A 144,179-nucleotide genomic window follows, 5' to 3' on the forward strand; every position below is an offset into this window, starting at 1 on the left:
GAATTTGCACTATCTTAGAATAGTTTATTCTGTCTGAATGTTCATTCTATCAAACCCTATGCAGTAGCATTACATTTAGGCAAAGAAAATTGAAAGACAAATGATTATGAGTTAATGATTCATTTTCTTTCAAAGAGACTGATAGAAGAGGGGTCAGCGAACATTTTCTTAAAAGGCCAGATACTAAGTATTTTAGACTTGCAGTCCATCTAATTCTGCAGTTAGGGCAAACAAACACAGATTAAACATAAATAATGGGTATGGTTTTGTTTCAGTAGACCTTTATTTACACAACAGGAGTCTGCCCACTGACTATACAGAGTTTGTGGACCCCTATGTTAAATTACTCCAATTTTAATGGGATAAACGAAATGGATGAGATAAATTTCAGGTAAATTTGGCACCTTTTAAAAACTTTTTTTTTTTACTATAGAAATATCCATATTCCTGTACTAGCATAATGACTTAAAAAAATGACAAACTCTAGCATGCAAATTAAAACACAATTGGCTCTGTAATAAGCTGAACAACTTAAAAGAATCCTCGTATTTATTTTTAACACAGCACAAATGCAGGTGACACACAGTTAGTTCATATTTCCCACAAAACTTATAAAATTAACAACTGAGAGTCAAAATTCTTATAACCTTCTGCATCGCTCCTAGCTATACACTGTATGGAATCCATTCCACAGCAGCAGAGGAGAACCTTAACTTTAAGCACCAAGCTTCCAGGCATTACTACAAATATCTTCTTTTCATTCCCTAGTACATGCGGTCAAACTGCCTATGAATAAATACCAATTCACTTTTGTTTCAATGGAGAAAGGAAAACAGCTGGGAAGCCAACATTATTCTTAAGTCTAAAAGTGATTCCACCTCTTTACCTTCTATTTTTTTCCATAAAAATTTTAACTTTTAATGTAGTTATATTAAAAATGAACATAAATTTAATTCTGAACATAACCTCTTTCAGATTCCTCTAACAGTTCAGGATGTTCATAAATCCAGAGGAAAACAAAAACATGATCTCTAATCTAGTATAATCTGGTAATTTTTATTTAAACTTAAATTTAGAATTTTATAGCAAAGAAATACAGTCTGTGTGTTCAAATTATGATTTAAAAAATCCTTAATTTATGAATATTAAGATAAAATGCGAACACCAATACATTTCATAGAAGTGTGTGTTTGTTTTCTGAAGCAGGATTCAATGGGCATTTTTAGATTTTGCTCACATCAGCCCTATACACCCGAAGATTACTGGATCCACTAAATGGACAATGAAAACTGGTTGAGGCTGCTGCTGAATGCTTCAACAGGAATCTGATACAGAGACACAGATTTCATTGTTATAGTCAATGCAACTGAAGTCTTCCTTAAAACTGTGCTCCTGATGGGCTGAAGATAGAGTAATGGACTGTTAGTTCTTTAAGCCAAAAATGCATGGATCTACTGTACAAAGGCTTCATTCTCTGCCTGTAGTTAGCAACTTGAGGGCCTTCTGTAGATTCTGCACAGCAGTGCTGACATCTTCATATTGCAAAGCACTGCCAGCATATTTGCAGTATTTCTGGGCTCTAGCAAAGTCCTCTGGAGTTAGACGGATATCCCCTAGAAGAAACAGAGAGTCATTAAGATATTTGTAGGAATCTAAAAAGTATCCTGTTCGGTTAGCTAAATGCTTACATTTAAAATTATAGAAAATATTTAAGGTTATATAAAAACATGAAGGTTTTCTTCAACCCTAGGTGTAAATATTTAACTAAGTACTTTTATGCTTTTCACTTTCTTCCTTATTAACATAAACCATACATATGCCAATACTAGTAGCTTTTTTGAAAAGATTTTTAATCTGGAAGTCAAACTAGAAGCCTTTCTATTTTGATAAATTAATAGCAAAAAAATTATAATCTGTGTAAAAAAATGACAGTGGCATTGGTGTTTATACTAGAATAGTTAGGCCTCTCTTTTCACACACAGACTAAACCATCTGACCCTCATCTGAGCTAGAATATAAATATAATTCGCCGTGAAAAAAAAGAGAAATAACATTTTTAAAAATTATGTAAGTCATTTAGCTTTTTCAGCATGAAAATATTTTTTGTGCCCCCCATATAAAAATCTCTACAGTTTAATTGTCATTAATATAAAATTAAACACATGAACAACCTTTATAAATTATGTCCAAAATTTATTCTCAACAAGTTTTCCAGTTACACATATGATTAATATGGGTAGACCCTGACTAAATAATCTGGGTAAAACCAAAAAAACAACTTCACTTAATCTAAAGTTTGAATATATATTTCTAAAGATGAAATTAAAAACTGACTTTGTGTCCTGACTTTTGAAATACTATTTTCTTCAGAATTCTTTATAAGGATATTAAAAACTGATCAGAAGGCTGGGACACAGAATATAATAAACACACAATATATTTCAAATTCTATTTATATACATACATACATATATGTATGTATGTATCAGATTTTAAGAGGATACACATAGATCTACATTACAGTAATTAGCTCAGTGTGTTACATAAAAAGTCTTCAAAAAGTTGTTGAGTATTATTAAAGATCATAATGGTTGGTTTTTACTGTTGTGAACTAAGAGATTATATATTCCAACTTTGACAGACCTTGTTTCAATTTTTCTGCATACATACATATATGTATGTATGTATATTTTTAAATACTTTATTTATTTGACAGATCACAAGTAGGCATAGAGGCAGGCAGAGAGACAGGAGGAAGGAGGCTCCCTGCTGAGCAGAGCACCCGATGTGGGGCTGGATCTCATGACCCTGAGATCATGACCTGAGCTGAAGACAGAGGCTCAGATAATATATTTTATACATTATTTTATATTTATTTTTAAAATACTATTTTTTAAAAGATTATTTTAAAATATTTAAAAAATATATTTATAATATATTTTAATTCAGTCTCAAGCATGTACTTCTACACAGACTATCTTAATTTTGCTATTACCTAGGAAAGGATTTCAAAGTAGGTAGTATCTCCAGATATCTAGACTCTAAATTCTGATCCAAATCATTATTTTCTAAAATTTTCAAGAGTTCTGAAACAATGCATCCTAAAGATTCTAGGCCAATGCCAGGTACCTATAAGTACTGAGTAACTTTAATGAATGAAAATAAAAATGCTGTTTGTACATTATTCCCTATATTTTATTTATTTATTTATTTATTTGTATTTCCTATATTTTACAACAGAGTTCATACAGAATTAAACATAAATGAAATTTCAGATTTTAAGAGGATACACATAGATCTACATTACAGTAATTAGCCCAGTGTGTTTCATAAAAAGTCTTCAAAAAGTTGTTGAGTATTATTAAAGATCATAATGGTTGGTTTTTACTGTTATGAACTAAGAGATTATATATTCCAACTTTGACAGACCTTGTTTCAATTTTTCTGCATTTCAGTTTGCTTAAAAAGCAAGAAATACAAATCAATAAACTAATAAAATGCAATCATTGCAATCACCACAATGCATCACCACTGCAATGCAATCACCACAAATCTTTTAGTATTTTAGTGTCTTGGCATTTGTTACCCATTAAATCTAAAAAAACAATTATCCTGTTGTTGTTCTGTTGAAAATTTAGTCAGGACACTTTAGGTTTATTTATTTATTTATTTTATTGAAAATACCTACTAGATTCTTCAACAGTTTTTCCAAATACATTAAGAAAGGTTCCAGTCATGTAAAGCTATACACCCTATCTAGGTGAGGGAGACACCGTTGATAATTGAGTTTACCCCACTACTCATTTTGTGCTTTAACAGCCTGTCTTCTTATCTCAGGGCAATCTTTAAAGATATACATACAGAATTTATTGGACCTGCTAGAAGAAAGCCCCATGGTTAGAACTCTTATTTTTATAGCATTAGCCTTAGCAATGTTTTGCTGACATACCACTCATTTATTAATGAGATGTATGTAGTGGAAAGAACTCCATTACTATCTTAGTTTTTATAAACCAAACTTATCCACCAATGATAAAACTATTTTAAAACACAAATACTGTACTTTTCATGAAATAACAACTTCAATATTCAGAAAAAGTGAATGAAAATATTTTAACAGAAAAATATCATTACAGATATGTAATACATATAGCTTATAACATGTATGAAATTACATAACTATCATATAAAATATAACTAGATAATAACCAACTTATAGACTCAGATACAAAATATAAGTTATAGATTTAAATAGAGATGCTAGACTTATTAATTAAAAATATAAAGAACTTAAAAAGCCATGTCAAATAGTTGTGTTTGCTATTCTGTAACACTTCAGGTTTCCCTTCATTTAACAAAAATCATCTAATTGGGTGCCTGGGTGGCTCAGTTGGTTAAGTAACCGCCTTCCGCTCAGGTCATGATCCCAGAGTCCGGGATCCAGTCCCACATTGGGCTTCCAGCTCTATGGGGAGTCTGCTTCTCCCTCTGACCTTCTCCCCTCTCATGCTCTCTCTTACTCTCTCTCAAATAAATAAATAAAATCTAAAAAAAAAAAAAAAAACCCCAAACCAAATATCATCTAAGAGTCATTAATAGTAAGACATGTGACTAAAATTTTAAATTAAATAAAAAGAAAATCTGCTTAATTATGATTCTTTTAACTTAGCATTTGAAAACTAGATAGGGGCGCCTGGGTGGCTCAGTGGGTTAAAGCCTCTGCCTTCGGCTCAGGTCATGATCCCAGGAGCCTGGGATCGAGCCCCGCATTGGGTTCTCTGCTCGGCAAGGAGCCTGCTTCCCTCTCTCTTGTCTGTCTCTCTGCCTACTTGTGATCTCTGTCTGTCAAATAAATAAATAAAATCTTTGAAAACTAGATAAATGGAAAATACATAAAAGGAGAAGAGAACAACTGTTCAATTTCAGTATATACAAAATAGTAAATACTGCACCCAAATAAAAGCTGTTTTTTTTATATTATTAAAACTTACTAAAGGCCATATCAGACAGACCAGAGAGCACACAGTGGACCTAACAGATGTCTGAAGGATTAAAGAAGTTGTCTAAAAGAATCTCTTTTTTGAACTCTAAGCTCAGTACAGTTGCAGATGGCTTCAGAGAAGACTCCTCATCACAGGGCTGCTTTTCTCCTCCACAGGGCAGTACAAGAAGGCAGAAGACAGCTAGAGCTGTTAGTCAAGTTCCCATTCACAGCAGAAAGAGCCTAGGTCAGCACTGGATCAAAGATAACCTTTTTGGTTTTAAGAGAAATCCCTGCACATTCAGTAGGCATAAGCATCCATTTCTAAGACTGATTTACCTAATGTCATGATAGATCACAGAATACATAATTTTAAAAATTCCAAAATGGGTCTTTTGAGATTCCTACTTACCTAGGTAATTTTAAAAATTCATGTCAGGAACCTTGGATATCTGATCCTAGTGTACTCTACTGTCCTCTGACTTGAATGCAAAGCATGGGCAGAATCATTGGGGAATCACCTGATATGCAGTAAATCTTAGAGGTACAGATAAAGCTCAGTACAGAACCCTTATATCCAGGCATTACCAAGATATGTTCCTTAGAAATGGCAACACTAGAATGATTAGAGGTAGAATCTGATTAGGTCAGGCACTGTGCTAAATACTTTTCAGATATTCCATTTAATTTTCAAAAAAATTCATGAGGTTAAGTGGTTATTCATACTGTAATACTATATAGAGAGATGTAAGTTAAAAAAGGAAATGTTCTTCAAGTAATTTCATTTTCTTTTCCACAGTAAGCCACAAATTCACTACAGAAATGTTTAACATATTAATACTAACACACATACACTATGGGTATTAATGGTGATAAGTACTAAGCACTAAAGAGAAAAATGTGACAGGAAAAAGATTCAGGGAGTATTTATTAGAGGTGGTGGTAAAGAGACAGTGATAGTTATAACTATTAGTTTTGATCTGAGTATTATTTAGAATTTTTCAATGTACTTAAACTCATACATCCATGCAGGAAGATAATTTTAGTATTTTTTTCCTAAATAGGGTCATACTATACATAATGTTCTGCAACCTGTTTTGTTTTTGTTTTTAACTTAATATGCTTAGGAGATCTTTTCATGTCAGGTACTATATTATGTGTGTGTGTGTGTGTGTATTTTAATATCTACTCAGTATTCCATATGATGAATGAACCGTAATATTCCAATAAGCACTTAAAAGATTATTTTCCACTATTACGATGATGTTGAAATAAAAGATCCTTGTAAATTTTGTGACCATGTCTGAGTATTTTCTTAAGATGGTGGAATATAGCAGGTTCAAAAAAATTACATTTGCTATTCTGACAGTGACATAATACTGCTGAAAAAAACTTTACTAATGTACATTTCCCACCAACAGCATGCGAGAGTCATTCCTTAGGTCTTCAATGACACTATAGATTATTGATCCTTTAAAATATTTTTTTATCTATTGACATAAACCTAAATCACTCTAATTCTCAACTTCCCTAATTAATAATATGGTTGGGAAAGCTTTCATGTGTTCACTGCATACCTGCATTACCGATCATATTCCCTGCCTATTTTTTCCTACCAAATTGAGTTTCAGTTATTCATTTGTAGGAGCTCTTTATATATGCTCTGGACATTACTTCTTTATTTTTAAATCTCAATTTCTCCTGGTCTATTAGTTGCATTCTAACAACGTAATGGGGAAGAAGGAGTATTCTGTGGTATGAATTTATCATTTTTCATTTGTCAAACCTGTTAACAACTAAATCAGATACAAGTACTGAAAGATAGTATCTAATAGATATTTTTTTCCTCATAACCAATTTTTCTTTATTTTTTTTAAAGATCCTATTTGAAAGAGAAAGAGAGAAAGAATGAATGGGGAGAGAGGCAGAGAAAGACGCAGACTCCACACTGAGCAGGGAGCCCAATTCAGGGCTTGATCTCAGAACCCTAAGATCATGACTCCAGCTGAAGTCAGACACTTAACTGACGGAGCCACCCAGGTGCCCTCTGGATAACCAATTGTTCTATCATCACTTCTGAATATATATTCTTGCCACACTGATCCAAATACCACATTCATCATTAACTTAATTCCTGTAACATATGGTCTACTTTCCAGAGTCCCTACTCTGTTTCACTGACCTATCTATTTCAGATATTTTCACATCAGATTTTAGGTGGATCTTTTAAAATTAGGTGGGACTCCAGAGGGGAGTCTGGAAACCAAGTTTAACAGAGGAACACAGTATCCATTGGGCAGGTTATTTGGCCTGTCTACTGATAAGATAAATATTTTCCACTATATTCTTGGGTAATTTGCCAGTTTATAAAAGGTTTCTTTTTGTTTTTGTTTTCAACTATGGTCAGTTCCTCTTTCTGGCTAATCTAATCATTTAGTATAGATAAGGAAGATCATAATCATAAGACATGGTAATTTTGGACTAAAGTAATATAGTATCAGCTTCCTGATAGCTTTAGCTCTATGTTTGTGCCACTATATCCAGCAGTATACCACAAAAAAGAACTGTAAAAAAAAGGGGGGGGGAGAGGAAATGCTTTCAGATTTAGATATTTTTGATAATATGAAACAATCTTGGTTCACTGGAGAATCTAGTGAAAACAGACATTTAAAGAAATGTGTAAACATTCCACTATACAATACTTTTAAGGCATAATTAGAAAAGAACACCCAAAACAAGAGATACAGTATGTCTCAAAAAATCAGTCAGCTGACTTACCCTGGGAAACTGTACTGAACAGCGCAGGATCAATAGCTGGAACAGTCTGCGGAGTAGGCTGGATAGTATTACTTGCTACACCTGCAACAGAAAACCACAAATGAGCATAAAAATTATACCTCTTAATTATATACTAGGAAAATATTTAAAGGATCATGAAGGAATTTTCATTTCCTAATTACTTTTTTGAAATATTAATGAATTTTAATCTGACACACTTATTTGATGTTAGAGCCTGGTAAAGAAAATATGCAGAAAAATATATTCTGAGTGTTTACATACACATGTCTAATGTAGATGGTGGCATGTCTGCATACTATACTATGTCATGCATTTTTCACTTACTAAGCTTTAGCAGTAATTCTCAATTAATGTTACACATACACATATATATATATACATGTATATATACACAAATTCATTTATAGAAAAAGTTAAAGAAGTGTAACTCCAAAGTCAGGTGACACACAAGTTTTAAAATGACCAATTCAATGACTATCTTTTGCTTGATTTTGGTAAGTGCTAACCAAATATATTAAAGGATCACCATCCAACATTAACTGTCTCCTCAAAACTTACTTTTAAAAAGACATAATTACATAAAAAAAAAATGGAATGCAAGATTTGAGAGGCATCCTCAGAGACTACCTAGTCAAGCCTAGTGCATTGAAGGAGCTGTGTCTAAACCATAAGTAGGTGATGATATATTTCTTGTATAATGTTAAAAAAAAAGGTAAGTCTACAACCTGCTCATAAATCATTCTAGATATCAAGCCATCCCTTGCTAAGTAATTTGTGTTTCTGGCTAAATTAAAATTTTCAAACAAATCTCTTTCTCTATAATAGAAAAGGAGTATTTTTATTGACCAGTGTACTGTATTAACTTTTAAATGCTTATTAGTACATCTTCATGTAATTAATTAAGTAGGCACTATTAATTAACAAGAACAAAACAGAATTTGTAGGGAGAAAATTCAGTTATGTAGTAAAATTTTATTTGAGCAATATTAAAAAAATAAGTGGTCTGTATTTTATCAAGAACTTCTCTGGTCACAGTCATTCACCTAAGGCTTGAACTGACAGCACAGGCTGCTAAACACGCCTCAAGCAGCAGTAAGAAGATGCTGCTTCCATTTGTCTTGATGTGCATGAGCCAAGGACTGTCCCTTCGGCAGCCATCATGACATGTTCCCATGGGGGCCTAGTGTACAGGCCCAACATAAGCTCATAAATACTTGTTAAATTAGTAAAAGTAGCTCTTAGTTTATGTTATTCATTTATTTTTTTAAGATGCCCAAATCTGTTTTTCTTTCTTTCCGGATCTGGAAAGGTCTCATTTGTCAATTCACAAGTGGACAGCAGCTCCAAAAACTGCAATATGTTGGGAGTAATGTGACTATAAAAACATTCATGTGGAAGAGTAGAACTGTGTTGGAAATTTCTTCCTTTTTATTATTTAACAAAAAAGAAGTGTCAAAAAATAACTTCTGGTTAACTTTTAAGAAGATGATTACATAGCCCTTAAATAGGATTAATACACATTTAAGAATTAAACATTACAAGATTTCTAATTAAGTGTCGAATTTAAATTGTTCTATAGTCTACATAGTCTGGGAATTTTGAAAAGGAAGAAATGGGTGTTGGTTAAAAACTAGAGAAGATTATCCAGAATTACAATTAAAAAAGAACCCTTAAGGGAGTAGCATTTGGAGAGGCAGAGAAAAAGGGAGAAAGCCACACTATCTACAAGGAACACTATAAGCAAAGTCAAGAAAATAGGAGGATTGGGCTGAGTAAAACCTCAGTATAATCAATGGAAATGTCCTGACAGAAATGGTCAGGACAAAATATTAACAACTTTGGAAACTGTATAGCAGGAAAACTCAAATGCAGTACTTTTCATACATGAAAGAATAATAGAAGAGCTAAGTTTTTAATCTACATTTGATAAGCTGTATTTATAATCAAAAGGTCAGCATTAATTATAACATAATTCTAATATTTAACCTATTTAGGTTTATTACTGAGATCTTCTTTCTCAATATTTATAGGCAGTAGAAAGCATGTGTTTCAAGAGAAAGGACAAACCGTCCATTCGATCGCCTCCATCCAATCGTCCACAGTGGTGAAAGCTCAGAGGCCAACACTCTGCCTGCTGAAACAATTGCTCTCGCGGCCCTCCTCGCAGCCTGTGCTTTTTTGTGGAAGAACTAAAAACTGTATATTAGTACATACTATTCTTTTCAGCTATCTTGAGGATTTCCCTTTGATAAAAGTGCATCCTGGATCTTTATATGAGGGAAAGTAAATCAATCTTAAAGTGAGTAAGAGGGGAAACATCTGCTATATTTATAAACTAAAAATGTTTTTTCATTTGCTATTAGCCAACTGAGAGCCCATTTTTTTAAACTGTTTTAAATATAATAGAAAAAAGTAGATGGTTACATAGCCCATGTTTTAAATGTAATAGAAATTTAAATCTACCAGCTAAGAGGAGATTCCAATATTTCAAACTAATTTTAAGGGGCAAAATATTGTGACAAAAGGAGATTCTGATTTAACAGAGATTTAGTTCCTTGGAGGAAGAGACACAGAAAGGAGGTGCCAAAAACACGAAATCAGAAAGATGTGGGTTCAAATTCTAGTCTGTCACTATAAGTATGTTTATGTGCTTATTTTCATGGGATAATTGCTTAATTTCTTTCCAGTGTGTAAATTAGGGATAGCAATATCTAATATAGTTAATACAGTTGCTTAAAATTAATTTATAAAATAGCTATGATAATTTTGTAAATGCTATGCCTATAAGAGTGTATATAAAGTAACAAGACAGGACCTCACCTTAAAGAAGTTCCAAGGTTTTGGTTTTATGTGCTCACTCAGAGGAACAAAAAAGAAAACAAAAACAAAAACAAAAAGAAAAAAACAAAACCACAACAAGGCTCAAGCCAGAGTTAGCTGGAGCAAGATGAACTGTTCATGCCAGAAAACTTTCTAATAGAAGACTACCTCCTCAATATCTAAGTCTTTGTATGTCAAGAATATTCTAAGCAGGACATACTGTCTGTTAGTGTGAACATATGAACCTATTAAGATGTTATCACTTATATAAAAGTAGCAATTTCATATTTTTTCACCCAAATACAGCCCTCCCAGAAGTAAGCTTTCTCTCTTCTATATATACACTGTATAACTATATATATAAAATATATGTACGTATGTGCTTGTACCAGAATTTTGCCCTACAATATGTTGTCTAACATGGTAGCGCTTTTAGGCAACTTTTTTTTAAGGTCAATATCCTATCCCCAAAGGTGACACTTCCCTTGATTCACAAAATGATTTTAAGTGTTCATTGGCTTGCTCTTAAATACCCTGTATTTGGCACAGAGATAGGAAGGAAGAGGAAAAAAAGGAAAAGGAAGCTAATTTGCTGAACACTGATTTTGTGATTAGGCACAGTTAGTAGTGAATTTTCAAACTTTTTCTCTAATAATTAAAATCACCATGAGAATATGATTTAATTTCATTTTAGAAAGAGGCAAAACGTAGGTTGAGAAGCGGCATAACATCTGAGTTTGTGGTTTAGAAAGGAGCAGGAACTAATAACGAACACTGTTTCACTTCAAAGTGCATTTTATTCTCACTTTGCCCTTCTATAAATATGGTGTGTCAGAGGCTCACCTCTGTTTAAATTCACTAGAAGAGAGTAGTATTTATCTAAGGCAGATGCATCTAAGTAGCTGGTATTGCTTATATTAATCTACACTGGAAATACTGGAAATAAAATATAATAGTGTTCTGTGAAATTTTACTTACAAAACAAACTCAAATTGGTTTGTCTAATAAACTCAACATACATACCATAAAGCAAAGCAAAGTCAGAGTAAAATATATAGAATGATGACACAAAAGAGATCAGTGTTAAAATAATCACATTCATCAATATTCTTCAAGACAAAAGTAATAGCCATATTTGCAGATAATACAAAGTTAAAGGTTTGAAAATAGGAGGAAAGAAACTAATAAAAACTGGTGTTATGGTAGTCAAGTAGAAAACTTAAATGCTATGCAACTCATGCAAAATCACCTAAACTGGGGCTGAAAATTTTAAAGTTAGTAATGGTGTGGTACTTAATAGAAACCTTAGAAATTAGGGCTCAAAGGATGATTTTCATCCTATGAATTAACTATTTTGAAATGTTTGTACAGTTTACTACCACAGATTACATTTATGCTGAGATAAAAGAAATATTTTAAGAACAATTTTTGGAAAAACTTCAAGATGCAAATTATGGCTTTAAATGCCCTTCTATTTGAAGGTAAGGGCAACACTTTGTCAATAATACAAGTAAATGGAACAGTATCTGCAGTTTGAAATATTATCTTTTATTTACTGACACCGACTGGTTACTAGAGACTAGTGTGGTTAGATCTTTTCCATGAGAAACAGACATACAATGCTGATTTATTCAAAGTAGCTATCATTTCCCTTTTTTCCTTCAGTCAACTGTTTATAATATTAAAAGAATTAACCCACACCCCTTCTTTTCAGTTATCTGTGATTCCACTGCTACAGAGACTGTGTGCCTCAATGTCTGCTCCCTTCATTAATAGTATCTATGTTGAGGGTAGAGATTGGGTCCTAAGGAAATAAGGCAAGAAAAATCAAATCTTGCTGACACAGTGGGACACTGATCAAAACATATTATAACAGAAGACCCGCATACCTCAGGGCTACTCTTGAACAGTGAAGGGTGACGGGCAAGGTAACAGACGGGAAGAAAGAGAAAATAGCACCACACACGAAAAGCACAGAAGCTATTCTTAGTAAAAAAATATAAAGTTTACAGTAATGTTTGTAAATGTTTGGTCATTTCTCAAAAAAACAAAAGGACAGTTAACATTCAAACTTCAACAAAACGGATGTAACATTGTTTTGTGGGCTGAAATAGAATTTAAAGATCTTATCATGCTTTATGACCATCATGCTTAGGCATAAACACACTATAAAGTGCAGTCCTCATTTATGAGAGGAGAGTTCAAAACTTGTTAAGCTTTCATTTCCTACCTGTGCTGTGAGGCACTTCTGCTGGCGTATTAGCAGGAGCGTGCGCGCCGGGAGGAATCTGTATCCCAGTGAAGCTGCTTGATGGCATGCTGCTTGGATCATAAGCTGAAGAGGACGGCTGAGGTGGCTGAGTCGGCAGGGACGTTGCTCCAGCATCTTCGTTTTCTTCAACATCTATTGTATAACATAGATGTAAAGTTAAACTAGGTATTTTGAAAGAAAAACGCCAAACATTCTTATTTTGTTATACAGACAGGACAAACAGATGTTTGGATGCAATTCTATTTAATGCAATTGATAAGCAGGCTCTAGCTCTTAAAATAATAGTTTTAATTGTTTTCTTTCCTTAAATCACTTAATTGTGCCTGACAATATGATTGTCACTTCAAGGTAACACTTTCTAATTCTACAAAATCTTTTCTTTAAGCTTATGATAAATGATATTTTTGGCAAAACATGTCACATTTATACTATGCATAGCCTATTTTTCTGACAGCTGCCCTTTACTCTATTCATCATTCAACAAGCCATTAAATGACTACCTATGTGTTTGCTGTTCAAAGTATTAGGTTAATCAACAAAAACAAAGGAATGGGATTTCACAGAGCTACCTGCATAGAAAGGAATAATAAGAGAATTTGTGTAGAATCACTTCTCGGCCTTTTGGCTAAGATTAAGTGTAGAGACTTTGTGTTTTTAAGTTCTGAAATTCAGACTTAAAATATACTATCTTACTAGCTGAATTTGAAAGCTACTCTGGGAAAATTAAATAGTGACAGTCTATTTAAAATGACAGTCATTTTTGGGAATCCTCATAATTTAAAATGTAAGTGAGAGCAAGAGATTTCCAAAATCAATTTATTTCCTATCAAATTTTTAAATAAGTTTTTTTGTTTGATAATATATTACATATTCAATGTAGATAATTTTAATCAACCAAAATAAACCTATCTATTCCGAGATACACATTTTACTAAGTAACCTTGTAGATGTATTTATACTTTATATACACTAAAATAATTTTCTCCTATATTAGAGAACTCTAACATTTACATGTCCTGGGAAGGAGCCCCTCCCTCTACTTTTTAAAGGCATTAGAAAGTGACTAAAAGCTGGTAGAAACTAGAGTAAAGATGGTCTTTTGGAGAGAAAATCTCACCAGGTAAGGTTTGCCTTCATGTGGGTTTTCCCCTGCACACACTCAACAATCTGTGCAAAAGAAGTGAGCCTTGAAGTGTGTGTATAAACCCCAACTAAATACTGTATGACCCTGAACTATGCATGCACACTCCAGGGGGATTCTAGAGGCTCCTAGTGAGAGCAATAGCCTTAAAGCTGAAAGAAAGACAGGCAATGTTTGAGTCCAGGCATGTTAACTTCCTGCTAGAACAAGAACCAAGAACTTGGAAGAGGAAGATGAGAAAATGCAGGGGAGCTACAAGATGTTATCAACAATAAAAATTAATAGAAACATGGGGTGGGTGGGTGGGAAGATGATTCTCAAATGACCTAGATATCAAAATTAGCAAAAAAAAAAAAATCACATTAAAGCGGGTACTATAAATATGTTTAAGGACATAGAGAAAGAAGCAGTCATAATGAATGAAAGAGGAAAAACTCGGGGGACCTGGGTGGCTCAGCTGGTTAAGCAAGTGACTTTGGCTTAGGTCACGATCCTGGAGTCCCGGAATCAAGTCCCACATTGGACTCCCTGCTGGGTGGGGAGTCGTCTTCTCCCTCTGACCTCTCCCCTTTCTTGCTCTCTCTCTCTCTTCACAAATAAATAAAATCTCAAAAAAAAAAAAAATCTTTAAAAAAAAAAAAAAGAAAGAAAGAGGAAAAACTCACTGGAGGAGGGGGAAGGGGAAAAAACTGTAAGAGGAGACAAAAACAGATGGAACTAACAGAAGACAAATGATAAAAATGACAGAATTAAATCTAGGATTAGCAATAATTACATTAAATGGACCAAACACTATTTTGAAAGCTGATGTTGACAGACTAAACAAACATATGAACAAAACCCACATCAAGAAACACGATATGCTTTAAGACTCAGACATGCTTATAGTAAAAGGATAAACTATTAAATACCAAGCAGACAAAAGCTGAGGTAGCTAAATCCAGTAACAGACACGTAACTGTCTCTCTTTGCAGATAACATGGTTATTTACAAAGAAACTCCCAAGAAATCTAGAAAACAACCACCAGAATAGTAAATTTAGCAAGGTTGTGCAATACAACATCATTATACAAAAATCAATTATATTTCATACACTAAAAGTAAACAAGGGAATGAAAAAAAACCAAATACTTGGAAAACAAATTTTAACCAAAGAGGCAAAAAATCTCTACTTTGGAAAAATACAAAATACTATCAATACAAATTAATGGAGGCTTAATAAATGGAAAGATACACCATATTCATGTAATGAAAGACTCAATTTTGTTAAGGTACCCATTCTCCCTAAATTGATCTATAAATTCAGTGTAGTATCAAACCTAAGTTCAGCTGTTTTTTATTTAATAGAAACTGAAAAACCTACTCCAAATTTATGTTGAAATCAAAGGACATAGAATAGCTAAGAACATCTTGAGAAAGAAGAGAAGAGTTGGAGAACTTATGCCACCTGACTCTAAGGTTTATTGTAAAAAGGTGGAGGGCTGTGTGCCATTGGTACCAACTAGAAAAACATACCAACGTAATTGAATAGAATCCAGAAACAGAATCATATTTAAAAGGTTAATTGAATTTTTGACAGAGGAACCAAAGAAATTCAACAAGGAAAGGAAAATGCTTAACAAATGGTGCTGGAATAACAGGCTATCCTTATGGAGGAAAGAATCCTGAATCCAGCCTACCTCACACTGTATGCATGAAAAAATTTAAGGTCTTTCACAAACAAAAGTAACAGCTCCAATGATAAGTCTTCAGGATTAAAAATATGAAAGAATTTTTAAGGTAGAGATAGATAGAGATCTCATAAGACATAAGAAGTAGCCATAAAAATTTTAAAATTATAAACTATATTTTGCCAGGATTAAAGATTTTTGGTAATTAAAAGAAGGTAAGAAAACAAGTAGGGAAGCAATAGACCAGTAGTAAATATTTGTAAAACATGCATCTAACAAAGAACTTATATGCATAATTTGTAAATAATTCAATAATAAAATGACAGACAACCCATGAAAAACGGTCAAGTTTGTTAATGGTCACAGTAGTACTCACAACAACTGAAAGGTAGAAACAACCAAAATGTTCTTCAATGGATGAATAAATACAATGTGTAAAGGCATATAATGGAATATTATTCAGTGTTTGAAAAGAAATTCTAAAACATCTTGTAACATGGATGAACCCGGAAGACATTACAATAAATGAAAAAGGCCAGTCACAAAAGGACCAATACTGTCTGATTCCATGTACATGAGGTACCTAGAGACAAAGACAGAAAACAGAACAGTGGTGACCAGAGGCTAGGAATGGATAGGGTAAAGGGGACTTATAGTTTAATGGGTATAGAGTTTCAATTTGAGAAGATAAAAATATTCTGGAGTTAGATGGTGGTGACAGGCTGAACAATATGAATGTGCTTTTTATGCCACTGAGCTGTACATTTATTTTTTTTTTTTTTTTTTTTTTTTTTTTTTTTTTTTTTTTTTTTTTTTTAAAGATTTTATTTATTTATTTGACAGAGAGAAATCACAAGTAGATGGAGAGGCAGGCAGAGAGAGAGAGGGAAGCAGGCTCCCTGCCGAGCAGAGAGCCCGATGCGGGCCTCGATCCCAGGACCCTGAGATCATGACCTGAGCCGAAGGCAGCGGCTTAACCCACTGAGCCACCCAGGCGCCCTGAGCTGTACATTTAAATGATTAAAATAGTAAATTTTGTTATGTAGAATTTACACAACAAAAAAGAACAGGCAAAAGATTTAAACAGACACTTCACAAATAAATATATATGAACATCCAGTAAACACATATAACAGAGTTCAGTATCATTTAGCCATTGGGGGGAAAATGCTAATTAAATCACAATGAAAAACCAATATATATGGATCAGAATGGCTAAATTTAAAAATACTGACAATACGAGGTGCTAGCAAGGATACAGAGTGACAGACTCTAATGCATGGCTGATTAAAGTATAAATGGTACACTGACTTCAGAAAATGGTTTGGGATATCTATCTATCTATCTATCTATATAGATACATGAGAAAATGTCTATCTATAAAATGTCTATCTATAAAAATCTATCTATATAGATAGATAGATAGATAGATATCCCAACAATTTTATTCTGGTTATTGACCCAGCAGGATGAAACACACGCCACCTCTTTACATATAATGTGAAGTATGTCTAAAAACCAAATGCATTTAAATGTCAAGCAGCTTAATTCATCATAACCTCAAACTAGAAATAGCCACAATATTCATTGGCAGATGAGCTGATAAACAAATTATGGCATCCATACTACAGAATACTACTCGGCAGTAAAAAAGAGTGGACTATTGCTACACAAGACACCAATGAATCTCACAGATAGAGTGTTGAAAGAAGTTGGGTGCAAAACACCACCATGGGATTCCATTTACACAATGTTTTAATCAGACAGAACCTACTTTTGATTAAACAAATAACTAAGTCAGTTGTTTCTCAAGGTGCGAATGGACTGGGAAAGAGTATGAGGTAATTTTGGGGGATAATGGAAATGTTTTTTATTTAGAGGGTGTGAGTGTCAAAAGTCACTGAGTCACTGAATTATATACTAAGCAAACAGTAAACTTTAATTTGTATCAGTAGATGTTAAAGACTGTGGGGTAATTTTTTATTAAAAACAGGGTACTTGGGGCGCCTGGGTGGCTCAGTGGGTTAAGCTGCTGCCTTCGGCTCAGGTCATGATCTCAGGGTCCTGGGATCGAGTCCCACATCGGGCTCTCTGCTCGGCGGGGAGCCTGCTTCTCTCTCTCTCTCTGCCAGCCTCTCTACCTACCTGTGATCTCTCTGTGTCAAATAAATAAATAAAATCTTTAAAAAACAAAACAAAACAAAACAAAGAAAAACCCAGGGTACTTACATGGTCTCAAAGGGACTTATTCCCCAGTAACTTATTAGTAACACAAACAGCTTATTGATAACAAAAAGAAAATCATTTTAAAGTGTAATAACCCAGAGAATACCACATTACTTGAGTGATCAGTTAATATGACCAATATTTCACCAATATTATACAACCTTCCAATGTTGACATAGGAAACATAATCTCATCCTGGTGTATTTCTGCTAAGCATGTAACTGTAATCTGATTATGAGGCAACATCAGGCAAACCCAAATTGAGGGACAGTCTATAACTAACCTGTACTCTTCAAAAACACTGGGCCAAGAAACACTTAGAAAGGCTGAAGGACCATTCCAGGTTAAAGATAACTAAGGAGACATGAAAGTCAGATGCAGTGGTTAATCCTGGACTAGAGCCACAAAGGAGATTATTAAATCAACTGAACAGATTTGAATGAAGTACTGAGAAGCAAAAGAGCATTCTTCAACTCATTTTCAAATACTTCAGAAAGTATATATATATATATATATAAAATTATATCCTTCTGTAGAGCCATAAACCATTTCTGAGGAAGTACTGTAAAAAGCTATGACATTAACACTAGATTAGGGAACTTTAAGATTACATTTTAGATGACTAATATATTGGCTTATTTTATATCTCCTATGTTCTGCAATTACAGGTCTTAATTAGCAGCAAATATTTACTGAGACTAAAAAATGTTGAAGTTAACTGTGTCTTAGGGTTTCCCCAAAGAGGGAAATTTTAAATTAGTAGAAATATGATAAAAAATATTACTTTTTTATTGAATATAGTTTAATAATAACCAGTTAAAAATAGCATCATTTTGCAGATACTGAGTTGACAGACATGTAAACCTAGAGTTTGAATGTTAAGAGAATTCCCTTCAGTTGAGCCTTATTTTTTCCTGGAACACTGTTTTTGTACTAATCATATGGTTTCCTTATGTACTTTTCGATAATATGACTTAATTGCACACAGCAGTATTTTCAGAATTATCTTTCCCTTTTTTCTTACTCTAAGGAGTAATATCCATTATTTTTATGGTTTTACTAGAAATTTAATTCCAGAATAACAGAGAATTAGACTTTTGTTAAACATAATACATTTTACCCCTAGAGTTAATTTAAGAACACAAGAGAATATAACGATATACTCGGAAAAGAAGAATCAAGGTTTTGAAGAAGGCTTTTCTCTTATACATTCAGATTTAAGGACATAAACCATTTTAGAGCCATAAACCATTTCTGAGCAGACACTGTTAGATGTCATGACATTAACACTTGATTAAATTACCAGGTTACATTTTGTTCTTTTGAAAAAGTATCCAGTGAAAATATTCTCCTTTAGATTTTAAAGGATTATTGGTATTCCGTAACTCCCAATTTTCTACTTAGAGGCTCTATAAAAACTGATTAAAAATAATGAAAGAAATTATAAGCTCCATGTAAGCTTAATTTTTGGAAAACATAACAAAAATTATATGTATCTAATTATCTAGTAAGTTAGTATTATAAAAAGCATAAAACAACCATATCACAACAGAAGAGTTCATGATAATTATTAAAATGTACACTTTCAAGGACATAAGTTGAAAATGTTAGTATTAGAAGTCACTGAAAGAATATCTAGAAAAAATAACACTGATTATTTATTAGGCATATTAATATATCTAAAATGACACATCTGAAATGCTACTAAAGCCAAATATGTTAAAAACAAAAAAACGTTATTTGCATGGTGTATTTAAGAATATATGTATAACCACATTCAAGAAATATCTCCCAAATCAGATGTTAGAAGGTAATGATAAGTACAATATGATTATATTTACTACAAATATGTGTGTGTAAAGGTTACTTAAATATCATCAGGTAAGAGAAGTGGTTCAGCTTCAATTTCCAATTTAATGTAATTACTGAATGTGAAGAAATGTTTCATCTTTGGCCTTAGATCTTAAACTATTCACCCTCCCTGGGTGAAGAAACATTTTACTTTGGCTTCATCTCTTGCTTTTAGGTTGACAACTCCAAAATTCTTTTAGCCCAGAATTTTCTCCTGCAATCTTTAGATGAGTATATAATTGGCAGCTGGGAGTTCTGCATGTAGTAATCAAATGAGCATCTCAGTATCTTTTCTTGATTTTTCCCACCAAACCTGCTACCTTGTATTAGTCATTTCTTTGAAAGGCTGGAAACTCAGGGATCATCATCCATTTCCTCCCTCATTAAAGTGTTCTATGTTATACTGATTACATTTCCTTCTCCTTATCCCCATGTCAATATCTCACCCAGGCTTTTGTTTTATTATAATTTAGATCACTAATAGCCCCTGAATTCTTCTCACAATCTGCAGAATTATCTTTCTCCAATTCGCTCTCAAAAATCACCCCCCCCACACACAGATTTTACAGTCTTAGCCAGATCTCAATCTGCCTCCCTGCTGCTTTTGAAGTGTTTTTGTTTTGCTTTGTTTTTAAAAATTTGTACCATCCTTTCTTTTCATTTACCCAACTTAATTCAACTTCTCTTTTGAGACTCAGCTCAGGCACAATCTCTTATTACCATGCACTATAACTGCTTATTAAAACTTTTGTACCCTGTGAAGATGTATGCTCTTGTAAGGATCATGTCTTTTATTCATTCCTGGTACCCAGCAAATGCTGACAAAACGACATTAAAAAAATAAGTTTCTTTAAAAATGAATAAAAAACAATGACATTTTAAAAATGCAAGAACAAGGATATGTCCTGGGAAGTGGGAGTTCATTCCAAATTTAGGTCTCTAAATCGTATCTGAAGCACAGAAATGTACCCTGTAATGTTGGTACTATGGTCTCAAGAGAATGTGAAATTAATAATTTTAATGACTGGCTGAGAAATTTTCTTGTAAAACTGGTTGAAGGGAAAAAATTCATCTGCTTAAATGCAGAATAAGAGCACAGACTTTAGAATTAGAAGGCCTGGGTTCAACTGCTGAGTTTCATTAACTAGTTATTAGAGCTTGATCAGAAATGCCCAGCCACCTTCAAAAGCTATGAGAACTAAATAAGCTAATATATGTAAAATATTTAGCACAATGCCCGATAATACCGAGCGTTCCATAAATAACAAATATTAACATAAACTATGAAAGTACTTTATTAAGTGCTATATATTTTATAAGACTTCATATACATACATAAAATAGTTCTGCAGAAATTCAGACAAAGGGGAAAACATCACAGATAGGCAGGATTCAGATAGGTAAAAAAAGATAAGCAATTTAGGAGGGAGGAATGGTTTTATAGTTAAAGAAAGAGATGAAGGTCTCTTTTCATCTAGCTCTTAACATCTATGACTATAATAAAGAGAATATATAGGTCCTATGAAATGAACTGTGTCCCCACAAAACTCATATGACCAAGCCCTAATCACCAATTTGACTATATTTGGAGATAAGCTCTTCAGAAGGTAACAAAGGTTAAAGAGTCATAAGGGTAGAGTCCTATTCTAATAGAATTGTGGCCTTACAGAAAGGAAAGATTTGTTTCTCTCTCGGTCATATGAGAACAAAGAGAAGGCTGATGTCTGAAAGCCAGGAAGTAGGCACTCAAGAGCAAAAGAACCCTGCTCCACTTTGGTCTTGGACTTTCCAGCCTCTAGACCCCTGAGAAAATGAATGCCACCCCAGTCTATGGTGTTTTGTTATGGTAACCTGACCCACCCAAGACAATACAAGAGAGGAACAGAAAATAAAATTGGTAAAGTAGGCTGATGCCACATTGTGGTGACTCTTGCTTAAAGCCTGAAGATCTTGGGTATTTTCTTGTGGACACTTGTTAACAGTAGGACAGACATAAAACATTCCTGATTATGGTCAGTATTAAAGTAGGAAAGGAAGTATGTAAAAAACACAGACACTGGGTATAAAAAAAATGAAGAAACAAAATACCAAAAAGACACATGACTCAGAATAAGAGGGCCAGGGATTCAAGTTCTAGTTCTGTTTCATGATTCTATGTCCTTAGGCAGGCTCTAACCCATGTGGAATCTCAACTTACTCCTGTGTACAACAGTAATAACATAAACTAGTCCCAAGGGATTTCCGAGGGTATGAATAAGTGGAAATGATTTGTAAGCTTTAAGGCACTATATGAATGCAAGGTATTTATTACAGAAAATGACTGTAAGAAAAATTCTTTGTGAAAAAGACTATTGTAAATTAGTTAAGGACATATCATGAAGTGTTTTTCACAAATAGATAACAAAAAGTTAACTTGAAATGCCATATGAAAGCTTGCATCTCTAGAAGACAAACTGCAAAATAATTTAGAGTATTCATATATAAAACTGTAGTTACCTTTTTCACCAAATGGCACTGTAACATTTTAAACAGTCCTCTAAATAATAAAGAGAACAAGAAGGTTTTCTTGTCTTCCTCACTTGTTCTCTCCTCCCATCTCCTTTGTCTTTTAAAGGCAGGTTTACTGAGCTATAATTTATATGCAGTAAAATTCACACATCTTGGGTATACAGTTTTGACATAAAACTTATACAATGTATAACCACCACTTCTGGTCATCCCCAAGCCTTTCCCATGTTCCTTTGTAGTAAACCCCTTCCTCACCCCAAGTACTCAACTTACCTGATTTATGTCCCTAGAACACTGCCTTCTCCAGAAAGTTGTATGAATACAATCATATAATACATATGTAGCCTTCTCTGTTTGGCTTCTTTCACTTAGCATAATGCTTCTGAAATCAGTCCATACCATATTGCTGCAAATATCAGTAGCTGATGGCATCTGAATTATTTCCACTTTTGGCAATTACAAATAAAGCTGCTGTTAAGTTATGTATAAGGCTTTATATGGACATATGTCTACATTTCTCTTGGGTAAAAAAATACCTTGAAGTGGGGCTGCCAGATATTGTGTCAAGTGTATTTTTAATTTTATAAAAAACTGCCAAACTGTTTTCCTTTTCTTTCCCCATGAGTAATGTGTGAGAGTTCCAGCTACCTGGCATTCTCAGTAGCACTTGGGACTATCGGTTTGTTCAATTTTAGCCCTAAATTCTAGTAGGTATGATAGAGCTTGCTATAGTCTTTATTTGTTTTTCCTTAATGACTAAAGATTTCAGCATCATTTCATGTGCGTGCTTGCTACCCATTCATTCTTAACTGATATATGGAAATACTCAACAAAGCTATTACATTTTGTTATGGATACTTAATATGTACAATATATTACTATGCAGAACTGCAATGTAACTATCATTTGAAAAACTGTGAGGACAGCACATATATGTAGAAATCACTAAAATGGCCCATAAGAACTAAATTATTAATTTCATCAGGCATTGAGAAAATTGAAAAAAAAAAAAAATCCAAGAGGATTAATTCCCATGGAGGAGTAGGGCCAACAAGCCATCCCCAGAACAGGAACAGCTGGTTTCACAAAAAAATTTCTAGAAAACATTTAAGGGAAAGGAGATTCTAAGGTGATCAAAATGTTCCAAAACATAAAAAAATACTAGAAATATTCAGATTATATTTATGGAGTAAGCAGAACATTGACACCCCAAAGGAAAACTAGACCAGTCTTACTCATGAATGTCAATTCAAAAATCCTAAATATATAGTAGTGAACTGAATCCATCAATATAATAAAAAAAAAAAAAAAACCCAAAACCAAAAAACAGAGCCACATGAGGTTTATTACTCAATGTAAAGCTGGTAACATTAGAGTAGTAGTGAAATTAATCTATTTAAAAAAACCCAAAAGAGTCAAATGAAGTTTATTATTAACATATGATGTATTATTTGTTTCAAGGGTACAGGTCTGTGATTCATCAGTCTTACACGATACACAGCGTCTAAATGAGGTTTATTACAAAATATAGAGATGGTTCAATATTAGGAAATCTTTTAATAAATTCACTACAGAAACAGATCTAAGGATCTGGATTAGGCTGGTGTCAGTCAACTCTGGCCAACAGGTTGACTATCTGTTTTTGTTAAGCAAAGTTTTATTGGAACAGAGACATGCTCATTTGATTACATATTGTCTGTGGCTACCTCTGCACTGTATGAGCAGCTGAGAAGTTGCCACAAGACCTCATGACCTAGAAACCTAAAATATTTATTATCTAACCCTTTAAGAAATGGTTTAAGAAACTCGTGCACTGAATGACCATTTTCACAGATGCCTAAAATCTGTATAACAAAATACAAAGATCACCTAGAATTTTAATGCAGATTACAGTGATTATTCTCCTAATAGTCAATTTCCTGTATGTCTAATCAATAAAAACAAGTGAAAAAGGTCCTTCCTTTTCTTTTCAATTACACACTGAAAGGTGAAGTGAAATGGTAAGACCCTTATTTTTTCACAATTTAATTTTACAAAACTACTTATTATGTAATGGTGAATCTTTCATGCATTTATTAAGTCAAAACAAAAATCAGGTGCAGAAGTGTCTATATTACCAATAGTATAAAAAAAAAGGAAGCTATGTATTCCTATTTATTTGTAAATTCATAAAAAATCATCTGTTAAGGGACACAAAAAAACCTAAAATAATATAGTATTTATTTATCTGGGTTTGGTAGAATCTGGCCAAATGAGGGATGTGATGGAAATGAGAAATTCATTTAATATATTTTTTTATATCCCCTATAAATTTTAAACCATGTGAATGTACTACCTACCCCTCGGACAAAAAAAAAATACCTCACCTCAAATAGATACATAAAAATTAATAGTGTCCTTTGTGGTTTGGGAATATTTTATAAACTATAAATGGATTACCTGTTCTATGTAAGAATGAAATCTGATTACAGGCAGGAGATGGCCAGGCTATCTTGTTGATAAAGACAGATATTAAAGCAATTTGGCCTTAATCTCTCACTGTCCCTAAATTTATTTTACACCTAATTTTCATGGATTTTGGACCTGATGGAACAAAAGAAAATGTACTGTTTCTTTGAAAAATCATGGATAATATTCGGAACAATTATGATTCTACTAAGTCATTTTACTTAAATAAGTAAATACATACCATTATCTTCTTCAATTCCAACAGGCCCTGCTTGAGGAGTCTCTCCATTCTTTAAACAATTATGGATATATGTTGCCTTCCACCTTGCATATTTTCTGTGTTTCACATTCTAGAAGGAATATTTTTATATCAATATTAAATTTTATATCAATATTAAATTCTAGTAAGAAGTCAAATAAAAAGATACAGTGATAACCTATGGTATTTCTGAGATAAAACCCATTTTTGCATGTTACATCTCTGAAACAATCTGGCAACCTCCCCATCCTACCACTGGATTCTACCAAATGTCTAGGGCTCAACAGACCATAAAAAGCTATCTTCCTCAAGCACATACCTAGTTCTCGCTTATGATTCTGTACTTCAGAAAAGGTCTGCAATGGAAATATGAGAATGTCCATCATAAATCAAACAATCCTCCTCTATGTTCTACTAAAAACAACTTTTCTACACTGATTACCATTTTCTTCCAGGTATGATTTTAATTTATTCTACTTTATTATTTTATAAAGAAACTTTTTAGAAGTATCCACATTTAACTTTTCACTTCTTCACCAGCTGACTCACTCTAGAGAGAAAAAAGTTTCTTTTGTTTGATTTTCAGCACATAAAAGGTCAGAGAATTTGAATGTGCCATGCCTTTAATGGCAGTGAGCCCACATGTACCAGCCCCCACCTCACTTAAGTTGTTAGTTCACTTAAGGAATGTGCTCAGTGTCACCAACAGCCCTCTCCATGCTGGCAAATCCAACAGACACTTGTAGGTATTATCTTACCAAACCTCTCAGCAGCATACAAAACATCGAACCATTCCAAACTCTGTGAAACACTGTCTATTACTGGTTTTTGTGACACTCTTGTTCTCCTGCTTTCCCTCCGGTCTTTGGCTACTAATCCTCTAGCTCATCTCCAGATAAAATTACACACCCTGTACTAGCACATTCTATAAATGGGTGGGCTCAATCAATGGATTCACATACAATTTTATTTTTATTTTATTTATTTTTTAAAATTTTATTTTATTTTTTCAGTGTTCTAAGATTCACTGTTTATGTACTACACCCAGTACTCCATGCAATACAATTTTAAATATGAATTATGTTTTTATATAATTAAGTACTAGGAAAGCCACTTAACTAGTGAAGGGAATTACTTCAAGTTTTCAGTGATTTATAGCTTCCCTATTTTGGGGAAAACCTAGGATACAGATAATCTCAACATTTTTTATGCTTTATAAATAATTGCTTTTAGTTAAGACCTAAGATAGGCAAAAGGGAGATATAAAACAAGTCAATACACTGACTTCTGCCCTTAGAGAGCTGATCATCTTGTTATGGATAGAGATTTAAAATACAAAACAACAGTACTATAAAAATATAGTAGGTAGAAAGTACTGAACTTGTTTCTTTGGTAAGTCTACAATAATGGACAGCTGATGAAGTAAAATGGTATGTTAGCTTGGTCTTATGGGATGGGATGGAAAGTAGTAGTAAGACTATCGTGGAGAGAAGTAAAAGAACAAGCAAAGAAAGAAGGGCAGAAGTAAATGAGGTATTTAGAGAATGAAGGTGAGAAAGTAAATTTGCCACAGGTGGAATAGACATACCAGGGACCAGCTGAGTAAGTAAGATAAATCCAAGACAAGAGTAAAGTTGTGGACCAGCATGTTTATAGTACCTTACAGGTTCTGAAGCACTTACACATTTTTCTCTTAATTGGTTCTCATAATAACCTTGAAATTTAGGCAGGTCATCACAAGGCTCTGAGATATTAAAATACTGGGTCAATGAAGTAAATACAGTTTAACCTAGAATTCAAGGCCTTCCACACTGTGGATACTGTTTTAGTCTACTCTACTTCCTACTATCTCCCCTCAATCCAGATGAGATTCTTTCTCATCTGCAGTCTTCTCTCCTGCTAGTCTTCCTATTAAACATGGTTTCCTCTTCCAACAGGAGTCTCCTTAGGCTCAGTTCAAATATTTATTCTCTTATCAACTTCCCTACAAGCACATAAATTAATCATTTATTCAAGTCAGTTACAGATCCGAAGTGCTGGGGATAACACGATGAACAGGCAGGTGTGAACTTTGGGAGTCCAAAATTAAAGCTAAGCAATAATTTCCATCACTGTACTATCTAAAGTCTATGATATTTTCTTCACCTTTCTCTCTTAAAATTCTGCAATCCAGTATTATAAATAGGAGCAAATGGCAGTACAAAAGTAAATGACTTACCCAAAGTAGCACTATTTTGCAGTGAAGCCATCCACTCATTCAGGGCTACCTTATGCTACAATTAGCACACTACAATTTGTAACTCAGATGGGAATATATGAAATAAGGTAAAACTGGCTTTAAAAGGTCAGCTACTTAATGCATATTAATAGAGGCTATAATTTGGTATATATAAAGAGGACTCTTTTGAAAGAAAATGAATAAACTGCTTAGGAAAGTTTAATTTGCCTTCCTTTGGGACCTTTAAAAATAGGGCAGATTTTTCTTGGCTCAAAATAATTTAACACCATCTAAAGACTAAACTGGGTTAAGTTGCATTATGATAACTTTAGGAGGTTCCTACATTCCTAATTTCACAGTAAAAAACAGGGTAAAGATGTATAAACTATGCTGAGTTCCTTCCTTAGTATGTGAAGTTTAAAAACATTACTCTAACGTGAGATGGCTTCATTTTAGTAAATACCTTTTACAAAATTTCCCCAGACAGATAAATCAATACAACTGTTTATTTTTTATTCCGTACTATTTTCAAGACACCACCACAAACTGGAACTTGTAATACTTCACAGAAAATTTTGGCAGCTGTACTCAAAATTAATTTGCTTTTTAATTTTGTTTTCTTTAAAATAAAGGATGCTAGATATCAAAGAATATTTGAAGAGGAAAATTTCAAGATGTCAATATTTTTGAGATCTTTTAACTCCTTTTGGCTGATTAGACATCCTTTCTGGGAAACAGGAATTACAAAAAGAACTTTTACTTTTGTCTGTGGCCTCTAAGTTCCTGTTTTGTAACTAGATTGATGAGAATCACTGACAACTGCAAATTTTGGACACAAGAGTCAGTGGTGGTAAGAATTTTCATTTGATTTTTAAATCATGTGCATTTGCTACACTGAAGAATGACTGGTTAGGAAATGCAAACCAAAGGCTAAAGCAGGGGTTCCCAAACCCGGTACATATAAAAATTACATGAGGATATAATAAAAAAATAGATTCTTAGTCCAAACTATGGAAAATCTGATAAAAATCATTTTCTATTATCATGCCAAAAAGCCACTTTGAAAGAGTATGCTCCCATTCTGTCTCTTGGATTTTTGTTTTGAACCCACCTGGTCAAGTGTTTATTCCACTACAATTGCTTTTGTCAAGGTTACAGATTACTTCTCTCTTACAAAATCCCAAACTTGGACATCATCCTACTTGACTCTATCAGCATGAAAAGTTGAGCACTTCCTCCTCTTTGTAATGTCCTTTCACTGGGTTTCCTGGTTATCAAGGTCTACTGGGTGTTTTTATTTTTGTTTGGTTTGTTTGTTTTGTTTTTGCCTTGCTGGGTGCTCCTGATTCTTTTTATCTACAAAGTGGGGAACCCTCCACAGGCTTCAGTTCTTGGACTTCTCCTCTTCTCTTCTAACACTTTACCTGGCTGATCTTGTTCAGTGTAATGGTTTTAAGTATCACCCTATGCTCCAAATCTCAAATTCATATTCTCTGCTCAGTTTTCTCTTGTGAACTTTTGATTCATCTCAACAATTTACTGTACACCTGATAGTTCAAAGCATTCAGAGTTCAACAGCAACTTCTGATATTTTCCCACTAAATTTGTTCTTCCCCATGTCAGTACATGGCATTCTTGCAGTTGTTCGAGCCCAAATCACTGGAGTTATTTTTAGTCCTGTATTTCTCTTATAATCTACCAACAAATCTTTTAAAGTCTGTCCACTCTCCATTCAAAATACATTCAGAGTCCAACTACTTCTCAGCACCTTTCCTACTGCAAATTTTGATCTCAGCCAGTATTACCTTTCACTCTGATTATTTAAAAATGAACTAATGGGCCAACTTACTTCCATCCTTGACCACTAGAAATACTTTAATTTATGAAATGCTTTAAAAATAGCACTTAAATTCCATCAATTCTAGCTGAACTCCTCCTCACCCTTACCTCCTATCAGTCTCCTCTCTCACTCCAGATTTAACTATACTATATCTTCACTGATACTTCTTAAACTTGAATAGATCCTCTTTACTACCTCAAACGGTTTGCACTTTGTCTTACGAAGACAAAGATGTTCTCTTCCTGAACATCTTTACATTTCATTCTCTTATCTTCTTCAAGGGCATTGCTAAAATGTTGCTTCTCAGTGAAGCCATTCCCAACCACCCTACTGAAATGAACTTTCCTAACCCTACCTTGAGTTTTGCTATGGCACTTATCAATCTGACATACTAGACATTTTGATGTATTAATTTGATCACTGTCTCCACCAGAAGACTGAGATTCCCATGAGGGCAGGGATTTTACTCATTGCTGCATTACTTGTGCCTAGAACCATGCTTGATGTATAGCAGAGCTTAATATTTGATGATCAAGGAAAGGACAGCAGATTCTGGAATCCACGTTTTTTTAAAAATCAAATAGCCAAATGATTCTGAAGGTGGTTGTCTTGGAACCACACTTTGAAAAACACTGAACTAGAAAACATTTTTGCTAATGAATAAATGTAAATATTATACTTGGGTACACAGTTTGACTTAGGCTTGCAAAGAAGGACAGGGCTGAGGTTGTCAGTGAAACCCTCTGAATTATATGCAAAAATGCAATACATAATGCATGGGAGAGAATCCATAGTTTTCATTAACATTTCAAAGCAGTTAATGATACAAAAGAAAGGAATTATCTCCAAGTGGGTGGTAACATCAAAGATAATACTTAGATATTCTTAGTTCCTCAATTCTCCCAAATATAGTATATAAACAAGGGCTCTAACTTCCAGAACAATGGACAAAATACAATGAGAAATGCTTGAAAAATACATATTCAACAAATTTATTACCACAATGACTCCAATACTGAATTATTTGTTGTCACAAATTACATATATTTCCTATGGAGATTTATTGAACATTTAAAAACTATATAAAATAATACATACATACATATATATATCGTTCTCTCTATATATAGTTCTGTGAAATAACTTTTTATGCAGTTTTATCAAGCTTAGGAAAGTTTTGCCATAAGTACAAGATACTCTCACATACCTTTCACTTAGATTCCCCAAGTGTTTGCATTTTTATCTATCCATTAATATATACACATTTATACATATATTAATATGCAAATTGTATCACTTTTTTTTCTGTACCATTTAGGATTAAGTTGGAAGTCACTGTGCCTCTTATCCTTTCTTTACCAATTTTCTAAGATTGATGACAGTCTCATACACAATGGTTATTAAAATCAGGAAATTTAATAGTTATATAAGAGTATTCTATGACCTGCAGTCCGAACAACTTCTGTCAATTGTTCCAATTATGTCCCCCATAGTTACTACCTCCCTAGGTTTATATAATTTAAGAAGTTTGCATTATTTAGTTTTCATGTCTTTTTAGTCTTTAATTTGAACAGCCTTTGTTAATGTTTCTTGACCTTCATGTTTAAAAAAAAAAAAGTCAACTTAATTGTAAAACGTCTATTTTTTAGGATTTGTCTGATATTTCCTCGTGATTAGGTTCAGATTATGCATTTTTATCAGGATTAGCACTGAAGTGATATTTGTCTTTCTCACTTCATCTTACTAGAAAGCACATGGTATTGGTTGGTCCCAATACTGGTTGTGTCATGTTTGATGACTTGGTTAAAAGTGGTGTCAGACACCATGTTTCTCCGTCAGAGACTTATTACTTCCTCCTTTAAAATAAGCAATTTGAGGGAATAGAGACTAAAGCAAATATCCTGTTCTTCATCAAACTTCCCACCTATTAGTTTTAAACCTCATAAATTATTTCTACCTTTATCACTATTCTGTATTTATTAGAATTCTATTATAAAGGGCCTTCTGTTTTTCCATTATTCACTCATTCATTCACTCATCAATTCACTCATGTATTTCTCTGTATGTTTCAGTACAGACCCATCCATTCTTATTTTACTCAACTAGTTTTCATCTATTAATATCATTCTGTTTTGATGCTCAAATTGTCCCTGACATGGAAAAGTGGAAACCCTTTCCAGCTTGTTCTGGATCCTTCTGACATACCCCCAAAATCATATGAAGATTTTACTTTCTGGCACAGGACAAAGGTCCAATTCATCTAATACCTTTCCTGACCCAGTCCTAAATCCAGCCTTTTCTGTAAGAGAACTGGCTCTTTTCACAGATGAATGGTATTTGGAACCCAAAATAAGACACTGAGGTGTGCCCTCACTGCTATTTGGTGCACCATTGCTTCCAGGACCCTCTGCTACAGACATATAAGAACTAAATTTTATGTGCATGTATACACCCATCTATGAATGTATGCTCTATGTATATACACAAATATACATACTGTACATATATACAGTTATAGTATACATATATACTACCTATACTACTACATAATCACTATACTATCACATGTATCTACTTTGCTCTATCAAATATATTTAAAAGCATGAATAATATGGACATCTCCAATTCCAATCCAAAGCCATTAACAGAATCTAGTCTTCTCCCACCCTAGTCGAACCTTTTTCCCCAGAAGTGAGAAACCTAGCTCTCTCAATATATTTACACATTTGCTCAATCATAGAATACAGAGTAAGCAGTTTTCGAACTGCCAGCCCAAAGCATTAAAAACAAATACCAACAACAATTCAATATTTAGCTTTATGCAGTAATATTGACATACCTTGAGATACATAAATCTTGTATATAATTTAGGTAGTTCTAACAAATAGATATACCTGTATAAAATATACTCCTATCAAAACGTAACACTTTTGGTTTCCCAGAAGGTTCCTTTGTATCTCTTTTCAGATCAATTTGCCCCATCCCCCACCAGATACAAATCCTAACTTTTTCAATAGAATAGATTTGTATATTGGAGTACTTTGTATGAAGGGATCAGTTTGTATTGAGTCTTCTTTTGCTCAGCATAATCCCTTTAAGAGTCACCAATGTTGTAGGGTGTATCAGTACTACCAATTTAGATCTCAGTACAGAGCAGTACATTTATTAAGTCCTCTGCTGGTAGACACCTGGGCTGTTTCCAGCCCCAGGCTATTAAGAATAAAGTTACTATGAGCTCTCTTGAACAAGTCTTTTTTGGGACACAGGTTTCTTTTCTCTTGGATAAACACCAAGGAGGAATTGCTGGGTAAAAGAATAGGTGTATATTTAACTTCAAATTAAAAAAAAAAAGAAAGAAAGAAAGAAAGAAAACATCTTCTCCCAAAGTGGTTATAACATTTATCATTTTCACCAAGCAATGTATGAAAACTCTTTGTTTTTCTACTTTCTAGCCAGTATTTGGCCAGTCTTTATTAACTTTACTGTTTTTAAACTATTTATTCTAAGGATGATTGAGGGAGTGTTAATATCTCAAACTATGATTATCAATTTTTCTGTATTTTTATTTCTATCAATTTTTGTTTTCTATAATTAAAACTTATTTTGTGTACATGTATAACTGTAATATCTTACTGATGAACTGAACCCTTTATTGCTATTCAAAGTCCCATTTTACTTCTACTAACATCTTCCTAAAGTTTGTCTAATATTAATGTGTTCACTTGGAATTTTATTTACTTAGTATTTGCATTAAGTATTTTCTATCCTTTCATTTTCAAAATATCTGTGTTTCTGTACTTAAAAGGTGTCTCTTGTAAATAGTATAAAGTTATAGCAGTATAAAGTTATAGCTTGTTTTTTTTAATCTAGACTGAAAGCCTCTTAGTGTTAGTCCATTTACATATATAGTATATACTGACATAACTATATTCAGGCCTAAAATTTGCTAATTGTTTTGTATTAGTCCCATCTGTTTTTGTTACCCTCTTTTCCCTTTTTCTGTCTTCTTTTGGGTTTAACAAATATGTACAGGTATAATAATTTTTACTTAATAGGCAGATATCTTTTTAAAGAAATGAAGGAAAAGAGAAAATATGTAGATTTTTAAAAAATGTATCTATCTACATACTATGTTCAGTGTACCTCTCTCCTTCCTCTAAGTCCAAGCTGCCACCTGTTATCATTTCCTTCAGCCTAAAAAACTTTGTTTCTGTGGTTCTTTAGTTCTTTAGCTCCTTATAGCAGATTTGCTAGCAATGAACTAATTTGCTGAAAAGGTCTTTTATTTTACTTTTGTATTTTGAAGGATAGCTTTGTTCAAAGTAGAATTCTGAATTCACAGGTTCTTTTTTTTCTTTCTTTCAGTATTATACATGTCAATTTCATTATCTTTTTGCCACCATTTTTTTCAAAAAATGAGAAGTCAACCATCCTTCAAAACAGTGTTACCTTGTGTATAATGTATTGGTTGCCAAGACTGCTCTTTCAAGATTTTCTCTTCCACCACCCAACTTCACTGGTTTGCCTATATAATGTTCTCGGGTATAGTTTTTTATTTATCTTACTTAGGGTTCACTGAACTTGTTGGATCCAATATAGAAAATTTACGTTATTTCCTCAAATATCTTTTCTTCTACATTTTCTTTCTATTCTCTTTCTTGGGACTCCAACTGCACATGTTGGACCTCCACATATAGTAGTATATAGTATATAACGCCCATCTATTTTTGAATAGATTCATGTTAAATAAATATATAAAACTGAGCAGTTTAGGATGGTTTCCATTAAATTTTTCATGTATTTGCTGATGCCCTTTGTAATACAGCACAATAAAACACTAACCATCTAGTAGTAAAAGCAAGAACTTGTGTTTTTTAAGCATTTGCTATTTACTGAAGGCTTTACATACATTTCTCATTTGAAATCTAGGAGTACTTGACAAAACAGGTCATTATAATTTTCTTCACCTTAAAGACAGGGGAACAGGCTTACATAATGCAAGTAATTGGCCAAAGTCACACAGCTAATGAAGTCGCGTATGGACTTCAGAGGCCAATGCCTGTAGTATTCTTAAGTCACATTATCCTAACACTGCATGCAAACACGTACCATTCATTCACGATTAAGCAGTAATTATTACACAGAAATGAATTCAAAGTATGTGGAATTCCTACTCTAGTAAGATAGATACTACCTTTATATTTTTTTGTTATTGTAAATGCTAAGAATGAGACCTTCAGTGTACATACAGTAAGAGCATGAAAACCCAAGGTATGGTATATGTCCTGAACACATCCTTTCGTAAGCACATCATTTCTCCTGGTCTATCATGGTTTTCTAGGTTACCAGTAAGATGTGGCTTAATTCAGAATCTTTCAGTACAAATGGATATTTTAAACAGATTACCTCTTTCCCAGCCTGTGATTCATATATATAATCACTGCAGAGATGTTGCAAAGCTCTGTTTCTGAGCAGGGAGAGTCAGGTTGGTATATAAACAGGATTCCCTGGGGGTTTCCAGAGAGGGCTTTAGATCAGTGCCAATCAAAATGTGGTCCCAGTTCCAGTGTCCAAACCATTTATGAGTTTGTGACAAGACCATACAGAAACTAAAAGCCTTGAGGGAACCTGTAACAAATTGGCTTGGATTTACAGGTCTCCTTTTAAGTTTCACTTTTCTAGTAATTCAATAATTACTTGTATTTTATAAAACTATTAGTTGCAACAGAATAGAAATTACAAAGGGAAAAAAAGGCTGGATGTTCATCACATGAAGTGATGTTCTGGGCCAGAGCATGTGGGGACAAGTTACTTTTATTTTCCTGACTCTTGGTTTTCTTACTATAATTCAGAGTTGTAAAAGATGAAGTAAGGTATATCTAAAGTGTTTAGGCATAGTGCCAGGCAAATGGCAGGAGTAAAATATCTTCCCTGTACTCTGTCATTACTATACCGTAAGTCCTCATAATTAGTTATTTTGCTTCTCTTCCCACATCAGAACACAAATTCTGTGAGGGCAGGAAAGCATACCATATTCATTTGATTCCCCTAAATTAGCAGAAACTCAGCAGATGAGAACAAGTATTATCTTTTACCTGCAATTTCTATGTTCTTCCTAAATTAGCGGTATTAAACCTAAACAAAAGACTTTGTTACAAAGGAAAAAGGCAAAATGTTCTCTGCTCCCAAACATGCTAAAAGTGAAACAAATCTAAAATACAATAAAAGTCTATCAACAGTATTGGCCATGAACAGACTGCACAAGATACCATAGGAAGGAAACAAAATATTTATGTTTTGAACATCCCTTGTTTTAAAATACAAAATTATAAATTATACTATATATTCTGGTGATTCTATCCCTAAAACTGGGATACTGATTTCCATATAGCTATAGGATTGCTAGAAGTTTATACAATAACATATTTAAATACTGAGATGGAAGTATAAAAGGCACAGTTAAAAGAGTTAAATAGGTATAACTAAAACAGAGATAGGAGATGGCAGATAAAGTATCTTTACAAAAGAGTTGTAGACTAAAGAAAATACAGATTTCATTTTTGTGCAACTATGAATAATGATGTGAAAAATATCAGGAAATAACCAAGAAAAATGCTGTGAGTAAAAGAGATCTATTAACATTTTAGAAGACTTAGGAAAGAATTTCTGTGTAAACAAGTCTGAACATTATCTCCATCTACAGATAGAAAAATGAAAAGCTGAACTGTAGCAACATCTGAAATATCAACGGTCAGCCATTGTTTTTTACCCTGAGATTTCACTCAGCAAAAATTTACATTTAATGCCAAAGAAGATGTAAGAGTAGAATGAGACCAAGTCCCCTCTTGAAGAGACTGCAGTATACTTTATTCCAAAAAATAATTCACAAAACTTAATGCAGTATGTTACACTATAATATTCATAGCGCTAAGACTCTAACAGTTGAGAGAACAGGGGAATTCATGTAAGGGCAAGAGTAATGTAGCTGACTCAACGAGAAGGTAAGGCTTACACATGCAGGCTAAACACAACAGTTATCAATGGCAGAAACTGGGCAGGCAGTAAGGGAGACCAGGCTGAAGAACATAAAAGAGGACTGGGAAGAAGTACCATAGACAGGAGCCTGGACTTGCAATGCCAGGAAGTGAACAGTCCCTGTTAGGTCCTTCAATGAAACAGTTAACAGAGGAAAATATGTTGTAGAAAAAAAGAACCCCAAATAGGAAAATAAATTAGGTAAACTGTAGTCATGTAGCTTGTGAACCAGTGGAATTTTTTAAAAAGACTGGAACATTAGCTAAAAAGAATTTAATTAGAAGACTCAAAATCTTCACATACACGTCCTACAGATGGCCCCAGGTGTTCAGCTTGCCCACTCCCCATGTTGCAATGTTAGCTTTCTTCTTCCTTCCTCCTACTAGAAATTTGTTTTGTGCTATCATATTTTCACCCTCCTTTTATAGATTCTAACCTAAAACTGTTTTTGCATCTCTCCTTTTCTTTTTCATCTTTGCTTTTTGTTCCTTTTTTATCACCTCTCCCACATGTGGAACATACACTCCTAGAGACTGGTGGAGCTGCAGAAGACCTCAGAGACCTGCTCATCCAGGCTTCACATTTTACAGAAGAAAAAACAAGTCCAGAGAAGTAAAATGACTTCTTGGTTTAGAGTTCAGTGGGGCTTGCCTCTAATGACTACTATCTCTCTTACAATAAATTCTCAGAGCGGATAGCAAAAAAATGTAGTATTTTAAAAATTTTAGAAAACAGTAATGTAAAAACCATTGGGGAGGGTATGTGCTATGGTGACTGTGAAATGTGTAAGCCTGATGATTCACAGACCTGCACTCCTGGGGCAAATAATATAAGTTAATAATAAAAAAAAAGTACAGTGTTACATTAAAAACCACCACTCCCTTGTTTATAAAGATGATAAAATTAAGAGAATTTTAAAATACACAAATAAAAATTATGAGACATTATAATACCTTTCCACTTTCCATTTTCTGTTATTAGAGATTTTAGTGTTTCTCAAAAGAGCATTCTTTTAGAAGCAAGGAAAACAACTATTTTTGAGGAAAGTTTTAGCTTTGTTAAAAAAGCTCTGGCATATTCTCTAGTTTTTTTTTTTTTTTTAAGATTTTACTTATTTATTTGACAGAGATCACAAGTAGGCAGAGAGAGAGAGGAGGACGCAGGCTCCCTGCTGAGCAGAGAGCCCGATGTGGGGCTCGATCCAGGACCCTGGGATCATGACCTGAGCCAAAGGCAGATTTAACCCACTGAGCCACTCAGGCGCCCCGGCATATTCTCTAGTCAAATGCAGCACTGTACTTACCTTATCAACGAACAAATAAATTAATGAGTCCTGAACTATACCTACAGGAAGATATATTTAAAAAAAAAAAAAAAATCTGCCTACCTGAAATCCTTAAACTCATTCTTTTCCCACCTTTCTGTTTCCTGTTTGTGTGTCTGCTAGTGTTTTCCAAGTACAGGATGTAACTACAGTGGAAGTGGAAAGGAGGGAATGAGTTAAAACTGCTAAATGCTTTGAGTAGCCAGTTTATACCCATTGTTTTTAAAACAGCTCATCTTCTTAATAGTTATTTTGAAATAAATGTTATAAGAGTTTGTGCCTTGTTTTGGGCATATCAGGCTTAAATCACAAGTAAATAAGTATAAGCCCCAGATATTCTTAAGACAACAATGAGGACTGGGGCGCCTGGGTGGCTCAGTGGGTTGAAGCCTCTGACTTCGGCTCAGGTCATGATCCCAGTCCTGGGATCCAGCCCCACATCAGGATCTCTGCTCGGCAGGGAGCCTGCTTCCCCCTCTCTCTGCCTACTTGTGATCTCTGTCAAATAAATAAATAAAAACTTAAAAAAAAAAAGACAACAATGAGGACTTAGGGGAAAGTCTTGCTACCAGTCACCATACTGCTCATCTGTACTGATGACAAGCTGCTGAAGTCACAGCTAGAGTGGATTTCTTCCTATTTCACTAAACCAATGGAGCTTGGTTTACAATTATTTGACATTTCACACCATCATTCTGAAAAATCTAAATCTCAGTAATGACAATGAAGATGCCATTTCCAGACATGGAAAATGATGGAACAAAAAAACAACATTAAAATAAGAGAAAAGAATTTTTAACTATGCTGATAAACTGGTTGGCCTAGGGATTATGTCAGTGGCAGATGAACAGTCTCACCCATATTCTACTTTCCTTGTTGGCTGACTTTATGTATTTAGTCAACCTCAGTTAATGGGCAAATATCAGTTCACAAGTCATATAAGGATAAGATCATTGTATGATTTTGAATATGAGATACATCAGCACTGTGTGTCAAGCAGTTTGTAAATTTCGATATGCACATCTTCCCCTGAATTTCCAAATTTTGCATGTTTTAACATGTGTAAGTTAGTGAAAAGCACCTACATGTAATTATACACTAATTGTGCATGTACATATTTCTTGATTTAAATATGCATGACTGGGGCACCTGTGTGGCTCAGTGGGTTAAAGCCTCTGCCTGAGGTCAGGATCCCAGGGTCCTGGGATTGAGCCCCACATCGGGCTCTCTGTTCAGAAGGCAGACTGCTTCCTTTTTTCTCTCTCTGCCTACCTGTGATCTCTGTCAAATAAATAAATAAAATATTTAAATAAATAAATATATATGCATATATATATGCATGAATTACATGATGACTTACATGATGAAGGCACAAGGAATAACCTCAGCCCAATAAAATAAGAAGAACTTCCCTTTTAGGCTGGTCTTAGAATGCCTAACTTCTCTTCTCTGAGCCATTTCAGATCCTTCCAGCTAGCTGGGTCCTTTAACCACCAACACAGATGCCATTTCCTACTTTAGTCTAGTACCAGTGCAAGGCAGAAGAGCTCAGGTAGCAGGCTGAGTGTAAGACAGGAAAAGAAAAGAGTGCCAACATTCTAGAAAATGGCCCTTTACTCTGTTGCTACATATATTCGTTAGCATGCTCAGACTCTACAATCTCCCCCCACTCCTTTTGAAGCTCTCTTGTTTGCCCAATTCAGAATCCCTGCCTTAGCTGCTATGTTCAAATAACTAAGGAAGTTATTCTTTGTTAAGGACACCTAAATATAAACCTAGATTTTTTTCTGAAATGCAGATGGACCTCATGCTAATTATGTGTGCAGGTTATGTACGTATCTTTAAATTTTTTTTTTTTTAAACAAAACCTGCATTACTCACTTAAGACTTCTAGATATTTTGTTTTTCCTGTATCTATTACTTCACCTATTATCTGGGGTCCTCATGGTTGGCACCTGTAAGTTCAAACAACTGTTGTCTTCCTTCTGAGATAGGGGAGCAGTTCCCCTAAGTAACAGCAGATGGGCGAGGCAGGGAGAGCCCTCTGGGAAGTACGGGGCAAATGGCCCTGCTAATCTGGCGCTCCCCCGTATCATGACCTTTGCTGATCTCCTGAGTGTCTCCACATCCTTATTTCTGTATTTGTTGTCTTCCTCTTGCATTTTCAATGTTAAGTATTTACCAGAATGTTGACTTGACCATCTTCTCTATCAAAACTATCCTCTTACGTGAGGGTGTGTCTAATCTAACTTCAACTGTCATCTCTGTTGTGCAGATTCCTTGTCTTCTTATTTGCAGGAGTCTTATTTGCTGACCTATGTTTGTGCTGACAAAAATTTATAAAAGGTCTGAACACATTATTTTTCTTCAAGTAAAGAACCTACCTTGTACACAGTTCCACAATTATCATTAACTAGTTCTTTTGTCAAATGACTTGTAGTTCTTCCTCAGCCTAGTTCATTCCACAGGTTCCTACCATACAAAGCAAATCAGAGTCCAGTTCTTCATTCAAAAAATCCACTAACTGAAGATGCCAGGCCTTTTATTGTCTGATCTGTCTTAGGACTTATTTTTTAATCTGAACCCATTATTCTCCTTCACCCTACCTGGTACTTTCTAAAACCATACTGAATTCTCTAAAACTTTGAAGAGGACTAGTCCATCACCATGTTTAAAGCACTTCTGTACCCTCAAGTAGCTAGTACACAGAGGAAAAAGAGCTCCAGATCAGCCAGAACACAAGATGGGAGCAGAGAGGCTGCTAAACAGAGCGGATCCACAGACCCTTCAGAATACAAAAAAAGGAATAACCACTGGGAAGCATTTGAGGTTTCATGCTCCAGGTCTCATTTTTCTCTTGTATCACTCTGTCTCAAGGCAACTTGAAAACATGACTTTTTGATGGGCACTGCCCCATACCCTAGAGGGCGTTTTGGAAATATCTGGGGGTGGTTTCTGGTTAGTGGAATAATTGGGAAATGCTGTGTGGGCAAGGCCAGGGATGCCTGATGTTTTGAAATAAAAGAGACAGTCCCACATAATAAAAAATTGCTATTCACTGGACATAACCTTGAAATGTTCTGCACATCTCTTTTGCAGTAATGCAAAAATCTAACTTATAATTATCAATCCCAAAGCTTAACTTTGTTTTAAATATAAAGAATTTTTTGCAGTTTTGCTATATTATTTTATTAAAATGTAAACATCTTACAGATCATACTTTATTTTGTTTGCAATTTTACTATGAGCTGCTCATCATTTAGGAAAAAATCACGTCACAGAAAGCAATACTTTTCATAAATTTCAAATCATTAATATAACATACCTTTATCAGTTTCATTTGTAGCTCTTTTTTTCTTTTTCTATTTCTAGATTCATATCTCCTCTCTCAAAAAACACATCTTCCATGCCAATGGCAAAGCGTGCTACAGTGAAAACAACACTGAACTAACAGCAGTTAAGTTGTTGTCACTTAGCCTCAATTTGCTCATATATAAAATGAGTATATGCTCTACTTATCTTAAAGGTTAAGAAAAACAAAATGCTAAAATGGATATGAAACATCTCAGAAGATAACAAATCTGTGTGCTTTACAATGAAACAAATCACAATATTCCTGAATAAAAATGAAACAGGAAAAAAAACCCAACCCTAAAAGCCTCTGACTCCAGTGTATGTACCAAATAACAGTGTAGAAATTTGACAGCAGGCAGGATTAGTAATATTTAAGCACTTAATAAAATCACATGCTAAACCCATGCTGCCCAACACAGCTGTGCATTTGCTCAACTGTAAAAGTCACACTAGATTTAAGAATTTTACTACAAAAAGTAAATCATTAAGAATTATTTCATCTTCTTACTTTACAAATGTGGCCCGTAGAAAATTTAAAATTACATTTTTTTGCTTACACTACATTTCTGACAGGCCAAATGCAGTTACAACACTCATTGAGAGCAAAAATACTGAGCTCAGGCTATTGAAGCAACAGAGTGTACACTCACTTCATCTGTGAGCTCGCCAAACACGGTTATGACATCTATTAAAAGGCTTGCAGTATAGAAGGACTTAATCATGTTCCTAAAAGAGAAGAAAAAGCTGACTTAGTTAAATGAAAAACATTAAGCTGCAGAATTAGCCATGTAACCATAAGAAAAAAAAAACTCCAGTGTTTACAACAGTACTCTGAAATAAATGTTTTAAATAAAATTAGATTTCAAGAACACAATGAAGCTCCTTTTGTAATCTGTTATTAGGAAAAAGTAATAAGATTCATAATACAAATAAATATACTACGGCAAGATTTTATAGTATATTTTTTATTAAAAAATGCAACTACAGGGGCACCTGGGTGACTCAGTTGATTGTCTGACTCCTGATTTTGGCTCAGGTCATGATCTCAGGGTTGTGAGATTGGGCCCTGCTCTGGGCATGGAGTCTGCTTAAGATTCTCTCTCTCCCTCTCCCTTTGCCTGCCCTCTCCAACCGCACCCCCCCAACATATGCACACACTCTGGGGCGGGGAAGCAATCAATTACAGTATTATCTGAATCTGTATCAAGCCATATGTGTTTCTTTCCATTTAAGTATCATTACAATGTAATGACAAATCATTTGAATTAGCAGGTTTTGTGACAATAAAAAAAATCAGTATCACTGCACCAGGCTGTTGCTGGCTAAAATCAAATCTTAGATTTTACCAAATGTTAAAGAATGGCTAATTGGGGTATAATTACTGAAAAAAATAAATCTACCCTGGCCTTTTTTCAATCAGCCATTTTCTCTAAAAAGACAGGCTGGTTTTTGTAATGCCAATCATTCTGATATTCTATAAGTAATTAAAAAAAAATCTAAATCATTAATCAAGAAGTTTAAAAGTATCCAATGGATAACTGGATAATTCCTCATATAGTAACTAAACTTACAATTTTAATTTTTCTCTTGCTTTACTTACTTGTGAAATCGTCCAGCACGATCTTCATTATCTGCATACAAAAACATTTTCAAAGCATAATTCTCCAAATGAGCAGAACCAACTATTTCTTGAGTAATAGCTTCATTATCACCCAACTGTTTCTTAAGCTAAAATTAAATCAGATACAAAGCTTAAGATTTTGGATTCACAGAAATGTATGCTTAAATACAAATAATCCTAAGTACCATTTTAGACTTTTAAAATTATTTTATATTCATTTCAGTAAAAGATGTATCAATGATATCTTGCAAAAACCACTCTGTCTCAGCCCAAGGTTTTTTAGAATCAAACTCAATGTTAACAAAATTTTGAAGACACACTCATGATAACCTGAAAGGATAATTTAGCTCTAAAAATCAAAGTAACTAAGAATATAAAGATAACACACCCAACTATCTATGTAAAGCATCAAACAAGTATTTCAAAATAACAGCCAATAAACTATCAGGTGTCCTAAAAATGGAATTAGGAAATTCTCTAATCATGATTTAAAATTTTAATTTGTTGCCATTTCAATTTCTATCAAATATAAAAAAATATGATTACAGAAATCATTATATCCTGAAACAGTATCGCGTAGAGCGTACTGTGTAAAACAGATCTAATTCTATAGTATGAGATCACAAACTCAGAAAAGGATTACAGAAGTTTTTAAAATTTAGACAAATATATACCTCGTTAACACAATTCACAACTGTAAATTTTCAGTCAGTACATCCTTTTCCTACACACATAATAATTTAAAATATTTTGAACACAACAAAGTTCCTACTTATTCCGACTATTGTACTAGAATGAAATGGATTTTTGGAATATTAGATCTGAGTACCATACTAACTGCTTAAAAATGGCTTTTCCCAGAAACATTATATAAAGTAAAAAATTAAATTTAAAAAAGGCTTCAGGATTCTTTACAAAAATCAGCAAAATAAATATTCTCATTGTTACAACAGAATAACGTTAAGTTCTAGAAGAGATTTAATGTTGGAACTGAAGGATGATTTAGCTACAGCAATACTTACCCTGAACAAAAATGGGAAAAAACCCCACATGTAACACTAGTTTATTATATCCATGCTATGAAATGTTTTAATTGTACATTTAATTCTAGAAAAAAAACTGGGAATGTCACTTTACCTCATCTTCAACATGAAATATCTCGCAGGAAAAACATACACTCAGTTTTCCAACTGTATTCTAAACATTACAGCACAGGCAGATGGGACAGACTCACCATGGAATAGATTTATTCTACCTGTTATTTAATTTAGATAATAATAAACTCTTGCTGAGTCCCTTTACAAATGTGATTTTATATTTTGCTTATTATAAAGAACTATTCTGATTTCTGTTTTATCCATAAGATAGTTTAGTTATTGCTGTTATGTTGTGAAATTAATAAAGAGGTATTCTATACAAAGTCTGTTAGCAATATGATTTTATAAATGTACTGCTATGCGTGAGACACATTCTTCTCCCTAACCTCATCTTCAAAAAAAGAATACTCAATTTTTTCCTGTATCTACAGAAACCACTTTAGAAGTAGAAGGACGGACAGGCTTCAAGGGCAGCGCGATTCCCATCAGTGGCGCCACTAGATCCAATGGGTGGTTAACAGTAGCAATGACAGGGACTCTGGGTCAGAAAGCCAGACACCCATACCTAACCAAGTTAGAACCATACTGCCCAGGGCTATTTAATGTAATTAGGTTTTGATCTGAGTAACTTTCAACATTTGTAAAAGCTCTGGGATGACTATTATAAATGCTCTGATTTTTAAAATATCTAAAATTCTCTCTACAAAAAATAATGCAACTAGTCAAATATTTAGGTTTCTAATTCTCTTGAGCAGGTCATATAACTAAGTAAATAAAAGGCTGCAGGTATTAATATAACAGCCTCTGAAGACATAAATTACCAGAAGTAGACCCTGACACTGTTAAAAGAAAAGCCAGGACAGCTGGGCAAGGGAGGCACAGGGTGGAGTCCTGATTAAGTTGAATTGGCACAGCCACTCCTGTCTTCTTGCACTGATACCCAATTCAACTCATTCAATCTTCCCTGGATTGGTACTTCTATACGACCTGTGAAATTATATCATGGTTCAAGAAGATGACTCATCCATTAGTCACCTACCACATTTCTACTAGCAGGGAAGAATGCCTGGACCATAAAACTATCTTCTCCTGGTACCAAGAGTGAGACAAAGAGACTATAGGCAATTGATACTATTTCCTTCGTTGTCCTTCACTAAATAAGTAGTCCATTTCATTATTGTAGGAGCAATTTAAGAATTCCCAAATCAATAATCCATGTAACTGTATGAAGTAGATTAGAAAGGGTTTGTCACTTATGAAAGAATGACTTGAAGGTCACCTACAATAACAAGATAGAAATCTACTTTAATACAACTTACAACTCCCTTAGCAGTAAGATATGAATGAAAAAAATTGAGTCAGGTTGCTTAGGTGGCTCAGTTGATTGAGTGTCTGCCTTTGGCTCAGGTCATGATCCTGGGTCCTGGGCTCAAGCCCCGTGTCAGGCTCCCTGCTTTGGTTGGGGTGAGTCTGCTTCTTCCTCTCCCTCTGCCTGCTGCCCCCCTGCTTGTGTTCTCTCTCTCTCCGTCAAATAAATGAATAAAATCTTTGAAAAAAAAAAAAAGTGTGTCTAGTTTTTCCTCAGCTGTAATGACATTACTTGATGGCTGCCAAGAGGAAGAACTAAAATGACGGGACGCCTGGGTGGCTCAGTTGGTTGGACGACTGCCTTCGGCTCAGGTCATGATCCTGGAGTCCTGGGATCGAGTCCCGCATCGGGCTCCCAGCTCCACGGGGAGTCTGCTTCTCTCTCTGACCTTCTCCTCGCTCATGCTCTCTCTCACTGTCTCTCTCTCAAATAAATAAATAAAAATAAAAAAATCTTAAAAATAAAAAATCTTAAAAATAAAAAAAAATTATAAAATGGCAAAATACACATAAACGAATGTAATAAAATGCCACTTAAAACAATCAGAAAATAAATGATCAGTGTTTAACTTACAGCTTCTAACTGATCCATCAGCTTTGATAAAAATTTACGACAGTCAGGAGTTTTACTATCAATCTTCATTCCAGTTTGCATTGCATATAAACGACCTACAAAGAAAAGAAAAATGAGATGACCTGAACAATTTCCATTAGTGAATGTTTAAAATATACATTCTTCATAATAAATAATTTAAAATCTAAGTGAATTTGGAAATAAAACTTTAAAAATAAACTTTGGAAAAATAAACTTTAGCAATAAAACTGATTTATTATGGATCTTATTTATAAAAATAAAGAACACACAAATATTATCCAAAGAATGTAACAGATCCATGATAATAGCAATTTTTTTTAAATCAAGTAAAGTCTTCTCTTTTGGCACTATGTTAGAAAGAAAGGAGGGAAGGAGAAGGAGAAGAGAAAAAAAGACTAGGTCCTAAGCTGTTAAAAAGACCTGTAATTTAATTGGGAAGTTAAGGCAACCAGAAAAATCACATGTACAATAGCACTCACCAAGTGCCCAAAAGTGATACTAACAAAATATATAATATGAGCTAGAACACTGGGAAACATAACTTGAGTTGAGGCTAACAGGGAGAACTGTTTAAGTTACTTGTATATATACAAAAAAAAAAAAAAAACACACCCTTTTTAAAAAGTTAATAAAAACATTAGAGATAAGGCTAAACCTAAAAACAAAACAAAACAAAACAAAAAAACCAACTCTGTGACACCATGATCTTAATAGCTTTTCCAGTGACAGGAGCAGTGAAAGGTCTGGTGGTAACTGTTACCATTGGTGTGTACATAAACCACTTGTAATTTACTCTTATATTCTCCAAATATGTCCTGGAAATCTGTGACAGCACTATGGATATATCATTCTAATGAAAGCACATTTAGGTGGTTCCCAGATGTTCATTACTACAAATCTTGTTACCATACCTTCTTGTGCTTGCATTCAAGAGTTCCCTGAGGCAAATAACCAAGAAATGGAATACCCAGGTCATATACATGTATCTTTTTCATCTTTGAGAGCTACTCTTAAACTGTCCTCCAAACAGATTACTAAAATACAGTTATAGTTCCAACATATGCAAGCACCATTTCCTCAAACCCACAAAAGCAAACAAACAAAAAAGCCTGGCAGTATCGAACTTATCAGTGTCAAGATTTTACGTGATATTTCATTTTCACTACTAAAAAAGTACTGCATATTTACTGGATAGTTCTATATCCACCTTCTTGAGTTAGTAGTTATCAAAACAAAAGAAAAAAATGTGCCAAATTTCTATTTGGTTGTTTGCTTTTCAACAAACTGTCTTGTGGCAGTTCTTTACACAGTATAAAGGAGGGATATGTTTCTCCCCTCAGATGGCATCTTATGAACACCATCACCCTTCCCTGCTTTATTTTTCTTTCAGCACGTAATCATATTCTACTTATTAATCCACCATCTCTACTTCAACTCAAATTTAAACTCTGTGATGATGGCAATTTCAGTCTATTTGGTTTGTTGATGTACCCTTGGCATGTAGGATAGTGCTTGGCCTTCGATAAACATTTTCTGCATAGATAAAGATGGATGAAAGAATAGCTCATTCTGCCCCACTGATTTAAATGCCACTTTTATCATTCATTATCATATATTAAGCTTCCATGGGATAAAAAGGCCCAATTCTGTATATTGTCTATCCTGCTTCATTAGTCTACTGGCCTATCACTGCTTTATTTACTAGAGCTTTAAAACATAGTTTGGGTATCTGTTAGGTACTCTCAAGATTTCCAATTCAATTAAGGCTACTCAATGATATCTTCTTTAAGAATGTATTAAGATACACATGATATACAGTTATTTATTGTGTTTTTAATTTTAAAAGCTTTATCTGAAGAAACTACTTTTTAAATACTTAGTCTTGCTTTTAGGACTATCTCCTATTACAGAGTTTGGTGTTTAATTTGTTAATGCATTTATTTTCACGTTATCAAATTTCAGGGTTTGATCCATCTAGTTATTTTTTAGTATATGTGCTGCTGAAAAGAGCACAATCCATGTAGTTATTAACAAGAGGGAAAAAAAGGAGTTCCAAAAGTACTGTACAGATTTACATTGCCACAGAGTATAAAAAGCAAGGTGCTTTTGTTTTCTCTGCACAACAGCCAGCACTGGGCATCATTGTGACCCAAAACCAAATTCTAATCTAAAAAAACAAACCAAAAAAAAAAGCTCATTTTAAATGTCTCTTGCTTTGATACCAAATGTGGCCAAATTTTCTTTTTCTTTCTTCTACTTTTAACCAGTCATATATATATTTCTTTAAGCAACATGGCTGCGTCCTTTACCCATTTGTCTCTAAGGTTTTAATCATCTCCCCGCCCCCAACCCCCCCCCCCATGGCTCCTAAAGCATGGCTGAACGCTCTCTCCTTTTAAACCAGTCACATCTCTTTTGAGCTGTTTAAGCTCTGTGCCTGTCTTAGCTCCTTTTCTTCTTGTAACTGACTGAACTTCTTAACACTTCTTCTTTGTGAGCTGTTCAGGTTTCTTCTCCCAGTGTTTTTGTTGCATTTCTTCTTCAACAGTGAATCAAATGAGCTCTTTCGAAAGCAAACATACTGGCTGCATATATCATGCCATCTTTCAATTTCTGAATGCTGTTTTAAAACACAGAGACATGAAATATCTATGTTCTCAAAGCTATTATTTCCTTTCCTCTCCCCCCCACCCCGTAAATTCCAAGCTTGGAAAAGTTCTTTTACCTTGAAGGGGCTAGATATTCAGTTACATGATTTTTCTAGTTTTCCCCATGGTTTTAATTTTTCAAGTTTAACTCTAACGTGCATTTCCTCTCCTCCACAAGTTACTGGCACCTATCTGAAATACACAAAAAATGATGCAACCTTTCTCTAATGGTTTTGTGGTTCCCTCTTTTAATATATTTTCACCTTTTAAAAAATCATTTTTAAAAAAGACTATTTGAGAGAAAAGAGAAAAAGAGAGTGTGCACATGCAAGGCGGGGGGGGGAGTAGCAGAAACAGCAGGACAAGTAAACTATGCACTGAGCACGGAACCCAATGTTGGACTTGATCCCATGACCCTGAGATCATGACCTGTGATGAAATAAAGAGTCCGATACTTAACTGTCTGAGCCACCCAGTGTATATTTTTCCTTTATATGTTTCCTGGTTATTTGATTTGCTGAGATCACAGATCAAATGCTACCTCTAGCACATGATAGTATCTCTTAATTGGTAATTCACTTTTTCTTCCTCCAAATTTACTCTGCTATGTCTTGCTGTATTACCAAAATTTTATCAAGAATTTTATGTGGTCTTGCTCGTATTTTTAAGAGGAAAGCTTCTGCTTCAGAGTAGGGATCAATTCCATGCCAGGTTGCTCATATTTCCCCTAACAGAGTCCCTACCCTATGCTATATTGAAACTGCGGCCTTTGGGACCAAGGGATTGGCAAGATAACTCACTAGAGTGTAGGAGAGAAAATCAGATTTCTACTGATAATTGTTAATTATTCTTTAAAAAATTTCCGTTTTTGCATCTTTAATAATACAGGTAGTACTTTTATAATAGAGTATTTGTACATTTACATAATTAGAGATTCATTTCTTTAACTCATATGGATAGGTGATAAGGTTAAAAATCACTACTCATTACATCCTTTCTCCTCTCATATATAAACTATATTTTCTTATCCCAACCTAGCCCATACCTCTTCTACAGGGCCCCATTCTTTTACCATAATCCCTGGAATTACTGCTTTATAATCAGCAAAATCCTGTGCATCTCCTCAGATTCCTTCTCCCTCTGCCTTAACTAAACCCTAGACACCACTGGAAGCAATCCTCTTATATTCTTTATACATCAGGATTGACAAGCATGACTGTTTTTTTCTTTGCATCCCATTGCTACTTACTTTCTCTCGGTATCTTCTAAACACACTGGTCTAAAGCTCAAGCCCCTCTCTTCTACCTGATCTTGTTAATGCTTGTAACTGACCGAGAACCTCAGGGTCCTTCCTTATTTTTCCACCATCTTGAAAATTTGCTGTTCACATGGATAATTGATACTTGTGGCAGAGACTACTAACTGCCCACATTCTTTCTTCCTACCTTCTTTGATAATGAGACCCCTACACTATTAAGGGGGCTGTAATGTACCTAGGCAAAATAGTACATTTCCCAATATTATTCAAAGCCAGATATAGCCATTCAACTAAGACTGGTACCATGTTATCAGAAGTTGTTGGGAGAGAATTCTGGAAGTAATCTTAAAGGGAAAATGACAGCAGGGGAAAGATCTTACTGACCCTTTCCCTCTTCTTCCTGATGCCTAAAATAGACATGGTGTGACTGAAACACTAGTAGACAACTTAGACTGCAAGGCAACCTTGGAAATGGTAATCATGTGTTTGCCTGTACATCTGAAATTGCAAAGTACTTGGGTCCCTGATGACTTCGTGGGATTGACACGTTTTGGGTACTGCCAACATCAGACTTTGTTTTAAATGAGGGAGTTCTTATCTGACTTAGCTATTGTTATTTTGGATTTTCAGCAATAAGAAAGCAAATCTAATCCAAATTAATACACAAAACAATGTTCTCAATTCTTGCTGACCCTAATAATTGTATGTACTCTCCCATACAAGCCACTCACTCCATGATTAAATCACAATCTCAAATTGCTCTACTTCCCAAATCAGTATATTAAGCATCAAATCTAAACACAATTTTCATTTTTTCCGACTTGAAACTATGCCTGTTACAACAGGTGGCCAGTTCACTAGTGTCTATTTCTTTATTGCGATCAGTCTTTTCTCCTTTAACTTACCTCTGCAACCAGCTTTGATTTTATATTTTTCTAGAACTTTACTGCCCTTACCCCTTAAATTTTTCTTTACTATGTTCCTCTGGCAAAAGGACACTCATTATTTAAACCCATCTATCCTCTTTCTCTATGCCTATATATAAGCAATAGAGACCACTGGCAGATGAGCACCATTATAAATATCATAATTATCAACCTCAAATGAGCTTAATGCTTGCCTTCCCAACCTCCCAAATGACTATTTCAAACATACATCAATCTCTTTAAACAACCACCTCACCCAGAAACAAGCACAGGAAATTTAATGGACGTTAATTAATTATTCACTACCTATATATACTGTTAGTCAGCAGGATGTCATAATAATGTGAGGAAACAGTACAGTTTCATGTTCCTAGGAGGTCTTTTTCCTATCTTCCTAACAGAGTAGTGAACACTGTATGCATCCTACAGTCCATGGAGTGTAGGTTGTTGAGTGTAACTGGTGAACCAACTTTGGAGATAAATGGCTATTCAGCACAGACAGGTTGAAAAAATGAGCCCAATTATTAGGATCACATTGGCTTTAGTGGAAGCCATCTAGGACTACAGAAATTAATTAGGCACTATTTCTTGCTACCATGAGAAAGTGATTTAAGTGACTTATTCACATGTAAAAAAAAGTACAATTCTCGGTTTCTACTTATCATTTTTAACTACTTCTATTGTTTACAATACAAATGGAGACTATCTACATCTACTTTGAAGCAAAAATCAAATTATTCCCAATTCATATCACCACAGCCATTATTATTCTCCCTCACAACACAAATAAAAACAAGGCTCAGCTCCCATCCTTTATTTTTTTTATTTTTTTTTTTTTAAATTTTTTTTTTTTTTTTAAAGATTTTATTTATTTGACAGACTGAGATCACAAGTAGGCAGAGAGGCAGGCAGAGAGAGAGGAGGAAGCAGGCTCCCTGCTGAGCAGAGAGCCCGATGCGGGGCTCGATCCCAGGACCCTGGGATCATGACCTGTCAGCTCCCATCCTTTAAATGTTACCTTAATACAGATGGCTATTACCTGAAATACAATGTAATGATAATATAATTAACTGGTTTCAGCCACATACATTTTCTTTCTTGGTTTACATGCATATTTAGGTCTTTGCAATTACTAGGACATTATTACATAACACCTTTAATTGAAGAACTGGGAAGAAATCACCTCAGAACTGGAAATATTTAGGATGAAAATGGCATGGCTGTAACAGTTTTTTAGTATCTCATGTGGTTTACTTGTTAAATACAGAAAATTATCTTCTGATATATTTTTAATATTAATAAAAGCAAAAATGCCTTAAATCTACTTGTAAAAATTAGTAAGTACACCAGAAGATCTTTCTGCCATAAAGGATGGAAAAAAAGAATCACTTTCATATAGAGCCCAAGACACTGTGCTAATTCACTGTAGCAGCAGGAGGATGATGAAAAATTAATGTCTAACATGGAAAATTACCTACTAAAATAGAATAAATATGTAGCTAAAATCTTCTATAAGAAAATATATTTGATTTATTTCATCAAGGAAATGTGTTTATTTTTATGAATAAATGTTATTTGAAGATGAGTAATGAGGCACATTTGCAAAAGGATTAAATACTTTCCAACCTAACTTTAATTTAATGTGCGGCATTTAGGAGATAAATATTTTCTAATCCTGAAGGTATGTATAATTCAAAGTTCCATAAAATCTAAACATTAACATTCTAACACATCCTTGCTTATACGTAAGAAATATAAAACTATGAAATGCAAGCTATAAACACGCAAAAAAGATATATAGAAGCAATTATGAAGAGAGATGCTTTGATAGGTTAAATAAACAAGGCACTCAAATAGGAATCAGTATAATTTCAACTTATGTTTAAAAGACTTTATTCCAACAAACAGAACTGAAAATACTACTCTATTCATAAGCATACTGTAAATACTTACTCTACGGTTAGTATTAGCTTTTGTGAAGGGACTTCTGAATCAAAGATAAAAAGTAAACTGTGAATGAGTATCTACTAACAAAAGATATTTACATTGCTCATTCCTTCATTAAACAACTATTTTTGGAGCTCCTGTCGGAATATAGTAGCTTTAAGAAAAAGTGAGCTATTCCTGAATTCTTACTAAAAGATTATGCTGGTACAGAGCAAAAGCAAAGTGACTACTTGATTACTAAAATGAGACTCTAATTCTGGCCATGATGGAATAACTAGACTTGACATTCCACCATAAACAACAAAAAACTAGACAGAATGTATGAACCACTTTTTCACAAATAGAAATAGATGGGAAGACTATGACACCAGGAGAAAGGAAACAAATGAGATGACTACACCAATGATCAGTCCAGCATTCTTCCTGGAGGCACATTCTAAACTACGGAGTTTATGTGTGGGGGGGTGCCTCAAAGAGAATACAGATCAGTAGAGCTGAGAAAACAGACTAAAGCTTAGAATGACTAAAGGAGCTTTAAGTGGAGGGGCAGAATTCTGAAGAAGAGAAGCCACGCAGAAGAGACATCCCAGACAGAGATAAACTAGAGGCTAAACTGAATACTACAAGATGCACACGTAGATCAGAACTCCATGAAGTCAGACAGAGTGAGTGGTAAGTTGTGAGCTGGACCGTCCCCAAAGCTGGGACGCATTTAAGTTGCAACCAGGGTGAAGAGTTCTAAATGCCTACCCAAGATATTCAGTAGAGACCCCAAATGGTAGGGTATGCTTTGGTAGTAGAAGATTACCCCATCCTTAAATCTACTTTAGACTTTCCCCCAAACTAAAAACAAAGACACAAACATATCACACTTAACTGCAACTAACTTAATTGTTGGCCAGATCAAATTTGGTCAAAGGCCATAATATCCAGACATTCAAGAACTTAAACTTCACTATGTCCTGCAACCAGTCAAAAATTACTATAGATGGCAAATAAGGAGGAGAATGTGAACAGCCCAATTAAGACTGAATAATGACAAAATGACAGAAACAGCAGTGACATTAAATCACTTGGAAATCATGAACAAGTATTTAATGGAAACCATGAATAAAATGAGGAGAGAAACAAAACGTGCACAAAGGAACACAAATGGGAGTGGCTCAGTGGTTTAAAGCCTCTGCCTTTGGCTCAGGTCATGATCCCAGAGTCCTGGGATCAGGCTGGCATTGGGCTCTCTGCTCAGCAGGGAGCCTGCTTCCCTTCCTCTCTCTGCCTACCTCTCTTCCTACTTGTGATCTCCATCTGTCAAATAAATAAAATCTTAAAAAACTCACTTGATTCTAGTGAATCAAGAATTCACTTACAAAGCTCTTCAACAGGACAGAAAAATGATACCAGATTATGTGGGAAAATATTTCAAATTTTATTTCATTTTATAAATTTCTTTTAAAAAATGACAACTAAAGAAATTAAAACGTAGATTAGGGCTTATGGGCTTATGACATACTGATAAGTAAAATGTGTGACAATGATAGCCAAAGGACAGGAGAGGAAAAAGAAAATCAAGTTTTTATGTTGAATGTGAGGTGTTATGTTATATGATGACAGGTTATGATAAGTTAACATGAATGCTAAAGCAACCACTAAAAAAATAAAACAAAGAGGAATATCTAATAAGCCCACAGTGGATGCACAACAGAATCTGAATTGCTTCCAAAGAGAAGCAGTAACTAAGGTTCAAAAACATCTAACAACCAAAAAACCTGGACAAGCCATAGAAAGATAAATGACAGACTGAATGAAAGCAGGAACTTAAGCAACAAAACCTCTCATATAGCAACATGCTGCCAGAGAGTCAGTTTTCACTTTGAATATCAAACATAATTGTCATAAAAAATGAACCTTACCAAAGATGCTTTAAATCTGCAGCTGCCAAAGAAAGATAATGACAGTGAAGGCCGAATTACTTGACACCACTGATCCTGTCCCTTTAACCTTAGGGACAGGCTGAGAGTCTTAAAAACTCATTTACTTTACTCAAAAATAGGATTAACTATTAAAATGACCATTTTTTACAAAACAGAACTCATGATCCCAGCATGTCTGCAAAAACAAATATAAGGTAAATAAATGGATTGTTAATGGGATAAATCAGGTAACTTAATCTTTTGTGTTTCCATTATTAACCTGTCACTGCTATAGTAAAGTATCCTGAGTCAGCCTATAATAAAAAATAATTACTGAGACAACAGAACTATGGACTTCAATTAATCACAGATTCAGAAAACAGTAAAAAAGTGGAAAATTGCTTATCTTTTATTGGTTTAGTTAAGTTTGTCTCCTTGGCTTTAAAAGATCCAATTTCTGTGTGATTAACTACAGAAAAAATAATAGGCAACTGATTATTAATCCTAAAATCTAACTTAACACATCCATTAAAAAAATCCAGTATTATTTAGCCTTTAAACTAATTTAAAATTTTACACTGTAGGTCCTGTAATATCTCAGAATTGAAATGGCCATAGGTATTTACAACTTCCTGAATGACTGTATTTAATTTTCCAGTGATTATATAAACAAATGACCCTCAAAGAGCACTTACACACCTTCATTCACAGTCTGATAATTATACACTGTCACCCCCTAGAGGAAACTCTGAAAAATCACACTTGAAACTATGTTTAACTAAACATTTGTTTAAACCAAATCTCAATGGAAGGAATCTTTATGGGTTTAGCTTTATCTACACCAAACCTAACAGAATCAAAATATGTATCATACTGTGCCTATATTTAGCAGAGGCTCAAAAATATTCTGGTTTCATTAAAGGAAAAAAAAAGAGAGAGAGACACACATGTTGCTCAGTTATGTTAGCAACTCAAGCCTATCCTCCTTTTCTACTCTTCACTTACTAGAAATCTCCCAGATTACTGCACTGCCTTTCTGCCCCCCTTTCATTGTCAGTTTGACTCGGTCCTTTACCCTCACTCACTTCATAATTGGTTTTCTAATTACTACTTACTGTCAACAATCTTCCATATAACTAGTTCTCATCTAGCATTTGCCATTCGGTTCCTGGTTCCATTACTTACTAACAGAAGAACCAGGGTGACAGTGGGATTCAAATCAGATATCCTGAAAGACAGCACTGTTACAAATGCCGAGAGCTACATGAATGTTAGTTGTCTGGTTTCTTTATTCAGTGACAACTGTGTGGCTATAGTTCCCTCTAGGGACCGCTGTTGCCTTAAAATCCAGGTAATTTAACAAACATTTTTTGAGCACCTTTTCTTTACTATGTATCTATCTCCAGTGGCCCAGCACTATAAGGCACAGTCAATAAATAAAAAGCCCCCAGAAGTATGCAAGTCTGAAGTTTAAACTCCTGAAAAGATAGCAGATAAATGAAAAGCAATTAAGGTAGTCTTACAAGACACAATGAGGACACAAAAAGGAAGCGCTTTTCCAATTTAGGAGAAGGCCTCCCTGAAAAGGTAACATTCAAGCTGGTTCCTAAGGATAAAGTGGAGTGGGGATGGTGGGGAAGGAAACAGTTGTCAAGGCACAGGGAATATAATGTTGGAAGGCTTAAAGACAAGAGAGAATGAGCAAGGTTCCAGAAACAGTAAAATTCAGTTTGATTAGAACTGCTATAGATGATTCAGGGTTCCAATCACTAAGGGCACTTATATATGGAGCAACAATAGGTGGATTTAAAAATGAATCGGTCCTTAATAAAGCTTTTGTTTTTGCATTTTTTATGACATGGAACATGTTCACTTTAGAGAACAGAAAATAAACAAAAAAGACAATCAGAAGAAAACACTATCCATGAACCCAAAAGCCACAATATTTTTCTCCAAGTATATACATATTAAAAAGTTCAATTCATATTATACATACAATTTTATATCCTGCATTTTCAAATAAACTTCTTCCTATGTTACAAAAGATGACTTGTAATTCTTACTGATTACATTACTTTCCACCCAGTAGATCTGCCGTAACTTAATTAACCATTTCCACAATGACACAGATTTTGGTTGTTTTGCATTTTTCACAAATGCATAAATAATCATCCAGAGGACTCCACATAAAACTCTCAGTATATTTGTGATTATTTCCTAAGCAAAAACTTTCCAAAACTATAATTACTGAATTATATAGACTTCTACAATTCCATTTTGCCAAAATACTTTCTATAAGTTTGTACCAAGTCACACAGCCTTGTCAATGGAGATTTCACCACATATTCATCTACACTGAGTTACAATTTTACAACCAAAAAAAGTAACCTATTTTAATTTACATGACTAATTAAGCTCAATGTTAATAATTAGCATTCCTTCCTTTAGTAGTTAAACATACATGCTCTTTGTCCCTTTATCTACAAGGATCTTCTTTCTTAAAAAACAGTTTTGTATGAGTGTTTTATATACCAGGGATTCCAGTCTCATCTACTGGAAATATTTTTTCTTGCAATGTTTTTTTAAATTAATACTGTTTGTGCCATACAGAATTTCTAAATGTTTCTAGACAACTCTATTATTCTTTTACTTTTTTTTTTAAACTAAGCACTTAAAACAGGTCTTCCTAGCAGCTAAAGGGATTATCTGTTTGAAGTAGAAACTAGGAAGCTCTGTCAGTAACTGGGGATAAAATGAGGCCATAATATACCAAAGAAACTGAGTAGACAAGTAAAATTTTAAAAATTTAATGACTGAGACATATGAGGGAATTGAGAAAGGTTAAATTTGTAATCTGGGGCACTTGGGTGGCTCAGATGGTTAAGTAACCAACCTTGATTTTGGCTCAGGTCCTAATCTCAGGGTTGTGGGGAGTCTGCTGCTCTCTCTCTTTCTCCCTTGGCCCTCCCCCAGCTCATGCTCTCTTAAAAAATTTGTAATTTCTAGCTAATAAATTTTCACATCTGACAGAAATGGGATATTCCAGAAAATGTTATTTAATATATCCATGCTAGGCCAAAAATATTTCAAATTGAAGAAACTAATCAATATAAAAAATAATTTCCCCCCAAAAGCAGAAAGTTCTGCTTCATCAATTACTTTTCTTTAATCTAAAAAAAGAGATAAAGCTGTGTTTTAATCTACATCAGATATGAGAACCTTCATAACAATATTAAGGAAGCTAGCATGATATGGTTATTGAAAATCTGACAATGGTAACACATAAAAAAAAGGCTGAATCAGTATTACTTAGGAACTCTTCTTGCAGGAGAAAAAAAGGAAAAAATAGACTACGACATTAAGAAAAATACATGATATACAGAGTTTATACCAATAGCACGGCATAAGAAAAGAAAGGCTGATAAACAGGATACTAGGAAAATTAAAACTGTGTCTGTGACACCCTGTTATGAATACAAAAGAGAAGCCACAGACTGGGAGAAAATATTTGCAAAACAAGGACTAGTAACTACAATATATTAAAACCAAGGAAACACAAAAGGGGGGGAGGGACAAAACCAGAAAATATGCTAAAGGTGATATACATACAGTAATAAACACAAGAAAAGATGTTAATTTCAGTAGCCATCAGGTAAATAAAATTAAAGACATGATATCAATGTAACTATCAGAAAGACTAAAATAAAAAACAGTGACACACCAAATGCCAGGATGGGGTGGCCTAGGGTTGAGGGATGGGTGTGGCGACAAGAAGATGGGTGTGGCTACAAAAAAGTAACAAGTGATTCTTGGGGAACTGTTCTCTATCTTGACTACGGTGATATAGGAACCTATACTTGATAAACTGTTTAGAACTAAATAGCACACACACAGGAACAAACATAAAACTGGGGAAGTATGAATAAGACTGGTGGATTTCATCAATGTCAATATTTTCTGGTCATAATATTTCAGTATAGTTTTGCAAGTTACTACTACTAGAAGACACAGGGTAAAGCACATGATCATCTTTCTCTTTTTCTGACAAATTCATGTGGCTTTACAATTACTTCAAATTAATAAGTTTAATTAAAAAAAAAAAAAAAACTAACGGATTCTTTCCAGGAATGGAGGGGTATTTCAAGGAGGAGGACATTTACTATTTTTTTATTACATAATACAATAATAAGTTCAAAGAAGTAAGCATAAGCACACTAGCACTTGCACAAATGGTGAAAAAAAGTAATTTGATACACATTTTAACATACATTCCTGATTTAAAAAGAAAACAAAAGACCAAACAAAGAAATACAGAAATATTAAGGTCACAATTAAAAAATGATGAGGTCAGAGATAAATCATTTTTGGAAATCATATAATTGAAATGGAGGAGGCACAATGGGTACATACTGAGAACATACCTATGAATTCATCTAAAACTCATTATAAACACAGTAGGGTAAGTTATAAAATACAGTGCACTGAGATTCTTTCCATTACATTTCCTCACTGTAATTAGAACATTTTAAAAAGCCATAAATTACTATAGTTACTATATAGTTCATCTATTCAATCAACAGACAAAATTTACACACATCCACTGTGTCTTAGATATTAAGAGTTAGAAACTCAACGATCATCAACATAAGACATACTTCTTACTCTCATAGAGCTTACACTCTAGTGAAGTTAATAGTAACATTTAGAGAGATGGCATGTATTAAGTATTTCTGAATGTCAGTTATGTGCCAGGTGGTGAGAGAAAAAAAGATATTAAAACCTCCCTGTCCTCCAGGAGAATCCAGAAGATGAAAAGGCAAATCAGTATTTATAACACAATTTAATTAAAATGAGAGGCCCACTAGAACAACTTCCAACCATCCCTATGAGGTAATGAAAAGCAGCTTACAAAAAGTGTAATTTGTACTGAATCAGTAAGAGTAAGCTAACCAGGTTAAGAAGAAGTCAAGGGATTCTAGGCAAAGAGCAGCAACGTACACAGAGCCTTAAAACTAAAAGATAGTATGGAGCTTTACCAGTCAGCAAGTACTTTAGCAAAATAATCTTGATTTTTTTTTTCTTACCAAAAATTTTTTGCTGTAAGAATTTAGAACACTACACTAAGATTATAAAAATGCATCTCTTCACACATTTTTAAGTTGCTATTTACCACTTTTCATCAGTTTAAGCAAGTATAAAAGCTGTAATTTCTGTACATCAAATACATACATCTAAAATTTCTAACATTCTTTCAACTGTATAACAATTTGATATAATTCTAAAACACACAATTTGATATAATTCTAAAACACACAAAGCTCTTTCTTTAAGCATCAAAAATAATACATTTTGTCTTTAACCTGTATTTCCATTTACATATCATAATGAATTTTATTACAAAGAATGTATTTGTATGCTCAAAATCCTAACTTGATTATACTTCTCTACAACAACAACAAAAATGTATAAAAATTGAAGTTTAAATTTACCAAAATTTCCTGTGAGATAAGATACTAAGTGTTAAAATTTTTCCTCTGGATTTCCTCTAAGCATTAAAATTACGTAATTATTATAATGCATAATTGATCAAAACATATCAATGTTACACATTTCAATAATCATTAAAAAGAAGGTAAATTTATTGGAAATGCATCTTACAATGAGCTAAACTGTGTATCCAGGAATCAATATGATTTACTATCATACAGAACAGGAGTAGAGCAAAGCTTCTGTTCCCACTTTCATATTGACAAATTTAAGATGAGAGAAAATTTATTCACATAAAACAGCAGATGAGAATGGAAGTTTTATCACATCAAAATCACTGAATTCTTTGAATTCCTTCTGGGTAAGTTATAAAATACAGTGTACTGTATTTTATAAAAAGCATATACTTACCTATCATCAAATATTATTTTTAATCATCTCTTACCTGACATTTCACATAGGTCAGCCTCAAAATTTGTTTTAAAATTAGAAAAGTACTTGTCACCCCTCCTTAGAGTTATTCATTTTCTCAATTTTGTGAAGCAATACAAAAAAAATCTTACAGATTCATCATTTTCTTTCATGACATTGGGACAGGATTATTCTAAGACACTGACAGGATTAGGAAAACTGAAATACTGTTCATTTCAACATCCTCTGGCAAACAAAACAAAACAAAGCAAAACAAAACAAAAACACTTGAAACCAATTTAAACTTATTTCTCTTATCACTTGTTTTAAATGTATTTCTCAAAAAACAAAATACCTCAGAGCTGATGATTACACTCATTTAATTTGAGAATGTCTACCACAGAATATTGATGGCAAAACCTGCTGTTAATGGCAAACCAGCCAGTCAGTGGAGGCTTACTTTCTCAGAAAAATATCACATAGTTTTCCAATTTGAATAAATATGTTAAGCCATGTCTGCTTTCACCTCATTTCATCTGAATTCTAATTCCAAAATTTCAGTAAGCCACAGATCCTTAAGTCACTTGGATGAAACAAGGCCCTACCCACTTCAGCATTTCTCTTAGATCAGGAATGATATTCTTTAAAATAATGAATACATAATGTAAAGGTTAGATCATTTCATAACTCTTACGTTTAGGGAATTCAGAACAATGCAACACAGCCTGGTTTTAACATGAGGCTCTACCCTCAACAGATACATTTGTAAGTGTAAGAGACTTTGGAAAAAACCTTTTCCAATGTGGTTCTTCCAAGTCCTCCTCCCCACAGTTAAACCTTCTCATACTCTCTTGTACAGGACTCTGGTCCCAAACTGTTCCTCTCTACCCTTCTGGATAAAATCCCAAATGATCAAACAATGGCTACTAATATCTAAGGACAATTCCTTTTCTTCCCTTTTATAAAATGTTCTGTCTCGTTCCCCAAATTAGAATGTTGCTTTGACATCCTTTCCCATGCCCTGTATTTTCAAATAAAGGTCTATTCTTGGCTCCAATTTTCTTCCATATAAAACAGGAAAGGAAAGGATGCTCTCCTTAATACCTTAATTAACAGAGACTTCACTACACCATTAATTTGAATTGTCCCTTTTTTCTGGACACCCTGGAAGGTTTTCCACACTCCTTCCCAGGGCAGTATGTCATAAAAAATACTCATGATACATGAGAGCATGCTTTTCTTCTTTAAAGTTGAAGAGCATTTGTGAACAGGATGTGGGAAAAGAGAAGTAGCATACTACTTTGCTATCCTGATAAAAGGAGCTTTGTCAGAGAAGAAACAGAAGTTGAGAATTGCGGAGGTAATTCCTGTAGAATTCCTTCATACTGAGGTTTGAAGAACACTGGTTGGTACATGTAGAGCACGAATCATAACAAGTTACCATGAGCGGTCTTCTGTTATACAACAGAAATCAGACCCACACATATGGCAGTTACAGGAATTATGAGAGAGCAAATTTAAACAAACTTTTTAAAGCATTTAAAGAAATAAGAGTATTTAAGAAATATAGTAACAAAAGACTATCAGAAATGGCTACGCTGATTTAAAAACAACAAAAAAAGAAAACATCCAGAAATAAAAAAGGGAAACAGAAACTCAATAAATGAGTGATACAAAAGGATATGTGGAGATGAACACAGACCTAAAGAAATTATACAGAATGTAGCACAGAGAGACAAAGGGATGCAAACTATGAAAACACTGAGATAAATAAAGGAGAAAAGTCCAACAAGTCTAATCAAAATTTCAGTAGAGGATACTTAAACAGATTTAATAGTAGAGAATTCTCCAGAATTTATGAAAGACACCCATCTGTAAATCCAGGAAGCCAAAGTCAATCCTAAAGAAGGCAGATGAAAAGAAATCAAGTCCTAGAAAATCAGAACATAAATTACAAGAGTGATAAATTGGCTATAGTTTAAAATTAAGAACTTTTGAATACCAAAGGACTTCATGAATAGAGTGAAAAATCAAACTATGAACTTGGAGAAGACATTTGCCATGCATGTAACAAAGGAGTATTATCTTAAAGAAAAGACAAGCACTGAAATAAAAAAAAATGGACAAAAGCAATAAATAGGTATTTCAAAGGGGAATCACAAATGGTAATTAACATATGAAAAGATGCTCAACCTCATTAAGACTCAGTGAATTGCAAATTTAGCTTCAATTTCATGCTCACCAGATTGGCAAAAATTAAAAAGTCTAATAACTTCAAATATGGTGGGTACCTTGGTGTTCATTTTATTATTCCTTAAGCTGTATAAACACATTGTATGTGTTATTTAATATGTTTTATAACAAAAAATATTTTATAAGTACCACTGAATTTAGCAATGAACATGTTTGTCTATGGCCCTGCAGAGAGCAGTTTCAGTGAAATAAAGGGGATGAAAAGCAGGCTGCAATGAGCTGAAAAGGCTCTATGTGATAGGAAGGTAAAGACAACACAAACAACTATTAAGAGCTTAAATTTCAGGTTAGTCTCACAGTGAGAGCTTTTTTAAAATTTAATTTTTTAAATAAAGGAAACTGGGGCAAATTTAAAAAGAAATAGCAGAAGGAAGAGGACGATGACACAGAAAATAAAAGCCCCTGGCTATTATATACAAAGGTATATAATACGGAGCTTATGAATAGCAGTTAGTTTTAGACAGGAATAAGGGTTCCAACTTCACTGTTATAAAAAAGTACCTTTTTGACCTTATCAAATCACGTTTCTCATCCCTCTAACCATTCCAGTTACAATGGGCTCCTTGATCCTCCTTCAAGCAAGCCCCTGCCTCATGACTTCTGCATATGTTACTCCCTCTATTTAGAATACTCTTTTCCAAAGATGCAAAGCCTGCCTTTCACTCCTTTCAAGTCTTTGCTCAGATATGAACTCAGTGAAGTATTCCGAGTACCTTAAAAGTGGAATCCCCTCCTCATCCCCGTCTACTCTATTCCTAGTACTCCTTGTTCTTTTTCCCTGCTTTATTTTTCTTCAAAACCTTCTAATATTCCATATAATATGCTCATTTTATTGTTTAATCCCCTCTTCCCCACTTGTCTACAAGCTCCATGAACTAGAGCCACAGCACCTGGTAATGCTTGATACACAGGAAGAAACTCAATAAATACAAGGTGAATAAATGATTAATAGTCCCTACTCGAGGAACTGGAAGAACATATATAATGAAAACAATACTGTATGACTTGAACAAAATGAAGCAGAGCCTAGAGAGTAATCAACATACTGCCTACAGAAGAGATTACATTGGAGTTAGATCTTGAATCATGAGTTTGCGAAGTGGAAAAAAAAAAAAAGACAGACATTCCAAGGAACTAAAAACATGGAGGTTTAAAAGGGCCTTGTACACCTGAGAAATGAAAATGGGGTTCTAGAGTAGGACAGGGAAGACAGCAGACCAGATTTTAGCGAGCCTTACAATGTTCACAGCCTTATAATGTTCACATTATACCGAGTTTTTCCAACGCTAAAAACCCTTTACAGAAGATTATAGTTGCTTGGTCACTCTTTTTATTGGCGGTCAAGTTTAAAGTTTAAAGTTTACATAGAACTACTGCAAAGAAAAAAATCTGAACAACCTAATCTGTTCTCCAACTGCAGACTGTATGTCACAATCAAACACAGTATTCCTACGAATTGTCTCAAACCCAAGTATTATTCAAAAAAGTCAAGACAAAAAATTCTCATTGGTGGGAAAATGGCCAAATTCAAGGGCTACTTGAATTCAAAGACTACTCGTCTCCATTTCACCATTTATGAGTTTTTTAATGGGCTGGCCTGTTGTCATACTTAACCTGCACTTATTACTATGTTTTCAATTAGTCTACCTTCCTTCTGTCCACATCCTTACTGTCCTTGGGACACAGCTTCGTTTTAGCTCCCACACACGTTACTTAACCATCCAGGTTATTTTCGATACAGGAGACAATCCTGAGTACACACACAACACCTTAAGACAGTGTGTTAGCTCAAGTGCCCAGGTAGCCAGTTTAGGAATACTTATGCACAAGACTAAAAAGGTGGCAAACACCAACTTCTAAGTTTTGCCTCTCTGGGGCCTGCGGCAGGGGAGGAGGGGGAGCACGTGAGACCGGGGAAACCGTGAAAAGGGCGGGGCTCCACTTGTTCCCAGGGAAGGCCAGAGGTCAAAGCTCAGGTCTTAAGCTGAAGGGGCGGGGCCTGCCTTAAAAACCAAGGGGTGGTGTGTGGGTTCTGGAGGATAAAGAGGGACACGGCGACTCGGAAAGACTCACAGTAATAAGCCACCACAGGGTCCCGCTTGTCATGTTCCTGAGCCGTCCTCAGATGATGCTGTATGCTCTTAAACTGGGGGGGGAGTGGGGGCAGCGGAGCAAGCGCGGCCATCTCTATTCCAGGAATCACCACTTCCTACTCGCGCGCCACCGACACTTCCGCTTCCCGTCTGGCAGGTCGCGCGCACGAACGCAAACGACAAGTCCCGCCCACTCTCCCGTTGCTCAGCGACAGCAAGTCAACTACGGACTCCCAACAGGGACAACCTCAGAGTACCTCGCTCTTGGTGGTTGGAACCCAGAGAAGGCTAAGCCGCTCCGCGGTTGTGCGGCTTGTGGCACCAGCGCCCTCTGCTGGCTGCGGGTGGGAGGGAAAAGAGTTTTCGTTTTGTTTTACCTTGTCGCGTCCCTCCTGCCTTTTTTCCTTTTCTCCTTCCCTCCTTCCGTCGGTCCTTCCCTCCTTCTTTCCTTCCTCCCTTCCTTCTTCTTTCCCAATACAGAAGGTAGGAAGGGGAAAGCAAGAAGAGAATAATGTTTGTTGACTGGGAGAAAGGGTAAAGGCGTGAATTGCCTTTAGTATCGTTCAGAAATTATCACTTCCAGTTTCTCAGATTATCTTAATAGTGTCCTTAGAAGCTTTTCTGATTTTAGAAACTTTAAATTTAACTACTGTGAGCATGAGAGGTAATTGAGTTCTTCTGTATTGACACATTGGGTAAAATAGCCAGACTCTTTTCAACTTAAATACCAGGCACATTAAGCTTAAAGAAAATTGAATTTTTCTTGTGAACTGGTGAATGAATAATCTGAAGATCATTTATTTCTGGAGAATGATCAATAATTTGCCAAATATATTGACTCATACCATTGTCAGCATCAACTTTTCCTTCTACCATCAGTGACTTCCATTCTTTTTCTCTCTTCTCCATCCCATTCTGTCGTTTTCCAGGACTTTACACTTTATTGTCCAATAACCTTCATCTTTATTGCTTTTTTTTCTCAGCTCCCAGGTTTGAGGGTTCATCTTAAAACTAGCTTTCATTGAAATCACACCATCTCCAAGGAAAAAGATCTGAACCTCTGAAATTTGTCATGCCTGCTATTCTCTCATCACCAAACCATCTTCCCCACTCCCCCACCCCTGCAGAAACTGCTCTGTGTCCTCATTATTACCCCCTACTCCACATCCTTTGTCCGTTTCTTCTTGCAGAGTACATTACCTTACTGGGTCTGCCTTTTTTTTTTTTTTTTTTTTTTTTTAACCCGACAAGAAACTGAGTTCTGTATTCTCCCCAATCTCAGTAACATTCACTACCACTTGACAATGTATGTGTTATAGACTGAATATTTGGGTCTCCTTAAAATTCGTATGTTGAAACTTAATGCCCAATGTGATGGTATTAGGAGGTAGAGTTTCTGAGAGGTGATGAAGGCAGAGCCTTTATAAATGGGATTAATAGCTTTATAAAAGAGACCCCAGAGAGCTATCTTGGCCTTCTCCGACGTGAGGAGGATAAGATACAAAAGCAACATTCTGCAACCTACAAGAGCGGTCCTCACTAGAACCTGACCATGCTGGACCCCAGATCTTCCAGTCAGAAGAGTTGGATTGGTAGAGGAACTAAAGCAGAGTGGGTTAACCATAAATGCCATCTGTTTGTCCTTATGACTTCTCATTTATTCTTTTCCTATTCTTGATTGTCAACTGTGGTTATTCTTCACCTAAGTTCACCTAAGAAGTTGTTGTTGTTGTTTCCAAAGACATATCTAGATCTCACTCCCAGGCACCCCAATGTAAATGTCCTGGGTTGGAGCCTAAATAGCAGTATTTTTAAAAGGGCTTCAGGAAGTTTTAATGATTGAGGACCAGTGCCCCAGTGAATCATCAATATGTGGGTGATATTTCAAGCCTTGTCCTCTCTCTTTAAGCTAGACTCTCTAATTTTTTTTTTTTTACAGGATAGTAGTGTAAATAGTTTATTTGCTCATATGTCATGAAAAGACCAGAAAAGTAACATGAATTGCTTTTTTACAAAACATTTCTAATATTGCTAAGAAGGCAAGCCCATTAATAAGCAGAAAAGAACATGCCAACATTATTGTCTATTTGTTGATTAATAAATAGGGAACTATTTTAATATATGCTTTTTAGTATTAAGCTTTGGAAAGCAGCCGCCTGTCAAAAAGAGCCAACTACTTGTGTTGTATCATGGTCAAATTGTTTTTTTCATCAAAATCAATGTTAACAGACAAAATCTTGGCATGTTCTTTTTAAAGTACACATTTATGAAAATGTGCTAGCAGGTGGCAGTTTTAAAAGTAATTTTTTGTAAATAGGTATGCTAAAGTGAAATGTGGTAACTGATCCCTAAACTGTCCTTGTAGTTAAATATATATATTAAAAAAACTATAAGTTAAAATAACATTCAGATTGTATAGCACAGGCTGATGCATTTTTAAACAATATTTACAATATTACCCAGAGGGTTAGGTGGAAATTAAAGTGTAAAAACCATAAAAAACTGCACCAATTTTATAGCAAAATATCTGTACATTTAAAAAGAGATCATATAACTACACATTATCCAAGGAAAATGGGACCTTCACCAAGGGGTTCACATAAGCACAACATAAAATAAGAAATTCAGTGGTTAAATACTATACAATAAACTTTACAATTAATATATTAATGTACCAAGAAGTAAGCCAGAAGCAGAGTGTATAATATGTAAAGTACATATTATACATATTATTCCTTGATCAGAACCTGCAATTCCTGCTATTGAGATTAAAGTCATGAGATATAAATTGTTTTACCCCACCTCTGCTACAACAAAGTAATAATAACTAGCTGGCGTTTGCTGAGCTTTCTGTTATGAATCATGTATGTTTCTAGGGACTTAGCATAAACTCATTTAATCTTTACCACACCCTATGAAGAACATATTATCACTTTCATTATCTTATAGAAAAGAAAAATGGAGCACTTAGGCATTACGTAACTTGCAGCAGATCACAGCCCCCAAATATGAGTGTTTGATACTAAAATCCATATGCTTTGGTTTCAGATCCTGTGGAATCTAACCACGTAATGTCTCTCTATGCCAATATATCCTTGTATTTTATGTTTTTCCTATTGAATGGTCCTATGTCTGAAAATTATGTGTTCTATTTCTAGTAAAGGCTCTACCTTCCTGTTATTCTCCAGATCTCTCCCTTTGGGACTGGAGATTTTTCAGGTCTCTTTCTCTTTTGCATGTGTTCTAGGAGGAAAGGGACAAAATAAGCAAGTAAGTGAAATGGATTTTATGCCATCTGCTAAGACATGCTCTCTTCTTTCCAAGTACTGTACTCCCGTCGTGAAAGGACTATTGATATGGGGAAGAAAAGTAACAGGGACTGTTAGCATAACAGCAAATTAAAATTATGGTGTGAAAGAAAATAAATATTAATAACATGTGATTGTTTCTTCTTCTTGATGTTTTATAATGAAGAAGTTACTATGAAGGAAGACCTAACCTCTCCTCCATCGAGCTCCGAAGAGTTGCTAAAGGATTTCACATCCCCCTCCAGGTTGGGGCTTAAATCTTGGCTAGTTAGGGGAGGGCATAGGTGGAATTAACCAGTCAAGCTCCCTGGCCTGGCATTTTCTTTGTGGGAAGGCTTTTGGTTTTAAATATTTTATTTATTTATTTATTTGACAGAGATCACAAGTAGGCAGAGAGGCAGGCAGAGAGAGAAAGGGAAAGCAGGCTCTGTGCTGAGCAGAGAGCCGGATACGAGGCTTAATCCCAGGACCCTGAGATCATGACCTGAGCTGAAGGCAGAGTCTTAACCCACTGAGCCACCCAGGCACCCCAGGCTTTTGATTTTAAGTGTTATTTTTTAAATAAATATAAAGATACTTTATTTCCTGTTTAATTGTTCAGTTTTTAGTAATATGTGCCTTTCTAGGAATGTGTTCATTTTATGTAAGTATCAAACTTATTGACATAACATTGTTCATGATGTTTCCTTATGAACATTTAAATACTCTGTTTTGATGTTCCTCTTTTTCATTTATGATCTGGGTCATTTTCTTTTTCCCTTTTATTATCCCAACCTGTCTAGTGAGAAATGTATTGGTTTTACTAATCTTTGCAAAGAAGCACTTTTTGTTTCCTTGATTTTTTTTTCTATTGTCTTTCAGTTTTCTACAGTTTCTTCAGTTTTCAGGTTTTGTGTTTTTTTCTCTCTCTCCTATTTAATTGATATTTAAACTATTTTTATAATTTCCTAAATTGAGAGTTTTAAGTAATCTTATAACTTAATTTTTACTAATAGAATATTTATTTATTTATTTATTTATTTATTCATTTTAAAGATTTTATTTATTTATTTGACAGAGAGAGAGAGATCACTCGTAGGCAGAGAGGCAGGCAGAGAGAGAGGGAAGCAGGCTCCCTGCCGAGCAGAGAGCCCGATGCGGGGCTCGATCCCAGGACCCTGGGATCATGACCTGACCCAAAGACAGAGGCTTAACCCACTGAGCCACCCAGGTGCCCCTCTAATAGAATATTTACAACTTCTAATATTGTTGATTACTCTTCTAGCTGCTTTCCACAAATTTTGAAAAACTGTGTTTGCATTAGTATTTGTTTATTGTAGTTTTCAATTTTCCACATAATATCTTCCTCGAACTATGGATTAATAGAATGATATTGCTAGTTTCTCAAATACTTGTGCATATTCCTGACCTGATATCTTATTTTTATTAACTTCTAGTTTAATTCCATTGTGACCAGCTCCCATACTCCATATGATTTCATTCCTTCAGACTTTCTTATGACCCAGCAAAGAGTCCCTCTTGGTGAATGTCCCACATGCACTTGAATAAAAATGTGTAATCTGCTGGTAAGGTGAAATGTTCTCTAAATATCAATAAGGGAAAGTCAGTTATTAGTAACGTGTAAGTACTCCCTCTCCTTTCTGATGTTTGTCAATTGATTAGTGAGAGAGAGGTGTTGAAATCTCTAATTGTAACTGAATTTATTTCTCTTTTGAATTTTGTCAGGTTTTGCCTAATATATTTTGTTGCTCTTTAACTGGTGACATAACATTTAGAATGTTTCCTAATGAAATTATCCTTTAATCATTATTAAATGTTTCTTTTATACCTGTCATTTTCCTTTGCCCTGAAATTTACTTGGGTTTCCTCATATTGTGGTGACTTCAGCTCTCTTGTGCTTTTGCATGATATATCCTTTTCCATTTTTTTCCATTATCTATTTGTAAAATATTTGAATGGTCTAAATAATAAATCTTTAAATATTCAAAAATATTTAAAGTGGTGTTCTTGTTAATTGGTCAGGCTTCTAAAAAAATGCATCCGGACAATCTTTGCTTTTGTTTAGGTGTGCAAAGACCTTTTATATTTATTGTTACTATTGTTATTTTTAGATTTAGATACTGCCTTGTTATTGCTTTCAATTTGTTCCATCATTTTTTGTTTCCTTTTTCTCTTTTTTGTCATCTTCTGGATTAATTTAATGTTAATTAACTAATTTTATGATTTTATTTAGCTTTTTTGGTTATCTTTTTAGCCCAAATATTGTTGTTTTGCTTTACCAGTTATCTTATAGATTAAAGTATATATCTTTAAATTATTACAGTATACTTCAGGTGATAACATACAACTTTACATGCAAGAATGTTATAATAGTATATTTCATACTTACTTTGATTCACCAAATTTGTCTATTTTATTATTATTTTCCTTTACTACTTTGTATTTATAGTTTATGTTTTTTATTTTTGTTTTTGAATTTATTAACTGTATTCTCTACCTTTATTCTTATTAGAGTATTTTTGTATTTTTTAGTTTTATTTTGAAGTTCTCTTTTACTTTTTAAACTACATTTACTATTTATTTTTAATAATAAATGTATTTTCAACTGTGAATTTTCTGTGTATTACAGACTTGGTCCTATATCATGGGTTTTAATATGTAGTATTCTGACTGCTATTCATTTATAAATACAGAAAAACTACAGTTTAAATTACCTTGTTTGATCCATGAGCTTTTTATGAAATATTGACAGTCTTAATAATTTTTACTATGTTTACATTTTGGATGGAAAAGTCAATTTTTATAAATATTTCATATTTACATTGCATAAATGCCATATTTATATATATCATTTATTATTCATGAGTATGTAGCTGTGCTAACAATCCTGATATAGTTACCAACAAAATGAAATCATAAAATAGCAGATCAGTAAGGAATTAAAAAGATTATCCAAACCAGCTTTCTCACCGGATCTGTATCTTTAACCATAAAAACCTGTACTGTTTGCTGAAAAGAAGCAGAGGTAAGCAGGGTTTCTATGGTGACTTAGAAATGCCATCATTGCCCGTCCAGCAAGGAGATAGAGTCCAGGGGCAAGGAGACTGTATCTTGCAGGACAAAGTATCTTGGGCAGGAGACCTGTAAAGCAAGAGAGCTCCAGAGATCTGTAAAGGGTATCCAACTGAATCCTGCTTGGTGTAACATCTTTAAATATCTTTTAAGGAAAAGAACTGTTGATAAGATTGAAAGAAACATTATCCAAGATGCACACATGATTGAGACTAGTTGCGTCACACAACAGCCAATGTAAAAAATCTCTTTACAAAGAGTCATAATTTGGGGGTGCTTGGGTGGCTCAGTTGTTAAGCATCTGCGTTTGGCTCAGGTCATGATCCCAGGGTCCTAGGACTGAGTCCCACATTGGGCTCCCTACTTGGTGGGAAGCCTGCTTCTCCCTCTACCCCTCCCCCTGCTTGTTTTCCCTCTCTCTCTCTCTCTCTCTCTCTCTGTCAAATAAATAATAAAATCTTTAAGAAACAACAACAGGGATGCCTGGGTGGCTCAGTGGGTTAAGCCTCAGCCTTTGGCTCAGGTCATGATCTCAGGTCCCACATTGAGCTCTCTGCTCAGCAGGGATCCTACTCCCCCCTGCTTCTCTCTCTGCCTGCTTGTGCCTGCCTCTCTCTCTCTCTGTGCCTGCTTGTGCCTCTTTGTCAAATAAATAAATAAAATCTTTAAAAAACAAAAATAAAAATAAACAACAACAACAAAAGAGTCATACTTTGACAAGGTACTGGAGGATGAATTAGAATAAGAATAAATTATTGTTTCTCTATGAGTGGGCAATGGTATTAAGAGGAAGCCTATTCGTTTTTGAGGGTCAAGGGAGAAAAAAAGATCTCCCCTGGGAAAAATCCCAAGAGACAAACCAGGAGAATGTCTTGTATTACTTCTCCCTTCTTTCTCTGAGAAATACAGACCTATTTCTTGCAGCTACAGCAATTTATATAGCAACCATGAGTGCAATAAACTGAGTGTTTATGTCCCCCCTAAAATTCATATTTTAGAATCCTAATACCTAATGTGATGGTATTAGAAGGTCAGAACTTTGGGAAGTGATTAGATCATGAGGGTAGGACCCCCTTGAATGGGATTAGTGCCCTGATAAAAGGAACTCCAGAGAGTTGCCTCACCTTCTTTCTACCATGTGAGGATTCAGGACAAGTCTATAACTCAGAAGAGGGATCTCACCCAAACTTGACTGTCCTGTGCTAAATAAATAAATAAATAAATAAAATCAACCAGCTTGAAGATAGAATTTTGAGAGTGGTGGAAAAGTAGCATTTCCAAAATATCAAAGGATCATCTGATAGAGTACTCAGAAAGGGTTTGCCTCAGTAAGAGCTACACTGGTTCCATCTAACAAAACTTAAAAGGAAGCTCAGAGGATCAACCATTTCCAAGAAAATGAATCATGCCCCCAGAATAAAGTTTAAGAATATTTATGGGAAGACAAAAATATCCTGCATCCAACAAAGTAAAACACACCTTGTCTGGCACCAAATAAAAAAATTACTTTTAAAGGTGCAGGAGAATAGATCCAAGATAAACATGTTTATGTTGATGGGAGGATTGGTGAAAGCAATACACAGACAATAAAAGATGTGCTATCTACAGAGAATTTGACAATAATAATAAAGGGGACTAATCATTGTTGCTGTTTCTTAGCACATAGGGCCAGTGATTCTAAACAAAGACAGTGAATAAATACTCCTTCTTTTCAGGGTGGGCTCTTCCCACAGTAAGCACTCTTTAAGATGCCACTGGACCACTCACTAAATATAAAGGTATTAAATCTTGGTTATTTTTGTCTAGGAACTCTTAGCATAGTACATGTTCAATAACAGATACTTATCTCTTTGTTGAATGAAAATAAGTTGGCTCTTCTCCTGTGCTTTGTACGTGGAAAAAGCCTCAACGATTTAAAATCCTGAATCTAGAATTCATGACATTAAACATAGGCTGAACAATGCTTAAGGAAAAATTTGAAAACCTCAGTATTTGACTGACTATACTCTCTTTGCTAATAAGGCGTCAGTATAAGGCAGTCATATATAAAGATTTTTTTTCTAAGATTTTAATTAATTTATTTGACAGACAGAGATCACAAGTAGTAGAGAGGTAGGTGGAGAAAGAGGAGGGGAAGCAGGCTCCCCGCTGAGCACAAAGCCAGATGCGGGGCTCGATCCCAGCACCCTGGGACCATATCTGAGCTGAAGGCAGAGGCTTTAACCCACTGAGCCACCCAGGCGCCCCCATATATAAAGATTTTAAATGATGTCATATAAAGGTGATTATTGGTAAGACAGATAGATTAAAAGAACACACTGAGCTGATATAAATTTCTCTGAAATTATTTCATAACACTTCAGGAAGTCTAACTTAATATAAATATAGTTTTCTAGTTCCATAATCTTGAACATAAAAGCTACAGTTATCAGGATATCTATAAGAGGTGTTTTCTTTATTTTCCAACAAGAAACAAGGAAACCATTCACAATATTTGCCATAGCATTTTAAATTTATTTGTTGGCTATATTACCATATCATTTAATGTTAAAATGGTCAGGAAAACAATATAATATTAAAAATGTAATTAATCCATTTCTTTAAGTTAGTGATCAAACTATAGAATGACTTTTAATAATTAATTTACAACTTTTGTGCTTAAACAAGTTACATTTTATATGAATGCAAATATAATTATACCCTCAAAGTTTAGCCAAAAGGGTTCAGCCTTTATATTTAGGAGATCTGAATTCTAATGTGGTTATATGACTTTGGGCATATACATTAACCTCTCTGAGACTCAATTCTCCACTTTGTGTAAAAGGGATAATAAAAGTTTCTCTTTCCACAAAATACTGTGATTATTTGAGATGTTTTGTGTGAGAGAACTCTGTAAAGATTTTATTTTAAAAAATTAACATTAGTTCTGCGTATATTTTCTAGTAGGTGACAAAATTAAGATAGAATGAAATGTTTGTTCAGGAATATCTGCCTCAGAACTTAGTATAATGTTTTATATTAGACATGAAGTTCAGACACACTGAGGTAAGTTTAAAATTATGTTTGAAATTGAGACACTCACTGAATAAGATGAACTGACTAAAAATGATTGGTAAAGAATTGTGGCATGACAGTAAGTAATTACCCTTCTCATCATTGTCTGATTAGAAAGCAAAATCTTCTAAATATGATCTCAAAAACTTCAGCAACACATAATACTACTGTAATCACAGTAAATGCATACATTGCAATGAGAAAAATGGTCTTCTCAAAGTGTTCCGGCACCATGCATTTTATAATAGTAAACTTTTTCCCAAGAGATCCAGCATCACACAAGTAAAGGGGTTTAACTTGGAATCCAAAGAGGTGAATCTGAAGCCAAAATGCTATCACCTCTAGACTGATTCTTAATAAAACAGAGAGGATATAAATCACAGTGTAGACAGGCTTTTGAAGAATGCATTCTTGGTTGATGCTTTTACATGCAGCATAAAGATGGAAAATAGCTCCAGGAACCAGGACAATCACTAGTTGTAACGCCCAGAACACCTAAAGTATGTCAGAAATATCTTAGTCAAATCAGTCCACCTATTACCAAAAACACATGAAAGAGACTGACTCTTAACAGAGGCAGACTTAACAATTCTAAGTTTCATAAGTCTTATGAGGAGTAAAAATAATATAAGGAAGATAGTGATGTTGACCATCTTTAATTACTAAGATGTAGTCCTATTTTGCTGTCATCACTACCAATTACAAATAATAATGAAGTATTTTATTTTAGTAGCTACCTAATTTCCATTTTCTGATTACAGGACTAGGGTATAATTATAACATCAATAGATAACAGAATTCTGGAGATGAAGGAAACTCTTGACCAACTCAAATTTACCTGAAACATAGAACAAGTTAGAGAACAAGTAATAATTCTAGAAATAATATCTGTCAGAATATTCTTCATCTTATTATGATTTTTTTTTTTTACATTTAAAAAGGAAACAGTTTTTATCTGGTGTAGAGGAAGGTTTATATGCACACAGAAAAACTTACTTGTGGAGTGATTGGCCTAAACTGATTATAACAGAAGAGATTTATTTCTCTTTTGTCTGGATCACAACTGAAGTGCAAAGCCTCATTCCCATAGACCGCAAAGCCTAACACGCCAAGGAAGAACATTCTTACTGATCCAAAGAAAAGGGTGTGGAATTGACCGATCACAGTTGGAGGCTTCACCTGTTAATGGTTTTAGGAGAGAAAGATGGTTTGAAAACAAACATTAAAGAAGTACATTTTAAAGGATGTTTTCATTATCACATTTTAAAATATTTAAGATTCATGAATTTTTGAAGCAAGATAGAATTTCAGACCTCATTAAGCCCCATGCAAATTCTGTATCATGAGCTTGCTCACCCCTTCGCACTCCAAAAATATGAAATGCTAACAGTCAAATAAAGACATGTTGCTGACCAAATGTATGATCTTGGAAATATTTAAAAAGCTCTAAATTCAATGACTGTCCTTCCTATCCTTGTAATCCTTTTGCAATAAAACCAAGAGAATCTTAGAATATCTAGGACCACTTTTAGAAAATTAGATAATAAATTTAATATTAAACTCATTAGTATGCACACTATCTCAACAACCAAATGATGTTTATTTAATTGTCATTACAGCTTATTTTCTACTTCTTAATTATCAGATTGAGAAGAGAGCGGCTACTTTAAAACACTAACAGCTGAATGTAGTTCCTGAATTATTCTAGTTATAGTTTTAAATTCAGAATATTCTGAAGCATACAGTTGATATTTATATTATTCTCCATATATGTAGAGATTCTTACTCATCAACACTTAATGCAAATCAGGTCAAAATACAAGACAGGACTCCAACAATGATTTTTCGTTTGTTTGTTTGTATAATACTTACACATCCTTCATAGAAGTTTTTGATGTAATTCAAAGACATGTCTCAGAAGTTGTTAGCCTGGCATCCCTGTGGGTTAATTCTTGACCCACATTGCCACTTCGTGTCTGCCAGAATCAAACTCATATTCTCTCATGACTCTTACAGCAGAAAACACTTACCACTGCAAATTTCTCTCCCCTCCTCCTTCCCCCCCCCCCCCTTTTTTTTTTTTTTTTTTTTTTCAGATCTCTGGGGCCCCAGTCAACTTTCCTATCTCTGTCCCAAAACAAAACAAAACAAAAACAAAGAAAAGCGGAGGGCATGTGGTCAATGTAATAATCCCTTGACTCACACTGTCAGCAGAGCCAGCCAGCCAGACAGGAGTGCTAGCAAAGCAAGAGGCCAGTCTAACAGGAGCTCTGAACCCTCAATGCCTCTCAATTACCTGAGAATCGCCTATATGTTAATAGGTGGATTTTTGTTTTTAAGATTTTATTTATTTATTTGACAGAGAGATCACAAGTAGGCAGGGAGGCAGGCAGAGAGAGAGAGGAGAAGCAGGGTCCCCTCCCCACTGAGCAAAGAGCCCGATGTGGGGCTTGATCCCCAGACTCTGAGATCATGACCTGGGCCAAAGGCAGAGGCTTTAACCCACTGAACTACCCAGGCGCCCCTAATCGGTGGATTTTTAAGCTTAGAGTTTTTTCCGAAATGTTTAGTGATCCTCCCCTCTGCCTCCATTTAGGTATGTCTGAAAAGAAAATTACATGGGAAATCTTCCTGATTCTTGTTTACTTTCATGGAATAGGATTAATTTCTGGGACATTTAAGAAACCATAACACAGGGGTGCCTGGGTGGCTCAGTGGGTTAAAGCCTCTGCCTTCGGCTCAGGTCATGATCTCAGGGTCCTGGGATCGAGCCCCGCATCGGGCTTTCTGCTCGGCAGGGAGCCTGCTTCCTCCTCTCTCTCTCTGCCTGCCTCTCTGCCTACTTGTGATCTCTCTCTCTCTCTGTGTCAAATAAATAAAAATCTAACAAACAAACAAACAAAAAAACCATAACACAGGTTATGATAACTATTACAGCACTGAATATTACTGATATATTGTAATATTTGTCTTTTTGCTGAATGCTTACCATGGACATGGAAAAACCTGCAGTTAGATCTCTTTTCTGAGTGAAAAGATAGAGTACTGCCAACCAGGATGAGACCAGGATCTGGCACAAATTATATGAACAATCCTGCCTTCTCTTCTGTCCCTCAGTAAATACACCAAGTGCTAGATATTGTTATGGGTGCTGGGATGAGCAGGAGCCAAAACAGACAAGGAGCTGCCTTCCAACTGTTCCATCTGTATAATATCTTCTACCCACCTGTGCTTCCATACAGACAATGGTGGGTCAAATCTGCTTATTCACCTGCCTTCCTCATCTTTGTTTTGTTTGTGATCTGTGAAAGCTGTAACTCTAGACAACTTCACTGCTTTCCTTAGCAAATGAAGTGACTGTATAACCCATGCAATTATAGCCAATGGGCAAGGGGCCATGGCCTTGTTGAATCGGGGTATTGTACTGGATAGGGGAAATATACGTGGACAATGTAATGATCGCTCAGAGCCACCGGATGAGAGAAATTGCTGTATATTCTCATCTTCACAGAAACAGAATTCCAGATTTGCTGTCTACTGATGCCTATGAAGCAGTATCCAAAAACCAAAACTATATTTTGTATGGGCGGAATTCTGCTTTGACTTCTATCATGTGCAATAATGGATGTGTTTGTTTAGACCATCAAACACTAGGGTCAAACATTTAAAATCATCAAAGTCTTCCTGTGTTTTTTCAGAGATGAACAAAATTAGCTTGAACCTTAATTGCATATGCAAATGGTAGAAACACAGTTTCATTTTCATTGTTGGGATCTATGGTGACCAAATAAATAATACTGCTCTTCCCCTTATAGCTTATGATCCAATCGAGCCATAAGACAAAAGTATAAAGCACATAGAGGCCAAAATGTCACCCTTATTATACTCTCATTACCATAAAGATTGTGCTGGAAGACGGATGTGGTTTATCTCCTCAAGAAAGTGTGATTCTTAGCCAGACACAGGTGCAGGCCTCATCAGTGCTGTATTCTAGCTGCCTTTCCCACATGAAGTGCCTTCCTGCCTCTCTAAGATTTATGCATGAGAAGAGCAGAACAAAACTGCTGATTTCTGTGGACAACTGTCTTCCAAAGGGAAAATGTTAAGAAGTAAATGATGAATGCTCAGTTTTACCTTCCAAATGTGAGGTCAACTCACCAGCTAAGACAGTGGCTGTAGTGACTCTGGTCTCACGTTTGGCAATTGATAGGACTATTAATTAGGATGACAACCTGAACTTCTTTACATGCTAAGAGCTGACAGTACTAGAAGCAGCAAAAGAGGGCAATCCCCAATGTGCAAGCATTATTTAGTCCTCGACTTGCTTCATGTTTACTAATGTTCCATTAGATACAGCAGGTTACACTGTCAGCCCAAATTCAAGAAATAGCTACTACCTGTCAATTGACCTGCAGCCAGATTGCAGAGGTATGGGTACAGAGATAGGAATAATTTGTGACTGATTTTATGTTCTACAACAATATGCCCTCTGATGACACATATTCATGTCTCTCCCACATATCTTCACCTCATTTCAGCATTGTAAAAGTCTCATCCAATCATAACATTAAGGTTGAAATCCAAGGTTTTGTGATTTGCATCACATGAAAATCTGAATGTGGCTGATATATGGCTCCTTAGGAGCCAGAATCTAAAGAAAGAAAAGCAAAAGTTCTCTTCCACACAACGTTAATGCACAATAGTGATACAGGGATAGAAGAACTCTGACACCTCCACTTGCAGTGTGGGAGAATAGGAGGCACACTGCTATTACTGGCCCATAGCAATTTTGAAATTTTGCATAGGACATAATGCCAGTTCTCCCTATTCTGAAGGCACTGAATATCCCTTGCTTAAGCCCTAGTACTACTTTTGAAATATGCTCCCCAGTCTATTGTACAGTACTTCTTGATCAAAGTGGTTTCCTGGTGCATTGTTGTCAAAGTCTGCGACTCCATCATCTGTGTTTTTAGCTGAAAACATCTAACCTTTTTCATTAAAAAATGGTTGCATTTGAACCGGAGTAACTTCCTTAGACTGCCTCCTGCTAGAAATGTGGAGGATCAGAAGGCTTTTTTACAGTTTGACTAATATTATCCATTTGATTGAAACTAGTAGTTGCTTTGCTTTTGTTTGTTTTGTTTTGTTTGTTGGTACAGCTCTCTTAATCACTTTTTTAGTTTCCAATGTACCAGTTTTAATGCACTTAGTTTGAAAAAGAGTTATACCCTCAATTATTTTTAAGAAAGGATAAAACGTCTCTGAGACCATGCTTTTAAAGATTTCTAGAAAACTTCTGTCTAATGAGATATTAATTAGTCATGTCTTAAATATTTTGAGGTTTATCCAAGAATTTTATAGTCATACTACTGATTTGATTTGTAGTCTTACATTAGGAATTTTTACTTGCCAGGGACACTAGAAATGAAAACAAAACAAAACAAAAAGAATTCCCAGGTAGCAAGTCCTGATCCCTCTATATTTTCCCCAAATTTGCCTGCAATTTCATCTCTAGGTCCCTTCACTAGGTCATTGTTCTCTTCTTATACCTTACTAAATGTGGCTAGGAAAAAAACCAAGCAAAACAAACAGACAAACAAAAATGTGGCTAGGAGTACCAACCTGTTACTTTTAGAGTTCTTTTTGGATTTCTTAGCCAAATCCAGATTTTCATTAGTATGTTTTTTTAATCTTTCATGTTATTTCAGGTGACTATTGTGCTGATTGTCTTCACATTATAAGAGTCACCATATTTCTGGCCTGCTACAGTTATTTTCTCAATGCTTTTCCAGCTTCTACTAAGAATTTCACATTGCTTTTCTTGCCTTTGGTAATAGTTTCTTTGTTCCTTTTTCCACTTTCTGCCTACTGAAGATGTTACTGCAATTTTAGGGTTTGTTCTTGTAGTGTCTGACCTTTTTTTTTTTTTAAGATTTTATTTATTTATTTGACAGGGAGAGAGAGAGCACAAGGAGGCAGAGAGGTAGGCAGAGGGAGTGTGGAGAGTAGGTTCCCTGTTGAGCAGAGAGCCCCACGTGGGTCTCAATCCCAGGACCCTGAGATCATGACCTGAGCTGAAGGCAGAGGCTTTAACCCACTGAGCCATCCAGGTGTCCCCTGTGTGACTTTTTGTTCCAATATTTTCAATATCTGTATCAGTTGAGACTTTTTTCATAGCAAGTCACTCTAAAATTTAATAGCCAAAATAAAAAGTATTTATTTCACTTGTGGTTTAGGAGACTATTTCACCCAGCCTGGACTGGTTTAGTAATTTCTACTGAGTTCTTGCATGCATATATGGTTAGTCAGCAGGTCAGCTGCCAGGTGGATTATCCAGGGTGACTTAACTCACATATCTGGAGGTTGGCAGACTTGACCCAGAGTGATTTGGGTGACTAAGGCACATGTCTCTTGTCTTTCTGAAGATTGGCCCAGACTTCTACTTGTGGTGGGGATTATAGAGTTTCCAAAACAGAGAGTTGAAAAGGCCAAAAGTGCAAGAACATGCCAAGCCTCTGCTTGCTTCAGAGTTACTAATGTCCCACCAGCCAAAGCAAGGCTCATGGCGATTCCAGCTTTTAGTAAGAAGATCTGAAGTTATATTCCAGTGACAGGGATGCGGGGAGGTAAAGAATGTATAGTGATTTTACAATCAACCCCATGACTGGGGGCATTAAGTGAGAAAGTACAATATTCAAGAATCTTGTTTGTTTCAAAATGCAATTTGGCAATCAAAGATATGTACATTCTTCCTAGAGAATCAATTATTGAAAACTAAAGTTTGGGGCCATGCTTGTATGCTGTCCACTGAGCCTTTCTTTCCTGATGTGAAAAGCATATGAGAAGAACTAGAGTAGATGGGAAAAAACTCTCTTATAATAATATATTAGCCTATGGGATGATTTCTATCTGCTATTAAGTATTTTAAAAAAATTATCTCCCCAGAGTTCTTACAACTCTGTGAGATATGTTCTTTTGCGTGTCTATTTTACAGGTCAAGCCCAGAGAGTGTAAGTAATCTACCCAAAGTTACAGTTAGTAGATGGCAAAACCAGAGGGTGAAAGATAGTGAATGAATTGCTTTTTGTTAACTGGTGAGCTGTAGGCACACGAGAATATTATTGGGGTGATTTTTAGGACCCTGAAACATGAGGAATTAAGGGAAAATAAGTCTGGGTTTCTTATTTTCTCCTGCAAAAATCTCAGGGGTTATTAGTTCTGTGAAGATTGGCCATTTTTGTATTTCCCTGGCCTGTTCTCAATGTGAAGAGGAAAAGCCAAGCAGAGAACTAACACAGTGTAATATGTGTCAAGGGAGTACTTGAGAAATGTGAATGACTCCCCAGAAATGATGTCAGCTAAATTTCTTTCTCATTTGGTATCCATGTGAGGAGGAAGAACATATGGGCTCTGGAATCAGAAAACCTGTTTGGACCCTTGTTTCACCACTCGGTTAGATTTGAGATCTCGGGAAAAGTATTTACCATCTCTGAGTGTCAGTTTCTCTAAATGGGGTTGATGGTAGTATTTACCTCACAGGGTTGTTGTATGAAGATTATTAAAAGTATTTGAGAAACCATTCCTCCTGTGTTTAATGAGACCCCGAATCATCTTTTTTTCTATTAAATTTTTTTAGTTATTCAGACTACAGAATGTTAATTATCCCTTTTAAGAAAGGAAGAGTCACTGCTTTCTTCAACCTAAAGAACGTTTGTATTGGCCACGAAGAACATTTTTGGGAAGAATGAATAACATGCAAATCCCACTTTTTAAAAAAATTTTGTTGAGGTATAACTGACATATAACATTATGTTGGTTTCAGGTGTACAATGTAATGCTTTGATATTTGTATATATTTCAATATGATTACCACAATAAATCTACTTAACATTTGTTACCATACATAGTTACAAAATTTTTTTTCTTGTGATAAGAACTTTTAAGATTTATTCTTTCAGTAACTTTGAAATATGTATGTTTATTTTCAATGTCTTTCCTCTGTCTCTGTTTGATCTTTTTTGGGAGGGTGTGTCTCTTCCTTTAGAGTCTACTAAGATGCCAAGACAAGTGGGACTGAAGCCCAGAGAAGCTTTGAGTAAATTTAATTACTAAAACATACCTCTGCTCTCCCAGCTCCAAAGATTTTAAAATGAACAGGTTACCTCCATCAATTTCCTGAGTAAATGGCCCTGAATTTGAAACTATAGCACCAGCTTGCTTGCTTAAACTTGCTTAAAGCTTTTCATTTTAGCAGAGGAGTGAAAACAGGTTCACATCTTTTTCTACTTCTACTGTTAATATTACTAGTGCTTTCACACACACATACACACCACACAAACAGATGCATACACAAATTGCTGACATTTATTGATTACTGCTATTTTCTGGCACTGCTCTAAACTATGGGAGTCATGTATAATCTTTTGCCAGATATTCTTGGAGTCCTAAAATTTCTGAGATTAAAAACATTGAAGACCTGTGTGGTCTAGCCCAGAAAGGGAAAAAACTCTAATTTTGCACACAACTCAAGATAGGACCCAAATGAAATAACTGTAGAAAAGCACTGGTCAGGATGGCTAACACGTAACAGCCCATAAATATTTTTCATTATTACTACTTACAATCTGCTCTAAATTAATACTTTAAATCGTCACAGGTTTTGCTTTAGAGCTATTCTTTTCTACGTATTTGTGCTTATTCATTTTCACTCAACCAGTAAATATTGCATACCTAGAATATCAGCTGCTATGTACATTGTTATGTGTTATGTGTGAGAATAATAGAGCCCCCGCCTTCATTGGGCTTATAGTATAGTAGAGCATGTGTGCTTGTGCATATATATATGCGTGTGTGTATATAAATGTATGTAATTGACGTGTATAGTGCTCAATATGTTTAAAATAAAGCATGATTTATGTTTAATCCTTCAAAGTATGGTCACAAACTACCTCGGCTTATTTCACATCTGGCAAACAAGGAGAAATAATCTCTTCATAAGTTTCTTCTCTAGCATCCTTTGAGTCTCAGAGTTTTGCATTGTGTTACAGTAATTTACTGTTCTCCTCATGAGATATCCAATGACTGTTGAATGGGATAAAATAGAGATCAATTTAGGTACTCCCAATAGTAGATTTCACAGAAGGACAGCTGAGATAAGGCAATCCGGACAGCTGCCTCAATTCATAAATCACAATCCTTAACCAATTCACATCTCACTGAAATCTCTGACCTGCCAAAATTGGGTTTGTCTTTCTGCATGAATAATTTATATTCTCTGGAATGGAACTGGGGATGCCTTAGTGGAAAGGGTCAATAACCAATCATGTTATTTTAGGCAAATGATTTAACTTGCTGGGTTGCATTTCCGTGTCTCTGAAAGGAATAGACTGGATTCCACAATCTGTAAATAATTTCACATATGGTTTTATGATTCTAAGTCTTATAGCCATACTTGGAGCTATTGTACTTGCTGTGAGAACTATTGTGAGTAATTTGTATGTTACCAGTAATTGCTTGACCTACTGGTTAAATTGAAAGCCTCATTTTTCTTCTTCATCAACAAATTTATACATTTCATATTTCCAATAGGCCTATATTGCACAGTTTCTAGGCATATAACACACATGCCTTATTTCTTTTTCAGATGCTCTAGCCATACAGTCAAGCCCCTGGAAGAATACAGTCTATAAGTCCAGGACACCTGAATTTGTGTCCTTTTCTACCATTATGGTTGTTGTTTACACATTTTGTGTTAACTGTACAAGTTTAGTTTTTCTAATTTTATAGTGTGGAAAATAACTCTTACCCAAAAGATGCTATAATTAATAAGAGAATATATGAAGTAATTTCTAGCACAATGTCTGACACATAGTTGATTTCCCAATAAATACCATTTTTGCTCTTGTGATGGAGACTAGACTCATTGTATCAAACTTGACAGGAAGTATATCAAATAGGTAAAAATTTGGGTTCTTGAATCAGTGAACGTAGAATTTGAATCACAGCTTGCGATGAAAATGCCTCAGGAAAACTAGCTAACGACTCAAAACCTCATTCTCCTCAGCCACTGGGATTTGTAGAGTTCTCTGGATCATGGATTTGTTTTCAACAAATTTGGGGGAAAAAGTCAGCCATTATCTCTTTAAACATTTTTTTGTCCTTTTCTCCTCTTTTTCTGGGACTCCAATTACTTAGATGCTAGAGTGTTTAATATGGTATCTGATCCTTTCTCTGAATGCTGCTTCTCATTGTAAATAGTTATTATGTTAATGTCACTGATATTGTCTTCTACAGAGTCTCAACTGAAGTTAATCCTGCCCAGGACATCTGGGATACTGTATATTTCTATCTAGGACAAGGGTCAATGAACTGTAGCACCTGGATCAGCCACCGTTTTTGTAAAATAAAGTTTTATTGCAACATGGTCATGCCCATTCATTTATATATTGTCTGTGGTTGCTTTTGTGTTACAAGATCATAGTAGTTGCAACAGAAATCACATGGCCCATAAATCTAAAATATTTACCCTCTGGCCATGTAAGAAAAAAACATGCCAACCTTTCTAGGGCCAATCCTGCTCTAGAAGTTGAATGTGGGTCTTTTAAAAATTTTATTGATTAATGGATTGATTTTATTTATTTGAGAGAGAGAGAGAGCACAAACAGGGGGAGGGAAGAGGGAAAAGCAGACCCCACTGAGCAGGGAGTCTGGCTTAGGGCTCCATCTCAGGACCCCAACTTCATGACCTGAGTAGAAAGCAGCTGCTTAACTGATTCAGCCACCCCGACACCCCTTACCCCCCACCTTTTTTAAGATTTGAGTCTTTTTTTAATCTTCCATTTCTCAAATAATAATGTTAATATTTTTCTGTATCATTTTAAAGGTAGATGGGAGATATATATATATATATGTATATATATATATTTTTTTTTTAAGATTTTATTTATTTATTTGACAGAGAGAGATCACAAGTAGGCAGAGAGGCAGGCAGAGAGAGAGAGAGGAGGAAGCAGGCTCCCTGCTGAGCAGAGAGCCCCACACGGGACTCAATCCCAGGACCCTGAGATCATGACCTGAGCCGAAGGCAGCGGCTTAACCCACTGAGCCACCCAGGCGCCCGATGAGATATATTTTAATGGCTGTTTTGTGTCCTTGTTTGTCTATTCTAATGATCAATTTTTTTCCTCATTATGGTTTATAAGTTCCTGTTTTTTGTATGCCTCTTAATTTTTAAATGAATTGCTGACATTTTGTTGGTTGCTATATTTTATTGATTTCCTTTCAATGGTGTTAGAATTTGTCCTGGCATGCAGGTAGGTTACTCAGATCAGCTGGATACCTTTCAGGCTTGATTTTAGCCTGTTAAGATGGGTTGGGGTTAGCTTGCAGTCGGGCATATTTAGACTCACAACTAAAGAAGTATGTATGTATCCTGTGCATTCTACAGGATACACATTGCATTAAAAGTCTTTCCATGCTGGGTGTGGAAACACAAACTATTCTCAACTCAGTTTGCACTTCAACTGTTGATGGGTGGTTTCTCTGAACTTGGGAAGTTTCATCTATGCATGAACAGATTTGTACTCAGTCAAAGCCTCAAATGGACCCCCCTCTAGAGTTCTCTGTTTAGCTCCTGGCTCTACAGTACTCTGCCCTCCAAATTCTAGCCATCTTTGTCTCTTCAAACACTGATTTTTTATTCCTCCATTCAGTGAGGCCACTGAACGATGTTAGGGTTTCCATTTTCTGAACTTGGGGGAGAGGGATCACTGAGTGACCTCTAGGGTATAAGCTGGGCTTGCGTGTTTTATCTCTCTCCTCTCGGTGACTTCAATCTGTGCTGATTGTTTTCCAATTTTTCTGAATTTTGCAATGATTGGTACTTTTTTCGGGGTCCAGTTTTCTTGTTGTTTAAAGCAGAAAACAGAAAAAAAAATCCAATTTGTATCACTTTATTTCTACCATAAAACAAAAGCCCTTAAACCTAGTTTCATTGTTCTCAATAATGTTTTAAAGAGTAAAGATCATGGGATCTCTGAGTAAATATAATTTCAATTTTGCAGTATTTGTAATATAGTAGATCTTATTTACACTTAAAATTAAGAAGTCAACAGAATTCTATCCAAGTGTCTAGTAGTATAGGGTCAGCAATAAGTCAGGCTGTGTTGATAGTTTAGTACAGTTGCTTAGAATGAAGGAGTCTGCAATGCTTCATTTCAAGTTCTGTGACTGACCAGTTCTGTCATATTAGATCCGTTTCTGTTTTTTATCCTGGGTTTCAAATTCCCATCTATAACAAAAAAATAAATAAAACACACCACATAGCTTTGCTGTTAGGATTGAATGCCATAGATTATTTATTTAACATGATATCTAGCATTGTAAGTTCCAAATTAACATAAACATTATTGTGCCGTTGTTGATGATTGTTTTTGAGAAGTTGTTCTTTTGTTGTACTGAAGATGAGTCTGCAAGACTTTAAGTGCCCTCCATGCTAGAGTCCTTGGAAATTCTTGGCACTTTACCATTTGTATGAAAGTAGACCAATGAATTCAGCAGCAACTGACTGCTCTTAGGGCACCAGCCAAAGCCATCCATGAATTGGCTTGACTTAGAAGGTTAAGCCTGATAAGGTCTTCTTATTTAGATGGGGCTAGCCTGATGCAGTCACATCTCCCTTTGTGGTGTGATAAAGGCTATGGTGCTTTTCCTACATACCAACCCCTGGCTGCTAGGAATTTTGGCTGCTGGCAATGCACAACCAACTATATTCTTCGCTGAGCATAGCCGACTGCTGCAGGAGAATGTCTCACGTGAGCCTGTGTTCCTTCCCAGAGGGTGACATGCAGCCAGAAACTGGCCAATGGAGAGCTAAATGGTCTGCTCCCATTCTGTTTCAGAACAACTCTGAAGGGCATCCAGCTTTGGGGATGATGGAAACTTCAGGCACAACCACTTTGCAGGAATTTCTTCATCTGCTCAGTCCTGCTTTCTTTGTTTCCTTCTGGGGTCAATTTCTAAAAGCATTCTTTAATAAACCTCCTGCATACACATCGTCATCTCAGAATTTCTTTCTTTCTTTCTTTTTTTTTTTAAGATTTTATTTATTTATTTGACAGACAGAAATCACAAGTAGGCAGAGAGGCAGATGGGGGTGGGGGGAAGCAGGCTCCTGGCTGAGCAGAGAGCCCCATGCGGGCCTCAATCCCAGGACCCTGAGATCATGACCTGAGCCGAAGGCAGAGGCTTTAACCCACTGAGCCACCCAGGCGCCCTCAGAATTTATTTCTATGGAACCCAGCCCAAGATGCTTGGGTAACATGAGTATGAAATACACACAAATGAGAAATGTTGTATTCTCAATGCAGAAAACCCCTTGCTCTGGCCCTTTCTGAGACCTGACATAGGCATCTGAATTGGGAGTATTGAGATCAAGGGTTATAGCTCAGATAGTTCCTACGCCTCCCTACCCTGTGATTCTTAACTACAATATTCTGCCTTTCAAATGAATGTGGAAATGTTTCACCTTTTAAAATTGAGCATGTTTTCCTGAATACATCTTAAGCCTGATGTACCTGACCTTAAAGAGGAATAAAGTATATGGAGAAAATGTAGAAGGGGATGCAGTAGTTAGAACAACTGGTCCCCTGACATTAAAATAACAATAACAATAACAATAACAATAATAACAACGCTGTAGGCAGCCAATGTGTTTCTCCCTCAGCTCTGCCGAAAGAGGGAATATTTCTTGGCCATCAGATTCACATTAACCTCCCAAAAGCTTCTAGTCCCCATGACAATTTTTAAATATAAAATTATAAATAAATTATATCCCAAAAGATCTTTAGTCGTAGGCATTTCTCCTAAAAATGATTCCTAGATAAACCTGAGGGGATATTATGATAATTTGTCAACGAATAAATTCTTCATTATGAAATAACCTGCATCTTACAAACATGATTTTGGAGGGCTCTTATCTGAAGTCACCACAAATTGGCATCAGCAAATGAAAAACTTTAGCATCAGGTTTGGCTATGTACCCATGATTAATATTCTTGGTAATAACTTAGTGATGACTACAAATATAGATATATTAGCATAACCTTTCAACATGTTCAGGTTTTCATGTGATTTCAAATTATTTCAATGCTAAAAGAGTTAGTGAGCATTACAACATTATAACTCGATGCTTTAGATTTATTACTTGGAGGTTATTTTCATCTTTCTGAAAAATACTGAATTATTAAATTTGTGCAAGCCAAGTTTTATTTTTTTTATTTTTTGTGAACCAGGTATCTGTGGGGAGGTCCAAACCTGACAGCAAATGGTTTTTATCAAATTATTTGCTATGGAGTCAAACTCAGAAAGCTCATGCTTAATACTACCCTTTGTTGGTGCTTATCCCTGATTTCACTCAATTTTCATCAACATAAGTTCCATAAGACATCAATTTGTTGTAACTTTTCAGTGTTGGACATACTGAGAAATTGTAAATACTTCTATCATAAGCTTCAAAGTGGGAAAAATTAATAACTGTATATTTGGCATGGTAGGGTACTCTAACTGCTGCTTAATTTTAGTTTATGTTGTATCATATTTTGTATTTTTGAAACATTGCATTCCTTTAATTTATGAAATGCTTATAGAATCAAACTTCCATGTATATATTTAGTCTGATGTGCACAAACTCCAGATTACTGAATTAAAACCTTGTGCTAAATTGTTGGGCTATCATTAGAATTTCCATTCCTTATTCCCTTTGTGACATGTTACCAGGGAAAATTCATTGCTTTGAATAATAATGAGCTTGAGACAAATTTAGCTTTTGAAAGCTGATTAATGCCTTTTTCTGTTTTGAACACCTAATATATAAACCACCTTTGCTTCTTTTTATAAAGAAAATTTAATGGCCATTTTTCTATGAATTCCTACTTATGAAGTATTGGAATGTGCTAATTTATCTTTAAAATGTTAATATAGATGCTGGGATGGAAATGTACTGGAGCTAGTAAAATATGAAACCATATGTGAGATGACATTATTAATATGCTACTAACTATAATTATTTGAGTTTTATGAGTCATATGAACTAAAACCATCGCATATTTTCTGATAATTTCAGAAGGAGTGATTTTTCCAACTTTGTATGTTAGGGGTATAAACTTCTCAAGAAGTATTTAAAGGTCTTATGAATATCTAATGATCTTGTCATCACTAGCATTCTTGGACACTCCAGTGAATGGAAACCACTACCATTTTTTATTGTTACTGGGATACAAATAGTCTAAGATGACTTTGTGTGGCGGCAAGTTTCTAATAGCACTTTCTATCTGTAAAATTAAAAAGGGATTTCTTATTTTGGGTGAGGTAACAGGTTTTTAGTAATATTAATCATGATAATGTTAGAAGTTAATTTATTAAAAGCAATTATATTAAGGACAAGGATAATGATTATGGGGTTATTTGGCTAACAGAGATTAAAATTTACAGTAACAATAAGCTGAAAGATGATTTTGTGCCAACAGAGCTGTTAAAAATATGTAACACTGAATTATGAATAGAAACATAAATAGATAAGAAAATAAAAGAATAGCTCATAATACTGAGTGGAAAATTGCTCATCAGTTATCAAATGACACATAAAGGTCTGGTGAAAAAGCAAGACCTTGCTGGGGTAAATCCCCGGAGTCAGTAGACAGAGCAATTTGCAATTGAATGGTATCACAGATACGCTATAGAGACCTTTCATGGATTGCTGATTTTTCGGAACTGAAAAGCATCAACAACCTATTAGGGTTTCAAGACTTTAAGTAGATGTATGGTTCCAGTAATTTATCCTTGAGTCCTTTATAAAAAAGGCTCTACGGATAGAAATCCTTGAAGTTCTCCATTTTCAAACAAGATTTTTAATTAACTCTTCACACCCCCTTGGAGCCAAATATGCTATGTACAGCTTCTTATAATAATTGTAGGCTGAAGATGTATTTTTGTGTAGATGTGTATATGTGTTTGGGTAAATGTAGTTTTTTTGTGAGATTAAGGAAGTGCCGAGAGCAACGGGTATCCAAGTTCTTTCTTTGATTTAACATTTCTGTGAAAGTCCTATTCAAGATCTTTGGGTAATTTTTCACAACCATTGCCCCTACGTCAAATTCCAAAAGAGCTCAGAGTTTTAACTTGATGTCTACATGAAAAAATGCTAGAAGTAAGAAATTTTTAAAAAAGAAGGTCTCAGGAAGAAAGAACAATAATGCTTTTCTAGTGATTGATTATCTCCCCTCTCCTGTTCCTCTGCTTCTACTAGTATAGTTCAGGTCTGGTATTCATAGTTTGATACTGTCTTCTTATTGTCATATTACTGGCTCAAGTGCTTCTACACCCAATGCTGGAGTAATTGTTCTATATATGGTTTTGTTGTTTTCCTCCAAAATCGTCTTTGCTTCCCAAATTTTAATGACCATAGTCTACACACCTTAATTTAGGGTTTTGAGTTCCACAAGTCGGCCTTTTCAGTCTCTTCAACCATTCTTTTAGAAAAATCCATGCTTCAGCCACTTCAGACCATCTCCTATACCTCAGATGTGCCTTATTTCCTTTCCATATGTAGATCCTTTCCAAAAGTGCTCTATTTTATCTTCCCACCATACTGTTTATTTTCCCCACTAAGGTCCTATCCATCTGGGGGGCTACATTTAAATTTCTTATGTCTATGATTCCATCCCTGACCAACCGAACCAACAGAGAAATTTCCCTCCGAACTTTCAAAATATTTCGCAATGCACAAGGCATAATACTAGGCCCCTTGACATCTTTGAACAAATTAGAAAAACCCATTCCCTTTGGAAAGACAGTCCCATAAGCGCACAGCGTGTTGAGCAGACTATAACTCTAAGTGAAGCAGGAAAAAGCAGATGGAGCTCCTTCCCAGAATGTGGGGCTTAATGAAGAGATTCACCAGGCTTCAGTTCTCTTTTCTGTCACTGTGTAGCTGGCTGACCTTGGGTATATTATTTTACTTCTCTAGATTTTGTTTTCTTCCCTGAAAAAGGGATAATAGTATGAAATTCATACTATTGCTAAGAATAATAATAGAGATAATGAACATAGATTTTCTAGCTGGATATTTGGCATAGAAACCCCAATTGGTAAATTGTAATGACCCTTATAATTATTATGTTTTACACTACCATCCTTAATTTCAGGGCTAGTCTGTTTTTCTCCTTGAATTAAAGTTTCAGGTATGGAAATTAAATATCTTTGTAGAGACAAATGCATTTTAGTTTTTTGACTGAAATGTTTACTGATAATCATTATCAGATCAGTACCTCCTAAATAAATATTAACAAGACTACATTTCTTGAACTAAGATGTTATTTTCTCTTGCTGTTGACATTACTCGATACGAATGGAAATATAAGACCAGAGACAGGAAATAAATATGAGGAAGTAACAGTCTTATTAATACACTGATCTTGATTTAAAGTTATGATACATTTTGAGAAAGACATTTGTTAGTTTGATCAAACATTCCCATTCAACTAATGAGAACACTTTCCATTTTCTGAAAGACCATTTGTGAAAAAATATCAGATTACTGACCACAAAAATGTCAAAACCACCTAGTTATCTGGAAAAAACAGTGATAGAGATGATTCTCCATATAACACCAAAGAGAAAGACCTTAGCCTTGACCCATGGAGATTGCCTTTAAGGCGACAAAGTAATTTATTTTTCCAACCTAGACTCATTCAAATTCTTGTCTTCTCTGGTAATATTGCTGCAGGTTATATGCAGTGGGCCAAATTCATATCAGTCTTTTAACCTCTACAGAGCTCTTTGTAACTGCGTGGTGTATTGGTTTTGATGGAACTTTTCCTACTTCGTAATTGGGCTCTTCATGCTGAGAAACCTCTGGGGGATCTGGAGGGACAGCAGGGAAGATGTGCCTGTAGGAGGGAATCGGGCCAAAGGAAGGTATCTGTTAAACATGCATGTATTTCCATTTGGAGAGTGTATGTGGCTTTAATATTTGGGCTATGTTTATATATATAAAATATGAAAACCTCCATGTGAAAGGGAAGCATTCAAATAAAAATGAACAATTCAGGCAAAAATGACAAACCTTTGAATGTTTAGAGACTTTTGGATGCTTCCAAATTCAGTTGGCTGCTTGTTATGTAATTGGAGGCTGTGGATAAGAAAATTAGCAACATTACCATTGTCTGATTCCTCAGTCCTGGGTTCTACGTGTCCTATGTATATAGTTGAAAAAAAAAAATGAATGTAATGAGTTCATTTAGTTAGACATATGGAATTACTTCATTTTTATTTTGATAATTATGATTTTATATTGTTTTGGTTTTTATTATGATTTTATTACTTCAGACATGATCCACAGGTAGATGGTAATAGATGGTAAAAGAACTAAAGTTTGTGAGAGGAACTTCTTTTGCAGGAAGTCATTCTATTTCATGAAACTCACCAACTGTCAAAAGTCAATGAACTTGATACATAACGAACAGTAAGTCTTTCATGTGCTTCATGACTCAGCAGCTGTAGCAAAATCAGAAGTTTGAATCACCAACTCCATTTTCCATAATGAAGTCTTCTTATGCATATTTAGTGTATGAGATTCAATGCATTTTCAGAACTGAAAATTAAATATGACTTTAGACTATAAGATTCACTCTTTTACTTTTGTTTTTTAAAAGTGACAAGATAGAAGAAAGGAATTCCAAACCATCAAATGTAGGAAATCTCTTTCCAGCAAAACAAAGTATTTCAGTTTTTCCAAATGCTTAAATCAAGTGAACCTAAAGTAGTAGTCTAGCTTGTACCATAAATTCAGCGATGCTATTTTTAAAATTTTGGAAAAAAATTAAAAATAAAACTGGAGGGGCACCTGGGTGGCTCAGTGGGTTAAGGCCTCTGCCTTCAGCTCAGGTCATGGTCCCAGGATCCTGGGATCAAGCCCTGCATCAGGCTTTCTGCTCAGCAGGTAGCCTGCTTCCTCCTCTCTCTCTGCCTGCCTCTCTGCCTACTTGTGATTTCAGTCTGTCAAATAAATGAATAAAATCTTAAAAAAAAAAATGAAAATGTCATTCCATTATGAATGGCTCTATATGTGTTAAATGAGTTAAATTTAACTCTATATGAGTTAAATCATATAGAATGTTTTACATTGTTAATGTTTTGTGGTTTGCAAATATTTTTTGCATGTATTATTTTGATAGAATTTACATTATAAATTCATGACATGGGTAAGGCAGCTTTGGCCAAGGTGAAGCCTCTATTAATCAAATTAAGTATTACACTCATATAAATAAAATTTAAAACTGATTTTTCTGATCTGACATTCACTGCTCTGGCTATTGAACCTACACTCAAGTAGCTCACATGAAAAGAAAATGCTGGAGATGTAATAATTCTACTGTCATTCTTTTGTTATATCCATCTGAAGGGTCTCATGACTAAGGTTTTATTACATTACATTACATTTATTACATTATAACAAAAATGTAACTGCGATTTACAAAATGTGAGCAGCACTCAGCAGGTGGCGCTAATGAGACACAAAATATTGAATCCTCGCCTCCTACAGACGGAGATTTAGTAGTTTAGTAATTAAGAATGTTGGGGTTTAAGAACAGCCTGGTGGCATTGTTTCTCATCTGAGCAGTGCTGATGCCACATCAAATCATTTTAGAGATTTATTCAATCCCTTCTTTATACTGAGTTTGAAGATAATATTTATTCTTTCTTTTACTTCATAATATTTAAAAAAAAAAATAGACTTCTTTCACCTGAAAACTAAACCTAGTCATTTGCCCCTATGAACTTTCTTCCATTCATATGCTGGAGGAATGGGAAAAAAATGAATCTATTGTGGTTATTTTTTTAAGCACAGAATATGGACTTCAAAAAAGATTTTTAGGAGCTACTAACTCCCAAGAAATTATAATCCTATTTATCTTTGAGGGACACTTGGCAGATTATTTACCAGATCAACGTTTAGGCCCAGTGTTCCAAGGTGGAAAGTTCCTTTTGTTTTGTGGCTCTACTAAACATTCAGTATGAAAACTGGACATAATGTGGCATTAAATGAAAAATGAATTTTTCAGAATAAGGAAATTTAACTAGAGAGGATGAAATTATTTGCTTATTTTGTCAATTTAGCAATTAAGCTACACAAATAACATCTGCTCATGTATTAGGAAGTGCCTTGCTGGCTTCTGACCAAGTTATTTGAGAGGTATCTCACCAGGAAAGACAGAGTTGAATTTTAAATGGAGAATTCAGCAGAGTTTACTAAGAACATACTAATGTGCATTCTCTGAAGTCACATTTCTACACAGGTTATATGGTCATTGACATTTCCGGTATCTTAAGTTTTTAAAGCTCAATTTTCTTCCAATAAAAACCAATCTCATCCCAAGTCTATATTCTAATTTGAATAAGGTGATCAATTTTACATTTTTGTGAATCCTATTTGAAACTAGCCACACATAAAACTACTTCAAAAAACTGCCGTCTAAATGTCTAAGGTTTAAGAGACTTCTACGTAAAGGAAAATTGAGTTATTCTTTTTGTAAGTAACATTAATGATTGGAAACTCATAGAAATAACATTATTATATACTGTGGTGATGGTTACACAACTGTGAATATATTAATAATTTAATTGTACAATTAATTTAGGAGGTCCATAGATTTTCTATCCATGCTTAAACATTAAACGTGATAAGCTACTGAAAAACCTCCTCTACATTCTCCTCTTCTTTCTTCAAATCAGAGATTATGACTGTTGTATTCATTGCCCTTTCTCAACAAAGATGACCTCGTCCCAGGTACCAGATTTTGTTGCTCGTAATGATGCAAAGGAAAGGCCATGGAGCAGTGAATTCAAGTATTTTGTGGGCATAGCCAGGATCTTTGATCATGTTACAGGATCAAGTTTCCCAATGGGAGGAGTCTGCTAAGACAGCCAATTAACTTCTTAGTAGGATTATTTGAGAATAATTTAATATATTTCCTGCCTCCACAAGTTCCCTAACCGAGCATGATTTATTTTAATCTATCCATGGGAGCAAAGTCATTAAGAAGACAGATGTGAACTATGATGTGTGGAAAAAAGGCAGAAGAAAAATTTCCTTACTACCTGTAGCCCATTGACAAGTCCTTGAAACAGGCAGAGTGACATTCCTCTAGGGACTCAACTGCCTCAATGATAATACTTAATACTTTGCTAAGGGCAAAAGGCAATCCTAGCCTGACTCCCCACCCCTTTGCCAGCGGCCCCCCCTCCCTGCGCAGGATCCTATAAGTCTCATTTAGTGTATAAAAATTCCTTTGAAAACTTTGTTTATCTCTAAATTCCCCAAGATATGTGTTGGCAATCATCCCCCAAGCATATGGCCGACTGATATCCATCTGAAGAGTCTCATGACTAAGGTTTTATTAGATGGTAATAAATGACCGTTTACCAATGATAACTAGCCCCCTCAAGGTTCTGAAAACCTTGTTTCGAAAAAGAGACTTACGCTATCCTTAACCCTCTCCCGACTTGAGTATATAATAGGTTACTCCTCATGACCCCAGTGCTGCTCTTTCTGCCCGTGGGTCCTGTCCCGGTGCTTTAATAAAACCACTTTTTTGCACCAAAGACATCTCCAAGAATTCTTTCTTGGCTGTCAGATTTGAACCTAATGTCTTTCCTACATCAAATTACTTGCCCTATTTAGAAATGTTCATAACTTATGGGGTCCATAGATTTTCTATACATGATTAAGCATTAAATGTGATAAGCTATTGAGGAAACTTCTCTACTTTTTCCTCTTCTTTCTTCATCTTCTTCTTAACACCTTTATTGGTATCTAATTTGCAGCATATCGTTCATCCATTTACAGTGTACAATCAAATTATTAATATATTCATAGTGTGTGACCATCGCCACAATCAATTTGAAAATATCTCATCACCCTCAAAACAAACCCCATATCCATTAACCTTTTCCCATATCTTCTCCCAGCCCCTTCCCTCTAACTCCTGAGTCCTAGGTAGCCACTAAACTGTTTTCTATCCCTATAGATTTGCCCATTCTGGACACTGCATATAAATTTTATACATTTCATTTCATTTATAAATGGAATCATACAGTACGTGCTCTTCTGTGATTGGCTTTACTTAGCATAATATTTTCAAGGCTCATCCACATTGTGGCATGTATTAGTACTTGATTTCTTTTTAATGCCAAACAATATTCCATTGTATGGATATATTATATTGTATTTATCCATTTATCAGTTGAGGGACATGTAGGTTGTTTTCACATTTTGGCTATTATGAATAATGCTGTGGTCACAACACAAAGCGTTTATGTAATATATAATTTTTTGGGGTAAATACTTAGGAGTGGATTGCTTAGTAATATGGTACCTTTGGTACCCTTTTGAGGAACAGCCTGACTGTTTTCCACAGTGACTGTATCATTTTTCATTTCTACAAGCAATGTATAAGCATTTGAATTTCTCTACATTTTTGCCAAACTTGTTTTTGTTGTCTTTTTGATTATGGCTATTCCAGCAGGTACAAAGTGGTATCTCCTTGTGTTTTGATTTGCATTTCCCCACTGGCTGATAATATTGAGCTTCTCTTCATGTGCTGATTGACCATTTTTATATCTTCTTTGGAGAACTCTTTGGATTTATATATCTTCTTTGTCTTTATTTAGATCTTTTGTGCATTTCTATATATTGAGGTATCTTTTGTTGTAAGAGCTTTTTATATAGTCTAGATATATGATTTATAAATTCTATTCTGTGTATCATCTTTCCACCTTTTTGATGGTGTTTGGGAAAGCACAAAAATGAAGACCTTTCATACTTGATTTTAGCAGTTTGAGTTTTCTCTTGTTCTTGGTCAGTCTAGCTAAAGTTTTATCAAGCTTTGATCTCATCAAATAATGAAGTTTTAATGTTAGTGATTTTTGCTTTCATTTTTCTGTTCTCCATTTGATTAATGTCTGCTCTAATTTTTATGATTTCCTTCCATCGGCTTGATTAGTTTAAGTTATTCTTTTCATTGCTTTAAGATGAAAGATTAGGATATTAAATTGAGATTTTTCTTCTTTTTTGATATAGGTGTTTAGATCCATATATTTCTTTGTAAACACTGATTTGGTTGCATTTTGGTAATTTTGGTTTGTTGTATCTTTGTTTTCATCTTAAAATATTTTCTAATTTCCATTGTGATTTCTTTTTTTTTTTTTTAAGATTTTATTTATTTATTTGACACAGAGAGAGATCACAAGTAGGCAGAGAGGCAGGCAGAGGGGGAGAGGGAGGGGGAAGCAGGCTTCCCCCCCAAGCAAAGAGCCCAATGTGGGACTCGATCCCAGGACCCTGAGATCATGACCTGAGGTGAAGGCAGAGGCATAACCCACTAAGCCAGCCAGGTGCCCCTCCATTGTGATTTCTTATTTGACACATTGGATACTAAGGGATATGTTGTTTAATTTCCACGTATTTGTGAATTTCCTAAATTTTTTGTTATTGATTTAGAATTTTATTCCACGGTGGTCAGAAAACATTTGTGTTTTTAATGATTTTAATAATTGTACATTCATTGACGGTTATTTTATGGTTAACCTATGATCTATCCTGGAGAATGTTTCATAGGTACTTGAGAAGAATATGTATTTTCCACTTGCTGAGTAGATTGTTCTAATGATGTCTGTTAGGTCTAGTTGGTTTACAGTTCCTTGTTGCCACTCTGTCTAGTTGTTCTAGCCATTACTGAAAGTGAGATATTAATATCTCCAACTATTACTATTGAATTTTCAGTTTTTCCCTTAAGTTCTGTCAATATTTGCTTCACATATTTTGAGACTTCGCTGTTACATACACATGTGTTTAGAATTCTTGATAAATTGACTCTTTTTTGTTACAAAATGTCCCTCTTTATCCCTAGTAACCCCTTCGGTTTAAAGGCTATTTTGTCTGATACTAGTGTAGAACTCTAGCTCTCTCATGGCTGCTGCTTGAATATTTCTTTTTCCATTCTTTCCCTTCCAACCTATGTGTACCTTTGAATCTAAAGTGTGCCTGTCTTATGCAGAGTTAGATTTTTTAAAAAATTTTATTTATTTATTTGAGAGAGGGAGAGAGAGCACAAGCAGGGAGAGGGGCAGAGGAGAGGGAAAAGCAGACTCCTTGCTGTACAGGAAGCCTGATATGGGCGGGGCTCCATCCCAGGACCCTGAGATCATGACCTGAGCCGAAGACAGACGCTTAACCACATGAGCCACCCAGATGCCCCGATCTTGTTTTTTAATACACTCAGCCAATCTCTGCCTTTTATTTGGATTGTTTAATCCACTTACCTTTTATGTTATTACTGATATAATTGAATTTTGTGTGACAGTTTTCTTTTTGTTTTTTGCATCTCATTCTTTTTTGTTCTTCTGTTCCTCTTTTATTGCTCTCTTTGAATGAAGGAAAATTTTCTAGTTTAACATTTCAATTCTTTAAATAATGATGCAGGAGAGCTGGGTTCTTGTCTCACAGACTGGAAGAATGAATCTCAAGAACAAAGGAGAGTAAAGTGATAAAAGTTTATTAAGTGAAAATACAGGAAAAGCTTTCAAGAGTGAGAGGGGTTCCCGACAGGGTTGACACTGAGGGCCTTTAGGGTTGGTCTTTTATAGAAAGCTGACTGGGGGACTTGAATCCTTTTAACATTGCTGTTGATATCACCATTGAGCAAGGACTAGTGATAACACCTTCAATGGCTTTCTCACTTTTTAGGGTTTGGTTATTCTTTGCTGGTCTCAGGTGATTATCATAAAAAAGACACACACCCTACATGCCTAGGGCAGGGTGGGCTGGTTTGTTCCCTCATCTCTGGTTTCCCCACACCTTCACATTTTGGGGATTTCTGTGAGTCTGATCACAGAGTCCCCTATCTGTCTTTATCGACCTAACACAGTCTGTCCCTTACTCTAATTTTTTTTACTACTGTTTTGTGTTATTTTCTTAGTAGTTGGTCTAGGCCTTACTATATATATCTTATCAGAATCTACTTCACATTTATACTAAATTAATACCAGTTTATGTGTAGTAAAAGCCCAATAATACATTGTTCTAATTATTACCTTATATAATTATTCCTTTTAAAGATGCGGGGAGAAGAAAAAAGGGCAAATATGTATTTATTGTTTGTTAGAGTAGCTTTCCTATTTACCATTCCTGGTTCTTTTCATTTGTTCTTGTGGATTCTCTTTATTTGTTCTTATGGATTCCTCTAGTGTCTTTTTCTTACTCCTGTATAGTTCTGTTTCCACGCACCTACTTTGTGCATTAATTGTCAAATATTATTATATTCGTATATATTATAGGCTCAATGATACAATTTTATGGATATAGTTTTATACAATTGCTTATTAAAATAAGTTAAAAGAAGAAAAAGGAAGAAATATGCATATACTCTCTTTTCTAATTAAATTTGCCCACATTCTTTGATTTTTCATGAGGATTTGAACTTTCAGGGTCACTTTCTTTGTTTCATTGTCATTCCCAGTGTCTTTCAGCTTGAACTTCCTCATACTCTGTTCCTTTACAGTCATTTCCCTTAGTGAAAGCTTTCAAGCTCCACTTTCATAGTTTATCTCTTTCTTGTACAAAATCTTTTTCTTATTGAAAGCTGTTTTGTTTATGATGTACCTTGGTACAATTTTTTTTAAGCCACAGGTGGAATTTATTTAAAAAACCAAAAACAATCCCAAACAAGACTTCTTTTGACATCAAAATATAGAACAGATAATTCTATCCAGGAGTTCTTATGGATATAAATATCTAGGTTAAATGCAACACCTTGTAAAAAATATGATTTTATTCTATTTATCTTTTTTATAACTATATTTAGAGTATTTTTTAAGTCTTATTTTATTTTAGAGAGAGAGAGGGGGAGGATGCGCAGAGGGAGAGAGAGAATCTCAAGAAGACTCCGGCTGAGCGTGGATCCCCACACAGGGCTCTATCTCATGACCCTAAAGATCACAATCTTTGAGATCACAACCCATGAGATCACAACCTGAGCTGAAATCCACAGTGGGAAACTCAACCAAATGAGCCACTCAGGAGCCTTCTTTATAGAGATTTTTAAGTGGTTTTAGGTTCACACACACAAAATGAAAGTTACAGAGATTGTCTCTATATCTCCTCCTCTCATCTGTGCACATCTCACTATCAACATCGTGCAAGGGTTGGTACATTTGTTGTAATTAATAAACATATGTTTACAGATTGTTATCACCCAGAGTCCATAATTTACATTAGAGTTCACCCTTGGTGTTGCATTTTCTACGTCTTTAGACAACTGTATAGTGGCATGCATCTGCCATTTTGATACCATGCAAAGTAGTTTCACTGTCCTAAAAAGTCTCTGTGCAGCGCTTCTTTTCTTCTGCATCTTCCCTAAGGTAACCTTTGGTGACTACTGATCCTTCTACTGTCTCCATGCTTTTGTGTTTCCCAGAATATCATATAGTTGGAATCAGGAAATGTGTAGCCTTTTCAGATTTGTTTCTTTCACTTGGTAATCTCCATTTACGTTTCCTTCAGGTCTTTTCCTGGCTTGATAGCTACCTTTTTGGTGCTAAATAATATCACAATGTCTGCATATACCACAGTTTATATGTGCACTTACTGAAGGACAACTGGGTTACTTCCAAGTTTTTGCAATAATGAATTAAGTTGCTATAAACTTCCTACACAAGATTTTGTGTGGATGTTATGTTTTCAATTCATTTGAGTGACTACTAAGAAGCACAACTGATAGATTTTATAAGAACATACTTAATTTTGTAAGAAAGTCCAAACTGTATTCAAAAGTAACTTATCATTTCGCATTTCCAGAAGCACTAAGTGAGAGTTCCTGTTGTTCTGTATCCTCATTAATATTTGGCATTATCAGTATTTTGGATTTTGGCCATTCCTATAGGTGTGTGGTGGTATCTTGTTGTTGCTGCTGTTTTGAATTTAAGTGCTTTTTATTTTTTGACCCCTACATGACATGTTTTTTTGTTTTTGTTTTTCCTTAAAAACAATGCCCCCATACCAAATAAATCTAGGTCAAAATAAATGAAGAGCTCAAGATGATTTTGTCTAAGTCCTAACATTGTGTGGATGAAAAGCGGCAAGCAGTTATGACAACAGGCGATAACAACCAAAATCATAGCCAAATGTGTTAACATATTTTTACATTTAAACCAGCCTTAAAGTAAATCATATATGAGGTCACACCATCCTCCCGGTAGTTCATGATAACAACCATGTTATCTGGATTCATGTATTCATAAATAAAGAACTGGAACTTGGTGAAATTAGCAAGGATGTGCTTGATTTGTCCTATAGCCCCTGCCATAAAAGGTTTTACTCTTTCTGACCTCTGTTCTTTAAGTTTTCCTTTGATTGATTTCATATAATCTTTGATGTATTTCTCATGGGTGTCTTTTGTGAATCTGATTTCTTGCAGGTGATGGTTCATGACAATATCAACATCACTGATTACTGTGTTTTGAGTCCCTTTGTCCTTGGGGCCTTCTGTGAAGGCATTTTCACCAATGAACTACTTATCAATGTTACCCTATGTCTTATTGGCCATCTTCCCCTTCCCCTCAGGCACAACCCAGCTCATCATGGCTTATGAGATCTCAGTAGATGATCATGACAATGGCTGGAGAGAGTCTATGGTAGCGCTAGCCTTGTAGGAGCCCAGAGCAGGAAGTAAGTGGGATGCAGCCTAGAAAGGCATGCCGGGGGAAGGATAGTGGGTAGAAAAGTTCTCTGTTCAGATTTTTTTTGCTTATTTTTTAGTAGGGTTTTTTGTTTTTTTTTTTATTGTTGAGTATTGTGTTTGTATTTTTGAACAACAGTCATCTACCAGCTATTGTCTGGTAAATATTTTTTCCCAGTTTGTGGCTTGTCTTCTCATTTTCTTCACTGTATTTTTGTAGAGCAGAAGTATATGATTTTGACTCATTAATTTAGTCAAACTTATCAATTATTTCTTTATACATTGAGCTTTCGATATTTTATGTAAAATAATATTGCCTTCCAAGGTCATCTAGGTTTTCTCCTGTTATCTTCTAGGAGTTTTATTGTTTTATGCTCTACACTTAGGTTGATGGTTAATTGTGGGTAAGATATAAGGTCTGAGTCACAATTCTCTTTTTTTTTTCTTTCTCTTTCTTTCTTTTTTTTTTTTGCATGTGAATTTTTTTTTTCTAGCACAATTTGCTAAAAGACAATCTTTGCTCTATAGTATTACCTTTGCTTCTTTGTCAGAAATTAGTTGACTATGTTTATGTGAATCTATTTCTGTACTCTTTATGCTGTCCCATTGATTTACTTGTTTATTCTTTTGCTGATACCATACTGTCTTGATTACTGTAGCTCTATAGTAAATCTTGAAGTCAGGTAGTGTAAGTTCTCTATGTTCTTTTTCAATATTGTGTTGGATATTTTGGGTCTTTGGCTTTACCATATAAACTTTAGATTCACTTTGTCAATATCCACAAATTAACTTAAGATTTTAATTGATATATCATTATAGATCAAGTGGGGGAAAAAGTGATATCTTAAAAATATTGAGGCTTCCTATCCATGAGTATGGATTACCTCTCCATTTATTTCATTCCTTTATCTATGTGATTTCTTTTATCAGCGTTTTATAGCTTTCCTCATATAGTTCTTCAAGATTTGTACAAGTATTTTATTTTGGGAGTGCTCATGTAAATGGTATCATGTTTTTAATTTCAAATTCCACTTATTCATTGCTGCTATATAAAAAAGCAATTGGCTTTTATATATTAACCTCGTATGCTACAATCTTGCTATAATCACTTTTTAGTTGCAAGTTTTTTGTTGAATTTTTTGGATTATCTCCATAATCATGCCACTTTTGAACAATGACGATTTTACTCCTCCTTCTTAATCAGTATGCCATTCATTTCCTTTTCTTGTCCTATTGCATTGCTAAGACTTCCAGTACAATGTGAAATAAAAGTGGTGAAAGAGAACATCCTTTCTTTGTTCCCAATCTTATAGGGAGTTTTCAGTTTGGTTTTTTTTTTTTTTGTTTGTTTGTTTGTTTTTTAGTAGAGTTTCCTTCATGTTTCTTCTGCTTGGGATTTACTTTCATCAAATTTGAAAAAATCCTGGGCCACTATTTTAATTTTTCTTTTTCTCCTGTCCTTCAGGGACCTAATTACAGAAAGATTAGGCCACTGAATTCTTTCCAGTGTATTGATACACTGTTCTTTTTTGTCTTTCAGGTTTTTTTTTCTCTCAGTATTTTATCTTGGATAATTCCTGTTATTCTATTTCAAGTTTACTGATCTCTTTTGCAGTGTTTGATCTACTCTTAATCTTATAAAATTTATTTCCCATCACATTGTTTTTTCCTCTGTAGAAATTGAATATGTCTTTTTATATTCACCATTTCTCTATGTTAATGCTAATGTTTTCTTCTTCCTTCTCAAACACAAGGTTTAAGGTTTTAGTACATTTTTGACATCTTTATCTATTTATTGTATCATCTGATACAATTGTTTGTATCATCTGACAAATTGTTTCTTTTCTTTTTCTTCTTCTGTTTTCTTTTTTTGGTTGAGATTTCCAGCTTATTTGCATAAATTTTAAAAAACAAAGAATGTTTACATATACTTCTGAATAGATTTTGTTCAGTTTAGGGCAATGAAATATACATTTTATAAACATTGAAAACTTCAGTATTAAAAATGTGTGCTTAAATTACATAGAAATTATATTTTTTCATACAATTTTATTCTTTTGGAACAATGAGACAGTGAACTTTGAAGTCAAATATATTAGACTTCAAAATACAGTTTTACTAAAGACTTTAGGAAATTAAGCAAGTCATCTTACCTCTACGAATTTTGATCATCTCATATGTAAAATTAAGACTCACATATGTACCTCATAGACACTAAAAACATTAAATTAGATGTTACTTTAAGGCACCTTTTGTGATGTATAGAACATTGATGTATAGAACTTTTTTAATAAAAAAAACGTTTTTTAATAAAAAAATTGTCTCTTTGGTAGATGTTTTTTCTGATGTGTACTGATTCTATACAAATGAGATAATACCCATGCACCTATATGCAATTTGGTGATATATCTAAATATATACATAATTATAATAATTTTATAATATTTTAATAAAATATCAGTAAGGCTATTATTATTAAGGCATTCATTATCGCTCCAATCTCATGAACCTAAGACCTTGAGTAAATACATATGGATTCACTTAAAATGCAAAAATTCAATTCTAGATGCCTCATTTCTGTAATGTCAGGCAATTGGATATTTATCAATCTAGCTTTTAGACTAAACATTTTTCTCATCTAAATGCTTAACATCGGGGCGCCTGGGTGTCTCAGTGTGTTAAAGCCTCTGCTTTCGGCTCAGGTCATGAACCCAGGGTCCTGGGATCAAGCCCTGCATTGGGATCTCTGTGCAGCAAGGAGACTGCTTTCCTTCCTCTCTCTCTGCCTGCCTTTCTGCCTACTTGTGATCTCTGTCTGTCAAATAAATTTAAAAAATAAATAAATAAATAAATAAAATGCTTAACATCATCAGACACAGTCAGAAAAGAGTACGTATATTCATACACCGATTTAGACTCCAATTTGTTCTCACATAACAACGGTTAGAATGGAATAGTTGCAGTTTAAAAGTGAGAGATTTCTTAATGTAGAAGATTGCTTTGGTAGTTAATTTATTTTGCATAATAAGACTGGATGATAAAAGATAAAGTTTAAATAACTTTGAAGATAAAATTCCTAGAGACATTCTCAACTTATATGTAATATTGATTGCCTTGATATATATGACATATAAGTGATTTATATACATATACATTTATATACATTATATGCATTCAAACTGATTTTATTTAGCCAACCTTAACCTAATAACAAATTAAGTAATGAAATCCAAGAAGAATATGATAAGGACTTGTAATCAAGTTAGAAAACATGAAATTGACTACAGTGCAAATGTTTATCTTGGCTAATGAAACTATGATAATTAAATGCTGTTACTGATCAGAAATATTTGAACAATTGCTTACATTTTAGAAATGGGTTAGCACATTTCGTCAGCTTATGGCTAGATCATTGTACATAGTTCTTGACTAATTTTCTTTTTATCACACAATTTTATTCTTTAGTAACCAAGAACCAGCCTAATGTCATTTCTAACAAAGAGTGTTATTTAGCTAACTTCAGAACTGTGCCACTTCTGAGAAATTTACATTAAACTCAGATGGTGTTAATTTGGAAAATCATTTTGGTTTTGGGAATACACTATTTAAAATAGTGTTATTGGGGGCCTGGGTGGCTCAGTAGGTTAAGCCTCTGCCTTTGGCTCAGGTCATGATCTCAGGGGTCCTGGCCACCACATCTGGGAGCCTGCTTCCTTCTCTCTCTCTGCTTGCTGCTCTGCCTACTTGTGAACTCTCTCTGTCAAATAAGTAAATAAAATCTTTAAAAAATAAAATAAAATATAATAGCATTATCAAGGTAAGGGGGATTAAAGAGTACACTTATCATCATGAGCACTGAGTTATGTATGGAACTGCTGAATCGCTCTCTTGTATAATTGAAACTGAAAAATAGTGCATTATATGTGTATTGAGTGTATATTTAGGGGTAGCATTGCTCAGTCATAGGCATTCATATGTTCAATCTTAGTAGATATTGTCCAGCAAGTTTCCAAAAGAAAAAAAAAGTTAGAATTCACTTTGGAAAATTGTTCATTTCAGCTAAAGTTGAACATATTCAATCATTGTGATCTAAAAAAAAAGAAAAAAAAAAAGAAAATCTACACCTGACATTCAAATGTGCATCAGAAGACAAAGAATATTAATGGAAACATTGGCTAAATTAGCTAAAACCATAAAGAATCTAAATGTCAACATTAGAAGGGGTACATACAGTGGCATGCTTATATTGGAATACTCCATGGCAATGAAAAATGCTACACACAAAATCACGAAGGGGTCTCACTGATATAATGTTGAGAGAAAGAAACTGGACACAAGATTAAATACTTTATGGTTCCGTTTATAACATGCTCAAAAGCAGCAAACTAATCTTAGATGCTAAAAGTTAGAATAAATAGCAGTCACTGCGAGGGATAATGGTTAGATTGTAGGTTCTGAGCAGGGTTAGATTAAGCTGTACATTTAGGAATCGTGTACTTATGCATACCATATTTCAATAAAATATGTTGAAAAACTAATACGCCAGCTGTTGGAAAGTTTCCTTATTTCGGGTGAAAAAAAATGGGTCAAGAAAGAAGAGTGGGGAAGGAATTCCATTCTTTGCTCCATCCTTTGTCACTCATTCTCTTTCCTAAATTGAGTGTTCCAATGCCAGGACCTTGCCAGCTCAGCTCCTGAATTCGCAGGTTGGCAACCATCTGGGGCTCCTCCCGCTTGGAGGCGGGTAAGGATGGAACTCTGTAGGGGCGCGAGTGAAAGAGAGGACTCAAATCCCTTCCAATTCCACACATTTCAGTAGGAAATGCAGAAACAAGAGCAAAGCTGTGGAAAGAGCAAAGTGCCCGCCGCGGGTCTGCTATTCCCACGGTCTCAGCTGCGGTTCGCTGGGCAGCGGCAGGAGGACTTCCTCCCCTCCCCGCGAACTGTCGGGCAGGTACTTTTATTAATTCCGGAGGGAGAAATCTTTGTTCACAGAAGGATTGTTCTCCGCTAGCTATAAAGGAAAATAAACCACTGAGGATTAGAACAAAGACGCAAATGCTTTGCCTTTTTCTGTTTTTAAATTTAGAGCCTGTACGCGCCGGTGTGCCGCTTCCAGAAGTGAAGCACCTGAGCGTGGACAGACTTCTCACCAAGGCCCGGTCCTCTTTGGGACGTGGCAGTGTGACTTGCTCTCCCCAGGCAGTAAACTTGACCCTGTGAGAGGGAAATTGATTAAGCCCAAGTGTGTGGTGCACTTGTCAGGGCACCAGGGCGCATGGAAACTCCAGTGGACTCTGCCGGAAAGGAGAACATGCCCCCCAAATCTCTTTGCAACCTCTCCGAGAGCGCAGAGGTGAATCCGGGCGACTTGGTCCCCGGAGTGTCGGAGAGAGACTTCCTGCCATCCTCCGACGGGACCCGCGCCAAGTTCGCGATCCGCTGCGTGATCCCTTGCCTCTACCTGCTCATCATCACGGTGGGCTTGCTGGGCAACATCCTGCTGGTGAAGATCTTTATCACCAACAGCGCCATGAGGAGCGTCCCCAACATCTTCATCTCTAATCTGGCCGCCGGGGACTTGCTGCTGCTGCTCACCTGCGTCCCAGTGGATGCCTCGCGTTACTTCTTTGACGAGTGGATGTTCGGGAATGTGGGCTGCAAACTGATCCCGGTGATTCAGCTCACCTCCGTGGGGGTTTCCGTGTTCACTCTCACTGCCCTCAGCGCCGACAGGTGAGGGCGCAGGTGGTGGTGGTGTGGCCTGGAAAAGAGGTGGAGAGGGGGAGGAGGGCCCCTTGGCGGGGAGGGGGGGTGTGAGGGGGGGGTTTGAATGGCTGGGGAGGGCAAGGAGAGAAGGAGATTGTACCTGGGAATTAGAATAAAAGGAGTTAAAACGGACTGAGCCTGAAGCTTGAAAAAATGTATATAACAAAATTATTACTTTTAAGATATTTAACATTGCATTAGTTTGAAAGTAGTTTTAAAAGTGCGTATCCTGGTCTTCCTCCTCCCCTGCACACACTTTGGAAATCTTTATTATCTATTTTGTAGAAAACCTTAGAATAATTGGGCAACAGTGAAACTACCATGTAGAAGCTTTTCTTGTGTGCCCAAATTAATAACCTGATAGGTAAGAATGTCTGACTTAATATTAGGGAAATGTTTGATTTTGAGGTTTTTCAAATATGGGGAAATATCGTTTACACTCATTAACTAAATTCTGTTATTTATTTGAAGTCAAACAACTACAATAGTAAGTGCTCTTTAGACAGATGACTACACATTTTTGTTTTAATATCTCAAGTCAACTGTTTTCCCCCCTCACTCCCAACAGGTAGGTACCAAATTTTAGTGTCTTAAAATGGTGCTGTAAAAATAGATTTTTGATATCAAAACTGCTTTTCACATATTTTAATTGTGGGGAAGTGACCATTATTCTACCTTGCAGATTAGCTAAGTTCAACTGTGTCATTCTCTAGGTGAAGATACTGAGGCCCAGGGAATGTAAATTTCACTGGCAGAACAGAGAGAAGAATCCAGGTCAGCTGACTCCTGGTTCAGTGCCCCTACCTCAGTCTCTCTATGATCATGCTTTCAGGCATTTAAGCAGAAAGGATGTCTGGATGAGGATGGTGATGGAATGTCCAATTAGGCAACTGTACGTGGAACCCTGGTCTAATTCCCTTGTGGATAGGATATGGACTTATGCTATTTAGACAAACAATTGGATGATTAAGTTGTTTACTTTCCTCTTCTTTAATTTACATCGTGTTATTAATGGAAAATGAGTCCATCTAAATTTCCTGGTATTTGCAATAATACCCCTCCATCACTCTGGCATTGAAGAGCTCTTCTTCACTGAGGGAAAGACAATGGTCACTAGGGAGTTGAGAGCTCCTATCTTTTTAAACCAAATATTTTTGACTTTTTGGGTTGTGTCATATTCTTTTAAAAATCACATTCCTATAAAAATAGGTGCCTTTGGGTAGATTATGCATCTCATCTTGCTAATAGGACACCATTTCTATTACCTTTTATGAAGTTTCCCTTGACTCCTATAATTAAAATGTGACTTTTTCATTTAGCTGCCCTTCCTTATCGGATCTATTTTAATTAGAAAGTTAAAAAAGTTACTTAATGATTAGAATAAAAGTTAATGAATAGCTATCATTACAATAGTTAAAATTACTATCATTGTGCTTTTATTTCCATAAGTAGCAAGATCCAAGGCTTGAGTACATTTCATGCCATTTTTCTCAACCTATTATCATGGAGACCCACAGGTAAATTGGCTCTGACTGAGCTGAGAGAACATGCTATTCCTCAAGTACTTACTGACTTTTTCAGTTTGTTATGTGTGGCAGTACTCTGCAAATGAAGCACAACAACTTATACTAAGGACAATAAAAAGTGGGTTACCTTTTCTACTTGGTCCAGGTTCTACTTTGCCTTTTAGTGCTTGTTTGGGAAATATAAACTAAGTAACTGAAATCACTAGTGATGAAATGACCCATACATTCCAATATTCAATTAAAGTGGTTTGGAAATGTTTTGCTGGATATTGTCTACATGTGTACTTTTCTTCCAGAACATAGTAATCACATGTTGATAAGTACTTCATCTCCTCATATTTTATTTAAACAAATGTTTTGATTTCCTGTACAATTTGATTGCAAATAGAATACTAATCTCCCTTAGCACTGTACTTTCTGTGTGTGAGTTTATTACCCTCACAACATTATGAATTAGGTATTAATATTATTACCATTTTAAACTAAAGAAAACTAAGTCTTGAAATTAAGCAACACTTTCGTGATCTGATAATGAGATGGATCTAGCATTTGAGCTCAGTTCAAAGCCCATACTCTTCACATTAAGCCATGTTATTGCTTTGCTTTTTTTTTTTTAAAGATTTTATTTACTTATTTGACAGAGATCACAAATAGGCAGAGAAACAGGCAGAGAGAGAGGAGGAAGCAGACTCCCTGCTTGAGCAGAGAACCCAATGCGGGGCTCCATCCCAGGACCCTGAGATCATGACCTGAGCTGAAAGGCAAAGGCTTTAACCCTCTGAGCCATCCAGGCGCACCTGTTATTGCTTTTCTAATCGTAAGAAATTATTAATGATCTTTCCTACTAATAGTAGGAAAAATTCAGTTTGAAACAAAGCACCCAAGAGTAAAAAAGGAAAAATGATTGCAAAAGCTGATTTATTAGATTCAACAAAGGCAACAGAACATCATAAATGTGATTGTAAAATAAATGTCTCAAAATTAAAGAGTAGTTGTAGCAACAGGAACACTAAACAAAGAAAAAATAGAAAACACATACACACAAAACTCAAAACCCTGTTAGTAGGGTTTTTTTTTTTTAAGATTTTATTTATTTATTTGACAGAGAGAGTGAGCACAGGCAGATAGAGTGACAGGCAGAGGCAGAGAGAGAAGCAGGCTCCCTGCTGAGCAAGGAGCCCGATGTGGGACTCGATGTGGGACTCCATCCCAGGAGGCTGGGATCATGACCTGAGCCGAAGGCAGCCGCCTAACCAACTGAGCCACCCAGGCATCCCCTGTTAGTAGGGTTTTTAAACAAGTTTTAAATTCAGTTGTTTGTTAAACCAAATATCTTGTTTTCATGAGATGGCTTGAATGTCTTGCTTAAGAAAAGAGAGAGAGTTTAGAAGTAGAGATCACAGTGATGTAGAAAAAGGAAGAGGAAGATAATTCTATTTCAGAAAGCATACTGGAATGTGATGTGGACTTCAGTGTTCTAGAGCAGAGACTGACATAAGAAATATAATTCTTATAAATCTACCTTGGGGCCTAAATCACCTTGATCACTAGGGCCAAAGGGTTGTGTGGGTGACACTTTTGGTACTCAAAATTATTATCCTTGGCTTTCCAAACTTTTATGAGAAGTTTCAACTGATTCATCCTTTAGAAACTTCCTTTCTGCTCACTGTAGATGTGCCTCAGAGCTGTATCACAGCCAGAGTGTGTCAAGGAGATAACAGTGTGATCCAGGAGGGTGAGAGTGGTGACTTTTGTTTGGTTTCTACTTTTATCTTGATGAATTTTTTTGTATTTTGGAAATGTACTTGTTTGCTTGCTCATATGGCTGACATTGTAGATCTCTCCTTCACTATCTAATACAGTAGCTTCATTTCCAAGCTTAGAATGTAATTTCTTTGATTCTTGAAGACCTTTTGGCCTCTAAAAGGCCCTAATTAAAGTGCAAATAGCTTTTAAGAATGAGTTCTTTTTCTTTTACAGGAAAAATTTCTCAGATTCCTTGTGCCAAATTGCAAACTTTATAATTTTATGTATTTACAAATGTAAAACTAGACAATTCTTATTCATTTTTTACGTGTTAACTAAAATGCATTTATAAATTAAATATTAAAAATCTATAAAATAATAAAGGTGAGATTAATATTAATTTAATGTATTGGATTATGTTGTTTTTCTAATATTAAATAGCCAATATTGGATTGAAAGCAAAAGTAATTTTGCACCAAATCTGACTAAAGTGTTAAAATATTCATGATTTCAAACTTCTGTTTGCTTGTTGAAATAATCAGATATAATTTCATAACTGAGCTGGTTCTGTTAGGTATGAACCTTGAATCATTAACATTATTTGGATATTTTACCAATGCAAACAGATATTCTCTTCAGTATAATTATTTGTTAAAATAGTGGAACAGATCAAATGTAGGCTCTGGATCTATACTCCCTAGGCTGTAAGAAACACTTTTAGTGGTCTCAATCCAGTGATGGGGCAGGGGAGGGGGCTGGAGGAGGGGGAGGAATGCCATAATCTGTTTGCTGGGACCAAAACTCAGATACTCATTAACCAGTTAGCCCGGCCTGCAGATGCTTTCTCCTTTGGTCTGGAGCCCTGGGTAGCATGTGATCCTTCGGTCTGGAGTCCTGGGTAGCATGTGAGAAGGCTTTCTTCTCTGCACTGACATTATATATTTCTTAGTGTATTTCTAAACTCTTCTGGAGAGTTCAGATTCCCTACTTGCCCTGATAACCCATTTTATCAGAGTGAGGGCTTTCTTATTGTCAAGTTGTTCCAAAAGAATTTAAGGGAGCTTAAAAATAAAGATACAAACAACATACAACAGAAATAAAAATGGGAGGAAACCCAGGTAGAGGAAAAATAAAAAGTTGAAGACTATATGGTGACTTATACTACCACAAAATGTGAGTCAAATGTTTGTCTGCAAGCTTTCTGGCTGCCAATGTAAAAAGGACATATTTTTTCCATTACAAGTGCTCAATGTTATTTTTATGTAGTCATAAAACAGGATAAATTATAACCTACATTTAATTTATTGGTTTTTAATTTGAATATGTACTTTTTTGTTAAACAATAGTTGTTATATTTGACTCCAATAAGTCAAATGCTTCTATCTTATATCCTTTTTCTCTTCTCTAAAGAAGAGAAAGACTCTAAATACCACATTGGAGGTACTGGATAATTTTTACATTATTCACACTATTGCCATAATTTATACATGACTTTATAGTTTTTGAAGATTATTTTGAAGCTATTTATCCACCTTGATCTGAAATGTTTGGGTCACGCTACAAATAAGAAGGAACGCACCAGGCATGTGAATGCTAGTCCTGCATTTGTTAGGTTCAAATGTTCTAGTTGGAGAAGATGATAAAATAGTGCAAAACACGTGCTCATAATGCAGTTATTTTCTTCATTTGCAAATTAAGAATAATGTCTTCAACTGTAGGACTGAGGGACTATAGCTAGGATCCTATTATTTCCCTACCTGCATTTTGAGTAGAGAAAGACCAAAAGAGGAAAAGGGACACTTGTATTGGTGAGGCAGCTGGGTGATGAGTTCTGTCTGTGGGGGTCTACTCATCCTGCTACTCCATGTTGCAACATCTCAGACAAGTCTTTCAGTTAATAATTTATACTGATTCTGTTTGGCCCACTTCTCAGTGGAAATAAAGAGGCTCTAAGATGTACCTGTCAGTCTTTTGCCTGTAATGTTACGTTTAAATAGGGGCCCATCTGCTCTGGCTGAGCCAAGAGGTCAGACAATGAGGTTCAACAACACTTTCCTTATTATTATTTGTCCCAGACTTGCAGTTCCTGTTTATGTATTCCAGGAATGAAAATAACAATATACTTTAGCTCTTCCAGTTGCTGATTCCTCAGGAGGGTTGATCAGACTCCAAGGTCTTTAAAGATTTTTTTTTTATTTTCTCATTTTCAAGTTCTTTTTTTTTTTTAAAAAATATTAAAATGAGTATAGTTGATATACAATGTTATATTAGTTTTAGGTGTATAACATAGTGAGTCAACTTCTCTATTATTCTATGCTCATCACAAGTGTAGCTACCATCAGTCACAATGTAACACTATTATGATAACATTGATTATGTTTCCTATGCCCTTCCTCTTATTCTTATGACATTCACCATGTAATGGAAGCTTGTATCTGCCACCCTCCTTCACCCATTTTCTCATCCCCTCACCTCCCTTCCCTTTGGCAACCATTAGCTCATTTTCTGTATTTGTAGATCTGCTTCTACTTTTTTATTGTTTTATTCATTTGTTTTGCTTTTTGGGATTCACACATGAAAGAAATCATATGGTATTTATCTTTCTCAATCTGACTTATTTCTCATAGCATAATATCTTCTATGTCCATCCATGTTGTCACAAATGGCATGATCTCATCCTTTATTGTGGTTGTATAATATTCCATTCAATAAGTTCTTACTTAAAGTTTTTTAGTTAATCCTGAATTGTTTATTTATTGCATTTCTAGAAAAGTTGATGTTGGTATGAGGTGTAGACAGATGATTCTCTTCTGGAAAGAGTTGATTCAATATTCAGTACAAGATATATGCTATATTTGTGTATTTACTTTCCATTATTATGTTCACTTTTGAATCAATATATAGATTTTAGATAACATTTATGTAGCCAGTAGATTATTTTTAGCTGTATGGAGAACTCTACCCATATCCCAAATATACTGACAACTGGTATTTGGAAAGTTCATTTATTTATTTTCTATACAAAATGATACATATCTTCATTACATTTCCTTTTTTTATTGTTGTTTTTGTTCCTGTATTATTATTTGTTTTTGTATGATCAATGTTATTTTCAGTTTTAATCCAGGCTCCAAAGTGATGAACCAGCTTAATACTGCTAGGTTCAAACTTAATGAGCTGTCTCTTAACTTATTGTTTTTTTTTTTTTTAAAGATTTTTATTTTTATTTTTATTTATTTGACAGAGAGAGATCACAGTAGATAGAGAGACAGGCAGAGAGAGAGAGAGGGAAGCAGACTCCCCGCTGAGCAGAGAGCCCGATGCGGGACTCGATCCCAGGACCCTGAGATCATGACCTGAGCCGAAGGCAGCGGCTTAATCCACTGAGCCACCCAGGCGCCCCTTAACTTATTGTTTTAATTACTGATACAGAATACTCATTGTTATTAGGTTCATGGTCTATCTTTGTGAATGCCACTATTTACTGAGGTTCTGGGCAGTATTTTCTATTTCCAGTTACTCATGGATCTTCAATGGGAACAAAAATAAATGCTAACCATTTATTTATCCCTAGCCTTTCCCTTGATTTATCTATTTGCCATTAGGTTTTGATTTTTGTCTTCTGCAGATTTTCATTAAGAATATTTTTTCAACTTTTAGTGTAGACCTTCTTTACTTTTATTGTTTGTGGAAATTTGGGGGGAATATTTCGAAAATGAAAATTTTTAATAATTGTGATTTACTTTAAATTAATTTTTGGAAGGCTGCATAGTATTCCATTGTGTATATATACCACATCTTCTTGATCCATTCATCTGTTGATGGACATCTAGGTTCTTTCCACAGTTTGGCTATTGTGGACATTGCTGCTATAAACATTCGGGTGCACGTGCCCCTTTGGATCACTACGTTTGTATCTTTAGGGTAAATACCCAATAGTGCAATTGCTGGGTCATAGGGCAGTTCTATTTTCAACATTTTGAGGAACCTCCATGCTTTTTTCCAGAGTGGCTGCACCAGCTTGCATTCCCACCAACAGTGTAGGAGGGTTCCCCTTTCTCCGCATCCTCGCCAGCATCTGTCATTTCCTGACTTGTTGATTTTAGCCATTCTGACTGGTATGAGGTGATATCTCATTGTGGTTTTGATTTGTATTTCCCTGATGCCGAGTGATATGGAGGACTTTTTCATGTGTCTGTTGGCCATCTGGATGTCTTCTTTGCAGAAATGTCTGTTCATGTCCTCTGCCCATTTCTTGATTGGATTATTTGTTCTTTGGGTGTTGAGTTTGCTAAGTTCTTTATAGATTCTGGACACTAGTCCTTTATCTGATATGTCGTTTGCAAATATCTTCTCCCATTCTGTCAGTTGTCTTTTGATTTTGTTAACTGTTTCCTTTGCTGTGCAAAAGCTTTTGATCTTGATGAAATCCCAATAGTTCATTTTTGCCCTTGCTTCCCTTGCCACAATGGAATACTATGCAGCCATCAAAAGAAATGAAATCTTGCCATTTGCGACAACATGGATGGAACTAGAGCGTATCATGCTTAGCGAAATAAGTCAAGCAGAGAAAGACAACTATCATATGATCTCCCTGATATGAGGAAGTGGTGATGCAACATGGGGGCTTAAGTGGGTAGGAGAAGAATCAATGAAGCAAGATGGGATTGGGAGGGAGACAAACCATAAGTGACTCTTAATCTCACAAAACAAACTGAGGGTTGCCTGGGGGGAGGGGGTTTGGGAGAAGGGGGTGGGATTATGGACATTGGGGAGGGTATGTGCTTTGGTGAGTGCTGTGAAGTGTGTGAACCTGGTGATTCATAGACCTGTACCCCTGGGGATAAAAATATATGTTTATAAAAAATAAAAAATTAAAAAAAAATTAATTTTTGGAAGAGAATCACATTTTAAGGGACAACCAAGCATTAAACATCTCACGAGAAACCAGTTTTAGATTATTAGACCATGGCCTAGAGATGACTGTAAGTATTTACATTGATTTGATGAAAATGCAGTTTTTAGAAATGACTCAAGAAATATGAAATGGGGGCGCCTGGGTGGCTCAGTGGGTTGAGCCTCTGCCTTCGGCCCAGGTCATGATCCCGGAGTCCTGGGATCGAGCCCCGCGTCGGGCTCTCTGCTCAGCGGGGAGCCTGCTTCCCCCTCCCTCTCTGCCTGCCTCTCTGCCTGCTTCTGATCTCTGTCTGTCAAATAAATAAATTTAAAAAAAAAAAAAAAAAAAAAAAAAAAAAAGAAATATGAAATGGGGGCACCTGTGTGGCTCAGATAATTGTCTGCCTTCAGCTCAGGTCATGATCCCAAGGTCCCGGGATCAAGCCCCATGTCATTTGGATCCCTGCTCAGTAGAGAGCCTCCTGCTCCCTCTTCCTCTGCCAGCTGCCCTGTCTGCCTGTGCTCTCTTTCTCTGTCAAATAAATAAATAAATAAATAAAATCTTTAAAAAGATATGAAATGTTACTTGCTAGTACTATTTAGGCTTAGTTTCTCCCATAAAAAATGATCATTAAATTGAGAAAACGTGCTTACAGACATGTCATCTTTCCACTTAAAAATACCACTGACTTTCAAAGAACAAGGCAGTCAAATGTCTAAAAATTAGTAGCATAGACAAAGCATTTAGTTTTTCAGTTGTATCTGCAATGTGCAATAAACTGAAAAAAATATATAGACTCTGAAGTCACAAGATAGTCTTGTGTGAATCCTGAGTCATCTGTCTACTGGCTATCATTTCAACCTCATTTGATCCCTTAATCTCAATGATCTTTTCTGTTAAATGGGTACTTAAATTAATTTTACTGCACAGGATTATTTTGTGAAATGACATAATTAATATGAAAGCATTTTTAAATAGTATGTAGCTGGATAACTACTTATACTATGTCAACTATGTGTCAGGATGACAAATAACTCATTCATTCAAACCAATGTGTATTCACATATGCAGTTAATTATTAGATAATAGGCACTGAAGTGGAGAACAAAATGGGCCTATTGAAAAATTAATGGAAATGAGCTCTCTACCTTCTATAGGCCTTCTCCAATTCCTTTAATCATAGACTGGCTAGCTCCAACCTGTTGCCTTCACTAACATGATTTGTCATTGTCATTCTTCTTCTGACACTTTCATATGTCATTTAAATTATACACTTTAAAAAAAAGATTTTATTTATTTATTTGACCCATAGAAAGAGGTCACAAGTAGGCAGAAAGTCAGGCAGAGGGAGAGGGGGAAGCAGGCTCCCCGCTGAGCAGAGAGCCCGATATGGGTCTCGATTCTAGGACTCTGAGATCATGACCTGAGCCGAAGGCGGAGGCTTAACCCACTGAGCCTCACAGGTGCCCCTTAAATCATACACTTTAATGGGTTAAAAACAAAATAATTGGTTGGGGGAAGCATAAAGAACAATGGAATTGCTGAGCCTCTGTAATTGAATCTGGTATCTCCCTTCCTTTCCAAAGTCACAGCCCACTTCCATTACATTATTTTTAAAAAGATTATTGTTTTAGATATTCTGTTCTATGATCTTGAATAGATAATTTTAAACAATAAATTTATTAATTTTATTCACAATAAGCTTTACTGCTACAAGCTATAAATATGTTTAAAACGTGTGGACTGGGTGGGTTTCATATGCAATGAATGAATCACTGAACATTATATCAAAAACTAATGATATACTATATGTTGGCTAATGGAATTTAAATTAAAAAAATAATGAAACATGATGTGAGGCATTTGAATGGTTTGGTTGGGTAAGTGGTTGACTCTTGATTTTGGCTGAGGTCATGATCTCAGGGTCCTTGGGTGGAGCCCTGTGGTTAGGCTCCATGCTCAGCAGGGAGTCTGCTTGAGTATTCCCTCTTCCTCTCCCTCTGCCCTTCCCCTGCTTACATGTGCATGCTCTCTCTTTCTCTCTCAAACAAACAAATAGATCTTAAAAAAAAAAAAAAGAATGAAAGAAAGAAAGAAGGCAAGCATGATGTGACATATTGTAAAGGGCATGCCTCTAATTCTTAACACTGAACTTTCACTGGATTCCCAATACTCTCCACTGATGAATGCGTGTCTTTTGCATCAGGCAAGTTCATGGAGATCATGTGGAAAATGCTCATGGCCACAGTCAATCTTTTTATTTTTTTTTAATTAAAGATTTTATTTATTTAGTTGACAGAGAGAGATCACAAGTAGGCAGAGAGGCAGGCAGAGAGAGTGAGAGGGAAGCAGGCTCCCTGCTGAGCAGAGAGCCCGATGCGGGACTCAATCCCAGGACCCTGAGATCATGACCTGAGCCGAAGGCAGCGGCTTAACCCACTGAGCCACCCAGGTACCCTCACAGTCAATCTTCTTAAAAGGTGGTTTCTTAAAACTGATTTATATTTAGAATCATTTGAAAATCTTAGTAAAATGCAGAAACTCACATTTTTACATCCTAGAGACTCTGTGCCAGTAAGTCTGGGGAGAAACCCAATACTGTTTTCAGCTCTAGGTGATTCTGAATAAATTGATCTAGCTTGGGCATCACTGGACTAGACTACATATCCATCTCTAACATCTATTCTCCCCTTAATGTGATAACCAAAGACCACCCCACTCTACCAAAACTACTTTAAAAAAGTGATCTCCTTGCTGCTCAGACCACATTTCCTTATTAGTTCAACAAATGTTCACTGAGAAATTACTATGGGTCAGGCACTGTGTTTTGCACTTTAGATACAACAGTAAGCAAAAGGAGGTTTCTGTTTTTATTTTTAGAGGTATTTGACACAAAGGGTCTTTATTTTTTGAAATTTTCTTTCTCTTGCTTCCACAGTATCTTTCTTTCCATTGTCAGATTGTTCACATTTAAACTCTTTTCTGGCCTCTAATGAAAGAAGGATAAGGAAAAAAAAAAAGAAACTATGGATAATGCAACTAGTAGGTTTACAGAAATGTGTAGATGGAGACATTGAGATATTGAGATGACTATTTTTTGTTACATATGTTGTAATATGATTATATTCCATTACCCTTTACATTAAATTTAGACTATACACAGATATGATAAGTGTAAGATTCAAAACAAAAATTAATGAAGAAACCTATCTGTTTATTAATATTTAATACATGAGGGGCACCGGGGTAGCTCAGATGGTTAAACATCCGTCTTTGGCTCAGGTCATGGGATAGAGTTCCACATCGGGCACCCAGCTCAGCGCAGAGTCTGCTTCTTCTTCTTCCTCTGCCTCTTCTTCTTTGCTCTCTATCTCTCTCTGTCTCTGTCTCTCTCTCTCAAATGAATAAATAAAATGTTAAAAAAATATTTAATACATGAATGGTAATTATGTTTTCTTTAATCCCTTTTGATTGATATTTTCTAGTTTTCCATTAAAGATACCTTTCTGAGACTATCTGAAAGCAAAAAAATTGTTTTTCACACATGTGTTATGCTACTAAATTTAATGATATAGTTTGCATACTGAGGGACTGTTTCATTCCTACATTTTTATAAATATTTAAAGGAAGGATGATTAAACATGTCCTTACTAATTTGTGCTGTATTGCTTGACTTTTTATCCTTTCAAAGATGTATGTACATAAAACATTGATGTAAAACTTACTCTCTGACAATTATGTGATATTTAAATACTAATAATAACACTTCAGTAATCTGTTGTAAACTGTGATTTCTGGCTTTAGAGAACTGACAGTACTCCCCCTTTCCATTACACATATGTCATTTAGGGAAAGATCCAAAGTCTATTTCCCTTCCTTGCAGGACATGACCAGTAATCGACCCTGTTGGAAAGGCCTTTTCTACCCATGTCTTATATTCCCACAAGGTTTCTTACTTCTAAATCAAGAATTCTAGATCTGTTGCTGGTTCTACTATGGCAATCTTGTCAGAATGAAAGAGTTATAACTTTCATTCCTCTTCACAGTTTCCCTAACATGCTTTATGTTTATGTGGTTAGATGTGCGGTGGGAATAAAGGTAGGGGAGTGATGTTTGTTTTCCTCCCACTCCTCATTTTTTTTTTAATTTTACTTATTTACTTCAGAGAGAGAGAGAGAGATAGGGGCAGAGGCAGAGGGAAAGCGAGAAGCAGACTCCCCACTGAGCAGGGAGCCTGATGCTGGGCTCTATCGTAGGACCCTGACATCATGACCTGAGTCAAAGGCAGATGCTTAACCGACTGAGCCACCCAAGCACTCCTGACTTTCCTCTTTTTTAAATCTACAAAGGAAAGTTCGAAATATTCTTTGAGTTTTCTGATAATCTAACAAGGAAAGCTAGTTAATTGATCAATTTTTAGTAATCATCACCACTCCCCAAAACTTCTCTGGTCTTTTCTCATCTCCTCCATGTATAAAAGAATTTACCGTCAGCTTTTTGTACTTTGATCTTAAATATTAATTGGAAGGTAGTAGATATCTAACTTTTTAGGAGAAATTCTAGCATAAAGAAACCAAACAAATAAAAGTCTTTGAATGTATTAGTTAGTTTGTTTGTTTGTTTTGGTTTACTATCTATTTTAATTATATTTCCATGAATTTCAAGAACAGCTTGCAGTTAATATAAAAAAAGCAGTGCCTGGGTGGCTCAGTGGTTTGGGCCTCTGCCTTTGGCTCAGGATCCTGGGATGGAGCCCTGGGTAGGGCTCTCTGCTCAGCAGGGAGTGAGCCTGCTCCTCCCCACCCCCACCTGCCTCTCTGACTGCTTGTGATCTCTGCCTGTCAATAATAATAAATAAATAAACAAAATCTTAAATAAAAATTAAAAAAAAAAAAAAGCAAAGAGGGACAACTGAGCATACAAAAAGAAAAAAATGGATTCACAATGAAAATACAGTTACTGGACTCTGTGAAGGGAACAGTACTCCCCTTTCCATTATATGTATATCATTTAGGGAAAGATCCAGAGTGTATTTCCCTTCCTTGCACGATACATGACCAGTAATTGACCCTGTTGGAAAGGCCTTCTGTACCTAGGTCTTATACTCCCACTAGGTTTCTTACTTCTAAATAGTTTTGGATTTTACTATGACAAAAAAAATTTTTTTTGCTTGAAACTTTGGAGAAGTTGTGTTGTTATTATTAGCTATTATTGAAATTATATGAGAAAGAGACATGAAAAATTTTTTTTTCTGAAATAGTTCCATAGACATATAATAAGAATTTATATTCATAAGAATAGTATACTGTGCAAAAGAGTGATTTGAAAACTAGGAATAACTTCTAGAAATTAAAAATATGATAGCAGAAATTTAAGAAGTCAGAAGAAAGAATGAAAGCTAAAGCTAATAAAGTATCTTAGAAAGTAAAACCAAAAAGAAGGTGGAGATGAGCTGATTAAAATAAAAGACTAAGAGAGATTCAAGCACTGGGACTCCAATTATCCAATAAGGTAGTGGAAGAACTTTTTTTTTAAAAAAGTAAATTCAGGAACATGGAAAATTATACGAATATAACTGATCAAGTAGCAACTATAGGTAAGTCAGAGACATGTTTAAGAAAGAAAACATAATATATTACTTAATCTTGCAGTGTGAGATACTTCTCTAGTAATAATAAGAGTATAGTGACTACTTTATAAACATTTAATATAGCATACTAAATCAGGCAGTTGACAATGTGAGGAATAAAGGTGAAATAAGAGAGAAAAATCTTCAAATTCCATAACAGGATGTTGAAAGCAAATGTCTATAATATTTATTTCAAGAGACAGTGTCAGAAGGACATTTCTTAGACATATGAAGGTAATGATGTGAAATTGGTTCAACCCAGGAGCAGGACCTGAAATGAAATCAGGAGCTACTATTTTTCTTTATAGGCTTGTAGTGCTTTCTGATTAAAAACAAAAACAAAAACAGAACAAAACAAAAACCTCTTTGAATAGATTAATCTAAAAAAAAAAAACAAAAAACCAGAAAAAACCCCCAGCTCATTCTAGTTACTGATTGTAATTCTTCTTTTAGTTGCTTAAGAACATCCAGTTAAGCCGAATGGGGAGGGAACACATGCCTACTGTCTTCTGCCATGTGCAAAGTCTGGGTAAAATAAATGCATTACGTATGCTACTTTATTTAATTTGCTGTCAAGGCCCTTTGCTGTTGTTCTACTTTAAAATTTATATGTTTCTTGTTATACATGGGAAGACTCTAGATAAAAATATGGATCTTCTCATATTGAGGGCCTGGGAATAACATTTGATACAAATTAGGAAGGAGAAAGAGAGGCTCCCTTCAGGCTGGGAGCTGTTCCTCTTCTGCAGGCAATGGGAAACAGCTTCAGAGGACCTCAGAAGATCTTACCTGCTTATCATGGTTCTTGAAATATTCTGAATTTTTTAGAACACCAGACTAAATCAAATATAAATAAGGAGAACGTACAGAGTCATGGAATGGTTAATATCTGCTAATTGGCAGTCACGGTAATAGACGCTCTCTCCTTTTTTTATAAAAAAAAAAACATTGAGAGAAATGTTTTTATCTCCACCTTATAGATAAAGAAGATCTTAAGTGATTTTCCAAAGGATATCAGAGATAAGACAATGGCTCAGATTTGTTTGACTAAAATCACTTTTTACCATATCATGTTACCTTCTAGGTTTACTGGAGCTGAAATATTTTCAGAAAAAAATATAATTTGATGTCCACACATGATTTTGGTTTGTTTGTATTATTATTACCCTAAAGTGTGTGACTGAGTTCGCTGTTTGGATTGTTTAAGCCCTGTGTCCTGGAGTGTGGTTCCTTTTACCATTATGATGCTTTTAAATAGGAAGAGAGGATTTCATGAGGTCTCCACATAAAATAAATTTGAGCTGCAAAGAGACAGACGGTTATTTCAGCTTCAGTTCTTACAGTTCTTATGATTGAATTATGGCAGAAATCCCTGTTTAGATTAGTCTGTAAGATTTACTGATGTCCTCAGGAAAAATTGGGAGACTCAGGCTCAAAAGCTGAAGGAGAGTATCGAGATAGAACTTAGTAACATTATTTTGTAGTCATTTTGTAATTTAGGTTTGTTGTATATTATAGCCATTTTGGTAATGATAACTTTTTTTAATGTAATAATTTAAATACAAATATTCAATAAATTATTGATTTAGAATAAGACTTGTGAAAGAGGTAAGCAAATTAATGCAATTTGGGGAATGATTGTTTAAAATCTTTCCCTTTCTCTTTTTGTCTTCTGTGCTAATAAGCAGTGGAATGATTTGCAGACAGACAAACAGCGGAGATACGAAGTCTTCCATATACTACAAAACAGCTAGCGAGTAATGGAATATTAGCAAGTAGCATCTCCTCCCTCCTCTCCCCACCTACCTCCTTTCCTTCCTCTCTCTTTCTCCTTCTCTTTACATTTTTCTTCTAAGAGAGTGATGTGAGGCGTGTTTTCTTTCCAGGTACAGAGCCATTGTCAACCCCATGGACATCCAGACGTCCGGGGCGGTGCTGTGGACCTGCGTGAAGGCAGCGGGGATCTGGGTGATCTCCCTGCTGCTGGCGCTTCCAGAAGCCGTGTTTTCAGAAGTGACGCGCATTGATAGCTTGGAAAATGGCAACTTCACCGCGTGTATACCTTACCCTCAGACGGATGAATTACACCCAAAGATTCATTCAGTGCTCATCTTCTTGGTCTATTTTCTCATTCCACTGGCTATTATTAGCGTTTATTATTATCATATTGCAAAGACCTTAATTAAAAGTGCACATAATCTTCCTGGAGAATACAATGAACATACTAAAAAACAGGTAAGCTTGGTAGGGGTGTGTGTGTGTGTTCCCGGTGTGTGTGTTCCGGGTGTGTGGGTCAGATGCCTTAGCTGCTATTTTCTGTTCTGTTTCATGGGTTCTCAGTACTGTGAAAGATTAGAAAAGGGTCACAGTGCACTGCATTTGCATTAGCCTGGACTAGAAGGGATGGTGTGCCCGGAGGAGGAGGGGAGGCACCTCAGATATGTGGCCATGTTACAGCTCTGTAGAGGTCCAGTGAAGTCCAGCTTATCTGCCATCTGGGCCTGGAGCTGTTAAAACTTAATGTCTTTGAAGGCTTTTCCTTACCTGTAAATGTTAATGCATAAAAACAACATAAACCAGAAAATTAAAATTTCAAGTATAAATTTATTTAATTATTGTCTCTCCTCGCATTAGCCCATTAAGGATGACAGAAAATCTGGGAGAAGGATTCATCAGGAAAAGACTGTAGGACACGGTCTGGGAACTGGGGTTGCTGTTGGGGTAGGATGCCAGAATAGGGCTGTGGGAACAGAAGGCAGAGAACAAGGGTGAGAGTGATCCAGAGGTGGCTGGCGCTGAAGTCATATTTTCTTTAACTCAACTTTATAGCTTGTCCTATAAAAATCATATGCTAATTTAAAAATTACAGATGTACCTTACGCAGTCTTTCTTCCTTAAGGAATATACAGAGAAGCTAACTTAAGGTAAAACAAATTGTGTTAATCCACAGATAGCTGGAAATACGGTCTAGTGGGACAGAGTTTCAAATGATGCTTTTATGGACTCTCAGAGAGGAAATTCTTCCAAAGGATTTTGTAGGTACAGGGAGGTTTAGTTAGGTCTTCACCAATTTTAAGGCATGTTGAATGGCAGATCATTAAAATTTGCTAGGTTGTAAATGGAGCCATGGACTGGGGTGGTGCACGCTTCAACAACAGCAGAATCTTGAGAGAGTTCTTGCATGGAAGGTGACCTCTATTTATTGATGACCATCAACATCAGAGATCCAACTTCTTTAAAAGCCAAAAAATCAACCATCACTAAAGTAATTATAGATAAGTTAATAGGTTTATTATCTAAATATCTAGCATCATTGAAACAAAAAAAATTTCAGGTCATGGGCTCAATGCACTTTTTCCTTTGCCCTCTGATCCAATTTGTTTATCAATTGGAGTATTTGAGTTTTTGCTTTGGTTTCTAAAATTGAGTTCCTCTTACCCTCCCACCTCCACTTTTGTTTTTTTAAATGTCCTTAGTTCTGCCTTATTTTTGTGAAATTCTCTATTAGGACTTATAAACTCTGGCTGGGTAGCTAGGCTTGTTATCAGCTATGAAGTAATCTCAATGCCAATAGCCTACCTGTGCATTTGAGTCTCTAAGTACATGCTGTCCTAAGATTGTTCCACCCATATTCCACCTGCTAGGGTGGACACTGCTTCATAACCTAAATTTCACAGTTGAGTTTCTTAATATTCCCAGGTTGCTTAACTCATACCACTAGGATACATCTGGGGTTCCACATTTCTTTCCTCCTCTTTACTGCATCTTTATTTGCTTTCCCGGTTCACCACTCACTACGGTTTTCTTTGGCATATTCTAATTCACTATCAATAGTTTTAGCTCAGGAAATATCATTTTGCCTACTATCAATACCCTTTGATAAATTAAGTTTTCACATTCATGTTGCCTCATTTAAATATTTAAGGAAGCAAGACAAATATGAGCTAAACCTTGAACTCTAGATGTTAGAAAATGATTTTTAGATTAAAAAGATTTATTTCCAATACTTGAATTTTGTCTGTCACATTCCTGAAGTCTTTCTTATAAAACAGTAAATGCAGTATCTGAAGTTTAAGAAAAGAAAGAAAATATCTTTTTATTTTTAAAGGTAATCTAACATAGTAATACTTATAGGATTGATCGTTATGTCAGAAGGTTTTGATTTATGTAAGTGAGAAGTTTAAATCTCAAGGTTAGTTTTTTTTTTTTTTTTGTGGAATAGGGATTTAAAAAGTCATGCTGTATTTCAATTACCCTGATTAAAACAAATCTAATTTTAAGTATATTTTTTTGTTCATTAATTTAATGGATTTAACACAAACATGATTTATATTAAAGTGAACACAGAAGACTAAGCAAGAGGAAAATAGTTAAGAATTAGAATTTTTATGCGTCACATTTTAACATGAGGACATAGCTATTTATTAATAGTTTATCATCTAGTCTTGTAGAGGCTGTCAAATATTTTTAGATGAAAGGGTATAGTGACCAAAATAGGCTTTGTCAAACTGTTGAAATCATCACTTTATTGAGGAAAATAATTTTTGTGTTTTTAGATGCATTTGCATGCCATGGTAAATTTTACTTTTTGCACCATGATATTTTGTGTGTGGGTGGTTCCATTTTCATTTTAACCAGTGGAACTGTTTCCTTGTATTTGCAGATGGAGACACGGAAGCGCCTGGCTAAAATTGTGCTAGTCTTCGTGGGCTGCTTTGTCTTCTGTTGGTTTCCAAATCACATTCTCTACATGTATAGGTCTTTCAATTATAATGAGATTGACCCATCTCTAGGCCACATGATTGTCACCTTAGTTGCCCGTGTTCTGAGCTTTTGCAATTCTTGTGTCAATCCATTTGCTCTTTATCTACTCAGTGAAAGCTTCAGGAGGCATTTCAACAGCCAGCTCTGCTGTGGGAGGAAGTCCTATCAAGAGGGATCAACCAGCTACCTTCCCAGCTCTTCTGCAGTGCGTATGACATCTCTGAAAAGCAATGCTAAAAACATGATGACCAATTCAGTTTTACTAAATGGACACAGCATGAAGCAGGAAATGGCACTGTGATTTGAGCTATTCAATTCACTATGTGAACTGAACTTACTCACCTTTCTATCTCCACTGAGCAGAGCAGAAAGAAACAACTTCCTCATTCTTACTATTGCTCAGCTAATTCATGAGGTGATTTCATGATTGACTCAGAAAAGGCAAGACAAACACAGCTAGCATTCTTTTCTGAACAGGACTTTAAATTACATTGAAAAATATATACATCTCACATTAAAAGTCATCAAGATGCAGTTCTACATGTGTATAAATTAGTATTGCTTCAGAATTTAAGCTGTTGTTAGAGCCAACTCTAATGTATTTATCTTAAATTTGTTTTATCTTGAAGCATGAAATGAATTCCTATATTGACTTGATGATTCAGTGAGGGTAATAGTCAAACTCCTATTATTTGAAATACAATATTATATTATAAACAAATTTCTTGGTGAATTTTATTCATAAGCAGTGCATGTATTTATCTCCTTTGTTTAAATAAAATAGAAAATTCAAAAGGTAGAGCTTAATCACAAGTCCATTATACTTATTTATTATGATTCTTTGTGTGATTAATCATAATTTATAGAGATAGCTTATGTCTGTAACTTTTAGGTGCGTGATTAAAGATATGAGGACATTTGATTATGAATAGTAAAATAGATATCATATGCATATGGTTGATTTTACATTATGAGTGTGAAATAGTTATCATTTGTTCTAAAACTGTATCTTAGAAAATGGCATGGTCATTTTTGTATACATTGCTAAGTCCCTCAATATGTAGAAGTTTCTATATGAATACAATAAGATTAGTGCAATTCTGGGGAGTTCAATTTGACAAGTGTATGAAATCTCATTTAAGCACATTTACTCTGCATAGTACCAGTTTTTTCTGAATAAATATTTTAGATATTTCACCAAAATGCAAACATGGTCTTGATTAAATTCTAAAAGCTACCCCTTCTTAGATTTGTATCTATAAGTCTAACATTTGAATTAATGTATTTTGTACCATTTCTCTTTTTGAATTTGGTAAATAGAAAACTCTGTTAATATATTAAGCTCTTTCCTAAACACCCCTAAGCCATACTATTTAAGATATGAAATATTCAATCATATGCAGCAATGGGAAAAATAAACACCAGCAAATTGTCTATGGTGGTCGATAATAATAATGGTAATGAACATTAATCAAGGGTTTTTCCTGTTCTAGGCATAATCCTAAAGCTTTATCATTTTTATTTATCTAATTTAATATTCAGTATAAACCCGAACATACAAAAGAGAAAGATCAAATTTTTGCAAATTTTGAACAATTATATCCAATCACATATTGTCAGGGCACTAAACTTAGACTTTATTCACTTCATGATAACTTCATCTCTGAAATGTGTCCTCTCATTATCCTTATTTTATAGATTAGAAAATTGAGATCAGAACTATTAAGGAAGTTATTAAAGAGGACTTTCACAGCCTTGTGTGCAAGGTGAGATCTAAATCCAGATGCTTCACCACAGTGCATGCACCATTATCCCAACACAATCCAGAGTTGTAATTCTCTTCTATCTCGATTAGTTGTCTTTAACCTTTGCAAAACTTGTTGCTCTACTCACCACAAAGGTGCAGAATATTACACACAAATTATTCATGGACTCTGAGTGTCTTTAAATGTTTTAAGCCTCAACCATTAAAATCTAAAGAACCAAGGGTAATCTTTGGTCCACGTATAATCTTTCTCTTTTCTAGCATTAAGATGATGGTAGAAGTATGTATTAGAAGTATATGTAAGAATATTACAAGGTATACGCAAATACATATATATATATATATGTATACACACATATATGTTTCTCATATATATACACAAATACATGAAATATATGCTATATATGTATGAAACTATATGTATATGTATATATGAAGCTAAAGGAATATACATAACATCTTTATAAAGTCCCAAGAATGTAAAGTTTACAAAAATAACATTTTTTATATAATCTGTTATCTGATTTGTTTTTCGGTAATGGAAAACATTTTTTTAGGAGATATTTTAGAAAAATTTTTAAATTTATACTTTTTCATTAAAAATATTTTTTTCTAATGATACTAATGGAATAATGATAGCACGAGACTTCAATTTTCCTCCTTTAAACAAAGAATTTTAACAGCCACATGTCTGATCATACAATATTATCAATATTATCAAACTTTTGTCTGCCTTTTATTTTATTTATTAATTTTTTATTTTATTGGCTACATTTAAAAAATTTCCTTTCTGGTTGCTGTTAATACTGAGAGTCAGAATTTCTTTTTTTTTATTTTTAAGGTTTTATTTATTTATTTGACAGATAGAGATCACAAGTAGGCAGAGAGGCAGACAGAGAGAGAGAGAGAGAGAGGAGGAAGCAGGTTCCCTGCTGAGCAGAGAACTGGATGTGGGGCTCGTCGATCCCAGGACCCTGGGATCATGACCTGTGCCTAAGGCAGAGGCTTTAACCCACTGAGCCACCCAGTGCCCCGAGAGTCAGAATTTCTTAATATTGAGCCCTGAAGTTTGGAGACTGTCAATACTTAGAACTCTGTTCATAAATTAAGCAGGTTGAAGATTATCTGTGCAAGCTTTGTTTTGAATCTAGCTATTGTGCTCCACTGCTGGGTTATAATCCTAATTATAATAATAATGATTCTCATTTTCAAGAAGTCCTGTGAACTGCACCATTTTCTCAAACATTTTCTTTGGAATAGATACCTGAGAATTGGTATATTAGCATGTGTTCTATATACACCATGATGAGGGCAAATGTTTAATATTTACTTTTATCATATACCTTGCAAGTCAAACAAAACTTCATGCCTAATACAGACAAACATACTCTCACACACATGAGATTGAATTTGTATTAAAATAGAGCTCAAGCTTTGGCCTTGGTTGGATTTTATGTTTAGTTTGTACATGCTTTACATATTTATTTTGCACTATTTGTATGTAGTGCTGGACATTTGAAGACTGTTTTTATTACCAGAGAGTGAAAATAAAAGAAGTAAACCCTAAATTTATCTATGAAATCAAACTACAGAAAGAAATCAAACTAATTATGCATATTAGTCAGAGGTAGAACAAAATGAAAAAACAAATTTGTTAAAATAAACAGAGTGAAACAGACCTTTGAAGAGGTAATAAGATTCTTGATTTGTATAATTCCATTTGGTAGTATCTTATCTCAAGGTACTATTAGGAAAAAGCTTATGTCTAGTGTGGTAATATCTGCGATAATGGAGGCAAATTTCACCCAATTATGATTTTTCATGTAGATAAATGTCCTTTTATGTTAATCTCTTCTTTAAACAGGTGTATTTCAGAAGAACTATAGCATGATAGGATCTTTGCAATGCTTGGGACCAGAGAACGCTCTCTTTTAATTGTCTTCTCTGTAAAATGGGTTCACAGTATTGCAGGGGTTAAATTGGGTAACACATGTACTCAAACGCTTCCTGGCATAATAATAAGCATTCAATAAGAGTAGCTTCTTTTATTGTATTTAAAAGTTATCTTTCTTTTTGTAGTAAAGTAACAAAATTTACTAAAAATTTACGAGGTGCTAGATCCCATATTTTATAAGAATGCCTCAAAAGGCAGGCATTATGCTGGTTCCCATCCTATAGATGAAGAAACCTGGGGTAAATAAGCAGGTAGGCAAAATAGAAGAACTTGTAGAGCTCTTATCTATTTGACTTTAAATTCATACATTCTATCTCTGGTCAATACTGCCAAGAATCTGGAATTCAGTTAATTTATTGGAAGACAGAATGGAAGTTAGAACTAAGCATGAGAATGTTTTCTTCCCTGGAATGTGGAAGTTACTTGAAGATGGTGTACAAAAACAAATGGGTCTTTGAGTTTACGTTTATCATTTCATTCTAGAATAAGAGTAATAGCTTAAATTCTGTGTCATCCATATGAATTTTTTTTTTTTTTTTTAAAGAGAGAGAGCGCTTGGGGAGGAGGCTGGACAGAGGGAGAGAGAGAAAATTTTAAGCAGGTTCCACACCTAGCACACCTAGCACTGAGCCTGATTCACAACCCAGAGATCATGACCTGAGCCAAAATCTAGAGTCAGGTGCTTAATTGATTGAGACATCCATATAAATGTTTTTATAAAAATAATCTCATATATAAAAATATAGGTTCCTAATTTATGCTCCCAATTTCTTTCTTTTTTGGTTTGAAGAATGCAGCAAAATACTATACAAAGTGAATAGATACATTTCTATGTAAAAATGAAAAATAACAAAAATTAATGGAACTTTTTTAGACACCAAAACACATTTTATTTGACTATTTGCTTGTTAGAACATGTCTTAAATGTTTATGTGACTGTATACAGCTGCAAAACAGTTAATAGATTTTGAACAAATATAATTTTTCCATTTATTAATATTTTATTACTGGCTTCATTGCACATACAGGAAATATTTCCACTAAATTTCTGAGAAATGAAATGTTTCAACCATTAAGCTTCTCTTAAAATAGGATAAGCATGTGTATTTCAACTTTAAATAAATTAATATTTTAACATGTTTTTCCTGGACTTTTTCTCAAAGCAAGGGGCAAAGTGTAAGTAAATGTGGTCAGCTTTAGTGGAGAAAAATATTTTTTTTGAAAAGTTATAAAAGAATAACAAGAGTGCTAAAGAAAGTCTGGTTATAAGAGGATCTTTAATGGTTATTGAAAGAAACATTACTTACATGCTGTGGTTACAGCATTTTACAACATTTCGTTTTCTAAATTATTTTACCAAGCTATTCCAAGAGTTCTATTTTTTCCATACCTTGTGTCTTACTAAAATTTCAAATAGGAAATTTTCATATATACAGAGCTAAGTCTTAATCTGTGATGGGTAATTTGTATTTGAAGTAGTGTACAGCAAAATTTAATCAAGATTTTATTTCTAGGAACTAATTCTCCTCTTGGGCAACAAACAGATTAGAGTTACATTTTATTTCTCAGAGTAGAATAATAATATAAATAGAACCCATTTAGGGACCTAAAAAGTATTTTACAAAATATTTAATGTTACTTAAAACTTTTTGAAATGAGAAACCTGTAATCATTTGAGGTATTTTGGCAATCGTACATAATCAAAATTGAAAATCAAGTACTAGAATGTTCCAATTGTTGTTTTCATATGCTGCAAAAATTTAATTGGGATCATGAGGATGCTTACAGCTTTTAATTTTCTGCTGAATATTAGAAATGTATCTATTCACTTTGTATAGAATTTTGCTGCATTCCTCAAACCAAAAAAGTGTAAACCCTCACCAATATGACCCATCTTTCATCATTTTGCACATTTATGTATGTGCCTGTATAAAAGAGCATATGTCAACATGGTCTTATGAGAATACAGAAGTAAGAAGAAGAAACTCCACAAACCATTTTAAGATAATCCTGTTGTCTCCATTAGACTTATTCATTCACCTAAGTTTGTGGTTTTCAGTGGGTAGAGTTAAACTGGGTGTTTAACTACTCAGCTAAACTGTGTAGTATGTTGCAGATACCTAATAAAGTTCAATAGGAAATTAAATTTAGTGTACACTTCTAACGTTAAAAACATAAATTTATTCAAATAGCAAATTACCAAGAGCCATGTTATTTCTCCTTAAGTGTTTAATCAAATAAATCTCTTGGACTCCACAAGGCCATGTAACAGTACATGCTGGATTTCAGGTGTGCTTGATCTGCATTAGTTTTGTATTTCAGCCTAAGCTATAATAAGCTTTCTAGAGTATTTATACATTAGAACCTATTTCCCTGCCCCAGGTAGTTGACCAAGAAGCATATTAATGAAAGCTATCACTGTTTAAATAAAATGATTTGGCATATCTCACCACAGGGCAAGGATACATTTTCTTTAGGAGAATTTGTTAGTAAATGAAGTCAAGAAATAGGAAATAAAGATAAATGTTTGAACACTGTTAATGCTTTTTAGTTCTTCATTTTATACTGAGCTCATACCATATTGGCTTCTTTTTAGTTAATAAAATAGTACTTAATAAAATTAGGTTGGAATTTACAAATAGGACAAAAATATTGCAAATTTCTAGGGTCAAGTTCTATAGTTTTCAAAGAACACTATTTTGGTGTTAAGCCTGACATGAAGCTCAGTTCCTATGACTTTGAGATCACGATCTGAGCTAAAACCAAGTCAGATGCTTAATAGACTGACATCCCATAAACTGCCTTCTTATATATAACTTCTTGTGAAAAGGCAGAAACTAGCCTTTTTTGTTTATATTCACTTTTGTTTTAGCTAAAAATATTCATAGTGTAAGACAAAAATCAGAAATGTAATTAATAGTGCTTACTCTACTGGGTATTTTTCTTTATCAGAGAAACATAGAATGTTTTACATGATAGCTTTTATGCATTTCAAAGAGCATTCTTTCATATTAATGTAGATTATAAGCCATCTTTAATGCATTCTTCATGAAGGTTCCAGAAAATTTTAAAAACTGTCCTTTATAGTTGTGGTCAATCAATATTTCATAAAGTATCCACACTTGTGAAACAAATCAAGAGGGCATTGTTTGTTTCAACTTACAGTAAAGACTTTGAAGAGGATCCCAAGACTTAAGTAGAATCAGCCAATTAAATCGGAGACAGGGTAGGGACACGTTTGATTTGGAAGCAGCTGTCTGAAGTTGGTGTATTAAGAGCAGCCTGATGGAAGGGGACTCATCATCAGTCATTACTAAAACAGAAGTAAGAATAAACTCTTTTTTGATAAAGTGGGTATATTTAAGATCAAATATGGAGTCATTAAAAATCACAAAGCTATGCTCAGTTATGTTATAGTATCCTAGGATGAACAGTTTTAACTTTGGAGTAAGGAAAGGAAGCTTTCCACTAAGGGTGAGAAATAAATGAGAAGAAAAGGGGAGGGCTTATTGAGTCACTGTGAGGCTGATTTTCCCAAGAGCAAGGGACATGGGGGCTAGACAAGCCTTGAAGAGGGCAGCTGCTATGAGCCATATCTGCAAATTTCACTATTTGGTGGACATCTTGTCTGGACATTTCAAAGTCACCCCAAAGTTGCTCTATCTGAAGCTACTTCAGTACTCCTAAACTTCATTCTTCCATTTCAAACTTGATCCTTCTTTCTTCCATATTTTGGTAAGTGCCATGCCTTCCAGCCTTCACAGAATGAAGATAAACCCAGGACTGTCACTCATAATTCTTCTTTCCCCACCTCTCCACATCCAATCCATCAGCAACTCCTGCTGATTCTACTTCCGAAGTGTATCTGGAGTCTTTCACTTTCTCTCCTCTTCAACTGTTAGCATATATTCTAAACAATCATTCTTTATTTGCCTGGATTAATTCGGTAAGTTCTTAACCAAGCTCCCTATTTACCCTAGTCCCCAATTAAATCTGTTCTCCACATTGCAAATAAAAATCATGGTACACTTAGATCATGTCACACCTTGGCTTTCTAATACATTTGGAATAAGATCAAAATTACTTGCTTGGGCTACATAATCTGGCTCCTGACTACCTTTATAAATTCATTTCCTACTTAGCTTAGTGAACTAAAGGCTCACTGGCCCTCATTTGTGTTCCTGAAGTACACAGACATCTTCCCACTTCAATGCCTTTGCAATTGTCCCTAATGTCTAGAACTCTCTTTTCTGAGATATTCACATGGCTGACTCTTGTCAGAGAGGCTATCTGTGGCCAAAAGTTATAGTAGCCACTCTCAAATCATTCTATTACATTTTCTTGTCCTTATTTATTTTCCTACAGCACTTACCATCTTTTCTTTACTCGCTTGTATGGTCTTTCTCCTTCATCTCTAATACAAGTCCTGTAAAAGCAGCCACTTATCTGTGTTCATGTACACTATATCCCCAAGGCTTAAAACAGTTCTTGGACTGTAGTTTGAAATGTAGTTGATGCTCATCAACTAACTGCAGACTGAGTAAATGAAGGGTTGAATGGTGCTGGGTTACAAAATAAAGAAGGTACTTGGAAAGAAATAATGGAAGCATTTTGTTCAATGCCTCAAGGAATCATTCTGCACCACTTCTTCTTATGGAACTAAATGGAAACACTTCTTTTGAACAAGATTTAGAAGATAATTGATCCAACTCTATGAAGTATTAAGTTCATCATTATCTTTTACTCTGCCTATATCCTCTTTGCTATTCTACAGTAAACATGGATTTCCCCATGTCAGATACTGAGAACTTTATAGCTTTGTATATCTGGTGTCACAGTGCTTGGAATTTCTTACAAAGTAACATTTGGATTATATTTTTCAGGGAAAATGCCAAGGGGATAAAGTAAAACTGGAATATTTCTCTTGAAAGTAACATGGGATGCTCATGCTTTAGAATTTGCCTTAATCTTAAATGCTCTGTGGTTTGAGGTGAGAAGCAAGCTCATGGTTGGTCATCAGGAAACACTTTTTTGTGTACTGCAAGAGTCCTTCTTGCAGGTAAAAGCAGCCACTTTGTGATGTGGGACCTTAACTCTACTATAGATGGATAGTAATAAACTGACTCCCACTATGTCTTCATGAAAATTTCTTCCCTTTTTAGGAACTTACAACTAAAAACTGGCTGCATTCTATTTTGCTTGATTGTTCCACTAATTGAGAAATATTTTGAAAAGAGTCACTGTGTAATATAATCTCAGATTGTATTCTTAATGCTAGCCATAGTATGGATAAATTAGTTTTTGAAGATAATTTATAAAAGTTATGAATGCCTGTCAAATACGTTCTGATTTAAATGCTTATAGTTGGTTATATTCAACTGATTAGAATGCAGAGGCCGGAGACTTTGGGCCAGGTGTGGACATTTGCTATTCTGAGTACCTGCTTTTCTGATAGAGTTCTTGAATTGAAAATTCTGAACTTCTGAATGCTGTAAATTCCATAGTTCGTATTATTTAAGTATTACGTAGTTTGTATTATTACAAACAATCTCCCACCCTTCCACATTCACTTCTTCTTTCATTGGATGCATGCTGCTTAAAAATGCAGTGTATAACTAAGTAATAGCACTGAGAAAGGCTAGAAATGTAATTCTTTTTTTTTTTCCTCCATCTGGATGCCAGATGTTTTGTTGATCGAGAGAGACTATTTCATTGACTTACAGAAAATGTAGGTGACGATGAACCTGGTTGGTCTTTTTCCTTTTTTGTCATCTTGTTATGCTTAGTAACAAAAACAGAAATAAAGTTGCCCAGAATCGGACTTTGGTAAAACACTACTGAGGGGGGAAATAATTAACCGTGGGATAAATGTGAAGTCTAACACCTCAGAATAACTCAGGACTGTCCTTTGCTGGTCTAATGTAGATTCTAATACTATTTCTATTTCTAAATTTTGCGTGGTAAAATGGCATTTAAACTGTAGCATTGATGAGCAAGTTTGCATATGGTGGTTTTTTATAGATTCATTGTATTAGCTTCATAAACAACCACAGATCACTACAATCATAATCTGTGTCAGAGCTCTATCTGGGTGTAAGACGACATCTAAACTACTGGTAAGATAATTGTGGTATCTTATCTTTAACATCTTCATAAGAAACAACTGTATAGCTTTCTTGGTAATGCATGGCAGTGTATAGCTTCAACATCAGAATATTTTTCTCGATAGTTTTTCCTTTTTTGTTGTTGTTGTTATTATTTAACTTACAGATGAAAATCTTTTTTTGGTGACCTCAAGTTTAAGCTTCCCAAGATGTTTTTGCACTTTATTGTGACAACTGCTTAACAGACCCAAATAGTAAGAAAGACATGTACAAACAATACGTTTTAAGTCTATGAAACTCCTGTAAACCAATCGTTACTCTGCACAGTGGTCTATTATGACTACTTATGTTTGAGGATGTTGATTTTAGTCTCACAGTCCCCAAATGATTGGAGCCCCGGCCAGATAGAAAATCATTGGTTTCCTGGATTTTGAAATCTCTCTGTGACTAAGATCAAGGTCTTATAGTAAGCCCCTTTGCCTTAACTTGTCCAGAGAAAGCCTTCAACTATATTGATTTGATTACTTTTCTTTTTTCTTTTTTGGTGGGGGATTATAGCAACAGTCCTTAGATCTGTGTTTTCTACATGAAATAGCATAAAATTTGATTTTGATAAGTATTTATGTAGCAACAAGTATGTGCTCTCTGCTCTATTAGGTCCTGGGTATACAGTGTAAATAAAACAGACATGAACAGAGACATCTTAATTGTCAACAACAGATAGTGATTAACTCCAGTGGAAGGGAAATCTTGGAGAGGAATATTTATTCCCCCAAATTAATGGAAAGTGGAAAACTAGGCAAGAACAAATAATTTATACTGACTAGTATAAATTGTAAAATATACTGTAAAGTATAATTTAAAAAGTATATTTAATAATAGTAAGTAAAATATACTGACTAGTCAGTGTCAGTCCTCATGGGCCTTATAGAAAAGTATGGGAGAACTACAATAACCAAGAAAACAAAAAATATCAATATGTTTAAAGGAGCTAGCAGTATTCCTTTTTTTTTTTTTTTTTTTTAGGATTTTATTTATTTATGTGACAGCGAGAGATCACAAGTAGGCAGAGAGGCAGGCAGAGAGAGAGAGGAGGAAGCAGGCTCCATGCTGAGCAGAGAGCCCGATGCGGGGCTGGATCCCTGGACTATGAGATTGTGACCTGAGCCAAAGGCAGAGGCTTAAACTGCTGAGCCACCCAGGCACCCAAGCCAGCAATATTCCTGATATAAAGTGGGTACTTAATAAATGTTGAATTAATGAATTAATGAAAGGATTCCATTATGAATAAACGTCACTGTTTTTCCATCGCTCCTAAAACAAAACCCAAACTCTACCCATGAACTTCACAGCCTGATAGAACAAAATCTCTAAGTTAACCTCGTATCCTATTAAACACTTCCCCTGGACTTTTGAAAGTGTACCAAACCATTAATATCCAGGACTTTGCTCTTGTAGTTTCTTCAGCTGAAATGATCATCTTGAGCACTTCATAAGCCAGTTTTTGCTTACTCTGGAAGTGTCAGCTTAATTGTCATTCTTTCAGGGCAGTCTTTTTTGTTACCCTAGATAAAATGACTTCTCACACTTGTACCATCATATTTATTTTCTTTATAGAATTTGTACCAATTTATAGGCTTCTTATTTATTTATTACCTTGTGTACAGTCTGTTTGCTTACCCGACTGTGAGTTTCATGAAGGCAGGTATCTTGTTGGCATAACTCCTTCCCTAAGGCCTGTCATGAGGCTTGGAGTATAGTATGTCCTTCACAAGTGTTTATTGACTTTATGAATAAAAGAGTGAATGAGGGATGCCTGGGTGGCTCAGTTGGTTAAGCAGCTGCCTTCGGCTCAGGTCATGATCCCAGCGTCCTGGGATTGAGTCCCACATCGGGCTCCTTGCTCGGCAGGGAGCCTGCTCCTCCCTCTGCCTGCCATTCTGTCTGCCTGTGCTTGCTCACTCTCCCTCTCTCTCTCTCTGACAAATAAATAAAATCTTAAAAAAAAGAAAGAGTGAATGAGAGTTGATTTTGTAGCTGACTGAAGGGATTCATCTTCTTCCAGGTGGAGCTAACAAGAAGCTCTAATAATTATACTATTTTAAATGCATCCAAGCAAGGTCTTGAAGATAGTTACAAGATAGTAAGTAAGACCTGAGATGAAGTAATGTCATGGAAGAATGGAAGAAATAACATATAGTAGGCAAGTTTTGGAAATGGTAAGCAGTCTATTTTGGCTACAACATGACTCTCCAGATGGAATTGTAGAGCGGAGAGTTAGGAAGGTAAGCTGCTGTCAGACTGGGAACATTTGTAAAACATGCCAGGACTGGATTCCATGTTACAAGTTAAAGGCAATTGTTAACTTTGGGCAAAGGGATGACTTAATCAGAGTTGTTCTTTCAGGTGACTAATATGAAAGTAGCATGGAGGATCGTTTGTAGAGGGGGGAAGTTGTTAGGGAAAGGTGAAGATTATTGCCTGGAACAGTGTAGAAAAACATCTGTGAAGACCTGGATTAAGGGTACTAGAAGTGGAAATACAAAGAAGATGGTGAGTGCGAAAGGTAACTTCAAGATAAATAGAGGACACAGAATATTCAATAGGATAAATAGAGTTGTACTAGGCACTTACTCTTTCCTTTTAAATTGCCTGTATATGTGACTTCTGACTGGTATAATTAGTTCTTTTATTGAAGCCAACTGTGAAATGGAAAATAACTTGATCTGGAAAGAGTGCAAGAGCACTCTGAAAGTGAAATTTCAGAGAAAGAAAGTCATTGTTTATACAGTGCAGAGAAATTCAGTAGCATTAACAATTACAGGGAAATGTCCATAGTCACACAAGGTAAACTGACCAGATGCAATTAACCATGCATGGTTCAGAGGTGGGGATTCATCCTGGGACAGAATGTCACATTGATCGTGGAGCCAAAACCAGTGGCTAATTATAGTGCTTTGACTCTTCTCATGGAGGCGTCATCTGGGGAGAATGCTTTAAAGTCTCATTTTGGTCGTTTAGAGCCAGTTTTGCTTGAGGCAAATGGTAGTAATATTGTTCAAATGGAATCAATAATATTTTACTACTACTACTGCATATTATAATGTTCCATAGTTATCTCAATTAATCTATTATTGATGAGCAGCTTCTAACTCCTATTTGGGAAAGACTACATAGAGTCTTTAATTCATAAATTAAAGGTTTCATGGAATCATTTTTACTTTGTGAGTCTGAAACTCCCAACTGCATTAGACTTAATCTAGAAGGATATTCTCTTTTAAGAATGTTAATACCTTACCAATATTAGAGTAAGAGAATCATTTATTCAAGTAATTATTTATTGTGCCTAATATTGTAAAGAACAGATATTGCAACCATAAACTATTCTGATAGAATAATATCTGCCGTATTCATTTAAAGTTTAATTTACTATTAAGTCTATAATAATAAAAAGGCAGTATTGAAATATAGGCACGTTCTAATTAGATTATTCTTTACCCTCTTTAATCTTTGATTCGGCTGGCATCTTTTAACATTTTGGACCTATTATTATTTGCTACCCACAACCAGTATTTAGTTTAAATGGTTTTATCAACTATGCATACATTTTAATCAGCTCTTGTTCCATGTTAGAGTATAGTTCAATTCTATTAAATAATTCACTCTGCCATTAATGGTGCTGCCTGTTAAATATGGTGTTTTGGAGAAAATCCATATTACTGAACATTCACTGGTGACATGAATTATCTCCCGAAGATGGTGTTGTGATTCAGTGCCATAAGTTATTTGGACAGCTCTTACGGTAACTCTGTTTCACTCAGTAACACCTCATAACTCACGGCTGTCAGCTGAAAAGGGCGGGAGGAAGTCCCCTGGTCCTAGATGCCCTCTTCCATTAGTCCTCCTTCCATTCCTTCCTGGAGAGAAAAGCTCTGCCAGAGTAATCACTGGTAGAATTTCCTTCTGAACCTCGTGGCTTGGGCTGTGAATTGTTTTAAATCTACAACAATTAAATAACCTCTTGAAAGAAATGGAAGGATTTTGATTCTTTCAGTTCCCAGTGTATTTATCTTCCAACTTTCTGGGACAAATATTTGCATTAAGATATCCTCACTTCTTCATGTTCCCTTTGGGACAAAAAGGCTTATTTGCAACTTAATGAGGTCACCCAAGAACTATCTGAACTGTGCCACATCATTATGCTGTGTTAAAAATAACAGAAGGAAATATGAGGGAGGAAATCTTAAGGTTAGGAGGCAGAATTGATACAATTATATGTCATTTCAGATGAATGCCAGAAGATGGCAGTCCTATTTGTTCAGAACTTTTATGAATTTTGCAAGACCCATGAGTCCTCTTTGGTTTCAGCATGATCATAGCTCATGAAGAAAGCCAGAAATTAGTTTTTGTTACTATAGAAACCAAATGGAATGACTTAACTTTTTTTCTTTTTTAAAGAAACAGTCTAAAAGTCAGGTAAAAACGAGTACTATGGAAATATATCTAGGGAAAACAAAACACTTACTTTTTTCCCTTTACAGTGGCATTGTGAAAATTCTGGATCCTTAAAAGTTCTTTTTAATTTTCTCTTTCTTTCTTTCTTTCTTTCTTCTCTCTTTCTCTCTCTTTCTTTCTTCTTTCCTCTTTCTTCCTTTTTTTAACAGAAATATATCAAAGTTGACTTTGAAATTGTGTATTGCTTTAAAATAAAGTAACTTATATTGTTGTAAGTGCAATAAATACATAAGTAGAAACCTGAAATTATTTGTTTCAGTACAAGCAATAGAGCAGACTTTTCATGCTTTTTAATTGAGTATAAGGGAATTCAATACAGAAATAGTCCAAAACAGTGCTAGACTATGAAAACAAAATTCTTCTGTTCCTGTCTCCTCCTCAAGATATTATTAATTCAGATACTTTGAAATTTCTTTTGTCAAATTTATTTGTTATAAGATCTACAAGGTACAATGATTAGTTTTGACTACTCCAATGGCATATTTAACATTAGGACACTCAATGTCTCTCTTTGTATTTAGGACTCGATGAAACATATGTTTTATTACATTTTATTTTTTTTAAAGATTTTATTTATTTATTTGACAGAGAGAGAGATCACAAGTAGGCAGAGAGGCAGGCAGAAAGAGAGGGGGAAGCAGGCTCCCTGCTGAGTAGAGAACCCAATGCAGGGCTGGATCTCAGGACCCTGAGATCATGACCTGAGCCAAAGGCAGAGACTTAACCCCCTGAGCCACCCAGGCACCCCTACATTTTAATTTTACATGGAATCTGCTAACCAGTGAGAATAAACAATACATATAAAAACTGCATTTTAGAAATGAAACAAGATGGGATCTGGAGGGAGATAAAGTGTAAGACTCTTAATCTCACAAAACAGAGGGTTGCTGGGGGGCTGGGGGGTAGGGATAGGGTGGTTGGATTAGGGACATTGGGGAGAGTATGTACTATGGTGAGTGCTGTGAGATGTGTAAGCCTGATAATTCACAGACCTGTACCCTTGGGGCAATAATACATTATATGTTAATAAAAATAATTAAAAAATACTTTAGGAATGTTTATACTTAAATGGGGACATTATATAGTTCAGAAAAAGGAAACCTTACAATTTGTGAGTCTAAGAATATGCAGATACCAGCTATGTAAAAAAAATATAAAATCATCTACTTTGAGTCTATGGAATGCTGGACTTGACTATTATGACTCTCAAGAACTAATTTTTTAATTTTCAGAAAATCTGTGAGCCAGGTGTTAAACATCAATTATTAAGTTATGTAAACTTTCAATTAGATAAATCATTTTTTTAAAAAACCTGCATCTTAAGCACTTTCTTCTCTATGCTGGGAGTAAACAATCACATGTCCATGGACAGGGATAATTCACAGGGAAGGGGTACTCTGTAGGATAATTAAAAGGGGCTAGTACAAACAAATTGAATAACTATTACTCCCTCCTTGATTCTCAGCCTCTAAAACCCTTCTCTAGCCTCTCCTGGGATGTCTAACTCTCTGCTGAATCTCTTAGACTCTATAGTCTATCAGGATCGAAGGCCTGGATTTAGCACAGCTTTGTATGGTCCAGCATTTTCACAGTATACTGGTGGTATGCCTCTGATCTTGGACACCAGTCTGGATAACTGGGTTTTTCACTTTCCTAGAAATCTATCCCCATCAAATGTCCCTTTTCTATTACCTGGACTCTCACCTCATACCACAACCTTTGTTTAGATGAGCTACTATCCCTATTCCTTAACATTAAGTCACTGCTTTATTCTGGCTACTGTTCTGGGGAGAAAACGACCCTAGCCTCAAAACAGCTGGGTCACTGCTAAGAGCATGCTATCTGATGTTTGATTCCCACTGTACCCATTGAGACTCTCCAAAGTTTCCAGGACTACCCCCTCTACCCTTCTCTACCCACACATCTTGATATCCTTTTCCCTAATACTTTGGTCACACATGGCCTCACCTAGACTGTGATGTGGTGTCACAGACAGACCCTTGCCTGTGTTTTGCTTGTCTAATAAAAACTTAACTTAACTTAACAGCAACTTAATATGCTCTTAAATGGTGCCTACAACTCCTAAGCACCACTCTTGGTTCTAGTTTGGCTTTGTATTTACATAGTAAAAATGTTACGTGTTAGGTATCGCTCCTCACCTCTTCCCTGTTCTGTGACATCACTTTGGGAGCTTGAAATCAGCCATGATGGGAATATTTACCCTACATACATTTGTAAATTTGCAAGCCCTAAAAATCAGGCTTCCCCTTCCTCATCCCCATCCTAGACAATAAGTGTTAAACAATTACCAGAACATCATCATCCTTCAATCTTTGATATTCAACACTCTACTCTCCTTAAAGGTGCTTCCACAGCCAGTGTTATTGCAGGAAATGTGGCAACCATTCACCTGTGTTCGAGCCAGAGCTTTGAGAACAATGACCTATACCTGCATTCTTAACTCTTGACTGGTGATGTTCAGATAATTAGAGGTGCTCTGCCTGTACTGTAGCAAAACTTCTAAATAGTGTCCACACTGCTTCCTCTCTGATCCCTTTTCTACTGTACAGTAAGGGTGAACTTTCTAAAGAGCAAGTCTCTTGCCTCTTTGAAATCCTTCAGAGGTTTCTTTCAAAAAGGAAGCTCTCAAAGTGTGATCTGAGGATAATGGAATCAGCAATTCCTGGAAATTTGCAAAAAATGCAAATTCACAGGCCTTTCCCTTATCCCTATTGTATCAGAAAACTGAGGGTGGGGCCCAGCTGGGGTCTGTTTTAACAAAGCCCTCTGGGTGATTCCCAGGCACACCTAAGTTTGACAACCGCGGACTTAGGGTGACCTTCAAACTCTTGTAATGTTTATAAGGTTTCTAAAAATCCTTTCTGGTTTACCTCTCCCTTACTCTTCCTTTTCTTGCTCTCCAACTTGAATTCTTTGCTTCTGCAATATAAAAATGCATTCAGTTCCTTTATTCAGGATTGTTGGCTTTCACCAAGACCTGTTTGATAATGGGGCCCTTTGCATATGGCAATGGTTAGGTTTCTGTCCATCTTTCTCCTCTGTCTTCTCTTGCCTGGACATTGCTTCTTCCATCTTCAGTGTTCCCCATTTCTTTATAAGAGGAATACTTAACATTTTTTTTTTTTTTTTTTTTTTTTTTAAAGAGAGAGTACACAGGAGAAACCACCTGGAAGGGGGCGGGGTGGGGAGGAAGAAAAGAGGATGGAGGGAGGCGCAGAGGGAGAGGGAGAGAGAATCTCAAGCAGATTCCTGATAAGCACTGAGCCCCCAGATCCTGGGCTGGATCTTATGACCTGAGTGGAAATCAAGAGTAAGTTGCTAAACTGACTAAGGCACTCAGGCATCCCTGCTTAACCATTTTTATAATCCAGAATTTTAAAGGCAGTTGCATGTCCAAATAGAGCAATGTGGAATATGACCATTTTATCTTATTTAGCATGATCCTCAAATTCTTAATTGCATATTTCAAATAAATTGTAGCTATAGCCTTATATATCATATTGATACAGAGTAATTTAAACAATTGAAATCCACTTTATTCTTACCATTAAAATAAGATTTCATTAAAAATTTATTTAAAGCTTTATGACTGCCTAATATCTTTATTAATAATAAATTTGGAGAAGCAGGAACACATAATTAATTTTAAAAAATTAATTATATGATGAAAGAGAATCCAATTTATGCGGAAATGCAGGCATTGGTAATATAGCAACATAATTCCTGGATTTGTACTAAGGGATTATACTGAAAAAGAGAACATTAAATAAAAAGTGAGTTTTACAGCATGGAGCTTCCTCAAAAAGTTGAAAATAGAGCTACCCTATGACCCAGCAATCACACTACTGGGTATTTACCCTAAAGATACAAATGTAGTGATCCAAAGGGGCACATGCACCCAAAT

The 144,179-nt window shown here is 35.1% G+C and overlaps 4 protein-coding genes across 4 annotated transcripts; 1 reads left to right on the forward strand and 3 right to left on the reverse strand.

Moving 5' to 3' along the window:
• Window positions 1-259: 259 nt before the first annotated feature.
• Window positions 260-64,506, reverse strand: VTA1 (vesicle trafficking 1). Its single transcript, XM_004752732.3, has 8 exons — window positions 64,341-64,506; window positions 45,407-45,501; window positions 42,347-42,474; window positions 41,397-41,472; window positions 24,958-25,066; window positions 12,831-13,004; window positions 7,760-7,840; window positions 260-1,613 (listed from the first exon to the last, which is right to left on the reverse strand). Exons 1-8 carry the CDS (start codon window positions 64,450-64,452, stop codon window positions 1,468-1,470), a joined length of 921 nt encoding a protein of 306 aa, XP_004752789.1. The 5' UTR covers window positions 64,453-64,506; the 3' UTR covers window positions 260-1,467.
• Window positions 64,507-73,893: 9,387 nt separating this feature from the next.
• GJE1 (gap junction protein epsilon 1) lies at window positions 73,894-75,705 on the reverse strand. Its single transcript, XM_045066222.1, has 3 exons — window positions 75,667-75,705; window positions 74,791-74,973; window positions 73,894-74,289 (listed from the first exon to the last, which is right to left on the reverse strand). Exons 1-3 carry the CDS (start codon window positions 75,703-75,705, stop codon window positions 73,894-73,896), a joined length of 618 nt encoding a protein of 205 aa, XP_044922157.1.
• Window positions 75,706-101,036: 25,331 nt separating this feature from the next.
• LOC106005806 (translationally-controlled tumor protein-like) lies at window positions 101,037-101,453 on the reverse strand. Its single transcript, XM_045066415.1, is given in 1 exon segment — window positions 101,037-101,453. A coding segment is annotated over 1 exon segment (417 nt).
• Window positions 101,454-106,109: 4,656 nt separating this feature from the next.
• NMBR (neuromedin B receptor) lies at window positions 106,110-126,733 on the forward strand. The gene is made up of 3 exons (XM_004752731.3): window positions 106,110-107,321; window positions 123,039-123,387; window positions 125,816-126,733. The coding sequence occupies exons 1-3, from the start codon at window positions 106,864-106,866 to the stop codon at window positions 126,215-126,217; spliced, it is 1,209 nt and encodes a 402-aa protein (XP_004752788.1). The 5' UTR covers window positions 106,110-106,863; the 3' UTR covers window positions 126,218-126,733.
• Window positions 126,734-144,179: the final 17,446 nt, after the last annotated feature.

This window comes from Mustela putorius, unplaced genomic scaffold, assembly GCF_011764305.1.
Source record: "Mustela putorius furo isolate JIRA1106 unplaced genomic scaffold, ASM1176430v1.1 tig00003863_pilon_pilon_pilon, whole genome shotgun sequence".
Taxonomy (NCBI): domain Eukaryota; kingdom Metazoa; phylum Chordata; class Mammalia; order Carnivora; family Mustelidae; genus Mustela; species Mustela putorius.

Coding starts and splice junctions, on each gene's coding strand:
- VTA1 (XM_004752732.3), bottom strand. CDS start 64,452: ATGGCCGCGCTTGCTCCGCTGCCCCCACTCCCCCCCCAGTTTAAGAGC. Junction 45,502..64,340: donor CCCTGTGGTGGCTTATTACT/GTGAGTCTTTCC, acceptor TTTTCTTTGTAG/GTCGTTTATATGCAATGCAA. Junction 1,614..7,759: donor GTTCAGTACAGTTTCCCAGG/GTAAGTCAGCTG, acceptor TGTTTCTTCTAG/GGGATATCCGTCTAACTCCA.
- GJE1 (XM_045066222.1), bottom strand. CDS start 75,705: ATGTCTTTGAATTACATCAAAAACTTCTATGAAGGATGT. Junction 74,974..75,666: donor AAAACTTCTATGAAGGATGT/GTAAGTATTATA, acceptor AACCATTAACAG/GTGAAGCCTCCAACTGTGAT. Junction 74,290..74,790: donor TTAGGCCAATCACTCCACAA/GTAAGTTTTTCT, acceptor GACATACTTTAG/GTGTTCTGGGCGTTACAACT.
- NMBR (XM_004752731.3), top strand. CDS start 106,864: ATGGAAACTCCAGTGGACTCTGCCGGAAAGGAGAACATGCCCCCCAAA. Junction 107,322..123,038: donor ACTGCCCTCAGCGCCGACAG/GTGAGGGCGCAG, acceptor TTTTCTTTCCAG/GTACAGAGCCATTGTCAACC. Junction 123,388..125,815: donor ATGAACATACTAAAAAACAG/GTAAGCTTGGTA, acceptor TTGTATTTGCAG/ATGGAGACACGGAAGCGCCT.